Below are 144179 nucleotides of genomic sequence, written 5' to 3'. Positions count from 1 at the left end.
GTCCGCTCTGACCGGGACCCCGCTGCTTCAATGGGATTATAATTGGTTTATTGGCAGGAAGAAGACTCAAGATAAACACTTTTCGACAGGACAACATCCAGAAGCACGTAAGTGTAAATTGAAGGCAGAGCTAGGACTAATTGCGCCATTGTTAAGTGAAATTATTGATCTTTGGCCAAATAGTTTCTGTCACCGGTCACTGAATGGTGCTCATTCCGTTTAGACTACTGTTGTTTGAAGTGGAGTTAAAAGTTTCCTCTGAAGCACCTGTTGGACCAGGTTGCCATTTTTAAATAATGACGTCGTTTTCTAAAGCTTTCAGACTAATTATTTATTTTAAATGAATGTATTCTGCTATTAAAATTAGTCCCTTTTAGTTTTAATTAAGCTACATGTTGGTAAATTCTTGAGTTATCAGTTTGTTATCTTTCACTGTGTGCAGGCCGCAGCGGGTCATTGAAAGTGTACAATGACGTCAGTGCGCATGTTTGCGCGTGGAGAAGTGCGCTTTCCGAAAGTTGTTTTGGAGTGGTGGAGAAAGTATTCCGATCCTTTACTTAAGTATAAGTAACAATACTGCATTATAAAAAAATACTACATTACATATTAAAGTCCTGAATAGAAAATGTCACTTTAGTAAAAGTACTTGATGAACGTGCTTAGCCTAAAATAATTTTTTTGGATGATGCATATATGAGTAAGTAATTTTACTGTTGTAGTTGCTCAAAGTGGAGCATATATATATATATATATATATATATATATATATATATATATATATATATATATATAATTTATGCATATATATAATTTATATAAGTATTTTTATATAGGCTACTTTTGGGATTTAATCTATAACAGTGCAGTGGAGTACAAAGTACAATATTTCCCACTGAAATGTAGTGGAGCAGAAGTATAAAGCAGCAAAAAATGGAAATACTCAAGTACAGGTACCTCAGATTTGTACTTGAGTAAATGTACTTGTGACTGATGTTAACCTAAGCCCAAGTACTTTCCACAGTTACATATTTTCTCTCTCTTTCTTAAAGCGCCTTACAATGCTTATCCCAACCTCAATCGAAAACACTGTGGTGGCCTCTTAAATATGTTCCCTGAGCAGAAGAGACGTCCTCCCTCATTCCCCTTAAAAGGACAAGTGTGAGTGTGTCGCCATGTCTGGGCAAGCAGGGACTTTTGTGTAAACACTCCAGGAATAGTTTACTATCGATTCCTTATAACCTCTCACAAAATTAAGGCTCAGTATTGTTGCAGTCAAAACAATATTGACCACACACAAAGGAACCTTTTTCACAGCTTGTGTACATAATCAATATACAGTATGGATTATGCTAAACAGAGTGTTTTTATGCTCAACTTCCACCATGTTTTTCCTTATGAGTAGTTGTTAGTTTGATGTTGTTATTGGCAGTTTGAGGAGGAAGTCAGACCTGCAGACTTTGGTGGTCACTCAATCCAGTAACCAGCCCCCCTCCTCTCCCTCCATATTGATTTCTGTCCACTTTGTGTTTATGTCTCAGATTTACTCTCTGCTGGACCACAGGCCTCCCTCTCCTCAGTCCAGTTGCTGCTGCTACAGTTTCACACACACTGTAGGTCACACATCCCAACCACACCCATCTCTTATTTCATCCTCTCCATCTGACTCCGTGCCGCTCAGAATAATGTGCTCACTCCCAGCCAGCTAAAGTGTTTCTGCTCCTCAGAGTGCAAGCATCAACAAGGCATGACAGCTGGGAGCATAGTTATTATTCGTCTCAGCTGCTGATTTGATGTTGACATTGTATGTATGTGTTTACACTGTAGTTTTTGCGGTAACAAACAACAAAGGGAAATGGGTGCAGACAAATAAAATCACAAGTAGTGGAAAGGTTATCATCAAAGAAAAGTTTTTTCACACCTCAGAAACAAGGAATTGTTTTGTTTATATTCTAACTCTAGCAAATTTTAAGAGTAAAAATCTCATTCACACCTTTTAACCATTTTTGCAAAACCTTATGTGCATCCACAGATGGCAAAACTCATGTTGCATTATTGTAATGCAGCACGAGTTTTGATAAAAAGAAATGTAATGTTTTGTTTTTTTCTGAGATCAAGCAGCACTTCCAGCCGACATTTTAATCATCCCTCTTGACATTTATACAACTTTTGAGAAATTATCGAGCACCCCTTACTCACCAGTTCACAATGTGAAGCTATAAAAATGTTGTATTTACTGGACCATGTGCTGAGGCTACTACAGGTGATAGAAATACAAAGGGGGTGCCAAAGTATTATATCATTTGTCTTATCAGTAGAGGCCAATAATAGCAAGAAATGTGTTATCTGTATCAATACCTCATATCAAATGTATTCCAAATACCTCACAATGGTAACACTAATAATATGACTTATAATGCACTTACATCATTTATGTGTCTGTGACGTTAGCTTTTTCCAAACTCAGACACATCTAAACTAGTGCTGAAACACTTACAGTAATTTGTTGACTAATCTAATAGTCGATTGCCAGAAAATGAATCGACAACAGTTTTGATTACTGATTAATCGTTTAAGTCATTTATGAAGGAAAAACGCAGCTTTTCTCTGTTTTCTATCATTGTAAATTGCACACCCTTTGGCTTTTGTACAGTTCTTTTGACATAAAATGCAATTTCAAGAACTTGGGCTGTAGGAACTTCAAATTGACCTTTTTCCTTTTGCTTTGCTGTTGGTCTGCCGGTCAGTCCACCACTTTGGTCCCGACTGAAATATCTCAACAGCTATTGAATGGATTGTCTTGACATTTTGTACAGACATTCATGGTCCGCAGACAATGACTCCTAACGACTTTGGTGATCCCTTGACTTTTCATCTAGCACCACCATCAGCTCAAAATTTCAACTGGTCATAAACCAATACTTTGGTTTATGACCAAATGCCTGCAAAATGAATGACAATCCCATCAGCCTCAGCTGTTCTTTGTTTTAAGTGTTAATTAGCGAATGTTAGAATGCTAACATGCTAAACCAAGATGGTAAACATTGTACCTGCTAAACATTAGCATGTTAGCATTGTCATTGTGAGCATGCTAACGTGCATTAGCAATTAGCTTAAAGCACCGCTGTGCCTAAGTACAGCCTCACAGAGCTGCTAGAGACTGATGAATAGAGTAATCGTGAAAATAATAGGGTAGTAATAAAAACAAATAAGCATTCAGTTACAGTGTAATGAGTCAGTTTTTAGCCAAAACTCCATTATCATGCATTTTTAAGAAACACCTTACAACTACAATCAGTTACAGGTACTATTTTAGCCCACTGATACCCTCACTCACTATATCAGTGACTGCATCTAATTGGGTATTTTTAGACTTTTATTCTGCCTTACCGGATCTTATAGCTGACAGGACAACCTACTGTGAGTGAGCAGGACACTCAAGGACACGACAAGAGGACACCTCACTATTAACAGACACACACTTGCTGTGGCAGGCACTGAACTTTGTGTCACAGGACTGTCTATAAGCAGGAGGCCAGCTTGCCTTTATGCAACTCTAAATGGAGCCTAGTCCAGTGTTACTGAGTAGAAGTCCCAGTTCACACACTTAATTTGCAGCGGTTTGTCTTTGGTAGCCAAGTCAAACAGTCAGTCTTTCTACACGATTAGAGTCTTATAGGTTTTGTACACAGCTGACAGTTTGTTGCTTGTACAGTGTGTAAGGAGGGTTTGTGCAGTTTGAGTGTGTTGTGCAGTAGTCCTGTCCAGGTTGTGTGTGAGGTGATAAGGGGATCCCCAGTGGTGGGTGGAGCATCCCCAGGCTGATAACAGCCATCTGCAGAGGACTGATACTGAGCAGGAGGAGGAGGGAGACCTGTAGGATGCCATCATTGTGCATCAATGAGGGCCTCTTCTCTGAAAGCACCGGAGAAACATTCTCTGTGGTCACATTGTGAAGTCATGTCTGCAGTGATGCAAAGTATATTTAGTATAAAGTATATATATAGTATAAGTATATTTACTCAAGTACTGTTCTTAAGTACAATTGTGAGGTACCTGTACTTAAGTTTGTCCATTTTATGCTGTTTTACAGCTCTACTACACTACATTTCAGAGGCAATTATTGATCTTTTTACTCTATTACATTTATGTGACAGCTAGAGTTACTTTGCAGATTAAGATTTTTAATGCAAAAAATATAATTATCTTATAAAATATAGATTATTCTACCCAGCAGCATATGAAGTATAAAAGTTAGCTCCACCTCAGCCAGCTACAGCATTAAAATGCTGCTTGCATGTTAGCACATCAGTAATAATAATCCAGTATATACATACTAATATGATATTCTGAAAGGGTCCTTTTCACATAGTGAGTGCTTGAGTACAATTTGATAATAATACTTCTGTACTTTTACTTGTGTACAATTTTGAGTATAGGGCTTGTACTATTTGTACTTTGCAATGTTCACTCATGTAAATGATCTGAATTCTTCTATCACTGCAAGTCCGTTTCTATTTCTTCACAACCAAATTAGGATTTTTTTAATGTCAACATTCCCGCAGAGATGAGCTGTTTATATACGGTACTTTATGCTAATCATAAACACAAGAAACGAGTACACTGCTCCTCTTGATTTGGCAAATTCGACCTTAGGCATACAAGGTTATTTTTAAAAAGTTAGTTGCATAAAATCACTGTGGTGTAAGGAGTATTCAGATTCTTTACTTAAGTAAAAGTAGCAATACCATAACAATAAATTACTATATTACAAGTGAAATTGTACTTGAGCAAAAATACTATCAGCAAAGTGTCCTTAAAGTATGAATTTTAATGTTGTTGCTGCTTAAAATTAGCATAAAATTACAGCTCAATTGTAATTCGTTAGGATGAGTATGATGATTGTACTTAGTTACATTCCACCACTGTAAAATCACAAACATACAGTAGAATTAATGCAGATTGTTTCCTTATCTCTAATTTTAGTGTTAATGTCATCATTTAAATCTCTGATATGATACATTTCAAAATTTTTAAAAAATCGGCAATTGTTGTATGCACTATTAGTCAGTGCCACATGAGGACACTGTCATGTTCCTTTTTCTCTATTCTTTGTGTACAACAGTATGAACAAAAGTTGGATTCCCCGCCACACTTCACCTCACGCGCTCATTCTCACGAATACCCACCAATGAAAACACACAGCCACACCCACACCTACACACTCGCAGTTCAAACTACGTGAGCGGCATCATTCAAAAGAAGGTGGTTTCGTCATGTTCTGCAGTAGAGAGGGGTTGCCCTCCCCCTGTGAAGCATGATAAGAGAGCTATGCTGCACCCAGATAGAGCTATCTGAGCGCTTACCCTTCAACCCGCCATTCCACACAAAGAATACACAGACACACTGCAGGGTGACAGTTGAGCAAAGTGACACACACAAAATGGAGATTATGAGGGACACGGGAGCTTGTGGCACCAATGTGAAAGCTATGATAGATGAGATTTCTGTGGGAAAATATACCTGTACCACATCTGAGATCACACAGATTTCTTCAAAATTGTGAAAATGACATTCTCATATCAGGTATAGATACAGCCCCTCCCCAGTGGGATTGATAAGTTGAAACATAATGCCAAAATCCAATTTAAACTGCAGTCAGACAGTGCTCCTTACAGAGAAAGCTGCATCATTTTCCTGTTTTGTCCCTACAGTAGTGCTGAAACTAATGATTATTTTATTGGTCTATAAAACATTAATAAAACAAATTGCTCAGCTGGATCCATCAAATAATAATGAATTGATTATCAAAATAGTTGCCGATTATTATTTTTTTCTTTTTTCTAATTGATTAATCGACTAATCGTTGCAGCCCTACCCCACAGTATCCTTTGGAATAGAGAATCACTGAGCAGTATTATACAGTACTATATCTTTCTTAAATTCTTAAAATTACATCTACTCCTTCTCCCTCATTGAAAAATCCAGAATCTATTAATATGCAAATATTGTTAATATAAAAAGTTTCATTGCCGGATGCAAGATGCCTCCTACTTCACTGAAAAGTCTATTCTCAGTGTATGTGTTCTGGGGGTTTCAAGTTTCCACATCACACTTGTGTAAGTTGCGTATTGGGCCACTGTAATGTCACAAAATCATCTCGTACAGATGCGTCTTATACTGAGATTTAAGGTGAGCACAGACCAACTTTCCGCCTTCAGTAGATGAAATTAAAAACAGCCATTTAGTGTCAAACTGCACATAACATTGTTCTACACAGTGAAGCTCAAACATCCATGTGAAGTAACAATAAGCAAAACATTTTTGCTACTTTTTTTCTGTTATGAACTGATTTCTGATATAATTTTATTACTGAAGTAGTCTCAGTTTCAGTATTGTACGTGCTGAACCCCAGTTAATCATCATAATCAATCATTATAACACCTCTACTGTCTGTCTTTCCCCTCTGTTTCAGACTACCTCCAGTATTTGAGGACCATCCTGTCACTTTGTCCCCTCCACTAATTTCCCTACACACCCAGGACGCCGACTGCCGTCCCCTCACCTGCTTGTCACACTGGCTACCGCCATGACTTCCACCACAGACTTTGACAATGCGGAGATCACGCAGCAGTACAGCCACATCAACACCCGCTTCGACCTCTGTGATGAGGAACTAGACAATGACAACAGCTCTGCCAGGCTGTTTGAGCGCTCGCGCATTAAGGCCCTCGCAGGTGAGTGCATGCATAGTAAACATGCTGTGTCCTTTCTGAGGCATTCATGTGACAGATTCTTGAGATGACAGTGTCTCTTTAAGGGCATGGGAAGAGTAGAAAGGATGAGCTATAATGAGCGTCTGTTTAAGTTTGGCAGGTTTGAATGGGCTTGAATATGTCACCGACCTTCACTTAGATTTAGTAAAAAGATTACAAAATCACACTCCAGGTGATCCTTGATTTTACTCCAAAACTCTCAGCAAGAGCTCTGCAGGTGTTGTTTTGTGTGTGTGTTTGTGTGTGCATGTTTCTCGTGGTGTCACACACACCCTGAGCCTTGACACCGCTCCGCACCCTCTGGGATCACTTGCACATTCCCAATGTCCACCGTCTAACCGATCTGGACAGCTGCCCTGCCTGTCTGGCTCCCATAGCACAGATCTCTGGCATTTCTGGCTAAGCTTGTAAGCTGTGACCCACCTGTGGGGTGGCTGCTTGGGGTTTTAAAATAGCAGTGTTTCTGTGGTGGAAGGAAGCATAACACAAAAGGGGAGTTGAGGATCACACCATGCTCATTTCTGTAAAGCCGTAGTCACAAGAGAGGTCAGCCACAAGGTGGTCAAACATGAATTCAGCTCTGTGGAGACGACACTTCTGGGTAGCACTGGGTATCGTTTGAAATCTTTTGATACTAGTGCGGATATGATACTTTTTTTTTTACTTTGTGAAATATAAACATGTTTTTCTACAAGCCCTTTTTTTATTTAGTAAAGACAACATTTTCTATATTTTTCTCATTATTAACAAATCACCTGAAAAGACCAAAACCAACATGAATTGATCCCACCAACAAGTATTGCCTGTGTAGCCTGTGTATGTCTTATTCCTTTGTGCCGTAGAGCTCCATTGTTGTCCTGAAATTATTAAAAACTCATCAATGCGCCACAGTGTTGCACTGGGGGACATGTTCCTTCATTACCATGAATATGGGCAATGTAGTTTATTTTGAGGCACTGCCTTGCCGCTTGCATCAGCTGCTTCCTTCATGCTTTACAATCATTGGCTCATTCATCAGTTGCTTGGCTACCAGCTGACTAGTACCATCCAATTATCGTCTTACATGGCGGCTTTTATAACTGCTGCAGCTCACTCCACCACCCCAACTTTCTCCTTATGTGCTAAGCTTGAATATTGATTTTGCTAAGATCTAATGTTGTACTTGTTTGTTAGGGGGGAGTAGTTCTCTCCCAAAGAGCAGAGCCTTTTTCTGCCAAATCTAACTTTATAACTATTTGCTATAAATGGTCAATGCCTTGATGTAAGTGTGCCTGACTGAAATAGAGAGGCAATTACAGAATGCAAATACATTGAATGGCTATGGCTGAAAAAATGTCATAAAATAGTATCAAAAATCAGGTTTGATATAATGAAAATCTTAAGGATTACAAGTTACAATCAAGAACTGTCTAATCTTAACATACGATGCCAGCTTTCAGTACTGCTTCGCACACGTTTTGGTCTGTACCAAAAAAAGTATTGAGGTTCGATATCCAGCGATACATTTAGGTGGACAAAATATTTAAAGTTGTGTCCAGACTGTTTATCGGGCAGTGCTCTCACCACTTTCTTGCTGTCTCTTTCTGTCTCTTTAAATGATGATGGCTTCTGTGTGGGTGATGGTGATATTGTGTTAGAGTGCCGCTGCACTGATGTTTCTGTAATGCAATCAGTGTTTCCTGTCAGAGAGAGAGAGAGAGAGAGAGAGAGAGAGAGAGTGGCACAAAGAGGGAGGGAAGTGAAGAGAGAGGCTCTGAATGATGCCTGCTGCTGATTTACAGCTTGTGAACTAAATATGCATCCACCATCCCTTCAAAGCACATACATAACGTATTGAATATCCAGCCATTTACTCAGCCCCTTACATAAACCTAAAAAAAGACACATTCCTTTGAGATAGACAGTTTTATGTTGGATTATTAGCACAGGAAATGTGCCAGTCATACACTTCACATTCAGTGATGTCACGACTGTGTGGGAGTGCTGGGTAGAGGGAGGGAGTCGTGTGAGCACGTGGACGTATTGAAACATATTGTGTGCATGGATGGGGCTAAAGAATCCACTCTGAACTGAACCGACGGCTGCCTGAGCCCTTGTGCCGCCTGAGAGTGGAGGCATAGCATCATCACAGCAGCAGTGAGGAGAGAGTGAGAAAGAAAGAAGAAGGAGGGAGGGAGGGAGTGAGGGAGCAGGAGTGAGCACAAGAGGGATCTGGAAAAGAGGACAGAGAGCCAAGAGACAGAGAAGAGGACAGACGTGGAGTGCCAAGCTCCTCTGCTGGCTCCAGGCTGTGTGTTGTTGTTGTCGTTTGGGGGTCAAGATGAGCAGCCCGTGCCTGCTGCGCGCTGCCCCTATAAGCCAGCCCCGACTCAGAGAGGTCAAGATCAGCCTGAAGGCCAGCAGCAGGGAGACCACAGCCATCCGCAGCAGCAGCGGAGGAACCAAGGAGGCTGCCAGCCGGCCCTATGCCCCGGCAGAGAAAGAGGCCCCTCTTCGGGTCGGCATGAGCAGCAGCCGGAGCAGGAGCACCCCAGCGGTCCACCGGGCTCAGAGACCTGAAAGCAGGAAGACAGCGAGGGGAAGCAGCAGCAGCAGCAGTGGGAAGCAGCAGGAGCCTGAACACCACCTGGAGAGGAATGGCACTCTCCTGCATGTCCCGCTCGCCGTGGCACCCGTGGGACTCTCCCCCTTCTCTTCGTCCTCTTCCTCGTCCTCCTCCTGCACCCCTAGACGTCAGCGGCCCTCTCACCCTCACCCTCCCCCCGCCCTCCTCTCCTCCTCCTCTTCCTCCTCAGCTAAAAGTATGAAGCGGGCGCGCTGGCTGAGTTTCAGCACCTCCAACATCTGTTTCAACTCCATCCTGGATGGACGCTTCCGGCAGTTGCAAGGTACACGGTCCTGATGGAAGAGCTGTGTGTGTTTGTGCACCTGTGTGTGTTTGACAGATAGATTGTCCATCCTCTCCTGCCTCACAGATGAGAGGGATAACACTTTTCCAGTCATGCCCCTCCCTTCCCCAACTTGTTTGTGTTTGGATGGGATCGCGGGGAGGTTGGGCTGTGATGTGAGCAAGTGTGAGGTTAGTTTGTCATCTTGTTGTAAGAACTGGAAAAAGGCAGAAGCATAAAAAGTCTGGGCTTCCATAGCGGTGCCCTTTTATTAAATGTATAGGGTAGTAATTTATTTATTTTCAGGAAGCTGTGGCTCTGCCCCAATTGTTCACTGACTTGGCTTTGAATAATTCATAGGCAAACTCCTAAAAAGGTTGTGATGTTTTTCCCTCCAAAGTCATTCATTGCTAGCTAGTGCTATGCACTCGTATGTGCTCCATTTTCCTTAAAATAACAAACATATTCATCATTTTAGCTTGTCACCTATTCTCCATATGGCCCTTACCCTTCATAAACAGTTTCAAAGAATAAAGCATTTGTGTGTTTTGATCCTAACCTCCTTTTTTCCCGAATGATTGTGTTGGCAGTGTTAAAAAGTAATAATTTTCTCTGATGGTTTAACGTTTCCCTGCCTGTGTTATTAAGGTTTTAAGAGAGAGGTTTGCCGTCACTGTGAATTTTTGTTAGCTTGCACTATGTTATCCAACTCCCTGATGACAGGAGTGCATTAGTGAGAGGAAGAAAATGGAGGAGATGATGCAGGAACGGAGAGGGAAACATGCTTTTTTCTGCCTCTGCTAGATTTCAAGTATTGACGGACTCTGAAGACTGCAGAGGCAACTGATACATGAAGCGGCAAACTTTTGAAGAGAGGTTGTTCAAAGCCAAGTGTATTGATCCACCAATTGCATTTCATGAAATTTTATTAACTTTTTTTTTCTTTACCTGTTATTAGGAAGATCTGCAGTAGAATCAATTTGGACAGAACTACAATAACAGAAAAACACAAGTAATAAATAAATAGTGCGTTTTGCATTCATTGATTTCAACCATTCATCCATTTTCTTATGTCTTTCTTGGAATTTGACACACTCATTGATATTGAGTATTTCTGCTGCTGTTTGTTCCACTTTGTCTAGTTGTTTTTTGTGACACCATGACCTTTAATCTTTTAGCTTTACTCAGCTCTGTCTGCACACCTTCCTCTTCAAGTCTTTGGGTCCTTAATCTTCTCCTGTTTACTGTTTAAAAATACAGTCTCACCCACGAGTTTGACCCTCAAATTATTGTGAATATATTCCCTGTAAGCCTTTGTCAAGTTTTTCAGTTCATGTGGTCCTTTTGCATCTTATAAAAGAGTACTCCACAGTCGTGAGTCCAACTATGTTACAGGAGCATTGCACTCCTGTAACATTGTCAGACTCACAAACTGCTAGCCTCAAGCAGAGATAAGGAGCGGGCTGCAAAGGTCTGCTAAACTCACTTCTTTCTCCACACCCCCAGATTTTTTTCATTCTCAAACTTGTAGTCTTCAGCCCCAAGCGACGCTGACTCAAATTATGTCACTTAAGGCAATTTAGTGGATTTCGCGCAGCTCCCTCAAATATATTATACAACTTTTTTTCATATTTACCGTAGTACTCTCCAACACCTGTAAACAGACTTTCATGGAGTTCCCCTTTAATCCTTATATGTGAAAATACTGGAATGTGTTGCTCTTTACAACATCAAGAAACCCTGACAGCCTCTAATGTGCACTAATCTGATGTTTAGTAGTTGCAGAATGTGAGTCCATTTAGCAAAAGCTCAGACAATTCATCTTGATTGACTGAAAACATGTCTTGAGGAAGCGTGCAAACAAAGCCAACAGAGGAGGTGTTTAATCTAAACTCCTGCACAGCCCCGTTTATAAAGACATGGTATCATGGCTGCAGGACAGGTAGCACTGTCAGTGCCTTGACTCAGGTATATAGCAGGGTGCTGTCGGACCACTGGGCCACATCCAGTAAGAGCTGACTGTGGGAAAAGACAGATCAGACTGTATACAGGGAAAATCCATCAGCATGAATAAGTCATGGGGCTTTCACTGGAGTCAAAGAGTGGATGAGAGATTACAGAGTAAAAGCATGTGAAACAGAGGAATGTAAGGCTTATACTGATATGCAGGAAGAAGAAGCCGAGAAGTTGTAAAAGGAACACTGCAGTCCACTCAGTGTGGAATAACAGCTGGATACTGTATATGACTGCTGCACTTGCTCAAAAATATTTAATTAATGTAAAAAGACAGTATGACAATGGCAGCTTCTGTTGCAGCAATACAAGGTACAACCAAACATTTAACATGCAGTAAAGTTGTGGTCAGCCCATCGTATGAACTATTACAGCTGCTTTCCTATTTATGAAATGTACCTAAACGTGTAAGTCTCATTTGTTTTTTTTAAATACCAAGCCTTCCGTTTGCAGTCCTGGAAGAAAAATCCTGCTCATCTTTGATACGAAACTTTTAAACTAGACTATGTAACTTTTGAAAGAAGAAACAACACATTCAAATTACAATGAATTAAAAGTTTAATAATCAGAAATTAAACACACCCTTGCTCAATTTAACACAATCAGAGGGTTTTGCCGCTACAGTGTTACTTCGTCTGGTATGACCAGTTAGCAAACTTTAGAAAGGTATTGCTATGTAACTGACATTACTGACTCAGTTTGATGACTGATTCCTTTCTTTTGCATTACTATGCTACCATATGTTAACATGCTAGAGATGAAACATTTTAATGGTTTGATCACAAAATGTGGGGTTCCATTCGACTTGTTCTCAGTCAGGTTTATTTTGATATCTTTAAAGAAACTGACTCAAGAAAATCTTTGTAAATGAAAGAAAATGCAAAGTGTCATTATTCTGTATTTGATGCTTGTGGCCACTGTCCAGCAAAAGTTACATAGTCATACTTTAAGGGTGGATAAAAATATGTAATTTTCTAGCATAATAACAATACAAGTCATACAGTACATTTTTAGGAAATTCAAATGAGAGACGTTGCACAACAAACTCAAATAGTGATACTTTAAAACTGATTCATATATGAAAATATAATGTGGGGATCGCTGGTTTGGGAAACACTTTTAAGGTGATCTGTAATGTAAACGCAATGACCAAATAAGTAGAAAAACTCACTCAAATGTTATCACTTAGCCCTAACGTAGCTTTAAAGACCTGGAAAAGACATCTAACATACTGTAGATGATACTGAATCTTATATCACAAATCATTTTGATATTATATTGATTGTCTGCTATGCTCCACAAAACCTCTACTGGAATTTGGGGGTTTAACAGAACTTAGTTTTCAGACTAATGCTAAAGGCTTTGTTCAGTAGTGAGTGTACAGAGGGCTGTCGTCATATCGAGCTGGAGACGGCTCAGCGGGACGAATCCAAGCAACAATCCTCCTTCCTCCTCCCACTCCTCCTCCCCCTTTGTTGTCCCATGCTTCCTAAATGGCCAGGGGCATCAATGTGCACTCTGTCTCCTCTCAAGGTCTCGTGATGCGAGATGATACGGGAGAACCATGTGCACGTTTCGGGGATGTACTTTAATTGTCCTCTTACTGCCTCCACTGTAAAATCTTCTGAAGGCAGCACCCCAAATAGTTCAGAAAGCATTTGTCACAGGTTTTATTGTCTTGTTGATGCTTTTTTGTCTCTGTCTCTTTCTGACAGATTATGATATGACAGTTTGTGATAAATTAACGCTGACACTCCTAATGGAGCTTTGATTTATTTGCATGTCTTAATTGCCATTACTTTTTCATGCCATGGTTATTCGTGTCGATGTAGCATAGCGATGCGTGCTGTTGTTCTGCTGAGGGGAGCAGAATGAAGCATGATTTATTTACTGTACTCTGCACCATGTGTTTTATATACAATAACTCCTGATTTCTTTTCTTTGATGATGCTAAGAATGGAGCTGGAGCTTTTTTTTTGGTGCTTACATTTTTAGCAGTAGGGGAGATACTGTAGGTAATGTATCTTGTTCTATTTTCCTGGCTGGGTCTCTGTAGATTCAACCTGAATGCCTCTATCTCAGTCACTCTCAATTACTTTCTGTCTGATCCGTCTTGCCCTCCATCGCCTACCCTCTTTTTCAGTTCCTCCTTTTCCCTGGTTTACCTTTGCTCCAGTCTATCTGTCTCCTACTGTATCTCACTCTGTTTTATTGTCTCCTTAACCTTTAACCCAAAATCTTTAACGTCTTCTCTCTACCACCCTTTCCTTTCTTTCCTCCCTCTTCTTCTTCTGTTCCTCCTCTTTAGCTGTTCCTCTACAGCCTTGGGGTCTGAATCATTTATTACACAAGTCATTAAGGATGCAGTCCTTTGCACTCTTTAGTTTGCAGTCACATTTGGGTTCAGGAATAAACAGGGCAAACCGTAGCAGGCAGACCAAAGGGAAGTCACGTGTCGCAATATGGGACGACTGCGGGGAAAATGTCTCATCACCAGTGGCTGACCTGATAAACTTTAAGGAGCTGTGTGTGTGTATATACAGGATGAGTGAGTTTGTGTATCTGCTGGGAGTTGTGGGTGCAATCAAGATGACTGTAGTCAACTTGCATTGTCCTTCTGTCATCTTTGCTTTAGATTATTCAGAATTACCTCACCTGGACTAAAAACTCCAATCAAAAACTACATATCTACTGGGGCCGCAGCTAATGATTATTTTCCTTATCGAATAATCAACAGTTATTTTGATTAGATCAAGTGTTTTGTCTACAAAATGTAAGCAAATAGTTAAAAACAATGCCCATCACAAGTTTCCAGAGCCCAAGGTGATATCTGTAAATGTCCTGTTTTTTTGGATCAATAGTCCTAGAGGACTCAGAAAACCAAAAATATTCATTCACATTTGAAAAGCTGGAACCAGTGAATTTGTATCATATTTACATAAGAAATTACTTAAAATGGCTAATAAATGATTAGGATTGTTGCTGATTAATTTTCTGTCAATCAATTAATCAACCAATTGTTTCAGCTCTAATATCCAGACCCACAAAATAATTGCTTGAATGAAAGTAAGGCCCATTATTATTAGTTACTATTAAAGTAATGAGATGTGTGAGACAGTTTTGTGGGGTGATTTAATATTGATTTTCATATTATCATTATAAGTTTAGTATTATTGTTTATTGACATTGTCATACCATGATTATATGTCCAAATGAAAGATTCCCAGCTAATTTGCAATAAAACTGCAAATTAGCTTTAGCTAGATGCCCTATATACATTACATGTGTTGCATTGCTTTTTTCTATGCAAAAATGTAAAATGTCCTGCTCATGTATGAACATGTATATTCCCTATATATATTTTCTCTATATTCTGTGCCTAACTGGCCATGTAATAAGAGAAAGTTTAAATCATACAGGTAGATTTTGGAGCATTTTATATGCTTAGTAAATGCTGATACAACCCCCAGTCACAAGCACACACCCACTCACACCTCCCCCGTTCCCAGTCCCATTAAGTGTGTCCACAAACAAAATATACAGAGTATAGAGCACTGGGTCATGCTGACATATGGTCCCAGCAAAATTGGTTTTATTTTTGCTGCTGAGTAGGAGGCACATCTGCCGTTGCATTGAGATATGATTTTTAAGTGTGAGCGTGAGACCGGCAAGATGTGTCACCATGTGGGCAGCGCTCATCCTCCCAAAAACCTCTCCAAGTCTGACGCTTGTACTCTGCATCTCTCCGGCCTGTCAGTCCCTGAGTTTTCAGGCAAAATTTGCAGTTGAGGTACACTGTACACCTACACTTAAATATGCAGAGCACTCGTTTATGTTTACTTTTTATGCACGTGATGCTATTATGCAGCACCACTTCTCTATCTGCTCTGTTGGGAGGGTGTGGAGACATAGATGGTTAAAGTAAAGCTTTCCTTCATGGAGTGTTGTTTTGTGATGGTGTGTATCAAATTCGCAGCAGGCCTGGCTACATAAATTCTGAAGACATATCAGTAGTCATGTCAAGAATGTCAATTGTTTAATAGCCAAAGTAGGAGTGACTAATAATGACTCCTGCGCCGCTAACTGAGCAAAAACTGCCAGTTTCCAAGAAATCTGCATTTTAATAGGCTGATGGTGTCACTAGAGTAGTTTTATTGATTAACATACTGCTCTAATTCCAATAAAAGAGATGCACTGTACAAATATATAGTGGGGATAATGTGACTGTTTTGAAGTGGCCTCATTTTAATGTATCCCCATTTGACACCACAGTGACAAAGTGACTGTCACAGTGAGGCTGTCTTTGCCAGCAGGGCAGCACTGTGACGAGGTTGACCATTTCATTGACTAATTGAAGTTATAGTTATAGACATGGATGCATTACTGAACGGGCCTTCCGGGCACAGGCCTAAGGACCCAAGGGCCCAAGGGGTCCAGAGTCCAGAGCCCCTGTTTGAAGTGACTGTTAACATTTCTTGCTGAAAACTCTCAGTGCTCAGTAAAACTAGGGATGTCCTAATTAAATTTTTTTTTGCTACTGATCAGATTATTTTGATATTGAGTATCTGCCAACCAAATCCAATCCAAGGTTTGTTTATGTTTTCCTTGCACAGCATACTGAGGCTACAGTAACATTTCATTAAAATATGGTAAAATTGGTAAAGCAGTTTAAATCAGAACAGAAGAATAGCTCTTCTTTAAGAAAACAGAACTTGCATCTCATGTTTCCTTTGTTGGTTTCCTATAATATTTTGTATAGTGTGTTATAGTATTTAGCATAATATCTGTGCAAAGGAGTGTCAGTATTGATCTGCTGTGGCAGGAAGCTTTGGACAGGATTCAGACAGCCTCTCATCATCTCCAGCGTGAACTAAATACTTAAGGTGCAGTTTTTGAACCAACAACAGCACCTGAGAGTTCTGGTTCACCTGCAGAATAGGTTTGGGGCCTTTTACATGTCTGTTCCCAGGAGACCCATTGCCTCATAATTGGTCCATGTTTATGCAAATCATATTTCTTGGACACAGAGCTAATGTGCAGTTAAAAATATTCATCATTTTTGACTGCATGTTTGCTGTAGACAAAGCTGACTAGCTAATGTCGATAACTGCATATGTCCAGGCTTTATTTTCCCAGTAAGTAGCAAGAGTGCACAGCTTAACTCTGCACTGAGGACATGGTTAATTTAACCAGTAAGATTAACCAGAAGAGCGGATCTCCTCAACTCGCTCAGTCATTTGCACACTCCTTGGTCAATATTTTGTACGTTCCATCCTCTTTGTTTTAAACACCGCACAGCTCTTTTCATTTTAAAAACAGATCATATTTTTATTGTAAATTTCTGTTTTATATTTATGATTGACTTTTGCAGTATTTGTTTTTTTCTTTTTCTTTTCTCTTAATATGTTTATTGTTATGAACCAAAATACCACGGCAAATTCCTTGTGAAAAGAATGTATGTAAAGACCTACATGGCAATAAACCTGATTCTGATTCTGATCAGGATCCTCCATCTATCTGAAGTGCCCTTGAGCAGGACAGTTAATCCCCACCAGCTCCAGTGCTTCTGTTCTGTAGATGGGAAGTTATTTCATTATTCATGAAGCTCATGTTCTTTCTTACCTTTGTGCTCCCATCAGATGAGCGTGAGGCAGTTCAGAAGAAGACCTTTACTAAATGGGTCAACTCAATCTTGTCCCGGGTCGGCTGTCGCATCTCCGACCTCTACCTGGACCTGCGGGACGGACGCATGCTCATTAAACTGTTGGAGGTGCTGTCTGGTGAACGACTGGTAAGATTCTCCCTTGTCAAACCTTACATTTTTATGTTTTCCTCTCCTTTTGTATTATCCCTTTCTCTCTTGTGGTCATTCTTGCCCCTTCTCTGTTTTGCCTTTCTTTCTTATTTCTGTCTTTAGCCAAAACCCACTAAGGGCCGAATGCGAATCCACTGTTTGGAGAATGTGGACAAGGCTCTGCAGTTCCTCAAAGAGCAGAGGGTCCACCTGGAGAACATGGGTTCCCACGACATCGTCGACGGCAACCATCGCCTCATCCTCGGCCTCATCTGGACCATCATCCTTCGCTTCCAGGTAAACATAGACCTTGGCCACTCCTAACATTCTCTTACATCTAAAAATGTCACCATTACAGTTCTAACATGCGTATACCAATCTTCAAACAACATGCTGAGCTGGTCACATGTGCAGCCCGATTACAGCTCAAATATGTCAGTGTACTTACTATAATGTATGTTATTATGATTATGCTTCAATAGACGATTATATAAATAAAATCAGAGTACATGACAGACAAAGTATACAACCTGCTATGCTGTGTGTATGCATGTAGCACAGAAACAGTTTCAACTGGCAGCTTTGGGATGTTTTTGACTATTTGTTTTTCCTCGAATGAGATACCTTCAGGTTCCAGCCATTATTATCTGCTGTTAGAAGCACATGCTGAACATCAGAACATGTCTGTTTGACTCTTTTATCTTCTTGGAGGGGGCATATATTTATTTTTAATTTGACAGCAGCACTGTTATTTTTAGACAAAGCTAGTTCAAACAATATGGCCTCCTGCATTATTCAGTCTTGTCAAAAAAAAGAAAAGAAACAGGAAAAAAAGAAGTTGACTTGGTCCTGTCTGTATCTTTTCAGTCTGCATAAACCAAGGAGAACCAAAGCTGGCTAAATTTAGCCCTCTCTCAGGGCCTGTCTCTCAGATCACATCACTGCTCTAATTACTGGCCCACTGTGTGGGAAAAATAAGAACTTCAATAATTACCACCCCTCCTTCTATCAACTGGACCCTCGGTTTACATTTGTGAGAATCCAGTCGGCTAATAACATTGATGATGTATCGCTAGAGATTAGTTTTCTTGTACATAAATAAAAACCTCCTCCAATTTATCATTTCTGATAAATGATGTATTAAAGGGGTATTTGTGCCACTTTCCCAAAATGTTCCCTACTGCTGCATCCTGTTAGCGAAATGTTACTCAGTTAGGTTTTTGTTCTCTGTTGTGAATTTCTTCTTGTTTGATTGCAAACCTCACAGTCATTAGTTAAGTTTCATTATTTACCACCCAGCTGTGCTTGTTGTTCTTCATCAGATCCAGGACATCATTGTGGAAACAGGCCAGGCAGACCAGAAGGAGACGCGCTCAGCTAAGGACGCTCTTCTTCTGTGGTGTCAGATGAAAACTGCAGGGTTAGTGGGATGTGTGCCCTTTAGCATCACCAAGCTGTTGTAAATATCCTTTGGGAATTAGTACGAGAATTTACTCAGCTGTACCATTTTTATTGGGGAAAAATACATTTTTTGTGTGTCTTTACAGTACCGCAATTCAAAACTTACCTTTGAAAAACGTTTAATATTTGATTTTATGTCCTGCGCTACTCTGTGCTTGTATTGTTTTAGTTTTCTAGGTTCTTGTTTACATATTAAATTTCTTTTATAAAGCATATGCGAGTATCTTAGTGCTCTATCAATAAAATAAATTACTATTTTTTATTATTCCAGTTTTTATGGTTAAAAATGGGTTTACCAAAACTAGTCACAATCACCACCTGTTTTAAATTTCATCATAATTTTCAGTTAAAAGTTTTCCATTGTGTAAATAGTGAAGCACTCTTAAGTAATTTAATTAAATGTGCAGCAAAGTTTATGTTCACTCAAAACCACAGTTCAGATGTTTTTCCATTTTTAACATAATAATAGTTTACAATACCCTTTACAGAATATATTTAATAACCATAAAGCCATACATTTTTCTTCAAGGAATAGTGATATTTTGGGAAATACAATTATTCACTTTCTTGCTGAGATTTAGATGAGAAAATACCACTCTCATGTCTATATGCTAAATATGACGTTATTGCTAGGAGACAGTTAGCTTAGCTTAGCATAAAGACTGGAAACAGAGGGAAACAGCTAGCCTGGCTCTGTCCAAAGGTAACAAATTCCACCTACTAGCACCTCTAAAGCTCACTAATTAAAATGTTATATCTCATTTGTATAAAAAAACTAAGTTTAAAAAGAACATGTTTTGGTTTTATTTATTATTTTATTATCTCAGACAGAGCCAAGCCAGCAGTTTCTCTCTGTTTTCAGTCTTATGCTGACTTAAACTAACTGTCTGCTGGCTTCAGCCTCAAATGTACCATATAGACATTAGAGTGGTATCGATCTTCTCATCTAACTCTCCGCAAGAAAGTGAATAAGCAGCAAATTTTCCAAAATGTCAAAGTTAGAGGTGCCAGGCTAGCTGTTTCCCCCTGTTTCTAGTCTTTAAGCTAAGCTAAGCTAACCAGCCGCTTGCTGTAGCTTCATATTTACCATACAGACATGAGAGTGGTATTAATTTACTCATCTCACTCTTGGCAAGAAAGTGAATAAACACATTTCCCAAAATGTTGAACTGTCCTGTAAGGTTAAAGGTCTTCATTTGAAGAGTTGTGATTTGCCAGAATCTAGTTGGAATCTGTCATATTTCAGAATCAGTGCCTCTAAATTTACTACCTCTCAATATTCTTGAATACATTTTGTGAGCAAATCACAAAATGCCACTGTTCTGGGAAAACACTTCATCTGCTCAGGCCTGAAGCTACTGAAATAAGTGGTTCATGATTACACATTTTGAGAGGCAGAACAGATCCCAGACATTGATTTAAAACAGGAGCTTCTCAGCTATGTCCCTCATGTTCAGTCAATGACATCCCCTGGCTGTTGTTTTGCAGGTATCCCAATGTCAACATCACAAACTTCACCACCAGCTGGAAAGACGGCATGGCCTTCAACGCTCTCATACACAAACACCGGTAAGGAGAGATGAATGGCCAAATCCACTCTCACCGGCTCTGAAATGTAAACACACACTAAACCCATCTGTTCAGTGTCTCCCCTCCTCGTTCTCCTTCATTTCTTTCGCTGTCTCATTGTCTTTTTTCTCTTTTGCTCTCTTACTCTCTCCATCCTTCTCTCTCAGGCCAGATCTGGTGGACTATAGCAATATGAAGAGGTCCAACCCGACCCACAACCTCCAGAATGCCTTTAACGTAGCAGAGCAGAGGCTTGGCGTGACCAAGCTGTTAGACCCAGAAGGCGAGTCTGATGGAGGCTGTGCCTTCATGTAGAACTAAATGTTTATGAGCTTTAAGCCTGGTGGAAAAAAAGACCTGTGGTGTCTCTGGCTTGGCTGTGACTGACTTGTCTGCTGTTTTGTTTTGTAGATGTGTTCACAGAGAACCCAGATGAGAAGTCCATCATCACATACGTCGTGGCATTTTACCACTACTTCTCGAAGATGAAGCAGCTTGCTGTTGAGGGCAAGAGAGTTGGAAAGGTGAGATGGAAAGATGACGCACACTTATGTACTCACGTGCTAAGTTTGTTGAGCCTGCTTCACTGATTGTCTTTAACCTCCTTCTTCAGGTTCTGGATCACGCCATTGAGACAGAGAAGATGATTGATAAGTATGAGACGTTGTCGTCCGACCTGCTGACGTGGATTGAGCAGACCATCATCGTGCTGAACAACCGGAAACTTGCCAACTCTCTGACTGGAGTTCAGCAGCAGCTTCAGGCCTTTAACACCTACCGCACCGTAGAGAAGCCGCCCAAGTGAGTCAGACCAAGACTCCTTCCAATTACATTACACTCTGTCATATTTCTTTTCTAATCTTTGTCCAGTGTTTTTTAATCTTCACGAGGGAAAAAAAAAACACATGACTCACCTTTGCAATGATTCATTTTAAGGAAATTTCATGAAATATCAGTTACAATAAAAAAACAACAAACAGAAACACAGAAAAAAAAACACAAATTGCAATTTAACACCACTTTTCAACACACCTTCTGAGCCACTGGATTGAACCACATTGATACAGAAGAGGGATTACTATCTTCAGCAGTTCAACAGTTTGCAATACTGTTGAACTTGCCGTTATAGCTATTCTTTAAAAAAATCCTTTTATTATTAAGTTAAGCTTTGTAAGTAGTCTGATTTTTTCTATTGTGTGATATGTTGTTTTTGGTTGGGTTTCTTTCCAGCCAAATTCAATCCATTTAATGTAAATTCAAACTTACAGTTTAAAGTCATTCAAATGTAAGTCAGTTTTTTTTTAATAAATGCACATTAACCACCTCATATTAAAATAAATATTTTTGTCATTTCTGTCATTTCCATATTCAGTACAATCCATTGTTCTACTACATTTCAACTTTTTTTTTTAAACAAATCAGTCAAAGAGTGATTGATTTTGTCATCCACAGACCAACAAACAAACAGGAAACAAATATTAGAACAATTAAAGAATGAAACTAATAATAATAATAATTGTTATTATTTAAAAAACATATAGTCATAATAATTAACAAGATTAAATTATAATAGAAATAAATTGATAAATATGTTTTTGAAAATAAAAGAATAAAGGGATGATCAGCAAACACATAAGTCTTCAAATTAAATGCTCAAAAGCTTAGATGCAACTATGTATACCAACTATGTAGAGGGGGGATGCCATAACTGCAGTAAATGTACAGCTTACGTGTACCTTTTTGTGTAACTTGTTTGTTTTCTTTCAGGTTCCAGGAGAAGGGAAACCTCGAGGTGCTGCTGTTCACCATCCAGAGTCGTATGAGGGCCAACAACCAGAGGGTCTACACACCTAAAGAGGGAGCCCTAGTCGCGGATATCAACAGGGTGAGAAGAAGAATCGTGTTTTTTTCCCTTATCGATTAATCTTATTTGCTTGATTAACTGATTAATCATTTGGTCTATGAAATGTCAGAAAATAACAAAAAATAGTTTTGTCCAGCCAACAGTCCAAAACCCAAAGATATTCAGTTTATTATCACATAAGACAAACAAAAGGAACAAATCCTCACAATTGAGAAGCTGGAACAAGTGAGTGAGTGGCATTTTTGTTGAGAAACCCCTGACTTAATCGATTAATAGAGCAAAATAAATTGTAATACATTTTGTGTTGATCGACTAACAGATTACTGGAATAATCATTCATCAGCCGTAGTTTTAATAAAGAAAATGTTTGGCTTTGGATTTCATATATATAGGATTGTCTCTCTTTTGACCAGCAAGCAAAAGTCTGTGGTTTAAGCTCAGTTAGATCCCGAGGCAACAATTAAACCACAAATGAATTCAATTACACTGGTAATTTTTTACTGCAAACTGCCCAGTAAAAGCCATAAGGGATAAGAAAACAAAAATGTGTGTCTCAGAAGAAAGAACATAACACTAACATGTCACCTTCTGATATAGCTCAAATTTAGAAAATTAATTAATGCATCATTTAAGTCATTTATCAAGCAAAAATGTTGAACATTTTCTGGTTCCAGTTTGTGTGAGAGAATGTGAGAATTTGCTGCTTTTCTGTGTTTTAAATCATTTTGAATGTAATATCTGTGATTTTTGAACTATTAGTTGGACAAAAAAGACATTTGAAGACAGCACCTCCGAAGTTGTGATGGGCATTTTTCACAATTTGTTCATTTGTTCATAAACCAAATGATTAATCAAAAAATGTATTGAAAGAATAATCGACAGATTAATCGATAATGAAAGAAATTGTTAGTTGCAGCCCTAATTGTAAGGTCTTTGAGAAATGGTAATGCAGTGAGTAAATACTGTATTCCGTCCTTTTAAATACAAACCTGTTTGTCAGTTGTGTCAACAAACATCTACCCTACAGCGTCCTTGAACATAACACTTAATACCTACTGACTTCAGGAGTTGTTCTGTAGTTGTCTTTGACCTCTGAGGTCTTTGTGGATAGGATCAAGAAAATAACTTCTATATTGGAAATGGAAAGTATCACATTGCTACTACCCCCCAACTATCAAAAACTGCAAACCCTCATGATCCATCTCATCATCTGTGTGCAGGCCTGGGAGCGTCTGGAGAGGGCGGAGCACGAGCGGGAGCGCGTCCTGAGAGATGAGCTGATCAGACAGGAGAAGCTGGAACAGATGGCGAGAAGATTTGACAGGAAGGCTGCCATGAGGGAGACCTGGCTCCTCGAGAACCAGAGACTAGTGGCTCAGGTAAAACATCAACAACAGAACTATGGATATTATATGATGTTATTGTCTGATATTGATTCTGAGGTGTCTCTTGAAAAAAAGATCTCAATTAGACTACCTCATTAAATAAAATGACATGTATAACAGTGCAGATTTTTACAGCATTTGCATTCATTAATTGACACAGCAGGTTGTTTGCACACCTGATTGTTGATGATGAGAGGTAAACAGCAGAAACAGGTTGCTACTGACACCAACTAAAAAGTGTCAGTTGCAAGTAAAAAATAGAACATTTCTTAGCAAAAAAAGTTTCTTAGAAGAAGTTAGAAGAAAAGAAACATTTATCTGTTTGTTAACAAAAAGGTAGATGTTAAAATCAGTGGAAAAATAAGTATTAAAATCCTTGAAGGTTACCTGTGGAGTTTTTGACCTCAATGTAACTGTTTTTCTATGACTGGTTCCTTGTTTTGTTTATCTCCTGCATGCTGCGTGGGTGACGCGATACACAGTCCTGCCAACGGTTTCACTCTATTCCACTGACCTACAAGTGGCGGTAATGTGCCAAGATATGCTGCAATGCGCCAGCAAAGGCAGGGAAGAAGAAGACTGCAAGCTAGGAATCATGGATGTAAACAATGCTGGATATGAAATACTTGAAAATCTGAACACAATCTGAAACTAAAACACTGAATGTAAACATAACTTTTGTTTGTTTACAAGGAAACTCCACAGGGCACCATTAAGTGAAAGTAGCAATACCTCACAGTATAAATACTCCACTACAAGTAAACAAGGCCCTACAAGTGCATTCAAAAATTTAATTGAGTAAAACTACAGTAAGTATTACTGGCAAAATGTACCTATGTTCTTAGAGTATAAAAAGTAAAAGTACTCAGAATGGCCACTTTGTTTATCTAATAAAGCATGAGGTTTCTTGTGCCCTGAGCCACTCTCTGCTCTCCTTTCCTCAGGATAACTTTGGTTACGACCTGCCAGCGGTGGAGGCAGCAAAGAAAAAGCACGATGCCATTGAGACGGACATTTCTGCGTATGAGGAACGTGTTCAGGTCTTGGTGGACATCTCACAGGAGCTGGAGTCTGAGCGATACCATGACGGCAAACGGATCGACGTGCGGAAAGACAACATCCTGCGCCTGTGGGACTACCTGCAAGAGCTGCTGAAGGCTCGTAGGGGGCGTCTGGATAAGAACCTGACCCTGCAGAGGATCTTCCAGGAGATGCTGTACATCATCAGCTGGATGGATGACATGAAGGTACAGCACAAGAAGCAATATTCATCAACTAATAACATTTATTTTCTAGACCTAATCTGATCAGATTGTTGCCTCCTCTCTGTAGGCTCGACTTCTGTCTCCTGACTTTGGGAAACACTTGCTGGAAGTGGAAGACTTGTTACAGAAACATGCTCTGTTAGAGAACGACATCGCTCTGCAGGCAGAGAGAGTACAGAGTGCCAGTGCTGCTGCTCTCAAGTTTGCCAATGGAGATAGTAAGTGCAGTGGCTCATTATGCCCCTTGCTCCTGGTCTTATTAGCGATGAGGACACTAAATGGATTGCAGGCCATGGACCATGACCATGGCCTGGTATTGAGCCTCTATTTTTTGACCACCAACAAAAAGGTGTCTGTAGCACTGAATATGGAAAACTGTCCAAAAATACTGAAAGTTATCATCAAATGCTTTGTCTGGTCTGGACAAACAGTACTTACATGTCATCCAATAAAATGATTTTATTTACATCTGTATTCAAAGTACATTAAGTGCAATTAATATTAATTTTCTTTCATTTTAAACAAGCTGCTAAATTGAACAAACTTATAAAAGGACATTGGCTCAGTAGTTACTACTTTAACCCTACAACAAACAAAGTTTTTAATCTGGTCCTTCATGTTTGGAGTTTGCTCTCCCCAAGGTTGCTTTCTCTCATTGCTGATATAAGTGAATCAGGTGGTCATAGATATGAATGTGAGTGTTAGTTTTCCGATAATCTCTCATCACGATCAGTATATGCCCTGAACTCCACACAGTTTACGCTGAGATAGACACCAGCATCCCAGAACCCTGAGAAGAATTAAGCAAGTAGAGAAAGTGAAATGTGTATAAATATATGTAACGATTATATCGTCCTTCATTTTTCCCCCAGGCTACAAGCCATGTGATCCCCAGGTGATCCGCGACAGGGTGCAGCACCTGGACTTGTGCTACGAGGAGCTTTGTGCCCTTGCGGCCCAGCGAAGGGCTCGCTTGGAGCAGTCCCGCCAGTTCTGGAACTTCCTGTGGGAGGTGGCGGAGCTGGAGAGCTGGATTAGAGAGAAGGAGCACATTTTCTCCTCCCTGGATTATGGAAAGGACCTGACAAGTGTGCTGGTACTCCAGAGCAAACACAGCGCCTTCGAGGATGAGCTCGGAGCCCGCCGCGCCAACCTCGAACAGGTCTTGGCTCAAGGAGAAAAGATGATCCAGGCCAAGCACTTTGGCTCCCCGAAGGTTCAAGAATGCATGGATGACATCAGGAGGCAGTGGCAGCAGCTGGAGGAGCTGGCTGCGTTTCGGAAACAGAACCTCCAGGACACCCAGAGGTTCTTCCAGTTTCAGGGAGATGCTGATGAACTCAAGGCCTGGCTGCTGGACGCCAAGAGGCAGATGAGCAGCGATGATGTGGGCCACGACGAGTACACCACCCAGCGGCTACTGAAAAAGCACAACAACCTGAAGAATGAAGCCATCAAGAATGGAGCCACCATAGATGCTCTGTCCAAACAGGCCAATGCATTGCCAGAGGAGCTACAAAACACCCCTGATATACAGAGACGTCTGAAAGACATCAAGGACCTGTACATAGAGCTCATGTCTCTGGCTGACCTGAGACAGAAGAGGCTAGATGACACTTTGGCCCTATACACCATCTTCAGTGAGACAGACGCCTGTGAGCTCTGGATGGGCCAGAAGGAGACGTGGTTGGTGGTTTTAGAGGTGCCTGAGAAGCTGGAGGATCTGGAAGTAGTACAGAATAGGTACGCAGAACAAATTATGTTATTATGCACTCCTGAATTATCTTTGTACATGTCTAGATTTAATATTGTAATTCATAAAAACCTGGAAACTTGATTCTCTCTGAAGTAGCATTATTTTTTTCCAGGTCTAGTATCCATGTGTTTATGCATCATGTTCATTATACTGTTTTTATTTTAACAAGCACTTTTCTTATTTTCAGGTTGAGCATTCTAGCTCAAGATATGGCAAATGTTCAGTCGAGAGTTGATGACGTCAACAAAGCCGTGAAACAGCTTGAGGACAGCAGACACCCTCGCACCAAAGAGGTCAAAGAATGTCAGATGCGACTGAATAAGAGGTGCTTTAAATATATTGTCTATTCATTATATGTGTCATAAATTTGACTGTTTATTTGTGCATCGACATTTCTAATGAATCATTCAGTGTAACACCTGAAATAAATAACAAAAAAGATTCATATCTTCATGTTTTCTCTTTGCCCTGAAGCATATCAAAAGTTTTGCTAACGTTTTATTCTACAGGTCTATAATTTCCTAATAATTTTCAAGAAGTTTCCTAGAAAGAAGTCTAATTAACTAATTATAGGTAAAATAAAGACAGTGTTCCATTGGCTTCCATCTATTTTCAGTTAATTGCTAGCAAGCTCTTTTGGAAGCATACAATTCAACATATATGGAGAATAACGTTTCTGATAATAATTGAATAACAAATTAATTGAATACATTTACTTGAGTTAACAGTAAATGAAGGATTACTATTTTAATTACTATTTTCCCAATAATTAGTACGATTACAATTACATGATTATTTCCAGAAAACTTATTATTAGACATTATTAGAAATAAAGCGTTATATATATATTTTGAGGGCTCTTGGTAGGGTATAAAACATACCTTAAGATGACATTAAAGTGATTTAGACATGCAATAAATAATTCTCTTTCAGGTGGGAGGCCTTCAAGGCCATGGTGGAGGATAAGAAGAGGAAAGTGGATTCTGCTGTTAGTCTGCACAGCTACGGGCTGGAGTGTGACGAGACAGAGGCCTGGATCAGAGACAAAACACGGGTGATTGAGTCCACACAGGACTTGGGCAATGACCTGGCAGCTGTCATGACCATCCAGAGGAAACTGTTTGGCATGGAGAGAGATTTGGCCGCCATCGACACCAAGCTTACCTTCCTGAGGAAAGAGGCCGACCAGCTGGCTAAGGACCATCCGGAGAATGCAGATGACATTTTGGCCCGCAGACGGGAGCTGGATGCAGCCTGGGACATGCTAAGAAAGACCCTGAAAGACAGAGAGGACTCGTTGGGCGAGGTCAGCAAGTTACAGACCTTCCTCCAAGACATGGATGACTTCCAGTCCTGGCTTTTCAAGACCCAGAAGGCTGTGGCGTCAGAGGAAATGCCCGCCACGCTGCCGGAGGCCGAGGAGCAGCTCAGCCTTCATGACGCTGTGCGTGAAGACATAAAAAACCACGAGGAGGACTATCACCGCGTGAGGGACACTGGTGCCCAGGTCACCCAGGGTCAGGAGGATGATCCTCAGTACCAGCAGCTGGAGCAGAGGCTCAAGGGGCTGGACCGTGGTTGGTATGAACTGCAGAAGATGTGGGACAGCCGCAAGACCTTCCTGGACCAGGGTCTGGGCTTCCAGCAGTTCATGAGGGATGGCAAGGCTGTACAGGCCATCCTCAACAACCAGGTACTGTACTGCATGTGTATGTGGAGTAGGACTATGTAAATTAAGATTATGACTCAAAATTGTCTGTCTTTAAGTGGAAGAGTCATCAGATTCCACAGAGTTAGGGTTAGCTTTTTAATGATGCCGTTAGTGGTGCTACAGGTATTTAAAAGAATGTGGTATGGAAGAATCCTGCGCGGTCAGTTACCACACCGCATATTTGTCAGATAATGTAGTCAGCTGGTTGTGTGTCTCAAGGGTGTTCTTTCTTTTCTTTGTTAATTTTTTCATTGCAGGAGTACACCTTGGCCCACATAGACAAGCCCGACACCTTGGCTGGGGCAGAGAAAGCTTTAAAGAAGTATGAGGACTTTATGAGCACCATGGAAGCCAACGAGGACAAGATTGATGGCGCTCTGCAGGGCGGACAGCGGCTGGTGGACAGCAAAAACCTGTACTCTGGGAATGTTCAGGAGAAAATGGACTCAATCCGAGACAGGTCAGTCGTCATGGTTTTTGGTCAATATGATTTCAGTGAAGTGTCTTCAAAAGGGCTGCTGAATAGTAGAAAATGATTATGATATTGTACTTCTGAGAAATCTTTGACACAATTTCAACCACAAAGATTACTAAGAATTACATTTAGAAGAATGCTCTAATAAGTCAATTTAGGAGTAAAAAAGATCACCTTGAGCAATAATACACATTTATCAAGTGACTTATTACTTAGAGTAAAGTGTAAGACAACATTTGTGATCACATGATTAATCATATTTATGCTCTGGCAGCAGGAATAGAAACAACATCTGCCCCATTGTTCATTCTTAAGAAAAAGTCCTTACATTTTACTTAGTAATGTTTTATTTAGTGTTTTTGATTTTTTCAAAAGTTCATTTTATTTATGTGAAATACTTAGTATCTCCAGTATCAATTAACATGTGAAATGAACAACAATCTAATATATTGCTAATACTTAAATAAGGATTAATTTTGGACATTTTGACCTGATGATGATGCTACATGAAAAGTTGAGGGATACCAAAGTCATTACAATTCATCCTGAGGGGAACATGCATGTGTGCGCCAAATTTCATGGCAGTCCATCCAGTAGTTGTTGAGACATTTCACTAAAAACCACAAATGTGAACCTTATGGTGGCGCTAGAGGAAAAGTCAGGGGTCACCGAAGTCATTAGGGTACATGATCTGGGCACCTCGGATATCTGTACCAAATTTCATGGCAATTCATCTGATAGTTGAGATATTTCAGTCTGGACCAAAGTGGTGGACCAACTGACAGACATTGCCATCCCTAGGGCCGCTGCTGCTAGCATAGCTAAAAAAAGTGATGTAACACCCCATCAAATGTTCAAACCAAATGCAAATAATAGGTTAAAATGACTTTATTCTGAATTATACATATTGTTTCAGCTAATTTATTATTCACCATGATCAATGATATTTGGTACAGTCACTCCAAAATGTCTCAGAAGGTGCTCACCTCTGGTGCTGTACTGCAGTCGCCTAGTATCTACTTTTAACCAACTTTAGAGACCTTTGGATTTGTACTTTTATCGTTAAAGTCCAAAATTTCAGTTTTAGCAGTTTGATAAATACTGTACGAGCCCTGATGTGATGTAGAAAAATAGATCTTTTCATCCTAACTCATTCTTCTTTAGAGTTTTAATCGGCTTAGCAGTGAAACAGCTTTCTTATCACTGTATCATTAATGTCAACAAGAGGCAGTAGAGAGGGCATTTCCCAGTTACTCCCACAATTCAGCTTGGTAGACAGGCGCCCGCAATAATGGATATTGATCCTTAAGTGAGAGATATTCTTCATGGTGTAGCAGAGAAACAGATGACTGTTTTGGGTTACTGTGTCAGGTATTTTTCTGTGTGGAGGAGGAGCTCACAACGATTCACTCTCCCTTGGTTGTTCAGCGACGCATCCTGTTGTGTGACTGAGAGAGGTGTTGAATGAAAAGGTGGAGGAAGATATACTCAGTGTGGAGTTGTATTTTTTATGTATTTTCATGGTTTTGTGTTTGACCTTCAGGCATAACAAGAATAAAAGAAGAGCCCAGGAGGTGTCAGAAAAGCTCAGAGACAACCGCGACCTGCAGCACTTCCTGCAAAACACTCAAGATGTGAGTTCACCGTCAGTTTACTGTTCATGTAATCACTGAGTAACATCAATTAGTACATTAATTATTAGCATAATTATTCCTTCACTGAGACTTGACATCACAGTGTTTTTTCTCTCTTTATTTCTTGATTATCGTAGTCAATTTGCCACTCTGCTTTGTTTACTGTAACACAGTGGTACTTGATGAGACTTTCTTAGACTAAATTTGTATCTTCCCTATTTGGGATAGGGGTCCCATTTGGCTAATTGGTAAATGCTCTGTTTTCAAAAGATAAAGAAGTAAATCCTGCTCAAAGAAAAGTCACCTCTGCACAAATTTAAAATGCTGATGTTTCCACGACTTTCCCAAGTTTTGTAACTGTGCATGCTCGAGTCTTAGTTGTTGATTTGAATCTTTTTTGCTAATCCCTAATATTCACTCCTCCTCTCCACGCTTCAGCTGACTCTGTGGATCAACGAGAAGATGCTGACGGCTCAGGACACGTCGTACGATGAGGCCAGGAACCTCCACAGCAAATGGCTGAAACATCAGGCCTTCATGGCTGAGCTGGCCTCCAACAAGGACTGGCTCAACAAAGTGGACCAGGTTGGTAATTCTGTGTCTGTGCTTATGTACACCTATGTATGTATCAAATCATTGATATCTAAAGAGCTACCTATTATCTTCATATTGGCCTTTGACAATAACTAATTTAATGAAGGGTTAAACTTATGATGAGGGATCCCAAATTAGGTCTTATAGTCCCAGTGAAAAGGAAGTTAGAGCATCTTTAGTTTCCATAATGGAGCAGGGTTTGGGATCGCTCAAAAGTAGGCGTGTCTTAGTGAATACAGAGCGATCTTTGGGAAATGTAAACAAAAGTTTTTGCCGACATCCAAACACACACCTCTGACCCATGACATCGCTCTGCTAGCTACTACAGTCCACAAGCTCACAGTTTAGAACTGTTTTAGTCCCCCCAAATCATTTGATTAGATGCATTTATGTATACACCCCCAAGTTCAAGTTCTTATATTTGGCATATAACAAGAGATACCAGAACAATTAACACAGGGACACAAGATAACTTGGAAGATGTATTTTTTTATTTAACTATGCCTTTAAAAGAGCATATATTAATAAAGTATTAAGTATCGATTAAGTTTTTATCTTTGTTTTATAAAAGATTATTACAACAAGGTTCAAACAAATGATGCAGTTACAAATCTTATCTACCTATTCTTGACCTTTTATTGACTTATTCCTCCTCCATTAGCAGCTTCAGGTAAAACTTTTTGTTATAAATCAGGTGGTGTTTTTTTCCCCCAATGGTGCATTTTGGAAACAACATCTTCTTCTCTCTGTGTTTTTGTGGATACAGGAGGGTCAGGAGCTCATGGTGTTCAAGTCTGAATTCGAGCCCATTGTGAAGGAGCGTCTAGGCAAACTCCACGAGCTGTGGGACAAGCTGGAATCCACAACCCAGGAGAAAGCCCGGCTGCTGTTTGATGCCAACCGCTCCGAGCTTTTTGACCAGAGCCTGACCGATATGAAGAAGTGGCTATGTGAGCTGCAGCAGCAGCTACAGAGCGGAGACGAGGGTGTCAGAGACCTGACTAACGCCAACATCCTGCTCAAGAAGCATCAGGTCTGTGTCTTTGTAGCATATGCTGTATATACTTCAGATTTGTATGCTTATCTGTCTGCATTTCCTTTGGATAGGGGCATTTCTTAAAGCATATGTAGTTAAACCTCACCATGGAAGACACATTATAGTTTTAGCTTCAGCTTATGTGCTTTCTTAGGATTAACTTTGAGTGAGTGAACACCTGTCGAATCTGTATTTGTGTTTTCTGTTGGCATCTGAACACAACAAAAATCTTATAAATCTAAATGTTCTTGTGAAAGAAGCATTATATTTGTCGGACAGAATAACAAGAACACCATAAGTCTTTTAAATTATATTACAATCAGTGTTGCATTGGTAAAAGTTTCATGAAATCAGTAGCGGAAAACAGTGGCTAAGCTCAGTTTCACACATAAATGGCAAGACAAACATTTGGTGGGTTTACCCTCCACTACATCCTGATTAGGCTCTTGAAAGGCTATTCATCTTTTTCTCTAATTGTATCTCCCCGTGCCAGATGATAGAGAACCAGGTGCGCGACCGGGCGCGGGAGCTGGAGGAGCTCCAGGAGGCCGTCAGGAAGCACGGCGGAGGCAGGGAGGACCAGCCGGAGCTAGAGGCTGAGACGCAGACCCTGCAGGAAGACTTCCAGCAGCTCCTCACACCACTGACCCAGCGCAAGGGCAAGCTTGAAGCCGCCAAGGCTGTCCATCAGTTCTACAGAGACCTGGCCGATGAGCTTGTAAGCATGGATCCAATTTCAGAGCAAAATTAAAGTGTCGAACTCCCTGCTCTCACAAAATGATTGATAGCACAAAATTAGAATAGAGAATGTTGGATTTTTAAAGGAGCTGGATTAATGTTGGCTTTTGAATGACAGCAAGATAACACCTTTTGGGACTTATATTTTAGAAATATTGAAGCCTGAACTTCAGAGGGTGTCTCTCCTCCCCCCCAATGATAACTTATTAATTTGGAAATGAAGTTTTCAATTACAGTATGTGCACTTAGTATGCACGATAGTAAGACCACCAGTTCTCTCCATGAAATTGACTCTCCAGGTAAATCTGAGTAAAAAGCTTTAATCCTTTATTGGTTTCACTGCCTAAATCCACTTTAATCAGTTGGAGGAGACAGCTTAAAGAAGGATTTTTACTGTTTGAGATGTTGGAGACATTTTGTAAATGGGTAAAATTCAATATAAGAAAGATCGTCTTAACATTGTTTTATACTTTGTGTATATCTGAGATCTGTAAAGCTATTTCTCAACAGAAACCAGTCCCTACTATTTTCTCTTTTCATTGTCATAATCTTCTTCTTCTTCTTCGTCTTCTTCGTCTTCTCTCTCAGCTCTGGATTGAGGAGAGGATGCCCCTGGCAATGTCACTAGAGCATGGCCATAATCTTCAAACTGTGCAAATGCTGTTGAAGAAGAACCAGGTAAGGGATTTCTCTGTAGTAAAAAGCATTGTTAGCTGGACTGTGTAAATTACTGCTTTTTGGGCTTGATTAATCTGATATTATTTTCTCAATTAACTGTTCTGATTAAGGTCTATAAAATGCCCCTCACAATTTCCTAGAGCCAAAGTTTGCTTCTTTAAACTGCTCATTTTGTCCCACCAACAGTCCAACACCCAAAAAGATTCAGTTTATGATTATATAAGACAAAAAAAGCTGCAAATCTCTTATTTGAGAAGCTGGAACAAGAGAGGGTATTTTTTTCACAAATTTTGAAAAATTACTGAAACAATGAATTGATTATCAGAATAGTTGCTGATTATTTCTCTGTCGATGTATCAACGGGGATACTGAATACTGTGCAGTAAACTGATTTTCAACTGTCAGTCAAGATAGTATCCACTACTTATTCTGTCCCATAGATTTTGTTTACATTACAAGATACTAATTCTTTTAGAGCCACTTGGATACTATCATATTGTCTCTGGGGCGATGCTGTACCCTCACTGTCTCCTTTTCTGTCCATCAGACATTGCAGAAGGAGATCGAAGGCCACCATCCACGCGTCGATGAAGTACTAGAACGAGGAAGTAGGATGGCGGCCGCAGCCAGCGCAGAGGGCAGACCGGAAGCAGAGCAAATCGTGGACCAGCTGAAGGAGCTGGAGGAGGCGTGGTCCCGGCTGCAGGACGAGATGGCCAAGCGCAGAGAGAGGCTGAATGGCTCCAACTTGGCCCAGCAGTACTACAACGACGCGGATGAGGCCGAAGCCTGGATAGGGGAGCAGGAGCTTTACATGATCGCTGATGAAAAGGCCAAGGTGAGGAGCAGAGCAAGTGCTGCGCATGACAGACAAGGAAGCAGGCTGATTAACTCAGGGAAGTGGCCGCAGATGTCTGAAACACAGATCTTATTATCTAAATCAAAACAAGGCATATCATGTTGCGCAAATATCAAGTGGGGCTGCATGTGTTAACATGATTACATGGTTTGGGGTTTCTTCAATTAAGTTGACACGCTTTTTATAAGTGGCACCGTCTACTGAGAGCTCATTTGGAGTATTTTGCTTTGCTTTGATGTGTCCCCTTTTTCGCATAATTTCTTTACCCCCCTCCTGATTCTTCCTCACGGGCCTCTTCCTCCATCTCTCCAGGATGAGCAGAGTGCCATGCTGATGTTGAAGCGCCACATGATTCTTAAGCAAGCCGTGGATGACTATGCTGACTCCATTCAGAGGCTGGCTGACCGTGCCCAAAAAATGTTTGCTGAGGACCATCCTGATGGGTTTGTGCTTTGATAATTTGATGTACACAGAGAAAATCACATCAACTCCTTGTGAGGATGTTAATTCACTCATGTTGTCCCAGTCAGTTTTGGTTTAGCGTGATAAGAGAGAAAAGTATGTAAAGTGTGATAATTCCTGTATCCTAATCACACGCCTCATCTAGAGTAAACCTAAATCCAATCCTTTTTCTCATTTTCTCCATCCTCCCCCTTTACTTTGTCTGCAGTGAGGAGATCATCAGGCGACAGGGCCAGGTAGATAAGCAGTACGCAGGGCTGAGGGAGCTGGCGGAGGACCGCAAGAAGAAACTGGACCACACCTACCACCACTTCCTGCTGAGCCGAGAGGTGGAGGATCTGGAACACTGGATCGCAGAAAGAGACGTGGTGGCCTCCTCTCAGGAGATGGGCCAGGACCTGGACCACGTCACGGTATTATTCACACAAAAACATGCATATGCATGCGATCATACCTTATCAGAAAAACGTTGTAGCACCCACAACTGGCCACAAAATTAACTTCTCTGGGACTTACCCTGAGCCAACAAGAAACCTGGGTGTCATCTTTGACTCAGAATTAAACTTTAGGGCTCATAGTTCACCAAATCTGCTTTTTAGCATCTCAAAAATATAGCTAATGTGCGACCATTTTCCTCTCTCTGAGTGACACAGAGAGATGAATGCTCACTTTTATATCCAGCAGGCTAAACCAGGGGTTTTCAGAGTCTGACACAGTGCCCCCCCCCCTCAGACAAAATCTGAGACAACTGTGATTGATTTTGATTCTGATTTCGGAAGTGGATATATGGATGTTTATATGGACATCGGAGATAATGATATCCTTGGAAAGTGTAAGTCACATTGAATCTAAAAATATGTGTATCATGTCTGTGCATTATGAGTTATGATTCAGAGGAGTATAATTTTTGTTGCAAATTGCAGCAATTGGCCCCTTAGGATTTTAAAGTACCTTAAAGTACCATGGAGTACACCTCCATGAGCTGTGTGTCACGGTTGCTGCTGCAACTGTTGAACATGTTGGTAAGTGTCCAAATCAGTGGGACAAACTACAATTACTAACATCCTGTTAGAACACGGGCATGCACCTGTCCCTTTCACCTCACTTCATGGTCGTTTCCTGCCTTTTGTCTGACATGCTTGCAGTGTATGAACCAGGATGGCCTCTCAGGTCTTCTGGCACAAGTTTGTTAGTGGTTCCAAAGTGCAGATACGATAGGTGCGCTCACTGACTATAATTTATACGTTTAAGGAAACTGAAAATCAAAACTAAGACAAACAAACAAATGATAAAGACGTCTCATAAACAACAAGAGAAAACCCCTAGAGGATAGTTTGCCTATGTTATGCTTTTGCTTCTATTGGTGTAAAGATATCATAGACCATCGGTTTTGATAACCTTTGAGCATTCATGATTTCTTGGGTATTTAAGTCAAAAATAGTTTTCTCTCGCTGCCATATGGGCTCCCAACTTGCACATTGTCCTGTGCAGCTTTAAATCAAATACAAAAAATAAAAATGATGATTCTGTTCCTGATTTTTTAAAAGCATATCTATGTTTTCCCTTCAGCTTCTGAGGGATAAGTTCCGAGAGTTTGCGCGGGAGACGGGGATGGTGGGTCAGGAGCGAGTGGACTTCGTCAACCAGACGATAGATGAGCTGATCGAAGCCGGCCACACCGAGGCAGCCACCATGGCAGAGTGGAAGGACGGCATCAATGAGAGCTGGGCTGACCTGCTGGAGCTCATCGACACTCGCGCTCAGCTCCTCACAACATCTTACGAACTGCTCAAGTAAGGAAAACAGTATTGATGTACCAGACCACAAGCAGAAAAGACACCAGTAATCTGGATTGATTCCATTGAGATTTCATGTCTAATCCTGTAACGCAACATAACTTGTCCAAACAAGTGAGAATGATATTGATATCTGGAGCAACTAATGAAATCAAACCAGAAAACATCTGGATGCAATAATACTGTCACAAAGAATTCAACTTGAACATGACAACTTTACATTCATTAATAGTAAGTAGGATGATAAATGTGATGATAATACACACAGAGCCAAAGAGATTGATCCCATTTTTTAAGGTACTTTGATGATGGGAAGGATCTTGTGGGTCAGATCCACGAGAAGCGGAAAGAGCTGCCTGATGATGTGGGAGAGGACTTCAGCAAAGCCGAGTCCTTCCACAGAATGCACGCTGCCTTTGAGAGAGACATCACCGCCCTAGGCAAACAGGTACAACACAAGGGATCAGCCCTTTTACTCTGAGGGAACACAGCAGGCAGCGGCCAAGAGACAACCTTTGATGATTCATATCTAGAAAGAGGGGAGAGAGTGCTGCAATATTTGGGCAACTGTGAAAGGTTTTCTCAAAGGGTGAGAAACCGTACATGAAAGGTGGTCGAGTAGGGGGGATTTTTACATTTGTATTAGCCTCTTAATCCCATTGCTCTGGGATGAACGTCCAATTGATAGGATTTAAGAAATTAAAGTTGCAGTAATCAATATTTTTATATTAACGATGGGTCAAATTAATATGTGTAATGTCAAAGGGGTCAATCTTGGTGTCGAACTCACAGAAAATTATCACCCCACTCGGCTGTTTCCCTCAGCTCTATGGGGCGTTTTAGCGTCTTTCAGCTCATTGTTTTGGTTTTACGGTGCACAACTTTACTGTTTTGGTTCACTCTCACTGCTCTAATCGACCTTGTAGAATAGAATAGAACTTTATTGTATAGTTCAGCAAAAAAGCTCTGATAAAATCACTGTATGGTACCTGCCCAGCACAAAACGACAGACAAAGTTAATGACTAGCTGGTGAACATAGTGGAGCATTTACAAGCTAAGGGCCAGACATTTCCATCAGGAGTTGGCAGAGACCAAAAGAGAGCTAAAAGGAAAGCAAATGTTGGACTTACATTCACCAGGTGTCTAGGAACATTGCTCTAAATAAATGCTGGATGTGTAAACAGGCAACTGTTTGCTAACATGTTTGCTATAACAACTTTATAATGTGATAATATGTCAGTGTTGTGTTTACAGCTTGTTCTGCTGCCCCCAAGTATTAAAAAAGATAAATCAATAAATACTGCTTTAATTGAATTAAAATTAAATGTGAGCATGGACATCAGCTAAGTATGTGGACGTTGAGTTTAGAATATTTAATACATAAAATTTGTTACTCAATTGGGAATTGGGTCAAAGCCTCAGTGCCCAGATAATGTACAAAATATTTCTTTGTCATTAAAATACCTGTCAATGAGAGAAATGCTCCCAATCACATTCATCTTATGACCGCATGATGTAACTAAAACGATTCCCTACAGACATGTTTTAAGAATTTAAAAATACTCTGCTTGTCTGATATGGTTTTCCCACAAAAACATTAAATTACCTAGTCAAAAATTTCCTTGCCTGCCACTTGTGTAAGTTGCATATTGGACTACGATTTGTTTCCAAACTAGTTGTGATGTCACAAAATCCTGCTAATTTGTGCACGTCTTAAACTCCAATTTAATGTGAGCCCAGAGAAACTTTCCCCCTTCAGCACTTTGAAAACAGCCTTATAGTGTCAAACTCTGCACATATATCATTCTGCACAGTGAAGGTCAAACATCCATGTAAAGTAACAATAAGCTAAACACATTTTTGAATGGAGGGAGACTTTAATTTTAATAGTTTACTTCAATGATTTGACTCTTGATTCTCCTTCCTCCAGGTTCAACAGTTCCAGGAGACGTCTTCACGGCTTCATGCCCAGTATGCAGGGGGCAGAGCGGACAGCATCCAGGCCACAGAGCGAGAAGTGGTGGAAGCATGGAAGGGCCTGCTGGACGCCTGTGACGGCCGCAGGGCAAGACTGGTGGACACAGCTGAGAAGTTCCGCTTTTTCACCATGGTGCGAGACCTGATGGCCTGGATGGAGAGCACCATCCAGCAGATAGAGACTCAGGAGAAACCCAGGTGAGCACACCTCGGACAAGAACTTCACAGTTGAATTAGATATCCATTCAGTAAATGTAACGGTTATTTCAGTTTAATATCAACATCGATTTCTGCTAATTCCAAACTGCAAGAGGATGTGTTTCTTTGTTCTAAAGGGACATCTGATTCAGAGAACTGAAAATAACAAACCTGAAACCTTGCTCTCTGAGTATTTGGGTTTCACTTTTTATTCACATAAATTTCAATTGTCAACAAATATATTGATTTTTTTTTGTGGGTAAAGAAAGCTAAAAAGAAAAGCCCTCAAGTTTAACTGAGTCAAATCAATTTTCACAGGGAGTATTTCTGTATATATAGATATATATTTTTCATTTTTGATTGTAGGTAGAAGAATGTCTACTAACTAATAAGATGTAGGTTCAAATAAATTCACAACAACATAAAATGTAAAACTATATCAACATTGATTTCTGCCATTTCCAGACTGCAAGAGGCTGTTCTGCTCGTTTTTCTAAAAAGAAATCTGATTCAGACAGCTGAAAAACAAATCTGAAACCTTGCCCTTTGAGTATTTGAGTTTTACTTTTTATTCACATAAATTTCAATAGTCAATAAAAAAATAATTTTGTTTTGGTGTGAGTATTTTTAATTAAGTAATAAATCATAGGCTCAAATAAACAAACAAAAACTAGATCTTTCACATTATATGCTGTATAATTTACTGCCCCATTCCAGAAAGAAGCTATAATCCACTCTAAAAAGCAGAAAATAGAAATATAATTATACACAATATTTTAGCTTGTATAAAAATGATGCTAGTATATTATCTCTTTATGAGACTGTTTATCTTGCTATTATGAATTTATACAGTACAGCTGCAGTATTTTTGTATGAGATAAAGGACACTTTAAACTTGTCAGAGCCTGGTCATTACAGTTGCAGTTCCAGTCCCTACCAACAGAGGTAGAACTTCATGCATTAGCTGTTATCACTCTATTCCTTCCTTATTAGGGATGTCTCATCTGTGGAGCTCCTGCAGAAGTACCACCAGGGGATCCGCTCAGAGATTGAGGCCAGGGGAGCCAACTTCACCGACTGCGTAGACCTCGGCAAGGCCCTGCTGACACGCAAGCACCGAGACTCTGCTGAGGTAAGGCTTCAGCAGCAAAGACAACTTCTTTTCATCCTCAGCTGGGCCTCAAATTGCTGCTTTCATTAGATTTAATTACTTTTCTGGGAGTGATTGTTCTTGTCTGGCACAATGGAACCAATTGGATCGCCACGAAAGAAAAAATTCCACTCATCTTACACTCATCAGGGAGACTATAAAGCAAACACTAATTAGAAATGGAAAAGCCAAAAGAATTTAAATGAGCAATTGACCCCGGCCTGAATTTAACGTGCGGTTAATTACTTCACAATACTAATTCTTAGAGGATAATAGCCAGTCTTGGGGCTGAGTTGTTTAATAATGCTGATATGTAACTGCAACTGTATAACTGCTTGTGTCAGATCAAGGAGAAGTTGGTGCAGCTGACGGAGAAAAGGAAGGAGATGATGTTCAAGTGGGATGACAGATGGGACTGGCTCAGACTCTGTGAGTAAAACCACAGCAAATCTTGTACATACATTATTCCTTTCACAAATCTATACGAAACTGCCAAAGGCCATGTGACTAACTGATGTGAAAGCTCATATATGTACAAACCTTTGCACGTGAAAGAGCACGGTGGCTTTTCATCAAAACACTCCAATAAGTATCTATTGTTGCAGTTTTAAAAATAATCACAAAAAGACAAAACAAAGATCACCAACACCTGGAGCTTCCTCCAACTAAACTTTGGAATTATATATTCACTTTCAAATGTTTTCAATATGCCCCTCTGTTTTATAAACCTCCATATTTGGCCTAAACAGATATAAGTCTAGGGAAAATACTGCTTTGTACAAGATGGACAACCACAGAAAAAGTTGATTGTAATATTTCAAAAAATTTCCTCACTTTCCAAAATGTTCTCATCATCTAAACCTATTTTCACTTTCCAAAACATGTCCTCATTTTGTAACTATGTCTACACTTTCCAGAATGTCCTCACTTTCCAAAGTTGCCACATAATGCAATTGCCCTAATCTTAACGTAACCTAAATCTAACCTTAAACCATAAAACCAAGCCTTGACTCTAAAATGTATTGGGTAACCAGCATTATGTCTGCAAATGGGAAGTGTGTCCCCATAATGTAACTGTATGAACAGAATAGTTCAAATAATGGCCAGCATTAATTTTTATGAAATTTAAGTGTCTTGTAAAATGATGTTACTGTAAGATAAAAACTACATTGTAAAAACTTATTGCCTCCAGTGCTGGAGGTGTGTCAGTTTGCGCGGGACGCCTCGGTGGCGGAGGCCTGGCTGATCGCTCAGGAGCCCTACGTGACTAGTAAAGACATGGGCTACACTGTGGACGAGGTTGATAAACTCCTCAAGAGGCACGAGGCCTTCGAGAAATCCACCGCCACTTGGGAAGAGCGCTTCTCTGCACTGGAGCGCCTCACCACGGTATGAAAAAAATCTTAAAGATGGTCTACAGTAATTTGATCACAAAAAAAAAACATGAATCATTATAGCTGCTGAGAAACGTGATAAATACTATGGTCTTGTCAGAAATATTGATTGAGCTCAGTCTTACCTGCAGGCAACTTTAAACAACAAATATTTAGTTAATGAGGGCTAAAGACGACGGCATTAATGTGTTATATAATGTTTCTAAATTGAAGCAAATAATTGATTAGGTACTGATTCCAGTTCACCACTGTGTTGCAGCTGGAGTTGTTGGAGTCAAGGAAGAAGCAACAGGAGATTAAGCAGTTCATTAAAGAAGAGCAACGCTCTGATAAGGAGAGCAGGTACACACATGCCCACATACATACATTGCAAAAGTCCAATTAAGGGATAAAAGTCTGGTGATATTGAACATTTTTCTTCATGTCTTAAAGCCATGGAAAACACCCAAACCAAGAATCAATTGATCCTATTAACAAGTATTGTCTGTGTATCCAAAGCCTGATGTGGCTTTTTCCTCTGTGCCATAGACCTCCATTGTTTTCTAAAAACTATTAAAAACACATAAATGAGCCACACCATTGCACTGGGTGACATGTTCCTTCATTCTAATGAACATGGGCCCTGTAGTTTACTTTGAGTCAATCCCACATACTCTGAAAAAAGTTCCTAACAAAAACCCAGCTGTTTTAGGAAATGATTTAGCCTATTTCAAAAACCAAAATATATTTAACATGCATCTTATTGAGAACAAAGGGACTTCATTGGATTTGTTGACAATAACAAAAATACAGACTATTGCGAGCCTTATCCTTTAAACCTTCATGCCGGCACACAGTCTCTCTCTCTACACAAAAACACATTGTTTTTCACCTGCTGCTCTTAAAAGTCTCTCATGCAGACCCCATGCTGAACTCATTTCTATAGGAGAGAAGACACCGGCTTTGTAGAAGAATCTTCACAGCTTTACACCATTGAGGAACAGACTCTGGTTAGTAACTACACTCACTCAGCTCCTGTCCTCTGTACTTTATTATGTTATGACCTCTGTTTAAGCATACTGAAATTAAAAAAAGAAAAAAGAAAATCAGCCTATCTTCTGTGCTATTTCCTTGCTAACTCCTGCATTTAAAAGAGCTCCTTGACTTTCTTACTCTAAAATAAACTGCATTTGACTCTGTTGAAAACCCTCTTTGAGCACTTGTAAAAAAAAAAAAAAAAATCACGGATGCATTAAATCAAGGGCACACTCTGCTCTCCTATCTCCTCCAAACATGCAGGTTGATTTGTTAATTTATCTATGATTTTTCTCCTGTCTCATTCTCAGTCTGTCTGTGTTGGTTTATTTTCTCCTCCAGTCTGGTTCTGGTACAGTTGAGCCCAGTTCAGGTCTGCTGGAGGGGACAATGGGTGACTCCACAGTGCCTGTAGTATCAGAAATGAGAGAGAGTGTTTCTCTGGAGCTGGAGCCCTCTGTCTCAGTAGTGACCCTGGAACAACCAGAGAGGGCTGCCACCATGCCCATGGAGCCCCTCAGAGCCCAGACTGTGCTGAAGGAGGGCATGCTGGGCCGCAAACACGATGTGGAGGGCTCAGGAAAGAAGGTTTCACCTAGGTAGATAATAGGAAAAGGACCACAGTACTGTTTCTGCATGTTTTAGCCCATTTACCACATGTAATGTAGTCTTTACATCACCCCACTACCCATTCCAGACATTCATTTGCTTCCATTAATTTCTGCATGTTAGGAAAATCTATTAGCACACTTGAAAAATTGCTTACCGTCTTTCATCCATCAGTGAGCCGCATTAATTTTTTCATAATTTAAGTCACCTCACATATTGCACTCAGACGTTTTTAATAAATCTGCACCTAAACAGCAATATCACACAGCAAAAATGAATGCAGAGTTCATTTTCTTTGTGATGGATCAAACAACACAAGCAAGTTTCAAATGAAAGCGAACCAATAGCTCCTTTGAATGGTAGTAAAAAAACCCATCTAGAAATCTAAAACTGTATGGCATGCATTCAAAACATGCAAGTTATACAGCAACAATGTAAGAAGGCCTATATATGATTTGTATTTAAGCAGCTGGAGCTTACACACATATTGGTATAGACAGCATGGGGTTGTGTAGGGGGAAAAAAAGTAAGAAAAGTAAAAGGTGACTTTGCACTAGTTACAGTCTTGAGTCTTGAAATAAATCAGAATATAGCAGCACAAACCTAAGTTCTAGTTAAAATTCACTTAGCAACCCTTAATATGGAAATGCCCTCAGTAGAGTATTAACTACGGATTTACTCACTTATGGATATGAAATCTCACATCCAACACATACATAAGAATATTTTATCCTGAAAAAAGAACTTAAAGTAAGTTAATCTCTACAATGCAAGCAGTTTGCATTTTAGAGAAATATGAAATTTTAGACATGCACAGTTCAACACGGAGCTAATTTAATTCTTACAGTGGCATATATGTAAGTATGTAGATACTGTACATTCATAGCTGGCAAACATGAAAAAAAGTTTTTAAAAACTTTTATTTTCCGTGATTTTGAGTTTTTGTACACAAACATCAGCAATACTAGAAAATTTTAACCATCTACTTACAAGTTAAAAGTGTTGATGATGATGTGAATGGGGTGTCCTCTTCCTCTCAGGTCATGGAACAACTTGTACTGTGTGCTGAAGCCGGGCCAGCTCTCAGCCTATAAGGATGCCAAGAGTTTTAGCCATGGGGTGACGTATCACGGTGAGGACCCCTTGTCTCTCAGTAATGCCAGTTGGGAGATCCTCACCAACTACAAGAAAAAGAAGCACGTCTCCAAACTACGGTGAGAATCCTGTCCATCTTCAGGTTTTCATAATTGTCTCACTATTAAAGGAATAATAGTTCTACATTTTGGGAAATCACTGGCCGGTGCAGAGACGTCCTTGAGTGTGCTCATCACTGTGAAGTTTCCAAGCAACCAGTGGAGACTCCAGGAAGTCACTGCTCCCATCCAAGAACTAAAGTCCTGCATATAACCCCCCGTAAAACCACAATCTATGCATTAAACAGATGAGATATGACGTGTCAATTAGTGTGCTTTAGAGGGGATGGTGGGTGGATTTTTTTTTTTACCTTTGGACAAAGCCGAAAAATCTGTTTTGGGGAAACTAGTTTATTTATCTACTCTTTAGTTTAGTCTAATGGTCAAAATAGAAGTATAAAACAACCACTTGTTCCGCTTGCGTTTCTCCACACAATAAATTTTAACTTCACTTTCCTTTCTCTCTCTCAGTCTTGGAGACGGCAGTGAATATTTGTTCCAGTGTAAAGACGAGGTGAGTTTTTAACCACAGAACAGAATAACTTTTAATAGCTTTCCATGTATTACATGAAACTGAATGTTCTGGACTTGGCCTGTAATTGTATAATCTTTGACCCTTTGTAAAGCAGTGGTGGGGGATGTAATGCTGCATACAGTACATACATATTTTATTTATTATATATACACACTGTTTCAATTTGACATGTCTGCCCATGTCTATTACCCCAATTTATTGTCACAAACAGCTTTTTAAAAGTTTCATTGTTAAATGCGTGACCACTTCCACTTTTTTACTCAAATTGACCAAGATACAAAAACACACACTGGTAGGTAGGAGGTGGACATCCCTTTGTAAGCCGCTCTGGTGTGTGCGTTTTTGTGTTTAATTTCAGGAGGAGCTCCAGCGTTGGAGCAAGGCCATGGAGAAGGCTGTTCAGCCCCTGGCAGCGGAGGAGGCGTCGGGGCCCTCAGGGGCCAAAGCCCACAGCCTGCCTGCTCCCTCCTCCTCAGCTGCCCTCCCTGAGCCCAGCTCTGCCAAGAAAGACAAGGAGAAGAAGTTCAGTCGCTTTGCCAAGAAGAAGTGAAAGGAGATGGGAAGACCATCAGGAGGGGGTGGGGTGGGGGGTGGAGGGGTTGCCTAGGCAACCTGGAAAGAGAAAGTAGTATTTGTGTACAATCAGTCAGTGCAAGCTTTTTATCACTAGATTTTTTTATATTATTTTGCGAGAATTAACATAAATATTGTAGTTTAGGTTAAAGCCATCACTCTTTTGCCTGTATTTAAGCCAGTGTATCATTGCGAAGGCCCACGTTTTTCTTTGTGTTCTTTTCAACAAATGCCAAATTCAAAGCATTAAATTAAAGCACAGGAATGCTCCTTTCACACTCAACCAAAGAATGTTTGTAAAACTTCTTTTGTTACTTTTGCTGCAGTTTTTTTGCTTTAGTATGGCATGCTTTGATATAGCTATGTACGATATGAAGGCCTATAATGGACATAGGGTGACTCAAGAGTACTAAGAAGTACTTTTATTAATCTGCCTTATACAATGGTTGTGAACTGTAATACTGTGCTGTTTGAATTTGGAGCACTAAATGCTACTTATAGAACCAGAGTGAATTTAACAGGCTTTAAAAAGCTTTGTAAATGCAGTGTAAAGAATTGGTGATGAGCAAACCGTAGTGCAGTGATGTACAGTGCACACACACCAAGTGTAATTGCAGGCATGCAAACTAAATGCTCTATGCACTGTGAAGGGTTTGACTGTTGAGATTTTAAGTCGGTAACTGATGACATATGAGCAGTCATGAGACGCCACAATCAGTCAGTTTTGAATATAGATCTAGTCCAACTGTATTCTCAGCTGAACTGTGGCAGTAGTTATTTCTGTGAACTAGAAATATATTCAACACTTGTGTATTGAAAATTTCATATCTATTCATTAACATATATACATATACAGTTTATATATCTACAGATGCATGAAGTATGTTTTACGATAGTTTGATATGGTGCTATTGTGATATTCTTGATCAAGACCAACTTGACCTGCCTTATTTGTCTTCAACTTTGGCTTATAGTGACACATGTGAAAATATATTCTGTTAGCATATATCTGAGGGGTGTTTCATGAAGGTGGCTCAGAAAAGCAGGCCTTATTGTGAAAAGCCTGACTTGAAATGAGCCTAACAAACTGAACCAGGATTGTTCTGTTTCCCGAAGACAAGTCTGGTTTATTTTGAAACACAGAACCGAGACACGAAGCACTGATAACACAAATTCATTAGGAAGAAAACGGACATGTAAAGACAAAACTGCAATGTTTGCGGTGACGAAGCAGCACATATTAAACATAATATGGAGTAAAAATATTACAGCAAAAATTAACAAAACCACTGCCATAAACACAAAAAAAAAGAACTTTTGGCAGAATGTTGTGGGTCAGCAGTCAGCTCAGGCTCTACTAGTAATCATGAATTCATGGGTTCAAATCCCATGTGAGTAATGGGAACTTTCTATAATAAGAGCTAAAAATTAATGTATAGATGTATCAGAAACTAAACTTCTCTATCAGTATGATTTCCCTGTTTTGTTTGGACCAGTGATACAAGAGTCTCCATATGGTGAAAATACTGTTAAAATACCTTCAGATTGGCTGCCTGTCCCGCTTGTATTTGTAATAGACTTTAATTTTATTCAAGTGACATTTAAAGAGAACAAATGGTGAAAATGCTGCTATTAAAAAAAGAAATTCAAGTTCAAATTTTGAGCAGCCCATGTCAAATCTGCTAAATTTGACATCCAGCAAAAAGAGGAACCTTAAGGGAGGAACTTAAAAGAAAACAGTGTTTTTAGTATGACATAATGATTGTAACACTGGTTAAGCCTGAGGTGAAGCTAAACCAGAAAACTAACCTGACCAAAACAAGGCTAGTCTGGAAGGATAAGTTTTCATGGTAACCTAGGTCAGACTTATTTAAACCTCCGTTATGATAAAATAAGCCTGACTTGCTGATATAAACCTGGTTTAACTGGTAATCTGGTTTTATGAAACACCCCTCTGGGCTCACAAACTAGATTTTTTATTTACAAGAAATGTTGAGTGTCAAATTACACCCAACTAGAATTTACACCAGGTGCTCTTGCAGAAAAAGAGCCTGGACCATTATTCAAAAAGTATTATGGTACCAGCCAAAGTCTAGGACAAGCTGTGGGTCGGATGAATCTTGACTGCTTTTCCAAACCACACAACAGGACCAGGCATGCTCTTTATCTAAGCGAGGATCATACAGTAGCAGTATGGAGCTGAGGGAATGTGTCTTTAATATGAATGTAAGGGAAGAAAGGAAGGAAGTGAGAATTTGGTACACTTAGGAGTTTCAACAATAAAGCCATAATAGAATAAAACATTTTAAATCGATATACACATACAGGGAATATAGAGTATGTACAGTATATGGAATCTCATTTATAGATGTTAATTTGTCACCAGGATGGTGGATCACACATACACTCTCCCCCTGCCGTCTTGCCTTGTACTGTGGGCTCCGTCCCTGAACTACAATCCCAACTCAAGTGACTTCATTGAAGCGATGGAAGTCAGGTGTAGAAAGAAAAACGAGACTGTTCAGCTCAAGAGGAAATGAGGTAGCATCGTGATTATCTCTGTCAAGATTATTTACATTAATAAAGGAACAAAATAGTTATTAAATCTATGATCTTGTGGCTGTCTAAACAAGATATACAGATGTTTCCATGTGCAGAGGGCCGGAAGAACATCACAACTGCTCCTCGAAATGGTTTGGGAAACTTGCATCACATGTATTTAGTCTTGTTTTTATTGGTCGCTATATCTACACTAACCCCGATTCTGACACTTCCTACTCCGTCACCTTCAATCCACTTTGTTTATTCCTCCACTCCTTCCTACCTGCCTTTTCTGTTCAGTGGTTTTTAATCTGCATTTTGTACTCTCTAGCTATGTAAAATATCCAGAAATGTTGACATGAAATATCAAATACATTTTGAGAGAATAAACTTTAAATCAAACTCCTGAACTATAGAGTTTGGGTTTATTTATTGTCATTTTAATCTCCTTTGCTAAATTTTGAAATTCATGCCCACAGTTGTACCATTGAATACTGATTTAATTCTAATTAATCCATTAAAAAAAAAAAAAAAGGTGCAATAAAATGAATTTCAAAATAGATTTATTGAGTACAAACAATTTAACAGAGGCAGGTGTGAAATAAAGGCATCTGTTAACCAGCTAATTTCAGGTAAGACGGCTGCATATGAACATATTCAAAATAGACAAAACGGTTGGATTTACATTCCAGTGGTTGTTGGTAAAACAATGAATAAACAGCCTCAAGACAGCGGGGCAGACTTAGGCTGGACTAATTAGATCTCAGCTGACAAGTAACTGGCTGAGAATGATCACTTATTCAGGGCTTGGTATTGCCAGTTCATTTCAATCTTTACAAACTCAATAGGCATCTGCCTGCAGCAGAGCATACAAATGATCATTTATCTTCAAAACAAATAAGCCAGAAGATGCATACGAGATATACTTTCAGTATACCGTATTAATTTATCATTAGCCAATTTTCCACAGCGAGGCCTTAACAGAGCCCGCCAAGACTTATTCCACATCTACATTACCCCTTAAACATAATTCATTTACATGTATACTTTTGCATCTTGCTGCCAGCAGTAATTTCTCAGCCTGGCTACGGCTTCAACAAAACAAATTATGCTTTCCATCATCAGATATTATCATTTTACTGTAGCTCTGCTGTGAAAACTTGCTATTTACAGAACAGATGCAAGAGGAGCAGTTTGTGATACAATGGCTGTTACAACACAACCATCGACCATCTATAAAAAGGCATTGACAGGGTTCCCATTTCTAAATTCCAATATTTTGCAGACTTTTAAGTATGATTCTAGGGATATTTTCATTATGACAAAACTGCGGCATATGCCATAATTACAATGACCTAAAGAGCTAATATGAGAAATGATAGTGGATCCAACAAATGTACAGCAGTGTGTGTCAGAACTGAACATTTGTTTTTACACTCTTACAGACAATGTACAAATCAAACTTTTTTTCACATTACCAGACTGTGTAGGAACCCTGCATAGGCTGTTAAATCTCCTCTTGGGTGCTATAAATCTCAATTAACCAGGAGGTAACGAAGAAAGCAGAATGGAATTAGATTAACAGACTTACTATAGGCAATTACACAGCTACAGTATGTTTCAGTATTTACATCAACATGGTCAGAGTGAAAAACCTCAAGAGACACTATAAAGTACAGCAGTTGATCCAGTGATGACAAATCTACTGTTATTCAACCACCCATGTTTTCCATATTCAGTGTTATTATAAAATAAACTAGATGCCTTGTAGGAGGTAATGATGAACATTCCTCATGATGCTTACTGACCCTCCTTTACATTTGAAGGACAAATGATGGCTATATATTAAATTTCTCACAACAGTTCAGCGCCTCACAATTTTCCTGCAAATAGTTGCAACTACCTTGACTTCTCATCAGTCAGAAAATAATAAAAAAATAATTGCTAATATTCAGGGTTAGGTGCTTTGAATTCCAGCATGAAAGGATTTGCCATGACTCACTCCAAAGCACAACATTTTATATTTTTTGAAATAGCTTTTACAACTGAAATGGCATAAATGCCATGAGAACAAAGTTTTCAAAAACACAACTTTATTCACAAGTCACTCCTGCTTGATAAAAGAGTCATTAAATAAGCATAGCATCTCAAAATAATACACGATACAATAACTTTAATTACACACTGAACCAATATGAATTTGAGTAGATACATTTGTTTCAGACCAAAGTCAATGTTTTGATTAAACTAGATGTAGCTGTATCAAGACAGGACCAACAGGGGGTGATACATAAATATACGCGGTGCTGTTTATCACTAAAAGACAGCTGATGAGTTTGGATCTGTGACCTCATCCATACAAACCAGAGACGCACACAGACAAAGAGACAGTTCATAGTTCTTGACTTCAAGAGAAAAGCAAAACAGAAAAAATAAGACAGAAAAGCAGCTGATGTGTGCTACTTCCCCCTTCCGGTGAATATTGAGATATGATACAACAGGTCTGGTGCACATTTGGTATTGAACAGCAGGGATAGGCAGTCAGTCACCTCTTTGGTGCAGTTTCTGATGCCCATGCTGCACTTCGAAGTCCAGCATGACTTTGAATACATGTGTATATTGGTGGCGGTTAATTTATAAAATGTATAAATGTTTGTGTATTGTACTTACATCTTAATGTAGTAAAGGCTAGCACACTGCTGGCAAAAATATTCTTCCAGACTGAATTTATTTTTTTTTCAGAGTGTGTATTTGTGCATGTGTGCAAGTATGCAGTGGCGACAGAGGCTCAAGGTTGATGGATTAAATTGGAAGAAGCAGGGATCCTTGTCTATTTGATGAGCTTGTTGGCTCTCTGGTTCGCTTCATCAATACGAACTTTGTTCATGTCGGCCTGAAAGAAAGAAAAATGGGTGAAAAGGGGTTGTTATACAAACATTTCTTTTCATTTAGCAATTCACTGACTTGAAATACATAAAAAAACAAAAAACAAAAAACAAAACAAAACACTGAAGGCTCCCTGTGGAGTTTTTGACCTCTAGTGCTATGGATTTTTTATTTTTTTTTTAAATAAGTGTGTCCCCTTTTTGTTTGTCTTGTGCACGAGGATGCACATGCACGTGGGGGACACGATTAGCAGTCAATGGTTTCACGCGCTTCCACTGATATACAGATGGCAGTATGTGCCAAGATGCGCAGCAGTGTGCCAACAAAGGCAGGGAAGAAGAAGACTCCAAGTAAACATGGATGTAAACAACAAAGCAGAACAGAAAGAAAAATCAGTTTTTGCAAATGTTTTATGAGGATGGAAATGGATTTAACACGTTTGTTAGACCTCAAGGAGTTTTAATATAACTTTTGTTTGTTTACAAGAGAACTTTTAACTTGAATGCATTTAATTGGATTTACTAGTTAAAAAAGGTAAGTGGAAGTCACACAAAATGTGTAGAACCACATAATGTGCTCTACCCCAATACCTAATTCTTTAAAAAAGGTGCCCTGCGGAGTTTTTTTTGTAAAGAAACAAAAGTTATGTTTACATTCATTGTTTCCTCATAAAACTTTTGCAAAGCTGATTTTTAAAAATATTTTAAATCCATCATTGTTTACATCAATGCTTGCATGTCTTCTTCTTCCTTCCGCATTACCGCAGCCAAGTGGAACAGCGTCACACCGTGGGCAGGTATTTGTGTCTGGTTGCATGTGCGTCCTCTTACGCATGAACATGATACAAACAAAACAGGGCCCCATTTGTAAAGGATATTGCTTTATAGTGCTACTAGTGGTGAAAAACTTGATGAAGAACAAAAAAACATTTCATGAGAAAAACATTTCTTTTCTGAGACAACTTAAATTATGAGAGTGGATGTTTTCTACCAATTTTAGTATATGTAATTTTGGAGGGAATCAGAAAGTCGAGGTGACAGAACGTGCTTAAAAAGTGTGATCAAACAAATACAAATACACATTAACATTAACAGTACAAAACAACTGAAATATCATAAGCTCAGACTATTACCTTAGAAGTGATGTTGTCAATCTGTTTGTTCTGCTTGTCTATCTCGCTGCCCATATCCATAGCCATAGTTTTCAGGTTGCCAATGATGCTGCCCACTGCATCCAGATTCTCCTCCATCTCATCCTCGCGTGCATCATTGGTTATCCTGTACCACAGAAGAAAAGTAAGTTTTATTTGTACACAAGAGCTCAGTCAAATGTGCCTCAATGTCATTTGTGACTAGCACAATTAAAGACTATATGTCATTTCTAAATTTACAACGCGCAACATTATGGGAAAAGATTCTTAAGGAATCAAAATTACCAGGACCCCACCTCTTGATGTACGGGCCTGATGGTCCCGAGGCGTTCACCTGGGCAGCCTGGCCGTTGCGAACACCCGAGGGCTGCCTTGAGACTACTTTTGAGCCATTGGAATCAATTTCGCCTTCACCTCCTCCAATACCCCAGGTACGCTTGTATCGTGAGTCGTGCTCGATTGACGACACCCTGGAGGAAGAAAGGAAAGTCACTACAAACCAGGAAATCCGGAGGTGTTTAAATAAAAACTAGAAGGAAGTTAACTTAAGCACAACCACATGGCCCATTACATAAAAGCATCCACAAGAGGTTTATAAGGCCACGGGTCAGCTATTACAACAATCAGAAGTTTATTAATCGTAAGGAAGTTAAAAAGATTCCCTACCTTATCTTATGGTATTCATCAAAGAATCCTCTTCTCCAATGTAAAAGCATTTTGGGGAGATTTTTTTCCACGTTTAGAACCAGATATGATGTTACTATGCACACACACACTGACACTGCATATCGATACGGTTTGATGGAGAGAGTTTTAAGTATGCTCAGCACAGAGCAGTGCACCATGTTAAGGACTTGGTAGGAACATGGTCACATTCTCTACCCATTCATAAACCACTGGGAATGCTCACACATTCTATCAGCAATCTTTTGAGAAATAAATGCACATTTGACATGCAAATTTGTATTTTCTTCTCTCCATGTCACACTTTGCCATTACCAGCCAACATTTGTGAATGTGGCTGCAGTTCATGCTGTGTTCATGTGAAATCACCCTGACAAATCAGAGTAGTGTCATGGAAGCGTTCAAACCCATGATAATAAGAGTTGTGAAAAGAGAGAGGCCACTGGTTCCGGAAATGTTTTTCCCAGTTCTGTATTCCCATTTAAAAATATTTGTTTTAACAATATCCTCAATGTTACTTGACATAAAAACACAGGACTCTCCTGGATAATGGAACAATTCTACAAGTTTATGGAATGGCTATCAATTTTTGTTATTTCTGCTTTGTTTTTGAGAAATCATGCTTTGTCTGTGAGTTTGGCATGGCAACACTCATGAGCATCGGCTGCTGTTGCTATGGAGAAGGAGCCAGGCAGAGGCGCGAATCAGAGCAGTACAGAATTCAAAACGCTTTGTTGTTACAGGTGGGAACAAAACACGGCACCATAGTTGCAGAATTCATACAAAATTTACCCAGAATCCAAAAGTGAATTAATATAAGCTAAAGATTGTATTATTAGTTTTATCAGCACCATAATCTACATAATAACTTTCAACAGCTGTTAGCAGCGCTCTTAAAGAGAATTTTAAGCCAAAATGCTCCTTAGGAGATGTCTCACCTTACTTTTTAAAATTTTTTTTATGTACACAAGCTGGTACCGTCGACCTTTTATCAAAGAACCAGATATTTTGTAACACAGTTGGTCGACTCTTGTACTGATGATTTAACCAGGAGGGTTTCATGCCTGTAGAACACTACGGGGCTTTTACTTCTGGAACCAGATTGCTTGAAATAACTCCCCACTTTGCAACTCTATACATAATATAAAAAATAAACAAGATAAAATATGCTAATGATTAGAAACTGCAGTTGTTTTATACAGCTTCCTTTTCTGTTTGCTGTATACTGCTAATAGCTATCACTGTGAGGTTCATTCACACAATTTTGTTAAAACCCGCCACTTATCTGTTCTATAAATTATCATGAGACATACAAGCACAGCACACAAAAAAAGTAGAGGAAAGCACGATAACACACAACAGTGATTTGGAGCCTTGAGCAGCTCTGAGTGTACAGTGTACCTGTCACAGGGGCAAACACAGAGGCCGCAGCACTTTGAGAGGTCAGTCAGGTTTTTCTCAGCCTGTCTCATGTCCTGGTTGATCTGGTCCATGCCCTCGTCCACACGCTTCAGCTGCTCTGAAACAGACAGGCACAACACGCCATGTCAGACTCCTTTTCTGTATCTAGGCATATTTTATACACTAAGAATTTGTCTTATTGTTAATTTTGTTTAGCACCTTTATTGATCCATTTTTAGAATAGATTAAATTAAACTTTAATGGTCCCTGTGGGATTCCCAAATTGGGTCAATATCTGGGTCACTGCAGCAGCAAAAAAGGGGATAAAGATAACAAACAAATAACATACTGCAGGTAGTACAACAAATTATTACAAATGCACATTTGTAAATAAAGAACACATATCTTGGACAGCACTTACACATAAAGTTATAGACAAAAAACAACAACAACAAAGATTTCAGCGCAAATAGACAAATAACTTTCCTGAGGAAAAAAATGAGGATCATTAATGAACACAATGGTTTGGCACACCAATATTTTGGGAAGCACATTAAAGAAGTTACTACCAATAACAAATGACTTCCATGACTAATTTGGCCAATACTGATGCACACTCAAACGCAGATTTTTAATTTAATTTCAATACCTTTATTAGTACCTGTTCTGTTCTATTACTTAACACTACACTGTTTAAGTGCTTACAGTCACACAGGGATGTTAGAACAAATGACTTCAACTCTTAAATTAGAAAATATGTAACATTTCTTTAGGCATAACATTGTTAAACATTTTTGTCGTTGCAATTTTTCTATAGCAGACACATGCTTGAGAACTTCCCTGTACAATTCTGACTGCCTCAAGAGGAAAAAAAGTTTGTATTGTGGCACAATGACATCTGGTTGATTTTAGCTGCCACACAATCTTGCAAAAAAAGAAAGCAATCTGATGCACAAGGATGTGCATATTAGTGTATTTCAGAAAAACATTTAGATTGTGATGACATAGTGTGAAATCTGTCATTATTCACTTGCAGTTATTCAAAATGAATGAAAAACATCCAAAAATTATTATGGGTGACTCTTTAAACTTAACGATTAGCATTCAGTCTTTGCTACAGACAAAGAGCAACAACAAATACTTTTTTTAAAATGAAAATGATTAAATGAGTTGTAGAAAAAAAATAGAAGTGGAAACATTTGCATCAAAACTAGCAGTGTTGTATTATTTACCTCCTTGCTCGTCCAACATCACCATAGTTTTGATGCCGGTCTGTTTGCTCTGAAAACAAGAGTCACATATTCAGAACCAATGAAAAGATTACAGACAGATTTATGTATTATACAGAATGGAAATATCAGGGTTGGATACATTTAAGAGTTTATTAGAATAGAGTATTAGAATATTGGCTTGGTTCAGAATTTGAAAACTAACAGACTAATACAAGTTTAATAATAATAATAATAATAATAATAATAATAATAACCAAATTGGAAGGACATTATATCGCTGAGATCGTCATACACTGAGTTGAGATATCACTAATCCTCATATAGGTAGGGGCCAATTATATACCAACAGGGACTCGCTTTCGGTCAACAAAATACAGCTACATGTAAGATGATATTGTGCTTTTGTGTCAGTAGCAGCAGCAAGTCTCACCTCCTCTGCCATCTGCAGCATCCTCCGTGTGCTTTCCAATGACTGTGGAGGAAAAACAGGAGGTGTTAGTGAATAAAAAGAGGTGAGGTGAGCAAGTTTCTTGTCTAAAAAAAACACAGAGAATGAGGAAAAAAAGACCGAAACAGCAACAAAGACTGATTTGGAGAGCATTCAAACCTCAGGATTGATACATCTTTGTGTTTGGCTCCTTTAGGTGCCAACTGCCCAAATATAACCAAACAAGATATTGGACATAAAATTAACATGGACTCAAGTGTTTGACAGGGGATTTTAGAGCGTCAAAGATTATTAAGTTGGAACACTTCATTTTGTTTACGCTGAGACAGATTCTTCCAGTTATTTCGAACAAAAAAACCCAAACAAACTGATTGGTGTAAATGTGGCCTTAGGAGAACAGAACAACAGAAGGGAATTAACAAGGAGACAATAATAAAGAGAGCAAGATAAGAGGGATAAGGAGAATGGAAAGATACACATGATAAGAAAAACATGGGGGAAGTTACCCCATTATTATTCATAAAAAAAAGGTATGAAAAGTAGATGGTGACAAATCTATAAAACCAGTGAGTGTGAGTGTAAAGTTATAAGATCTCTGGCTCTAATCATTTACATCAGTGTCTGAATTACTCTTTCCCTGCACCCTCTGCCTGTCCTGTATAGCTGGGCGATACATCAATAGATGCAGCACAGTTAAGAAACATACATTTCTGACCTTATTGGGGCTTATCGATTAATCTGCCAAGTATTTGCTCAATAAATTGTTATATTAGTCTATAAAATACTAGAAAATAGTGAAAACTGCCCTTCTACAGCCTGAAGTGATGTCTTCAAAGACACCTGATTATCAAAATATTATGAGCGTTTAAGCTCAGAAATGACAACTGATTGTGTCTTGGTCGTTATATCCACATTGCTGATGATTTTATGTTTAGATTTTTTGTTTAGGGTATAACCCAACAGTTATCCTTAAAATATTATTAATATCTTATTGATATACAGATATGTGACAAATTAAAGGAAAAACAACATGAAGTGTCTTAGTAAGGTGCTGGGCCACCACGAGCTGCCAGAAGAGCTTCAATGCTCCTTGGCACAGATCGTCTCTGGACCTCTACTGGAGGATGAACACCATTCTTCCAAAATATATTCCCTTATTTAGTGCTATTGATGATGATGGTGAAGAGCGCTGTCTAACACATTAATGCAAAATCTCCCATAGGTGTTCAATTCGGTTGATATCTGGTGACTGCAAAGGCCATAGTATATGATTTACATACTTTTCATACTCAAACTATTCAGTGACCCCTGGCAACCTGTATAGAAGCTTATTCAGATTTTTCCTTTAATTTGTCACCAATCTGTATATCAGAGGTATTTGATTAAAATGAAAAAAAAAATAAAAAAGTTCACTGGTTCCAGCTTCTCAAACGCGAATATTTTCTGGTTTCTTTAGTCTTCCAAGATATTGGTCGAACAAAAACAAGCAAGCTCCTCTACTAGAGCTGAAACGATTAGTCAATTAATTGATTAGACAGAAAATAAACTGTCAACTATTCTGATAATCGATTAAGTTATTTTTCAAGAAGAAAAAAAAAAGAAGCCAAATATTCCCTAGTTCCAGCCTCTCAACTGTGAGGATTTGCTGCTTTTCTATGCCTTATGCGAAATAAACTGAGTGTTTTTGAGTTTACCATTTTACAGTTTAGTTTCAGCTCTAGACAGCATGCTAAAAGAAATCTGTTTAGTATGCATAATGTCTGGTTTAAGTATACTACATTTTGTCACTTCTCCAACACACTACATACCAAAACATCTTTAGAATTTGTATGTGATGTGGATTTGCAACACAGCTACAGTTTCCTGTATCTAAACTCTCCCTGATCAAGTGACATTGGTACAGCTGACACAAAAGTTAATCAACAGCAAGACACAGACAAAAAAACAAAAACACCACACACAGACACAAAAGTGTTGACAGCGAACTGGAATGCAGTCAGTTCAGGTGAGTTACGCCTTTGTGTCTCTATTAATAGCAAGTGCTGTGGAGAGAGCAGAGCATCCAAAGTGTGTGAGTGAAGCTCGGAAGCGACTCAGGGCATGACTCCATTGTTACCATCACTAATGAACTGTTAACAAGGGAGAGTAGGGACCCGATTCCTCATTCTCTCTGTGTTATGTTTGCTCTGAATACATTAATCAGTGAGTTGAGAAAAAGACAAACACGGAATTGGCGAGAGGGATGTTTTGAGCTCAGCCAGGTTTCTGTTGGCTTAGCCAGAACATCACTTGGATGGATAAACATTACATTATGTCTCCTAAAATCCTTGAACTTGGTTAATTAAGCCCAAAATCGCTGTCTTAGCCACATTTTCCAGATTGGGGTGCTGTGACAAATCTTTGAGATACAGACAATGGTGTGGTATTTTTATCATTTGTTTGGGATGGCTTAAATGGAAGTACAGATAGGCGAGGTATGTGCAGCTTCCAGCAAACTACATGTAAGGCTTTTTAAAAACATAAAATTAAAAGCGTTATTCTACCACAAAAAGCATAACACACACTTTGACACAATGTTGAAGAGTGTGGAAGCCATTTTTAAACTACTGGACATGGGAAACAGCCTTGAAATTATAAGACAGCTCGTGTTAGACTTCCTGAAAACAATCTTTTCTTATCATAACAAATTCCAATGTTGCCCCGATACATTACTAGCCATGCTCTGGCTTTGGGTAACCACTCATACCTGAAACACTCAGAGTGGTAAGTAGCATTAGCAGAAGGACCCTCCCATGCCCTGTCCCTTCTATGATCTGCTAAGTCAACCAGGCAGCAGCAAAAGGAAGAAAGGGAAAAAGAGAAAATTGCAGGTTAAGTCAGAAAGCACACACAGAGAGAAAAAGGTTAAGAAAAAAAAAAAAAAAAAAAAAGATTAAAAAACCCAGACAATTAGTACAGTCAAAATTACAGGAAGGTGAAGTGCACAGCTACAACCCAGCTAGAAAGTTAAGTTAATTTGCCTCCATTTGAATCAGATGGCTGATCATGCGATGCCCTGGAGTGCTGATTAAACAATTATGTCCTTGATAACAAAATGCTTAGATATAGCTGACAACATTCAAACTGTCAAAACCACCTAGGAGTAAGGGAGCTATCAGGATAAATTAGGCGTATAACTTCACACACTTCCTATTAATGCCTAGCTTAATAATCAACTGCAAATGCAATGAATCTAATTACCCACCCTCTGCTCTCTCAATGCTGAATGGAAGCAACCCCAGAATTGCATTTTCCCCCTCTACTGATGCTTTTCAAACTAAGCCAAAATTTGCTCTTCAACATGGTTATGGCTAAAATGATAATTTCATCACATAATGATAAATCTTCATTATTTTCAATAATGATTATTTTGGTGGGCAAGATTGAATCTAATATTTTAATAACACTAATACACAAATAAAACTGAACATACATTTGATTATCTACACTGTTGCAGCTTTGAAGGTTTTGCATCCAAGTGTTTGCACTTTGGACATTAAAAAGAATAGTTTGACAATTTGGGAAAATACGCTTATTTGCTGTCTGCCTGAGAGTTAGATGAGAAAATTGATATCACTCTCATATCTGTAAGCTACATATGAAACTAAAGCCAGCAGGCGGTTAGCTTAGCTTAACTTCTATTTTTGTAAACAAATAAAATATAATGTGTTAATTTGTGAGCTTAAAAGGGTGCTGGTAGGAGGATTTTTTAAAACGTTAGACAGAGCCAGGCTGGCTGTTTCCCCCAGTTTTCAGTGTTAATGCTACGCTAAGCTAACTGCCTGCTGGCTCTAGCTTCAAACTATTCCTTTAAGACTTTGCATTTTCAGCTCCTGCAGCATTTGTTTGGCTTCATTTCAATTTGAACAACTGCGGTTTTTCAAATCCGAGACAAATCCACTGTCCTGATTGCTTGTTTGTGGATAATTAGCATGTGTGTATTAGTCTTTTTGTCATGAATTAAAGTGATACGCCACCCAAATTCTCCCTTTTTAGTATCAAATACTCTGCAGGTTTGAAAGGTGTCTATTAAAAGATGGCAGTTTCATCCTCCACAGGGGACAGCAGCTATGGACAGCTTAAATTGGGTTACAATGAATTCCAATGGTGACAAGTTTTCACAGTAGGACTAAAAAAAAAAAAAAAACAAAAAAAAACAAAAAACGGTAACACTTTATTTTAGGGGTCAATAAACTTGAAACAATTTCCTACGATGTTTCTTGGATGTCATTTTGTACTAATTATTGGAAAAAATGTTAAAAAAGTTAAAAAGTTAAACCCAAGTAAATAATAATTTCTTAATAGTGGCAACATTATTCACCATATACATTGGATTGTTTGCTTGCCTGTAGACAAATTTCACATTTTGCATGTTCAGCTCACGTGTTGTGCATTGACTAAGACTGTGGGTTATGATTTTAATGAATTAATTGGATGTGTATCAGTTAGTACCAAAATACATAATTCTTTCTAAGAAATATCAGAGAGGATTATCAGGAAATTATTCAGAAATCACTGACCCGTAAAATAAAGAGTTACAAAAACAAAAATATCAAAACATCCACAGAAATTTATCAAACCCTCCTGCAACATTATCCACTTCCCCATTGCCCATTTGTATGCTCATTACGTTCCATAGTTTCACCATGGCTTCAGTCTGTAGCTTGTTTTGGCATTAGATACTAAAACATTTTGGCTAGAAAATTCCTGTAAGGAAGTTTCAGACTCAGAAACAGAATGAGGAAGAGAGGGATTATGGGTGTGTATTATGTGTGTGTGACTACCTCGTCAGTCACTTGGTTGGCCCTCAGGGTCATCTGTTCCACAGTCATGTCTTCCATGTTGTTGCTGTCCTGTTTGGAGGCTCCCCCAGTGGCACCGAGCTCGATATTCTGCGGCCTGGAAAAAAGGCAGATTTCAAAGGTCACTCACTAACGTCACATCAGAGGGCATCAATTATCATAAAGCGCTGTGACTCAAACAAATCGGGGAGCTCGCTTTACTGTAGACTACTATAGAAGATATTCTATGACCATACAAGACCAAATACAAAACACAGTGCTGGTCAAAAAGGGAAGAGAATGAACTTCGAGAGGAGTATAGCATCATATTGATTCCAATTAGTGACGAAATTAGTTGAATAACTCATTAGCTGATCAACATAAAATCAGTCCAATGATTTTCAATCTTAGTTATAGCCGGCAGAAACTGTATTTTTGAGACCAATATTGATGATAATATTTGCTAGTTTAAAAAATCTGATGCTGATATAAATATGAACACAAAACAAACATGTTTGATAAAGATCTCATATATTTAGTTATTTTAAAAAAAAAGATGTAAATATTTATAAAAATATTTTTTTAAATCAATTAATTGTTAAACCTGCAATAACTCACTATAAAGCTCAGTAAAGCCGAGTGGAGCTGTAGATTCAGGTGATAATTCTCTATCGGTTCATCACTATAAGCGACCCCCTTCACATTGTCATTTGAAAAATTGTAAAATTTCGAATATCGAGTATAGCCGCTTTCGGGACATTCACCAAGTAAGACTCCTTGATTTTCTCTGTCTCAAATAATTAAAATTCAACACTTTTCTGCTGGTCAGACAAAATAAGCTGTTACCCTCTGATAAGTTATAATGGGAATTTTTACATTATGCTTTTACATTATATAGACTGAAAAATTAACCGTAATTGTACTGGCTTTTGTTTGATGAAAATAGACAGTAGCCCTAATTCAAATTATATCTACATCAGGGTTTAGTGTCCCCTTATGCTACAGCACATCATTATGCCACAATACTAGTCAGGGCTCACTGCTGTACACTATTTCTTCATTGTGTAATCTTAAATATGGAGAACACATTTAAAAGACCTAACATTTAACTGCATGAGAACATCAATGTATGTTCATGTCGCTCATATGGAGAGGGAGGAAGGAGATGCAAAACCTAAACAAATCAGGCTCTTTTCCTGCCCCAGAAGGAATGTTAGGGAGTCTGAACACATACAGCAGGCTTGTTGATAAAAAGAAACAAAAATCTATTTCAATGATGAAGCAAAACTATCTTTTAGTGAGCCCTAGAGCAATTCCATGTTGGTGTAAAGCTTAGCTGCAGTGTGGCTAGCAGAATGTATGCTAACGATGAGGGAACAGAGATAAGGAGGCTGTGATAGGGAAATCAGAATCATGAGATTGGATGTTGGTAACTGGCAGAAGTACGCAAAATATTACCAAGGTTTACTACAATATTAAAACTTACAAAAAAGTTACAAACTAGACATTAAAAAAATAGTGATGAAATGATAAAAATGAAAATAAGAAATAAAAATAAAACAAGATACAGTTGTTGGTGAAAGTGTAAAAAGCACCTTACTGTTAAAAACATAGGCACTTTAAAAGAAGTTGTCTTTTAAGAATCTCCACAGATAATATGGACACTCTTAAAAAACAAAAACAAAAAGAAGAGCTTTCACACTTCAGTTTGCATTTTTCTGGTTTTAAAAAGGCAGCATCACAGTTTTGAGACACGTGTGAAATGAACAGTGAAAGGATGGATTTAGGGATTGTCTTACAGCAGGTGAGATACACTATACCTACTTCATTAGCTGAAAGCATGGTGGAAGGTTTGCAAATGCATGGTTGTTATCTATAATAATATTTTTTTTTTTAAATACAGTGCATTAAAATGCAAAAGTTCAACGCTAGTTCCTCAATGTTTAAGATTGAGTGCTGAAGAAGTGTCAGTGTCAGTTACTGAATCACAAACAAAACTTCAGATTAAAAAAAAGAAAAAAAAGGCACAGATACTGCAATTATACTCTCTGAGTTCAGATTAAAATTTTGGTTTCATGATCTTGCACAATATGTACAACAGCAGGGCGGGCACGATGCAAGAAGTGACGCTGAGAACCTTTTACTGTGAACCAGCAGCAGGAAGCGCTGATCGTGGCTGGCCGCTAAGGGCTACTTGTTGTGAAATTAGACATTTTACTGTGCTTTCAGTTTAAATTTTAAACATTTCAAAAAGGAGGAATGGACTTCATTAGAGTCCAGATGAAGCATGGCAAAGAGAAGTGGATTAAAATTAAATGCTCCTATGTGTTAGAGGAAGGTAAGAGCAGGACTATACGAAAAACAAAGCAAAAGAGTAACACCCACAGACAGAACTTGAGTAATAGGTGTGGTTTCACTTGTCATGTTTTTCCAGGTAATCCATTTGGATATACATTCTGATCACAACATGAGCTAGGATACCTCGCAGAACGGTTTAGCAGATATAAATACAATCCAAACAAAATCTGATTTGTAGATCAAGTGACCTTCATGCAGTCCAGCATCACAGGATGCACTGAAATGCTTGGTGTAATGGCAGCCCCAGACAGCCTTTGGTGCACAAGGTAACATGAGATCAACATCATCATAAGCATAGACTTAAGCCTGTTTTCTGTGATGCAGAAAGACTGCACTTTCAAGGACAGAGCCAGTTAACTATAAACACAGAGCTCTGTCTTTATGCCGAGTCTAGAGTTTTTAAACATACCAACATTCAGGAAACACAGCTTTATTCCATTTTCCCTTTCTTCCTCTTTTCCTTTAAAGTTCAAGCGACATTTTCCTGTTTTTCAAATAACCCCAGAACTTCAAGTTGCCTTTCCTGCACCAACTAAACATCCACGGGAAAAAAAAGAAAGAAGGGAAAATGGTAGTCTACATGGCAGACAGTTCAGAGGATTTAATGTTGTTGACTCTGCATTTATTTGTTTTTTTATTGTTTTTTGGAAAGAGAGCACTTGGTTCACGCAGGCTTGACTGCTTTTTCTAACTGATTATTGGATTTGGCAAGATACTGATGTTAGTTTACAACTGTATCACTGAAGGAGGACTCATTCACACATATTGTGCTTGTCTGAAGTACCAAGCCACAACAAGAGCAGATGAACATGTCAACACTGAAAGATCAATTACATGTGCCATTAATGGACCTCTGTACAGCTGGATATTGATTTATCCTCATGACTGATCCTGATGAGAAGGTTATACTTAAGCCACACATGTGTAAATACTAAATTTTTTTGTTGCTTGTGCAATTTGAGCCCTATATTTTCACACCTCACACTGGATAACACCACAAGACTGTCACACCACACTATATGTGTTCACAGTCACAAGAATAATTCAACAAGCCTAAAAAGGACATACATGTTATAGTTTCTTCACAGCACCAAGTATCTAATACAATAGTTCCTACAGGGAAACACATTTCTTGTTCCTCTACCCAAACCTGTTCCTCCAGATCTGACTGCAGCACAAACGTATGTCTTTTCTTATTCCAGTCATGTTGTGTTCTTATCCTCCTCCACATTCAAACCTAGAGGCTATTTTTTCCTACAGCCTGTCCTCAATGATGATAACACATTTATTTTGGTTAAATGTTTTGGTTGACTGATAATACTGACCTGTGTACCAAAACAAACAACAAGAGGGTCAATGGCATCATGCTGTACAGACTATACCTAAACCATTTATTTTTCTTTCAGAGCATGATTTACAGGGTACAAAAACGGTTTTCACAACAGCTGCCAATCATAATTCAATACATAGGAGAAAACACGACGGATGGTTAATCATTTCCGTTGTTACGTTTAAATAGGTGCAATGCTGTATCCACACACCTGACCTTGGTTATCTTACAATCAGAGGAATAACGTGCTGAGCAACTTTTTAACGAGGGTCACTTGATAAAGCAGATGACGTTGGGCTGAATGAGAAACACGAACCTAATGCACTAAAAAAAAAAAAAAAAAAAAAAAAAGCAGTCTCCCACACCCATGACACCAAAGTTGTGGCTGTAAAGTCCCTAAAAATAACACTTTTAAACTGAATGGAAGAGTTGAAGAATAAAAAAGAGAGGAAACAGTGTCGAACAGTCTGTCAAAGCAGATTAAAGTTTTCTTACATTGTCAGAGAAGTTGCTGTTTTGCTCAAGTATCGTAAACAGGGAAGGATCCGGGGGCAACTCGTTAACCTAGCTACTGTGCTGCTAGCTCGCTAGTTCCGCTTTCCTGACAACTACTTAACGCTACCACTCAAACAGGTTGAGAGAAAAGGGGAGCTAAGTAATCATCTAGGGAGTCAATACTTACAGTTAACCCTCCTTGTTTTAGAAAATGACCACGTTACTCCTCCTTCTTTACGGTATGTGAACTTGGCACAGGCAACTTCTGGATTCCTTCAGTTGTTCCACCGTCTTGCTGTCCGAAGAGGGTTGGTGCCTTTAAGTGCCGTAGGAAATATCGCGATTCTGAAAGCCGAGCTAATATAAGGTCGTTTTATAAATTCGGAAGAAGTAATCAGATGCTTCACTTAAGTGAAAGTATTAATAAAACACTGACAAAATATCATGTTACAGGTGAAGATGCATTTAAAACTTTACTTAAGTAAAACTAATGAAGTACCATCATCAAAATGTACTTAGGCTAAAGTACTCATAAAGCAGGGTGGCTCATTTCAGTGTTATTATATATTTTAGTGATGGATTATTATTAGTTGTGTATTACAATATAAGCACCATTTTGTATTTGGTTGAGGTGGAACCAATTTGTTTTACTACTTTATGTGATTTTGGGTTGTCTCATGTATCCTGTTTTATAAGCATTTAATATGTTTTGTATATAAAATCTTAATCTGCAAAATAACTGTAAAAAGTACAATATTTCACTCTGAGTTCCCGTCCAATTTTTTCACAATTGAGAATGACTTCCGGATGGGAGCCGAAACGTCTTGATTCTGAAAACAGTGTCCAGATGACTACAACTGAAACCTTTTCTACGATAGAACACTCCTGGACGAATGAGGGACTACACCGTCTTATTTCACTCTGACATGAAGTGGAGCTGAAATAGAAAGTAGTAGAACATGGAAAAACACAGGTAAAGCACAAACAGCCTACCTCAAAATTATACTTAAGTACAGTAGGCTGTGAGTAAATGTACTTGATTACTTTACATCACTGCAGAAAGAGTTGGATCCATCAGGTTGGGTAAAATGGTGGTTTTATTGCTTGGTATCTAAAGCGTTAGCACGATAATGTTTATATTTTATTTTTTTAAAATATCTTTTTGGTAAAATTCATAATGAATTTTGGCTACTAGATTAGTAAGTAGTAGTATTAGTACAACATTTAATCAGGACACTGTCCTTCCCCTTAATTCTGCTGCTGTAGAATTCTGTAATTCTCAGAGGAAGGAGCTTTCGATGAGCACTTTAACGCAGCACATGACGCTGCGCATGTCCTGTCATATGACTCTAGAGAAAAAGAGGTGCTGCTCATTTTCCCCACATGAGTGCAGCATTTACCCTTCACCCGGACCCCCCCGCCCCCCCGGTATTTTACATGAAGACAGACTGCTGGATATTTTGCATAGTGTTTCTAAGAGATGCTCTGAAATGTGAGCCTTTAGCATTGAATCTGCTGTGTAATTTCCCCAAGTTTTATGGTTTAAACCACAAAAGCCTGTTCAAGGTGACTGCAAAGACACTGGGCAGGGTGCCAGCCGACATATCACCTGACAATGTCTAAAAGGCAAGTGTTTTTTTCCCTCTCTAACTGCAGCTAAATATTTTCCCCTGTTGGGTCACCTACAGCTAAATACCTACACGCTAAACATTTTGTGACAGCTCCAGATTGCCCACGGTGCCTGAATGGTGCCCATCGCTCTCTGCCCATGTATCTTTTATAGAGTCTACATAGTATGCATTATTCAGCAATAACACACGGTCCATCTGGACTTGTGTGTGTGTGTGTACGTGTGTGTCTATGCATGGGTGTGTGGTCCATAGTTAACTTTAATGCTGTGCCATTTCACCATTTCACGCCACATCCAACAGTGCTTGAAGAGCTAAGACTTAGTATTTCCTCTGTAATTACAATTAAGGTATAATGTGAGTGTGTTTGACAGAGGATGTATGTGTGGGAGAGAGTAAGAGGGAAAGGAAGGGGGGAAAGAGAAAGAATAGAAAATAGTGAGAGAAAGAGAGATAGATTAAGTGAATGAAAATAGTGACTACAGATGGCACGTTCAGGATCAGGCTCTTTCATCATGCCGTTCCTCATTAATAGAGATGGGAGCGCTGCCCTAATTCCATAATTCCTAAATCATGCCAGTTAGTTGAATAGGAGGAGACAAAAGTACACGGGAGAGAGGAGAATGGATTAGCCTATAGTCTAATAATGTGTCTGTGAGAGCGAGAAATCAACAGAAGAAGAGATGAAGATACAAAAAGAAAGAGGAAAGGAATGGAGAGGGGTTGCCATCTGCATTTCCTGGCATTCGTTTTTGGTTGTTTCCAAAACCAACATCATATAGGCCAAATTTATTCTCGCCAATTATTGTCCCACTTGCACACCAGCCAATGAAAATAGCTGAAATAATCAAGTGATTAATTTAATCTGGAAGATAATAGAGGGGATATAATAGTGTGTGTACGTGCATGTGTGGCAGTGACATAGCCCAGATCACTAGTTTCTCATGATTTCAAGGGGCACATCTGTTCATTTCTGGCTCTGTTCCAGTTGTATCACACATCCATCTTTCCTCTCGCAAGGACTGAGACATGGGAAGGTTTCGAGGCCTTGCTTGATTGGGCTTAATTTTACGTTAGGCTAATTCCGCTGGTACCTGATACTTGTCAGGACAAAGAATTGGCTGACCAAGCGTGCATCTCAATATTCAGGGGATAATTTCATTCCCTCGTCTCCTTTTCACTGGACTCTACTCTTTCTCCATTTGAATTAAGCTCTCATATGAAGCAATTTGATGGAAACTAGAGACATCGATAGCCATTAGCCCGCTTTGCACAGGAGGGCTAAACATGGCAAGCCAAGGCTCATCTATTATTCATGTACCTCAGTTTTCCCCAAAAACAACGTTTCTGATATTCTTTTTGCATCACGCTGCCAAAAGAGACGAGTCAGTGGTTTCAAATAACGCTTTTAAAACACGGCTGATAAATGCTTCAAGCTAACTCTGGTCCTTACAAGCCCCAATGGGTGTCTGTTGTTTATCTGTCTAGCATGTCCGGATCTGGAGAAAACCTAATGAGCTCAAAGAGGAGAGGAAACATTTCATATTCACTTTTTTAGACCTTTAGCCTTTAGGCATCACCAGCATGTAATGGTTCCATGTCTTACTCAAGGACACCTGACTTTTAATAGACACATGAGTTGTGGTGGGGATCAAACCTGTGACTTTTTGGTTTCAGGGCAATCTCTCTAACCAGTAGGTCACAGTGGTGTAAAAAGCATTCAGACCATTCACAATGTAAAAATACTATAAGTCATGCATTCAAAAGTAAAACTACAAAAATATCATCAGCAAAATGAATTAAAAGTAAAAGCACTCGTTCTGTAGAAAAATGGCCCCTGACAGGCCTATTATTATATATTACATTAACAGGTTGCTGATACTGATGCATCAATGTGTAAGTAGCATTTTACTGTTGTGGCTGGTTGAGGTGGAGCTAGTTTTAACTACTTTATGTACAGTCCAGTGGTTCCCAAACTAGGGGTCTTGCCCCTTCAAAGGGTCACAAGATAAGTGTGAGTGGTCGTGAGGTAAGAAAGAGGAAAAAATGAAGTTCTGTAACACAAATTTGTATTAATTCTTCTCTGACTTTTCTCTAATCTTTGCTTTCGTTATGAACTAATGGATAATTTTACCTCTTTGGGCTTCAAACAGTTATTTAAATGAAACCATCTCAGAAGTTTAGAGGGGAAATCACTCTTCCTAACAACTCACAAGCCAAGTTTCTATCCAAGTGTAGCATAAATGTTAACCAAATTTCCAGAAAATCAGCAGACGAAAATACAAATTAATGTGCATTTCCATCCACTTCTGTTATGTGAATATTAGGAGTTGAGGCTATCGAGATAAACAGCTGGTGGTGTTAATTCTCCAGTCGGGTGCCAGTAAACCATTGCATTGCGTTCCATGAGATGTCGTAATTAAAAGAGGCATCTGAAATGTAACAAAGGGCCCCACTTTTTCTGTAAGTGGTCACAATCCAAAAAGGTTGGGAACCATTGGTTAAATCTTGAACAGCTTATTTTATAAGCTTATCATATGTGTTTCTAAGTAAAATCTTAAAAGTAACTAGTAATTATAGCTATAAGATAAATGTAGTGGAGCACAATATTTCCCTACAAAATCTAGTGGAGCAGAAATATAAAGAAGCAGACCATGGAAATACTCAAGTATTTCACAACTGTACTTGAGTACAGTACTTGAGTAAATGCACTTGGTTACTTTCCATCACTGGAATGCAACCCTGCTGGAAATCTGATGGAAACAAGAGAGGAAAGGCTATCAAGCTATTCAGTCTCCATGTTGTCAGCAGTTCAGATTAGCTGTCACATAGCTGAGGGAGAAACAGCTGAAGATTGGAGAGGGTGATTTCATCTGAATAATTTCACGCTTTGACTGGCAGAGCTCAATGCTCACTGTCCCAAGACTTTGACGTCAGAGGAAGATAGACTGGGCCAAATAAAGACCCAGGTGCAGTCTAATACATGAATACAATCATCTGCCCTTTGGGGGGAAAAAAACATCAAATGAAAATTAATTCACATTTCCATTGAAGAAATTCCACTCACTTGGCTTGTTTTTCGAGTAGACAAAAAGACAATCTTTATTTGTGTGTTTCTCTCCTTGCTCTGACTTCTGTGTTTACTTTTGACTGACTGACTTAAATGACTGAGGTCAGCTTCCACAAAAACACCACAAACAGAAAAGGAGACAAACTCATACATGACGCTCAGACCTGGAGGCATCCTACCACTACCAACCATGGATCACAAACCAGAGAAGAAGAACGATAGAAGGACAGCATCAGTGGAATAGAAGAAGAGAAAACACATTTTTTTAAATCTTCCACAGGCTATACCCCATCACTGCATCCCACACAGGAGTAATTAACAGTGATTTTAAATGCTACAAAAATAAGATGAAACAGGGAAGTGTTTCCCCTTGTTTGTGTTTTCCTGCGTGTGTGTGTCTTTGTACATGTGTGTATATGCATGCCATGTCTTTGTAAATGTCTAGATCTGCATGTGCTTTTCTACATGTGTCTGTACTTGTGTGTGTGTGTGTGTGTGTGTGTATCTGTACATGAGTCGTCATGTGCGTATGTATGTGTGTGCTCACAGTGCTTACTCATTATGTTCGCTTCCCAACATTAAAGAAGACTCAGTCCCGTGATGCACACACACTTCCTCTCCCCCATCTCTGCTCCCTCTCTCTTTGTACTGTTCCCTTTATAGTCATGTCCATGAATGCTCCCAAAGTCTCAGAGGAACAGTCCTGTCATCAAAGACTGTGTGTATATGTATGTATGTGTGTGTGTGTGTGTGTGTGTGTGTGCATGCGCATGTGTGTTTTTGTGATGCTACGACACACACCTTGCCTCATTTGCCACAGTCTATGTGCTTCCCTTATTGGTTTAACCCTCAGACCCAGGACCAGCTTCAGTCAGTGTTTACGTCCGTTGTGATCCAGCCTGGGCTCTGAGGGCTGATTTCCAGTCAGTTTCACCCTGTGGGTCCATTTATCTCCCGGCCCAAGCTAATCCATCAACGACCGAAAGCCAGACAGGAGAAACCGTGTGGGGAGAGAGGTTGAATTTTCCTTTTGATGTCTGAAAAAGTCTCAGGGAGAGCAAGAGAGCGGTAGCAGGGTGTTTCTGATTTTCCCCATGAAAAAATATATCATCATTACAAACGAGATTGATCTGAAGGTTTTCACAGTGGTCATGCAACTTGAGTGTCGCCTCCTTTTCTCACCTGTCCTCCGTTCATCCTTACTTCACCCTCCTCCTACCTGCCTCACTATCCCTCCAAATGCCTGACCCATTTATCCTGCCAGTCCAAGAGAAGGTACTGTAAGTGACCACAGTCATAATAATACAGAAAGACAAAGAGGTGGGTGACCAGTGGTACATTCATACATGAGAAAGTCATGGTTCCAAAAGTCACCCGACCCAATCGACATTAGACAGTGCCGAAGACGCCTGTGCTGGCCAGGCTGTGATAAATGCTTTGTTTAGAAACATGAATAAGACAAAACACACCTGAAAATATACACCTCACCAAACCCACCCAGAACACCCCCCCTACACCACCACCACACCCCACCACCCTCCCACTGAAACAGGCTATGATTATACTTGTCATTATATTGTGATATCTTAGCTTCTCATAAAAAAAATCTAACTGTATGATTTTTATATCGCATTGCTATGAATCTATACTGGGTCTGAAAATATCAACACATATAATATTACATTTCCCATATGGCCATATTCATTTAAATCTGTGCCCGCATTGTTTTCCCTTCCTTTTCTGCATAGGCCGAGTCACTTTTCTCCTCTCCATCTCTATACATTTGCTCTTATTCTTGTTGCAGTTGGAACAGGTTCAGATAGTATTGAATTTCTATTACAATGCAAGCCTGGCCACTTCCAAATCTTGGTTTCACGATGGGACAGCAATGTGAGAAAAATCCAATTTTTGTGCATCCAGGCCTATCGCTTAATGCATCCTGCTATGATTGGATGATAGGAATAGCACTGGAACGACAAGTTTAATCATAGCCGCGGCTACATCTCCCCCATCAGTGGCCAAGAGTCAATAGTCAAATCAAAAGGACCTCCTGACATGAGTGCAGAGACATTTCCCTTGTGTTTTTCAGCTGAAAGGCGCTGTTCCACCCAGAATTTGGGGATCACAGATGAAGGGCAGCTTCCCAGACAGCTTAAGACCCATGCCTCTCAGGAAGGGTGTCCGTTGCTGGGCCATGGAAGGGGCTGGCAGGGGGGGTGGTTGGTGGTCGTATAGAGGTGGAGGTGGGAGAGGGGAGGACGGAGACAGAGGGCTTCCCTGAGGGGTGGTGGATTTAGAGGGATAGCCAGCCCAGCCCAGCGACCCTGGGTGGGAGCTCCAGGAAGAGAAGGAGAGGGGTCACAGCCAGGAGAAGAGTCCCAGGAGTAGTGAGGCCAGAGCAGCTAACAGGGCCATGGACCCTGGCCTCCAGCTTAGACCTCCATCAGTCAGGAAGGGCTCCGGAGAATCATATCCCGACCCATCTGAAATGGAAAGAAGAGAGAAAAGAAAAACGACAAAACATCTGAACTGAGAAAGACACACAGACAGATACAAAGACGACACAATCTACAAAAAAAGTGAATGAACGAGGAGAAATACGAAGGGTAGACAAGTGGAATTATTAAGGGAGGGGGTGGAAAATGAGCGACAAACCACAAAACTCTCACCCTTCAAAAGCCAAGGAAAGGCAGAGAAAAGACATCAAAAAGGGATGAGGAGAGGAAAGAGGGAGGAGGAGAAGATGACAGCAACTGAGCTCTGCAGGGGGTTTAACCAACCTAATTACAGTTTAATCACAGAGACTCGGAATCTGGAGCAGCTGACACACACACGTCCGCTCACACACATGTGCAACCGCTCACAGCTCACTCTAGTGACAATATTTCACAGATGAGATAGAAGTTGCAATGTCAGACAGATTACTTTAACAGCAGAAAAAAAGCAGAATCTCAGAGAGGAGCTGCAGCAATGACAGAATAAAAGAATTTATGTTGTTTCAGTAATTATGGAGGAGGAGAGAATTTCCTTCCCCCTTAGCGAGATATGGAATGATCTGAGCCTGGAAAGCTACGAAGGCCGACTCTCATTTTACGAAGATCTTCAAAGCCGTGTCATTATCTAGGGAGACGTGCTACTACCCAGGTTTGATTCTTTAGTCAGGCTTAGGTTGAAAACTCATGAGGTAGAGTCCTCCTTTGAAAAGATGTACAAGTAGATTTTCAAGAAAACGCAAGTCTAGCGTAATGCCTGTCGCAATCTGATCCCCATTTATGCCAATCTTCTGTTGAGTTATTTTTAAACAGCACTATCATTGGCCAACATGGCACACTTGTGTGAGCACTGCGTCCTGTCTACTGCAATCTATAAGGGAGCTATTTTCAAAAGAGTATATCTTACCCGGCCGCATGCTGTTTGGAAATAAAGACTCAGTATTATGTGGCGAGCAAGTCATGCTTCATCTTTTACCACAAGGCTGATACTTAAAGAGAATTTTATAAAAAAAATATTAAGTGTCTATTATTATTAGACTTCTACAGTATGCGATGGGTTTATTATAAGATTGCTCTCTTGTTTCTTATATACAAATCTAGCTAGTAGAGTGATGTGGAGGCTTGGTAACATTTTTAGAGAGCACTTTCAGCCTGCTCTGTTCTCTTTCTGCAAGGACAGAAGGTCTCCCTCACACCCAGTGTGATGTGATGTGATTTGATGTGAAGTGCGTATGCCACTTTGTGCCTGTGTGCAATACGCAAGCTGTGTGGTGTGTGCTTGTGTGCGCTTGTGCGCGTGTGTGTGGTTGTGTGTGTCAATGTGTCAGAATGTGTGTGTGTTTTCAGTGTGTGTGTCTGTGTGTAAAGGTGTTAAAGTGTTGCCTGGCTGGTCTGTGAATCAGAGCAGAGAGTGTTGTCGGGGCATTCTATCAGACCTCTTATTCCCCCCTAATTTTACTTTGATAGCCAATCTGGAGCTGTGTGTATGAATGTGTCTGTGTGTGTGTGTGTGTGTGCGTGTGTGTGTAGTTAGAGCGTGACTTACCTGGAGGTCTGACATACACCTTCAGCTTTAGACATGCTCGACCCACATGGTTTGGGTGAGGAGACGCTGTAAAAAGCAGAGAGATTGAAAGAGGAGATTAGTTGAGAGATAAAGCGATTTGTGCTGCTGATTGCACTCATAAAGTAATTGAGAAGATTTAATAAAAGTTTTTTTTTAAAATGTTGTTCTGTCTCCGAGTGCGATGAGGCTTATCATTAGGTGGTTGGTTGGACTGGGAGTTTATAGATACAGTACTGTGACCATGGCCCTGGGGCAATTATATGTGCCATATAAAAGTAGATTTGACACAGAAAGACAGGGCCTCAACATTAAAAGATACAACTGGTGATATTTTCTATATTTTCATGCTGTCAACAAATCCCATAAAAGGACAAAAACCAAAAATGAACTGATCCTACACACAAGTATTTTATGTGTAGCCAAAGCCTGAAATAGCTTATTCCTTTATGCCATAGACAGCTATGAGGTGTGAGGTGAGCGACACTGTTACACTGGGTGACATGTTCCTTCAATATAATGATGACCATGGGCACTATAGTTTATTTTGAGTCAAACCTGCATATACTGTCCAGCTGCTTTAATTTATTTATTTGCTGACAATAAAAAAATATAGAATACAGTAATAATACAAGACCCAGTCAAATGCCTTTATCAGTTCAGTTGATATTATAATTTAAACAAATAGCGTGTCTGTGAGGGCTTTTATGCTGACTTCTTTTTACATGAATATGCAGACTTTTGTAGACATTTCTTCTTGTTCACTGGGCAATTGTTACAGCAAAGTAAAACACACCAACAAAACTGTAATTAACTTGAAACAAATATGTTAGAGATGGTAAATCAAGGCCAGGTATTATAAAGGAATGAATTTTTATATAAGTTAACAGTCAATAATTTGTTATAATTTGACATTAATGTAGTCATTAATGCAGCCTATTGCTTCAAGCAGTTGTAGAGTTTCTTATATTATGTCCTTTTAAGTTCTCTTAAACCCATGCTCCCAAGCTTGTGGACTCCCGTAAACATACTGAGCACTTCAGGCAATGTAAACAAGTCTGTGAGGGATCAGCCTGCACACTGGGATTCAGTCACACTCACATTCATACCTAAGGGAAATACTGGCTCTCAAATCGACCTGACTTGAATGTCTTTGGAACGGGGAAGGAAATCTATGCAAATTCCCCACAGACGCAGGTCCTTGTTGCCGTGAGGTGACAGTGCTAACCACTGAGCCACCGTGCTGCCCTGGCTGAATGCCAAAAAAAATGAGAAAAATGTTCAAAAGTTACTGTGATTCAAACTTCAAAGTAGAGTAAATGAAATTGAATCTGGGTTTTTAGTGCTACCTCACTCTGATGTGAAATAGAGCTGGAGACCTTAAAGGAGATGGTGACCAACTCTCTGACCGCTCACGCATGCAGACGTGCACGCACACCCACACACATACAAGGATGTGCAAAAGAATGTGCACACACACTGGTGCTTGCAGAAGTGTGCGTGGAGACCTATCTCCCTTGAGGAAATCCGCATAGCCAGAGCCCACAGTGACCCTAGAGAGGACCATCATCAAGATCCACAGCGCACAGGAAATAAATCTGACCCTTCCCCTGCCCTCTCCTCCCTCTCTTTCTGCCCACAGCTCCTCCCTCAATCTTTCTCTCTGCCCTTCACCTCTGTTACCCTTTATGCATTCCCTATAGCCCACTTCCTTTGCCTCAAATTTCTTCAAATTCATCCACCTTCAATCCTTACAGTGCCCAGAGAAAGTGTATAGTGGTCCCCTATGAAGCCCCGCCAGCTTTTTATCGAGCTTTCTCTCCTGTTGTGTGTCTTTGTTTCCGCTTCCCTACTGTTCCACTGACAAATGACAACATTTTGGAGGAAAAGGGCTAGAAGTAGATAGATACTCCCCCCATTCCTTTTCTCCTTGCCCTCTGACAATTTGCACTTTTGTCATTTTTTAAAAGTCTTATCGGGTCTCCCAGCACCTCTGTTTCCCAGCACATCCACAATCCAACGTCTCCTGAAAATCCATTGAAAATCACTCAGCCTCATCAGATGGCAGCTGGGAGAAGTAAGGGGTGGAGCGGACCTGTCAGCATGTCAGCCACATGACAAATACACACACAAACGTGCACACATGGGCACACACTCACACAGGTCTGGCCACAGATCACCATCAAAGATCGATGTGTTTTACTTCGTGGAGTGTCTGCGGAGAGGAGACACACACACACACACACACACACACACAAACACATCCAAAGGGCTGGATGGTTAATACTGTCAACATGGCTTCGTTCCACATCAACACTGACCTGTGCACGTGAGTGTGACCGTGTGTGTGTGTTTGTATGTGCATGTGAGAAACAAAAACATGTGTGGTTGTCAGTCAAGATGATGGACATGGCCTTTCACGGACTCACAATTGCTTGACAACTGACCCCACAACCAGCCCTCCCCCCCACAACACACACACACACACTCCAATCTTTTGGAATACACACTACCCTCAGGGGTCCCAGAAACACAATACTATAGTCAGCAACTATACAACTCTGGAGGGGCCCTGTCCAACCTTACATGAGACTCAAAAACAAAAGAGTGTGTGTGTGTGTGTGTGTGTGTGTGTGTGTGTGTGTGTGTGTGTGTGTGCTGACTGGAAAAAGTGCAGTAGGACATTGGGTGGCTGTTATCTTTGCCTCCTTAGCTCTCTGACTCTCACATGCTGTGTCTTTGTGACAGTGCAGAGAAGAGACTGGGGCAAGGGAATATTTGCAAATACTTACTTACTTACTTACTTGCAAGTACTAATTTTTAAAAGATTGCATCACATTGCAAAATTGTGTCACTGCATTAGAATTAAAATAGAATTTAAAGCTGTGTCAGTATCTGTCAAGTTTCTTTTTTGCCTTGGCTGATTGCTTCTTCCGCTGACTAAATGAGGACACGAGAATATCACTGTAAGGTCAGAATCACTGTCCAAGGGCAAAAAACATAACAAAGAAATATGTTGCACTTGCATGCCGACCTGAAACTGGTAGCAGAGGACCCTCATCCCATTATGGGTCATGGTGAGATTGCATCATCTCCTACTAAAAAGGTTAAGGTCAGTTTTCAGCCACCTGTGCAGTGGTAACACAGGGAGAAATGAAGAGACCTTTGCCAGGCTGCATAGTGGCAGAAATGCAGCTCAAGTTTGCTGTAGAATCACTGTCTTTTTGACAAATTCTGAACACGATACCAGTGACAGGTAAGGTTTGGTGACTTTTAGAGAGTAACACAAGAGTAAACTAAGTAAAGGACTAATAAGATAACTTTGCTAATTGGTTATCAAGTAAAGTTATCAAATTACAACTTAAGGAGAGAAATTAATAATTTCAAAAGGATTGCTTTTTGCAAAGTAATTTCCCCAACACTATTGGCTAATGTGTACTAAGTTAGATTTATCTAAGAAAGTGCTGCTGAGTTTTTTCACTTCAACTGGTCACCGCATGGCAGCTCGAAACTGTTTGTTCAAACACTTAAAACAACCTATGCATACATTTTCCTGACAAGTGACCTCTTGTGATTGTGTGAATTGTAACTGTTGTTGTCCTCTTTCAGAAGAATCATTTTCTTTCCACATAATTTTCCCAGCCGGTCTGTGGATTCAAACAGGTAAATGTTTTGTCACAAGCCTAGCAACTCTTGCAGCCTCCACACAGAAAAAGTGGCATGCCAGAAAGTTTGGACACTGACAGCAAAGCTTTTGAAAGTCAATTTAATGTGCTTTTCTGTGATTACCAACTGATCTTGCACTAAAGTGTCCGGATGCGGTAAATCTATCCCACCCATCTGGCACACCGAGCAGCCGAAAACAATGTTTAAGAGTAATTTGAAGCTACTATTTGTCCCATGCCTGGTGGGGGGAATGATAGCTTTTTAACTCTGTTCAGAAAAGCAGTCTCAGGGGGCAAGGCCCATCTGTGATACTAATACATCACTTGTTGAAGTGAGGAGAAACATCAATACAGCTAATATAAAAATGATTACAAACTACGCCTGGTGACATTTTTACCACTTTGCTGAGCACACCACTTATGATCTTGACAGAAGCAGAGAGATACATCAAGAAATAAAGAGAGTGAGAGAGAGAGAGAGTTGGGGGAGCGAGTGATAGATGGAAGGTGTATTTATGCATGTCTGTGGGTGTGCGAGAGACATGGTGGGCTGTGTTTGAGGACTCTCAATCAACTTCTGTTGATTGCATATTTACATATCGTTTACAAATGCATATTGAACAGAAGTGCGGCTAACGCGCAAACACAGACACATGCACGCTCGCATGCACACAACAAACACCCTTTACCTGCACACACAATCTCACACAGATACACACACTGCCTAGCTGATAACCCACAGATGTAGTAGTACTCGTGTCCAGGCCTGAACTCAAAGCCCAGGGAGAAGGGGGTGAAGAGCTGGAACTTCTCTGAAAAGCGCAGGGGTCCGTCAGGACCGCTGGGACGGTTACACTCCCAGCGTTTGAAGCCACGCATCCTGTGCTGGCAGGAAGTGTAGCCCTCGTGGTTGACCATAAACAGGATGTAGCGCTCCATACGCCCATGGGATGGAGGACCCTCATAGTAAGGACAGTAGATGTCCAGATAGTCATTAATGTTCACTGCCACCCTGTACTCTCCGTGCCAGAACCTGCAAGACACAGAGGAATAGAAACAACAAATTAAAATGTTTTCATGAATAAAAATAATCACAAACAGGCTCTGGAATATGCACAGAATCAGTGGGCAGAGGTGAGAAGGCTTCAGGAATAGTTTTACTGAGGTAAAATGAGATAGTGTGAGGCATATATTTTGAGACAAAACCAACCCTATAATTCTTTACAATACTATGAATATTTATTACCTATTTTGGATTTCTGTATGATTGCACAGCATAAAGGAAACTGCAGTGAGTGTACTGTAATTATGTGAAATTGTATGATCGCTAGGACATTTTTGTGTTTGCACATTTTCATGGGAATACCCAAGGTCACAATCAGCTACAAAACAGCAAACCTTAGAGGCTCCACACATTGCTCAAGGATACTTCAACAAATGCTTTCTGATGGAGGGTCTTTAAACCAACTGAGTCATGGCGGTTTGCAGCAGAAACATCCTAGAGGGTGTTTCATTAATTAATATCAATAATAATCCCTCTGGCAAAGGCAAAAGTTTGCATAGTAACCAGTTTTATTTTAATAAAGCCCGGCGAGCTACGCTTCATGGGAACAATTAGCATGTTTGGAATATGGTCTTTTTCCAGTCAGAGTGCTTGCATGGGCCTTCTCGTATGATACTCACGAGACGTGGGTCATGTGATGGTAGACAGCACACATTATTATTCCACCCCCTAAAGCAGTGTATAGAGCGGTTGTGGTGAATGTCCACTTAGTTCCGAACACATGCTGTTCACTGAGGTTGGCATAATGAATAGAAGTAGGTCAGAGGTTACTGAAGAATAAATATTAGTATATACATACATTAAAGAGGGTATATATTGTGGTAATTTTCCTTGCTATAGTCCTCCTTCTGGCACTGAGTCAAACAGCTTGTGAAATAATTGCAAGTAACATATGGAAATACCTAAGATGACTTGGTGACTCCCCAAATCCCAGTTATCTTTACTTCTTATAGTCTTTACAAAGCAGTTATAGTACATTAAAACATGGCTGCATTTCCCCCTACATAATATAGGCTCTATTTGTGTTTATGTTATGCTGTTTATATGGGAACTGAACTTGTTTACAATCTTGAAGTTGCTGGAGTGAAACAGTCTCTCTTAAAGGATGAGGCTGCCGATATTCTATATTTTTGTCAAAGACCAAAACCAACAATATGTAGTCTGTCTCTCTATGCTTTATGACTTCCCCATCTTGTCTGTGGTGCTCTCATTTGTTCTGAGGACATAAATCTTTAAAAACGAATACATACTTTCATCTTCAAAAAATCGAAATAAAATAATTTCCTATAACAGCTGAGCACTGTAGATTTTAGCAAGTGTTATTTTCAGCTGCGGATTAATACACATACAGTGAGTGTTTATGGCAGCAGGATGGTGTATTTATATCAACTCATAATAAAACTACATTGCCCATGTTTATGGTTATGAAGGAACATGTGAATAAGCTACTGTATATCTGACTTTCTAAAATATAGAATATCACCTTCTATCATCAACTTCATCATCCTTGAAAACAGTCTTTTCAACAGGAGAATCTCATGTTTACAGCCCCAATATGATACCTTCATTTTAAATGTATGGTATCTCTTAGAAAAAGTTCTTAAAACTGAAATTGATCAATCAATATTTCACATCTAATGTTGAATCAGTACTCAAAAATGTAGAATTTGTTTAACCACAAGTCTTAAAATATATACACACTTTGTTTCATGCATAATTTTGCTTTCATATTGGCACCCTTCTGTGAGGAAAAAATATACATAAGTATTCTTTAAATATTTGATATTTCAAATATTTTATTTACTAGCATTCCATAAATAATATGTCCCAAGGGTATGACTTGATAATCCTTTTGTTTTTGCATCTTTAATAACCCACAGTCATTCATTCTTCAGTAAACCATCTAACATTTCGAAGGCTGTTTAAAATTCATCAGTGTGATATCGTGGTGTAATATGAAATCTCTTTGTGGGCATGTGCACGAGTCTGTGTCTGTAGCGGCCACTTCTTCTGGTGCTGGTTCATCATAAACATCATCGCTCACCATGGCTACGATCAATTTAATTTCAAATGTACCACAGCAAATACATTTAAAATTCAGCTGCTGCACGTTATCAAATCTTGTTTCTCGAAGCTCAGTAAATTTGCGAGGCAGGAAAATGTCTTTAATCAAAAGAGCATAAACAAACCCAGTTGTCGGGCAATCTTGATGTTTCAGATGACGTGCACACACACATACACAGATTGAGCTTCTTAAACAAATTCATCATTTTCCCCCTCACCTTGGCAGTAATTGATTGCCTGGAATGAAGACATTTTGGTCTAAGCACTTTTGGTTAGTGGGATATTTAGCTTTGGGACAAATTATCCCTTTAACAGCAGTCCTGTCTCTCTCCCAGAGGGCAAATCAGGAAGTGAGTTAGATGTGAAATAAGCGCCTTCATGCTTCGGTGCCCTATCAGAGCGAGTTTTGCAGGTTCTAAAGGGATCCTTGAACAGATCATTTAGAGGCATTGATCCACTGGGGAGCTCCTCTCGGGTCTCTCTGCTCCCAATCAACTCTGATTAACAACTAAAGGGGAAAGGCAGAGAAAGAAATGGAGGGAGAGATGTGCAGAATGAGAATAAAAGGGCTAAAAAGAAACAACAGAAGGAGGGAGACAGAGAGAAAATGTAGGGGAGGAATAGACATACGTGCAGAGAGAGGACAAAAGAAAGGGAAAGAGAGAGAGGAGGGGGACAGAGGGAGACTGAGAGAGGGATAATGAGATTGGATGAAATGAGAGTAAAACGAGACAGAAAGAAGAGAAAAGGAGGAAAGAAAGAGCAGAAGAGGAGGAGGAGGAGGCCAGCTGGAGGAAGAGCAGATGGAGGATGGAGTTTTTCTGTCTTTCATTTCGATTTGTACGTTTGTGGTTTTCCATCTGAGACAAATGTGCTTTGCCTATTGATTGTGCACTGATACATTTATGGATGACTACCATCTGAGCATTAGTACTTTAGGCATACAATGAAGTGTATGTGTGTCTGTGTTCACATGCCTGGATGCAATTGTGTTTGTGTATGCAATTGTGTTTGTGTGTGTGTGTTGGTTAAATGGTAGCTTGGTAAAGTGTGTCTCGATGAGTGAGGATGCTCAATCCAAGAAAGGGCTAATGTGCCAGGATACATTAGGTTGTATTAAGCTACTCAGCGCCCTGCCCTGCTCCTGTGACACTGTCTGCATTCCTAATACACCCAGGCGAGAGGAAACTGTGTGTGCAGGTGTGTGTGTGTGTGTGTGTGTGTGCAGGTGTGTGCCAATGCACTCCGAGCTGTTAACCAGTACATGTTGGTGTGCAGTTATGTGTGGATGAGTGTGTCCCTGCATCCCCTCCTCTCAGGCTGTGTGTCATTTGGAATTAAACACACACACTGCACTGGCCAAAAAGACATGGGAATGCACTCACACTTACAGCATGTCTCTTCCTCATTGAACCTATGTGTGTGATGTGTGTGTGTATAGGTATTAGTGTGTCTTTCTTTCAGTGTGCACATTTGTGATTTGACCTAAGAGTTTGCATATTATTTAATCCCTATTAAACCTGTTACATGACATTACAATTTTCTGTAACACTGTATTTGAAGGGATATGCATGAAGCTGTTGTAACACTTTATTATACAGGCTGCAATTTACAGTGTAATTTCATTGTATAAATCAGGCATCAACAAGAACAAGGGAGTATGAATTGGGCATTTTGGAGGAAAGGAAAAATAGATTAGACTAGTAAGTATTTTTGTATACATTGGTTACTTACAGGGTACAGCACTGGAAAACAAAAGTTTGGGAAAAATGGTGTTAAAAACACTGATATTCTGATTTGTTTCCCAGCACTTTTCTTGATAATGTCAAATATGACAGTGTTATGAATAAATTCATTGCTTAAGTTAAGATGTAGAGTGGCCCCCTAAAAAACACATATTTGAGACTTCTGCCGCCCCCAAATACAGTCGAGGTGAATGGAATCTCATTTGTGTCAGTTGTCATAGAGACTATTTGTAACGCAGAAAGTATTTCCAATGAAAACAGTTCACAGCCAAGTCTGTGGATTACTGTTTCTTTAAGTCACATTGCTGTTGAATGTTTTAAAAGTATTTTTTCAATGCTGTGAGTGCCACAAATTAAAATTCCATTCACTTCCATTGTATTGGAGAGAAATCTCAGAGACAGGTCTCAAAAGTAGGACAAAACAGTCTCCCAAACTATCTGCACGACTGCATACCACAACATATTTTTTGTGATTTGGGTAAACTGACCTTTTAAGATATAATGCATCAAGCGCGCAGCATTCTTAAGGACTCCTCTCACCCCACCCAGAGACTGTTTTCTCCCCTGCTTTCCAGCAGGCGCCTCTGGTGCCCCCGGACAATGACCAGCAGACTGAGAAACAGCTTTTTTCCCAGAGCTGTCTTTCTACTGTAAAGTTGCGGGGTGGATAGATAAACCATAAGATGAAATGTACTATAAAGCACCATAAATGCGATGGGAATTGCAGATTCAGGTGCTAATTTTCTGTAGGTTCATCACTACAAGCGAAGACTCTCACAATACACATTATTATAAAAATATCGATTATAGCCGCTTTAAAGCCCCTACCTTATGTGTACAGTTTTGTAATATCTGACTGTGGTGACCCCAAGTTGTACTCAAAAAAAGACAATGTCACAAACCTGCACACAACACAACATTTCCCATCAATGAATCCAACCTGAGGACATTGAGAATTTATGGGCATAAAGCAACACTTGCATAGACCGCGGCAATTTTCACTGGGATTGTCTCATTTTTCGACAAACGAAAACTTCCCCAAAACTTCATAATCATAATCATCCCATCATAATAATTCGACAGATGCTACAATACTGTGATACACACAGGGGCTTTAAGGTAGCTTACAGCAAAGTACAGTGCAAAATTATAAAGTTCCACTAATCCTTTTACTCATTCTGTGTAAACTCTTATCACCGGGACAAGAAATAGTGTATATAGTTCTTATTTTCCGGGTGATAAAACTTGATTATCTTTCATTTCCACAGAAAGATTGCCTTTTGTATTTCTGGCATATTGACAGTCAATATAATTTCCACACGTAGAACTACCAAAAGGAGGAAAACTTGATAATTAGGTTCAGGAAGGATAGGAAGATAGATCTTTAAAACTTTTTTGTTTTGAAGCCCAGCAGTGTCTTCATGAAAAATAATCTTAAAATATGGCCATAAAACTGAAGTTGGCGTTGAAGTGCATGTTGTTCAGTACATGTCTTTTTAGTTTTTTGTTCTGCCGCTTCAAGCCATTTCTTTTTAATATTGTCTGTGTGTAAACCTGTGCAATATGATATGATGGTTTGCTTCGTTCCTAATCCCCTGATGTCTCACAGATTCTCCTCACTCTTTCCGTGCAATTGAATTGCCTGGTGAGGTTAGTCAGATGCAGCTTGAAGGACTCAGCTTTTGGCTGCTGGCTCTCATCTGGATGTAAAAGGCTCGTTCTGAGGCTTGGACCACAATCAGTGGAAAAGAGTCTGTGTAAAAGGGTTTTATGGTATTGTGTGTGCATGTCAGGATGAAAAGAAAATAGAAATTGAGGAGTTTAAAATTTGAAATTAAAGATTAGGAGAGAAAGAAGAAGAATGAAAGCCTGTGGCTTCTAGTGTGTTTGGTTGTTTATTTATGTACTGTAGATGCAAGTATCTCCACGTACAGTGTGTGTGTGGCCACTCCTTAGTATTGGCCACTCCTTAGTATTCTGGCACCACTGAGTCATCAACATCATCTCTCAGCATTGCTGTGATCAAAGTGTCTGGTTGGAGTTGACTCCGATGTTTACCATACCTGCCTGCGTCCTAAACAGCAGGCCGGCTCAACCAACAAACATCAAAGGATGCTTCGCTCTTTCCCCTGTTTCCTCTCTGTCTCTCACTCTCACTATGTCACCCCTCTCTCCATCCATAATGTTCTCTTTTCCTCCAGCTTCCCTTGATCTCCCTCCATCACTCTCGCTGATGCGGCATTCACGCTGTGGCCTAAAAAAAAACACTGTTCTGGGTGTGGGATGCTTTCCATACGCCATCAAGATTTTGGTTCAAAAGATGCTTCAAAGGGAAGCTCGAAAAAAATCTAATGATGCAACATTTCGACCTACAAGATCTGGCAGCAGGCAAACATCCATGTAAACAAAAAGGAGGCTTTATCTACAGAGAAAAAATGACAGCTCCTCAATTAAGAGATCACATGATGTCCTAAAGAACAGTCTGTAGTCCCATACAGTACAGGTATACTGTATGACATTACTATATGTAGCCAATACAGTAGTCCTGTAAGGCAAGCATTCGAATAGCCCAGTGAAATCAAAGTTCTTCTCTTGGAGAGTAAAAAAAATCTGTTGCTTATTCCCCACATCACTCCATGTTTCCTGGTAGAGGAGTCAAAATGAACAGGTGGACAAATCAGGTGTGGATCGATTTTGGAATTTTAAACATCCATACTTCTCTAGTTGAAGGCAAAACTTGGGGGAAAAAAATACAACTTGTGTTGCTAACTTCTATCTGCAGGCACAGTGGGTGATACTTTTTGCCAGCACTGAGTTTATCATCATTCTCTCAGTAATGAACATCAGGTTTGCTCTCTACCACACACCAACACAAAGAGATTGCACCATTATCACTGGCTAACCACAACCAATTCCCAGCACTGTTGGCCAAATGAAAATGTGTGAGTCTTTTAATTGTAAAATTTAATATTACTGAAATGTGCACAATTTCACCTCATTCGGCTTTTTGGCAGAAAGAAACTGCAGACTGTTTCATGATGTGTGTGTCTGTAAGTAGCCTCAGTTACGTTGCTGCCTCAGTCTGCTGCGCTGCAGCTTCAGTCACTCTCAATGTCTCTCCAATTAACTCCACATTACTTTCAGTTTCTATCTCTCCATCTTCATCTGCTCCTGTCTTCACTCTGTCTTTTGCTCTTTTTCTGTCCTTTCTTTCCCTCAATCTTCATCTCTCCTCACTTCACATTCATTTACTCGCTCTCCTTCCCTTTTTCTTCTTCTCTCACACTCCAGGAGCAGAGGAGCATCTTTTGACATTGTTACTTTCTCCTCTTTTCAGACTTCATGACTCTCACCCCCCTTTCTGTTTTCTTTTCCTTGTTCTCTCGCCTGTGGTAACTTCCCCCCATTGTATTTCTATTCCCCTACCCTGAATGTTTAAAATGAATCCTCCACACACACACACACACACACACACACACACACACACACACACACACACACACACACACACACACACACACACACACACACACACACACACACACACATCTTCCTCTTGCTAAGACTCTTTAGCTGCTTTTCACTCAGCATGAGGTGTTCCTTTCTCATGCTGTCATCTCTGCCTGCGAATCCTGCTGCATTGCTGCTGATGCTTAGGTATGTGGGGCAAAGTAAATACGTTACCTTCCCCTACACAAACACATGCTGAGACATATACGTGCATAAATGTACTATATAGGGCACATGTACACTGAGACATATTAAGACATATAACACATTCTGAGAGAATATGTTAACACATACACAATGAGACACATTAACACAAACAGGGAAATACTGAGATTCATAAACACAGATGCACATGTTTCATTATGTAAATTAGCTCTTGATCCTCACTTGTGTGTAAACATATGCACACAAACAACAACATCAAGAAATAGACACAACATAACACACATGAATATCATACTGTACGTACACTGCAGCAAGCATGGAAAATAAACCACAACCAGCACACGCTCACATTCTCAAGCTCAAGTTGTGTTGTTTTGAGAAGTTCCACATCTGTCACTCTGAATAATGTCGCCCATAGATCACCGTGGTGACATTCAGCACATCTGAAAGGTTATTATGTATTTCTTCAAGACGGGCAACATGGACCCCCTGCGGATTAAGCGCTGCCTGTGCCAATCCAAATTTACACACACATGCACACCCTGTCTGACACAAACATGCTCCCCATCATACATACAGACACATACAACCCGACGCCCACACACTGAATTAACATAACAAACCTTGTCGGAAAAAAAGCTCTAGACCCCCTGGAAGGATAATTGTCACCTTGGTGATGTGGTAGCTAAAATATACACACAAAAAGTAGAAACAGAATAGACCCAAAGCCAGACAGATAGAGTGACAAAGCCACTGATGGATGGACAAGCAGGACGAGCTAGTGAGACAGACGAGATGAGAGCTCGGGCATACGGGGAGCATCTGACAAGCTGACAGACAGAGTGCATGATATGCCTATATCAGTCTCCATGTTTTCTGAGGGGCATTCACCATGATGCAGCACCGGCTTTGGCACCATCGACAGCATAAACAGCAGTGGGGCTGTATTGGTATCGACAAGGTTGGCTCAAAGCGAATCGCGAAGGAGCTGATGGCTGGTGTCCGAGCACACCAATAGGAATCACTCAAAACAGAGGGGGGGCAAAGACAGAAAAGACTTTGTGTCAGCGCCCTGCAGAAATGTCACGTATCCACAGAGTCAATGTTTAAAGAAGGGAGAAGAACTGGTTTATTTATTTTTTTATTCTATCAATACTCATGCATTCTTTAGATTTTATGGTGCAGTTTTAATGAGTGTTTTTATTTTTACAGATTGGGACACACTTTTGAATATCAAACAACATGTCCACCAATATTTTGTTAAGTACCATCAAAAAACTTTTCTTTCATTTTATTCTTTCATATGTTCAGAAAACATCCAGCCCACATTTGGCCATTAGTTTTAGCTAGCTGTACCTAATAAACTGTCAACCGAGTGTAATTTTCTTTGTTTGGTCATTCCCTGTAACTGTTTTCTTTTATTTAATGGAATTGTGGTTTTATCTGTACGTGTGAAGCATCACTTGCAAAGGTGCTGCAGTTAAAAGTTACTTACAATAAAGTCTTTACAGGGTTTTTTACTCTCTGATTGACAGATTAACAGACGGAGTGATAGACAGAGTGACAACGCGATTATGTAACTGACTGATTCAGCCAGCTAAAAGACTATCAGGTTTTTTGGCCCATTAACTGACTACCTGGGTGAAAAAAGTGACCAGCCGTCTGACTGATTGTCTGACTACTTATCTTTCACATAAGTGTCAAACTGACTGACTGGCTGACTGACTTATTAACTGTCTGTCTCGCTCCGGCATCACCCTCTGGTTTAAGGATCTTCATCTAATATGGATGGGTTGATCCAGATTGACGAGGTGAACTAATCCATGTAGTTTGGGTCAAAGCGCTTGAGTCTCTGTGGGTTGGAAGTCACAGAGGGCAGAGGGAGCGAACGGGGAAAGCTGGTGTATAGATTGCTTTGCAGCATCTCTAATGAGTAATTAAACACTTGAATGGAGTCCAATTAAGATACACACTGTGTTTGCATGCACGCACACACACAGCCACACACACACACATATACCACGTGTTGACGCACAAGTAAACATCAGCATGTAAACAAAATCAAAGACACACACAGGGAAGCATGCACGATCATACTAATAGTCACACTCCTACGAGTAAATCAAAAATAGAAATACACACACACAAACATACACACATACTCAAGTCTCGCCACATTAAGTGGAGCCATATGTGCTGAATGTTGTACGTGGTTCGGGATGGAGTGAAGGTCAATGTCGTCTGACTCCCTCCCTCTGTCTCTCTCTCTCTGCTCTCTGTGCTTGTCTCTCCATCTCGTTCTCCACCTCTTTCCCTCCTCAGCTCTTTCTCTCTCCTGTTCTGTCCATTTCCCTTTGTGTCAATCTTTTTTTTCTGTCACTCAGTTTCAATTCTATCTCAGTGCCAATTGCAAGGTGCAAAAGCCAAACAACAAACATATTCTGAACCGAGATTGTGCCCACAAGTAAAAGTGATTGTGCACAGTAAAAGTGACGGATGTAGTTGTGTAAAATATGAAAAAAGAGAGGTTGAGAGAGAAGTTCAAAGGGTGGAAGGGTTTCAAACACTGTTTTTCAAACACTGCTTCGTTTGAAGCATACTGACAGCTTTATAATACCACAAAAACTCCCAGGGAGTAGGTTAGGTTGGTAGTTGGGTCAACAAAGTGTCTGATTTTCCAACCATCTACTACCAGCTTTCTTTTAACCCTGCCTGTGAGCTTTTCCTACCCTTAACAAAGAAGTTCTTCTTTTAATGATAACTATGATCTTTATTCCATACAGTTATCTGTTACCATGACCACAATCTTTTCTTAATCTTAATCATGCACAGTTTTCACTCCACCTTAAAGTGTGGCCATTTGGAACAACTACAAACACTTTTCATTTCCAACATGGTTGGACAACACGTCGAACGAACTAGTTCTGAACAAGCATAACTCGACCCTAAGTTGTCAAAACCACAGACTGTATATAAATATATAATATCTTTATATACAGTCTAAGGTCAAAACCTAACCAAACCTTATCACAGAGGAGGCAGATCAAAAAAGGCTTACTGGTACACAAATCATTTTTGTGACAGTTTTGGCAGGCACTGACAAATGACATCCTGAAAATGTTCATACAGGTTGATTTTGAATGGAATGACAAGCTACCAATTATATTATTTAGGATGGACAACAAGGTAGCTATCAAGTTGATATGAACTACATGTAGCAATCAGTTAACTAAAAGAAAAAAGTACATTCTAAGGCAAATACTACTACTTTCCATTGTTATGTTATATTTGTCATTTGGGGAAATGTCTCCATACATAGAAAACATCAGGAAGTTTCTTGCTGCTTCATTTGACTACAAATCAAAAATAAAATGCTGTTGTCTCGCTGTCTTCTCTCTCTCTGTCTTTCTGTATTCCTGTCTCCCACTCACCACATCTTGGGGTAATCCCACGGCGCCCAAACCCTCTTTTCTCATCTTCTTCCCTGCCACTGATCTCCCAAAATTCCACCCCCACCCCTTTTCTCTTCTCTCTCCTTCAAAATTCTCTCCTCTGCAAACGTTACATCTCCAACTACTCTCTTCACCAAAAAACAATTCTTTAGGCTTGTACCCCATCTTGGTGAGATAATGAACACTTTTGCAGATGCTCTTTGTAGAATCATGCTCACATAGTTTGCATAGACCCTTTACAGCATCATCAATTCTTTTAAAATAATTTAATGAAAACCCTGCACTGTTTAAGCACATTTTTAAATCATCACCCTCTACTCTGTTTTTGGTATTTTAAAGTCCAAGTGAAGTTAGATTACATGATTTTTTTTCTGGTAGCATATAGATCTGCTCTGTGAATTAAATGTCCTTTGCCCTCTTTTGAAAAAAATAAATGCCCTTGGTTCTCTCCTTTGCATGTAGCCAATCAAATCACAAACTGTATTTACATAAAGCAGTAATGTCACTGTTTCTGTCATAGGCTGACGGTCACACTAACAGCCAGACAGTAGCTGCACAACACAGAAGCCTTGACTGTGAACTGCAACCCACGTTTGCTTTCTGGCTAATATCTCCAGGTTAGTCTTGTCCTGCACTTTAGCTTGTTACACTCACTGAGATAAAAGTGCATTGCTAACGGCAGTTTGCAGGCTTGATAACTACTAGCTAGTCAGCCGCAGCGCATTGAACAGCTTAAAAACTTACTTGCAAATGTCAAGATTATTCGATTTAGAGGCTAAATAGCGTCGTCCTTATGCTGCTAACAAAATGCCATCTGTCCTCTGCAGTGCAAGTTAACAATGGATGATTTAAAATATCTACAGAAACTGGCTTTGCAATGTGTTTTGGTCAGAAACACAAAATTTAAACATAACTTTAGTTTATTTACAAGAAAACTCCAAACGTCACTTTTAAGTAGCTGGGTTACAGTCAGCTTTATGCAGTAAGCTGATTTCTTCATGTATACGAGAAACCAGGTTTCATATTTGAGATAGGGGATCAGAGAAGCCTGATTTCCCCAGCTAGATTCTCTTGGAGAATGCCAATTTCTTTGCACATAGGGATGTAACTGGGTTTCTGATTAGCTTTTTACAAATATGCATGTACATAACAAAGACTACAGACAAAAAAAAATCACTGTGACAGCAGACCGGCTGGATGAACGATGAGTTAATTTTACATGTAGCAATGAAACCTCATATTCAGAATAATTCCATCTTAAATACTAAAACTGAAACTGAAACTCACAGAAAGTAGCCTGTAGAAGTCTAAATAAGTCGGTTTTCACAGGTGGACATTTGTCTAATTGTAATTGTAATTGTAATTGTAATTTCAGTTGGACTTTAACAAATCAGAGTGATTATTGGTAGTAAAGAACCAGTGTCATGACCAAATACCATAGAAGAATCCTGTTTTTTTGGTGTGTAGTTTCAGTTTCATTTTCTTTCTCTCATCAGCTCCATGTGTTAAGTCTAATCTTTTTTCTCTCCAACTTCTGCCTCTAGCCACGCTTTTCTCTCTCTCTCTCTCTCTCTCTCTCTCTCTCTCTCTCTCTCTCTGTCTCCCTCTCTCTGATCATCTTCTTCCACGGTACTCTTCTCCCCAGATTTCTTTCTCTAGCCTTTCATTCTCTCTCTCTCTCTCTTTCTCTCTCTCTCTCTTTCCATCTGGTGTCTCTCTATGAGCATTAATCAGAGTGCTCAAGCACCATGACCAAAACAACTCCACAGAGACTCGCTGCTTCAGTCTCTGAGTCCCTCTTCCTCAGTCTCGCTCTTCTCAAATAGTCACAGATAGCCCCCACCCACTACACACACACACACACACACACACACACACACACACACACACACACACACACACACACACACTAAGAAATCCATAAACATTAGTCAATCTTGGTTATGATTTCAACCTGGCCTGAAGCTACTTTTGTTGTGATGGTAGAAGTCTTTCATCCATCTCAAAACTTACTGTTGTGTGCAGAGAGATCATTTTCACAGAATACGCTCGAACGACAGAGGGACAAACTCTACAAAGATGTCCTGCAGTAATGTTTTTCATACAGTTGTTTTAGGTCCATCCATCACCGCCGAGTCAATGCAAATCACTGACTGAGTTATGAATTTATGTTATCAAATGGGCCCTCAATCCTTTTTTCACTGGCAGCAAGCGCAGCCATGATGAAGGCTGCAGCTGAATCGGCTATTAAAATTCACAGTTGGGATCACATCTGGATGCTGTGAATCCCTTGACATTCTGCAAACACGGTTGTGCTCTTTCAGCAACAGCCCACAGCTTGTTGATGAGGACATTGCCATTTTGGATGACATGGCTGAGATCAATATAGCACAGCATTATGGTGGGGAAGAGCCCCACATACATACACACTATGTATCAATGAGAGCAACAGGATATGTTTGCAAATAAATGCTTATTGCTATTGTTTTCAGGTTGACCACCGTGCATATGGAAAGGGTTGCTTTTTTTCATTCCATAGAGGAGAATGCACAGCTTTAAGTGATGTTCAAATATGAACTTTTTTCTTAAGACTTGGATTTGTAAAATATGTAATGGTATTGTAAAATAAGATTTATTTTGTAGTGATTCATTTTAAAAATTCACTTCCCTTGTTTCTGTTTTTGGGTTTAGATGGGAATTACATAGTGTAACACTTTGCATGTTGCTTGTTGTGATAGTAATTTTGTTTCCTGTTTCCTTTTTTTCTTTCTTTGCATCAATTTTAAACAGAGCAACACATCAGCATGAAGGAGAGATTATCTCAGTACTTTGTAGTTTAGACTCACATACGTTTTAGAACTACTTTTAAAACTAAACTATTATTATCTCACAAAAGTTTTAGAATAAAATAAAAACAAAGGACAGATCAATAAAATACACAAATACGTGAAATAAACTAATTACAATCTTATCATCAAATCTGCCATGAAATCCATCCCATTAAAACCAGTACAAACCAGCACTGCTCAGTTTTATGAGGCATGATGTTGCAGTAACTTTTCAATTTTCATGAATTTAGGCTTTTTTCGACATGCCACCCACAATTATTTCTGTTGAAAATATCTGCCAGGTGATGCCAGTGAGAGGGATGGGGGCAATTACTTTGCATACTCCACACAGCGTCAGAAACAGGGTTGGAAAGTTGTTACTATCCGTCATCTAAATTCTGCTTAGTGATTTGTTTAGCATTTTAACAGCTATAATTTGAGGTCCTTTCCCACTTCAAAGCATATATATATTTGGCTGGTGAAATGACGAAAACTGAGGGTGAATGTGAGACTCCATTTAATGGACAAAACAGTTTTCTGTCCAGTTTATAGATGTATTTTCTTGGGTTCGTATTCTCAGTGAATTGAAGGTGGAATTGCAGTGGCATCCACCACGGCTAAAAGGCAAAGCCAAAGCAGAATTGATTAAAGATTCACAATTTTGAAAACTGTCGTTTTCGAGATGTGTCTGCTCAGTTGAGATGTATCTCAGCCTATCACACTCCACTATAACCAGACTCCACCATGTTGCCAAATTAGTTTTATCTGGTGCCAAACAGATGACAAGATCACTGTGAGCAATTAATTAGACTCCTGGCGCCCATGTTTGTCAAGCGTTAAAAGGGAAATTTTGGACTTAAGTGAAAGATAACTCCCAAACTCAATAAAGTGATCAATTTTCTCATAACTTAAAAATGCTCTTAAATTTAAGAGAGCCCCAGAAGTCTCTTTAGTTGGTTAAGAGTAGATCCTAGATGATTGCAGTACAGAAACAGAGGTGAGTACAAAATATATTGATCTGAACACTCGATAGGATGTTTCACAATTTTTCTTTTTCTTTTTGCATTAATTGGGGGTGGAAACAACACAGTTAAAGCTGGCATTATTTTAGTTTATACAATCACTTTCCATGCATCTTCACTGTCTGCACTGTTTATATGGTACTAAATTCTCCTCATGATTTCTCTGAAGTACCTCATCTACCAGTAGTTTAGTTTCCTCTCCGTTCTATTTTATACTGTATTTGTGTATTACAAATATATTAGATTGTTGGTGATTTCACCACTTAATTGCTACAGGAGATTTCACACAAATAAAACTTTTTTTAAAGATAATAATAAATGTTTTGACAAAAAAACCCCAACCCATTTCTGTAACATTAAAAAAAACAAAACAATCAACAATATGGCAGATGTAGGGTACATCCTTGTCTTTGATTGGCTGCTACATGTGATTAATCATGTGATCACTTAAGGACTACTACTAGGTTATTCCTACATCTCACTGGGGAGATGAAGGAAGGAATGAAGGAAGGAAGGAACTTAATTCTTAATTCTTTACACTGAGCGAATAACTTCTTCACTCCTAAATTGGCTCTTTAAAGTATTCTCCAGTGTAATTCTTAAAAGTTTAATAAACACGGTCTTCAAGAGTTCCAGGGTTCCCTTGAGAAACCTGCAAGTGATGTCATGGATGCTACATCCATATTTTTTCGACAGCCTAATGGATTTAAGGCCTGTGCTAACCTGTGAGTCAGAGTCTAAATCACCGTGATCATGGATCTTACTCCATAAGAGCTCAAATGAACTCCTAATCCAAGTGACCAGTATGAGTTTGAATAAAGCATGCTTATTATAAATTCCCCATCTGCAACACTGAATTCTATAAATTGGGTATTTTTTTATTTCATTAAAATTACTCATATCAAAGGACCTCCAAAACATTTTTGTGTTTAATGGTACTCAACAAATGAACCAGCCATGAGAAGTCTTTTTCTGTAAGTAGCTGCGAGGGATGCTAAGGGTTAAAGCTCCAAATTTTAATTTCTGATGAAATCACTGCAACACCAATTACATTTGCTTAGTTGCCTCTGGTCTGTCACAAAAAAAGATGCATTTGAAATTGTAACAATTTGACTTAATGGTCAGTAAAATGTCAGAATGGCAGGATTTGATGTTTTTATCTCTGTTATTGTATCCAGGATCTGTTAATGTTGCAGCACATTAGTCTTGGGAGGATCTGTGCTGTGAGAAGGTATATGGCAGAGCAAGGGTTAAGGCTTTAAGAGGATGATGTGTGTTCAGTCTTCTTTTCATTGTGAAGAGAGAGCAGGGAGCTTTTTTTCCCCTTTTAAATGGGAACACAGCTTTTCTCCACCGGTGGCCAAACCTTGACCCTCAAACCGATCTAGAAATAGGCATTCGCTAAGGGAGAAAAAGAAAGAAACACACTCACACACATAAAGCCTCCAGCCTTTCCTTTCACCACACACATACACTTCCCACTGCCTGAGCGTAGATGTGTATAGTGCACGGACATACACACACGCACACACACATACACACACCGGCATGGTTTTCCACTTTTTCACTCTGGGGAGAAGGTGAACTCATATTGTCGACTGCTGAGTAAAACACAGCAGAATACACACACATACACACACACACACACACACACACACACACACACACACACACACACACACACTCATGCACATGCAGGCACATACACACACAGACCCCGTAGACACAGACCCAGACTGTTGTTCCAGATGTCTCTTTTTCCTTTAAAAAAAAGTGTGTCCCAGGAGGATTCACGGTGGGCAAAGATTTCCAAAAGAAATCGCACTTGTGTGTGTGCACCTTACTGTCTTTTACTCACCAGTTGGCTATATGTCTGTACTGTATATTGCTGTGTCTTAGAGTACAGTATGGTATACTTTGAGTCTGACTATTTTCAGATCAGAACATCAAAATGTAGAAAATACTACTTTTTCAGTGTTGCTGTGTTATAAAATCAACACAATACACATACATGAAGATAAACAACATAAAATACTCTGAGGAATGTGTCAGGAATTTTTCAAACCCTCTCAATTTGGTTGCAATGTTGTCCATCGATGTAGCCTCTCTCCTGCAGCTACCCGATGCTGAGGATTGGGTTGATAAAACATTAACAAGTGAAATGCTGCATAGCAGAGATGTTTTGGTATGTTTTCAACTTAAAAATGAAACCAAAGTTCACAAATACTGCTTCAGCTAAAGGCAGGGAACCCATGCTATAAAAATATGATTCATGCAACAATCTGGTTTTGATGAGAATGGCACTCAGACTTCTAAATGTATGCAAACAAAGTCCTGCTGCTTTAGCTCCCAACTCTCTCTTCATTTCCCCCGCCTTCATCTCCCCAAATCTCCTCTTCTACCCCACTTCTCCATCTTGCCTTCTCCTTTGCTATCCCCTTGACACCAACAGGAACACACAGGCTCTGCTTCAGGCCGGCGTAACAGGAAGTGAGTTCAGAATGCGACAGACTGCCTCTAGCTGGTCGACAGAGTTTACAGCTCCTGTGAGGCTCAGTGGCTGTAGCTGTATGAACAGCTGCACACTGGGAAGTCATGACATCTGTGTTTACCAGCTCCACAAAGATGTAGCCCTTATAGAGGTATCAACTTTTTACTGCCTTCATTTCATGCTACAGTGAAATACTGCTGTTGTTTTGCCCCCCAAGAGGAGGTGGTAGTAAAATTCATATTTTGCTCTGTTTTTAGCTGTCTGAAGGCATACAGTATGATTTGGTAAAAAGCAAATAAAGATTTTCAGCTGCAGCACGCCTGTTGAGTTCTATTTTATAATTGTTAAAATAATGAATATAGGATACTGCATTAATTTAGAGCTTAGGTACAAATTAATAGAGAATACTGGATGGATGCCTGTTGGCAATCTTCCTCACCAGATCAGCCTTAACAATCATGACTCATGATGGACAGTACACAGTACTCAATAAATGATTAAAATGTGTATTATCTCAGTTTTAATTCACTGTGATCGGGGCAGATATTCAAATTACAGTTAAATAATGGAAAAGAGAATGGATTTTCACTTAGGTTAAATATCTCCTCATCTCAGAGTTCAGCAACTTTTTCATTTAATTGAAAACCACTTCCTCGAATACAATTAATTGAAAAAGGAATAGAGCCTTAATTTGGAACTAAGGGGCCGTAACTGTGGTCAGCAGTGAGACTAATGGCATTCTGCTCAAACAGAAGAGCCTGAAAAGTGGACTGAGAGTTGTTTGCCTAAAATTCCCTCGGCAAAGCAGGCATTGATCCTCAGCAGCAAACTTTGCAGCCCTGGTACAAACAGAGACTAAATGGGGGCACGAGGAGAAAAAAAAATCTAGATTTTAGTTCTTAATAGAATGTTGGGCAGCGGGGTAAGCTCCACGCCTGAATAATTCACTTTAGCCAAACTGTTGCTTCGGGTTCCATCCATTTTTAATGCTGTCTTTTGATGTTGATTAATTAAGCAGTGCTAGCGCTGCTGTTTCTCCACCGTCGCTGCCTCTCGTACGCACGCACGCCGTGCACGTAGACAAACACATTGCTGCTTCTCCTTCTTTTCCTCTTCTCCCTCGCCTCTATCCCTCTAAACCCTGAAGCCTTAACACCCCCCCACTCCCTGCTCCCCTCTCCCCCTTCAAACATATTCACACACACACTCATACAAATACACAGGAATACACACAAGCAACCAGCCACATACACTTGCGCAAAAACAACCACACTTGTGCACTCGGTGTTTGTGACACACACATTTACAGTGTTGCACACACTCGCACTCACCCCCTCTCAACACCCCTAAGCCACCCCCCAAAAAGTGTTAAGATCCGTAAGTCTTAAAAGTCTTTTCTTTTAAGGCAGTTTGGGAGGAGGTTGTGTGTGTGTGAAGGGGGAGTAATGAAGGGAAGATGTGAGCAAGAGAGGAAGGGAGGGAAGTAGGAAAAGGGAATGCCTCTCAGCAAACACATAGCGGATTAGCGTGTGTGTGTGTGTGTGTGTGAGTGAGTGAGTGAGAGAGAGAGAGAGAGAGGAGGATGAATTTATTGTTAGAGTCTGTACTGTATGTACAGCTTGGGGGTTAGATGTTAATTAGAAGACATGCATGCCTTAGCTGGTGGTAGTATCTGTGCATGTTCGAGAGTGTGTGCATGTATTTGTGTATGTTCGAGTGTGAGTGCATGCTCAAGCATGTGTGTGAGTGTGCGTGCTCCCTGACTCTTTCATGTGTTTTTAACCAATGAAGACAAGAGCAACTATGTACCGTCCAATCAGCACCCTGAGGTTTATAAATAGAGTTTAGCTGACTGACTTAATAGCAGTGACTAGGTCTAGCTAAATCAAAGAGCAAATTTAAGCTAGGTGTCTACTAAGTTAGCTTATAAATGCCCTGATTTTCTTTAAAAACAGGGAATATAGAGGATTTTTTGTGCAGAGATGGCTTGGTGCTGGTGACAAATGAAGAGTAAATTGCTCTAAAAAAGTATTCAGAGAACGATAGGAAGCTGTTAATGGGTGACCACATGTGCACATACACACAGAGACACATACACACACACACACACACACAGTGCATTCTCAGTGTGACTGCCTGGAAAAGCAAGTGAGAAGAACTGACATTCTTTTTCACTTTCGTTGACTGGCTCCTCTACATCCCTTAACACACACACACACACACACACACACACACACACACACACACACACACACACACACATACATACATACATCGTGAGAGCGATTTGATTTGCTCCTGATAAGGAAGTGTCTCTGTTAGAGAGCGAGAGGCCATAATACTGAAGTCTAAAAATACCTGGCCAAAAAGCCCCCTGTCATGTTACATTGATCTTAGCATGATGGTGTGAGCCTTCCTGATTCCATTAGTATCTCTGTTACACAACTCAGCGCTATTATAAGGAGATGGAGACATAAAAAGAAAGAAAGAAAGCAAGAAAGAAAGCAAGAAGAGAATGAGTTATCTTTTACCTCTGCTTTTCGAATTTGCCAAAAAGTAAAGGTCTCACAGTAAAGGTCTCATTTATCTTGGCCAGTAATTGTCCCATGAGTGCAGGGACGAAAGCAAGGGAGAAAGAGAGAAAATCTTTGCCCAGTCCAAACTGAATCTTACCTGCAGCTTTTCTAACAACAAGCACATACTTGAATACATCATGGGAAACAATCTGTTATGTTGCAGCCAAATTCAGCATTAGTCTTAACTAAATGAACTCTCTGAATCCGGCTGTCTGAAGTATATTGATGGTCATTATTTTTGTCCTCCTCACCTATTGTGTTGTTTGGAACCACAAGTTTAAAGGATACACAACCAGAAACACTCTCAGAGCAACAAATACAAATTTATCAAACAGACACAAAACCAGTTACAGAAGGTTAAATCGTATATCCATATCAAAGTCTAAGTGCACAATATAAAAGAGAGTACAAAGGCAAGACATGAAGTAGGACAGAATACTAAACAGCACCTATTCCAAGCTTAAAGTGCAGCTGCCTCACTGCAACCATTACCTGTAGTTAATCTAACAACTGACTGTGTATGCATCAAGTAAACTGAGCTTTGTACTGGTTGTAACAATCCAAATGGTCACACCAGCCTCACGCTATCTGTGTGAAAGAGCCACAATTGCAGCCATTTATCAACCTGACAAAAATGACAACCAGCCATTTTTTGCCAGAGTGGAGGCTTTGTCAGATGACTGCTATTGGTTACACTTGTTATTTTGATGTGTTTCTGAGATCAGTTTTCTAAAGTCTGGACCTCATGAGATCACATATTTGGCCTAAAAATGTCTTCTGTGCATCTCCTGTGGATGTACAGTATATATTTAAATATGTGACTGTATTACTTTTCCCTGCTCTCCCAATCCAGCACTTTGCATCGCTTGTTTGTGCATTGTGCCCAGAATACCATGATTTCAAATTACAATGCCAGATGACACTGTGGAAGATTTGACATCAATGTGAGCAAAACATACTTTCTCTACAGACCTGTCTTGGCATGAACAACCAAAATGACAAATGTAACCATTTGTGTACTGATGTTGGTGGTTTGATTTCACTTATGTGGCTGTACCTACTCCCATCTACCAGATAGCAGCATTGTGTTATGATCTGGACACTTTCTAGACACATTAAAGGCTCTTTCCAATGGCAAACCACTGGGATGCTTTTATTATGAAGCTACTACAGGTGGGCCTGGAATTCACTACAAAGGTTAGCAACTGACCTAGCAACCAAGGTTAGCAATTGACTGCTAAATAACAAGTTAGTGTGTGCACCATCAAGGTAAGCATCATCTTACCTTGATGGTGCACATTCTTTTTGTATGCAAAACCACTCCACTGTGCCCACATGAAGGGCTCTGCTCATATAACTGTACTGCAGTTTGGCACTAGCAGTGGCAAGGTTAGTAGTTAGTCATTATGCGCATAAACAGGGATAAATGATTCATTCAACAATGTTAAAGAAACCTGTCTTTAATGGGTGTTTTTTAAAGATTCTGCCAAAGGGCAGGGTTGTCTCTCTTTTACATGATTTCTGTTCTGTCTGCACACAGTCAACAATGTTGGAGATATCAGAGCTCCTGTTCTTACCTCACGAAAAAGCTGTTAGCTGTCATTGATCCTTGTACAATATGAAAAACAACTTCCACAGACTTGAATATTGCCTGAGCTGGATAATCCACCACAGTAAAGCCTTAAATTAGTTTTGTCAAATTTGCTGTTTTATTGTTACCTCATTGTGCCTGTCAATGCTGCATGTTGTGCTCTTTTCACTGTCAATCACCTTTTTAAAGTCTCTAAAATGTTCAACATTAAATTGCAGAGGAATGCAAATTCATGCAGTTGAAAAAACTTCAGTAACTGGAGCCAAATCAAGTTATCTGTCAAAAATCAATCAAATCAAGTAAATGCATTTCTAAAATATATTTTTCAGCCATGTTTTGGCTAGACGGAAACCCACAACAAGAATACTTGCTGTAAAAGCTCATAGATTGTCCTCATAATTAATTAAACACTGACATCTCTTACATTGCAGTTTAAGGTCACAAAATGTTATTGCTGCTCTTGTTGTGTAGGAAGAAATGGGCCAATGAGCCATGTTTGGTTCCTAACCCACAGTTTTTGCAGGAATCCATGATTTCAGTGCTTTGAAATGCACAGCAAAAGTGGGAAACAACCCAAAATGTGTGTGGAAGACTGCATGCAGAACGCAGGATACGAACGTCAGGCTCACAAAAATAAGTTTAAATGCTTTTAATGGAGCAGAGCGTGCCATATCTCTTTGGTGCATGCCAGTAAAAGCTCCATTTGGGTTTGCAGTCAAAGTATCTCTGAGGGTCCAGTGGACCACTAATGGTGTGGCTTGGGAACAGAGTGTATCAGAGGAGAGTGAACAGCCTCCTCGAGGCTCACACACATCACTCTGAGACGGTCCTGCAGAAAGACACAAAAGCGCACTGCTGACTGATAATGTTGAAACACAGAGGGTGTGACATGTGAGTGTGTAGGTGTAGCATGTGTGTATGAGTGTGTGTGTGCAGTCCCTCAGCAGGGGATAACAGCTGGCATGCTGAGAGCCCCAAGAAGCCAAGGCATAGAGGATTGATCATTATGCAATCGCACGTGCCCGCCACCATACACACTTACATACACCTTCACACACACTCACATATACATCCCTGTTAAATTAAATCTAAAAAGCTGCACCTCTAAACTCACATGTTTAGAAAATACTGTCACAACCACTTAATGCCTGACAACTAATTATAAATATAAATATATATAAAAATGAATATGCATAATGACTATACCCCACTTGCGCTGATAAAGGAAAAAGCTTGGAGAGCAAAAGCTGCCTTACTGAATGTGAGTGCAGGTGTGTGTTTGTATGAGGGAGCAAGAGAGTGTGTGTGTTCCTCTCCTCTCCCTTTAATCTGCGTATAGGGGCAGTGGTGGGAATCTGCACACCATGCTAAATCGATACACTCCCGCCTGCTTTAGTATGCCTCTGTGTGTGTGTGCTTGAGTGTGTGTGTGTCTTAGTATGCAGCTCAGATACCGAGAGAGAGAGAGAGAGAGAGAGAGAGAGAGAGAGAGAGAGAGAGAGAGAGAGAGAGAGAGAGAGAGAGAGGTTACATAAGAAGAAAGAGGGACACACTTAAGTGGTTTTGACCTTGGGTACATCTTCCCCCCCTCCCACACCAATCCACCCCCTCCTTTCTACCAGCTAAATAAATAAACTTTATTTCAAGCCTGAAGTGCGGACATGAAGGTTTCGGACTGTGTGTGTGTGTGAACATGAAGCTGATGTGTTTGTTCATATAGATTAAGAGCCTTAAAGAGAAACAGCATCGGGATGCTGGGATTCTTCCTCCCCTCCCTTTCCATCTCCATCTCCATCTCCATCTCCATCTTTTTCTCCTCTCTTTTGCTGTCTCCCCATCCTCCCCTCCTGCCAATCTCCCCCTAACCTCCTTTGTTCTCTGCTTGTCGGTCCATTCTTCTGCCCTGTTTAGTTTGGCCTGCTTCACTCCGCTTAAATCTATCTCTCCCCCCCACCCCCCGTGTATCTCCTCATCCATCCAAATCCGTCCTTCTCTTGCTTAGATTTTCTTCGACTACACTTCTCCTTTCATCTTGCATTCCTTTTCTGCATCCCTCCTTCCGTCCATCCTCATCCCTCATTCTGAGTGACCGCCGGTCCCCCAGGCAGTGAGCACATCAGACTGGCAAAGCTCTATCTTCCATCACCCGCCGTCTCCCTCCCCTCCACACTCTCCATCTCTTTCACTCGCTCTTTCACTGCTGGCAGCATTGGCAGCATGACAGTGCTTTCCCAGGGCAAGGCCTTATGTAAACAGCCCCATAGCACCAAGCAGTGTGTGTGTGTGTGTGTACATGTGTGTGAGAAGGAGCATTACATTTTCTACTATGTGTGCTTGTGAAGAGAAAAACAAAGACAGGGACAGAGTGCATTTGTATGTGTGTTGCATCATGTGAGTGTGTGTGTGTCAGAAATGACTGCTATGGAGGTCAAAGTCATTGAAGTATGATAAAGTATACAGATAAAGGTTAGGATCTCTCTGTACCCACCTTCTGAGAAAGTGAAGCAACCTCACTCGCATTTCCTTTCTTTTATTCTGCAGGCGCATTTTGTCGATTGAAGATGATACGGTGCCTGCCGTTTGATTGGTTGACAAAGCTGTCTTTGATTGGCCCTCCCCCGGGCCCGTCCCAGCCACGCTCTCGGACGACCTTCAGGAAAGTTTACCAAACTTTGCTTTGATTTACCCCCTCCTTTTCCCTTCTCTCCTCTTCCTCCCTCTCCTTGTCTCCTCCCTCCAGCCTCCCCCTGGATTCCCCAAACAGTCGACAGCCTCTCCATGATAATGAACAGCAGCTCAATCTGTACAGCTGACAAAGCGCAGGAGGAAATCATAAGGCTTCCATAGCAGGCACTGCTTTATTGCAATCTCATCTCAATCAGAGGCAATCAGACCGTCTAGGCCGAAATATTAGGGTCATGCTTCCCTCCTACTGCACGTTACGCAGCAATCCTGAGCGCACAGCTCCAGTGTGGAGTTAAATGTAACAACGGTGATGACTGAGATAATTTATGGTGCTGTTTAATGATGATGATGATGATGATGTTGATGATGATGATGATGAGAATTTTTCGGATTCTCAAACTCCTAAACGCTGAGTATGCTGCGAGAATGATGTCAATCCTTGATGAATTCATGCACATCATTATAACTTTCTCCTGACAATGGTGCCAGGAAGAGCCTGACGTTCAGCTTATACAACAGAAAAAGAACACAGTCCCCCGCACATTCATCTCTGCACCAATTTATTTTGCCAACTGTTTGCCAGTCTTTCTTTTTTCTGTCTGTCTTGATATTTTTAACGCATGGCTCTGTTCATCTTTATAATGATGCCAGTTACGAAGGTGATACTGACCTCTACAGAATCTGTTGGACACATTTGCGAACATCTTTCCGCTGATTCTCCAACAAACCCCCCCCACTTTCTCCCACTGTAGCAACTTTGAGTGTTATTGACAGAAAGGCAGAAAGACGCCTACTGGGATCTAAAGATAGCTGGAGAAAACCCTTATGCCGCTTTGAAGTGCTAATTGATGCTATCGTAGTTAGAATCAGAGAGAAGTCCTCGGCTGCCGCCAATTTGTTGTGGTTTATTTTCAAGAGGAGTAATCTTGATGTAAGACTTTGATCTGTCTGAACCTGGGTCTCTTTGCTTTTTCAGCTCTGTGTTCTAAAAACTCGCCCAGAGCTTATTAACCTTACCCTTATTTACCTTACCCCTTATTATCTCACTTTATTAAAGCTTATAAACTACTTCCCTCTGCTGTGTTCAATGTCAAAAACCTCAGTGTCCTCTAACCTGGAGGAAATGAGAGTGATGCTGAGGGGCTGCCATGCGTATGTGAGAGTGTGTGAGGCTTTTATGTGGATATTTGCCTGTGTTCCTGCATCAATTACCCATCTGTGAACGACTGGATTATTTTTGTGTGTGCAGGTGTGTGTAGTAAGTGTGTTCTTTTGTGAGTGTTCCTGCCTCAGTTATCTATCTGAGCAGAATTTGTGCCTGCACATGTCTGTGTCTATACTCGTATGAGTGTATGTGAATACCTATGTGCATAAATAAGAGTGGGTAAGCATTAACATGTGTGTGTGTGTGAGTGTGTTTGTGTGTCAGAGAGCAGTGCAGTGTGAGGATAGGGCCGGCCCTGTCTGAGACTGGCAGGCAGAGTTATTCACGGATCACGGCAGACATATGGGCAGACTGGGACTCACTGAAGACATGCCCTTACTGCTGGGACTGATACAATGAGATAAACAGATGTGGAGGAGGCCACACGCTCACACGCACACAGAGACATTTGACAGACACGCACTGAGACATTTGACAATCACATGCTCAGAGACTTTTGAGAGGCACACAGACATTTAGAGAGACTTACACAGCGCAGAAATGCACAACACACACACACACACACACACACACACACACACACACATGCAAACAAAAACACATAAGCACAAGAACACAAGCACACAAGATTCACAACTGCGCCTGCACATAGACACACTCACAAAACCAAGACGGAGACAACTTTCACACATGTGCACATAAGCATCCAACACGCACACAAACAAAACCCCAAAACTCCAACCCTCATGGACTGATAACTCAACAGGGAGCTCTTCATCAGAACGAGCGCACCCTTATCGTCTACTGTTCCAGCTCAGTGGCTCCTGCACACTTTCAAACTGTAACCCCTCACTAACAACCCTATTTCTACCTGCTGCCCCTCGGCGCTCTCGGCAAGTGCAACCGATGCGCTTTCTTTCTCTAAATTCCTCCACCAGACCCCCTGCCTTCCCACTCTCCCCCATCTCTTCTCGCTTCTTGTCTCTGAGCCAACTGTTGAATGGTAGGGGGTGAAGGATGCAGCCAAAGGAGCGAAAGGGAGAAGGAGGAGGCGTGCCAGGGTTGAGGGGGTTGGAGATTTGTGGAAAGACTTCTATTCAATATGCCAGCTGTCCTGAGAAAAACACACACAGCATTGACTGGTGGAACATTTTCTCCCTGAGCAAATGTCTCAGATGTCCACCATCTCAGTGTTACCTGTCGGCAGGCTTTACTGAAGATGCATGCCAATTAGAAATGTATAAGTCTACAGTTGACCTACATTGGAAATGAGAAGGGACTGGTCATTTGCACATGGCATAACACGATACCTGAGCCAGATAGTAAAATAACCTGGCTCAAATGAGAAAGTTTGATACTATGCATGACTGTTGCAGCAATAAAAACATGCTGGAGACCATTGAAGGTGTAGAATGTTACTTAAGGTCACTAAATTAATTTACATTGCACACCATGAAAAATTTATGCCATGAAAAGTTTCTGACAGAGATGTTCAGTACAGCATCGAACAATGCTTTAACACCAACTTCTCAAGCTGAACTGAGTGGACTGAATCCTCAGTGTCACTAATTAAATCCATAGCTTTTAGCACCAGAGCTCACCTCACTAGTGAATGAAATCACCATTGTCAGATCAGCCGTGACTAAGAAACAATCATGGTGAAACTCTGTTGAAATTAGGTGGTTGCTAAGTTATGAACCTTACAAAAAGTACTTAAAGAAGCCTAGTTTTGTATTGAACAGAATGAAGCAGTATGAAAAAGCAACAAACTAAACATTGTTAGAATCTAAGACTAAAGTGAAGGCCATCAGAAGCGGCACATTGACATTTTGCGAAATACACTAATTCACTTCCTTGCCAAAAGTGAGATTAGATGATTGATATGAAGCTGAAGCCAGGAGGCAATTAGCTTAGTTTAGCATAGAGATTGGAAGCAGGGGGAAACAGCTATCCTGGCTCTGTCCAAAAAAAAAAAAATGCTTAACAGTGCCTCTAAAGCTCATTTAATAACACATTGTATCTCATTTGTTTAATCCATAAAAAACAAAAACAAATATAAAAACAACAATGTGATTTTACAGTGGGTTATGTGCTGTAACTATTACCAATATAGGCAGGATGATAAAACTGTTGTTCACAAATTATTTCACTATGTAACTGTCTCTAAAATCACAAATTGTCATTTTTACATTTCTGTTTGTGCACACATTAAACAAACAAGTTATAATGTGTTAATTAGCCAGCTGTAGAGGAGCTAGCAGACATATTTTTGAACTTTGGACAGAGCTAGGCTAGCTGTTCCCCCCTACCTGAAGTCCTTATGCTAAGCTAAGCTAATTGGCTCCAGCTTGATACAGACAGGAGAGGTATCCATCTTCCCATCTAACTCTTGGCATGAATGCAAATTGTGTATTTCACAAAATGTCGAACTGTTCCTTTGAGGTCAAGGCATTCTAAACTTTGATACAGTCACTTACTGATGTGTGTTTGAATGGCAATGTGACCATTTGGGATTAAAAAAAAGAAATGTGATCCATGGGAACCCTTGCACTTGGTTAGAAAACCTGTCACAGTAAAGCTAGAAAAAACATATTACCATTTTTCACACTCATGGAGTACATTTGAGCAAAACAAAACCTCAACACCAAAAAAGTAGGTCTTCTTAAACAAACAGTCTTAAAAGTATCAAGAACTTTTCTGAAGTTTTCCCCCAAAACACAGAAATGAAACACCCACAAGAGACAGTTTTTAATAAAGCAAAGCTTGGTTTGCACATTAAAACATTTGAGTTTCACTTCTACCAAATGAAAAGGGAAGAGAACGTGGAAGATGGGAAAAATAAGCATGGCAGAGAGAGAGCAAGAAAGGGAAAGAGAGTGAAAGGAAGGAAGATGAAGAATTGAAAAAGAGAAGAAGAAGGAGAAAATGACAGCGCAGAGCTCGCTGTGAGTAATTTGTCAATTTCAGTTTGTGGATTTTTAGTTTCAGCTTCTCCCAGACAAAGAAAGAGGAAGAAGAGAAATGAAGAAAAAGAAGAAGAGGGAGTCTGTTTTGATGCTGAGTTCTGCACCTGGGAACCCGCTAAGGAAGCCAGGTTTGGAAAGTCTGTTTGAGTGTGAGAGAAAGCCTGTGAGAGAAAAGCACTCTGTTGTGTTTCTATGTGTGTGTATAAGTGTGTGCGCACGTATTCTTGTGTAACTGGTGCATCACTTTGTGTGTGCGTAAATGTTTCTATTTTGGTATTTTTGCTGTGTGTGTGAGTCTGTTAGAGATAAAGTTTGTGTGGGAGATTGAGAAAGAGAAATTGAAAGATGGAGTGAAAGAGGTGAAGATAGACAGATATAGAGAAAGGTGAAGAGCCAGAGAGATAAACTGATATACTGAAATAGATGGCTTTAGAGAGCAGGAAAGATGGAGAAAGTGATAGATACAGGGTACAGAGAGAGAAAGAGGGACCTTTGGGAGCCACTAATTCAAGGACCAGCTAATGCACACATCCATGAAGACCTGGAGCTTCCTCTCCAACTACAAAGGAGTCTGCTCTGTTTTCCTCTGAGGATGCCCAGCAGCACTCCTAACACTGTGAGGTCTTTGTTTCTCTTATTTCCTTCCCCCCACTTCTCTCTCCATCTCTCTCTTTCTCTCACACTCTCTTTTTCCGCATCTGTACACCTCCTAATCCTTGCTCCTTTCTTCCACTGAATTGGCTAGCGTGTCTCTTTTATTTATTAATTTGCTTCGCACCTCATTTTTCCTTTATCCTCACTCCTTTTTTTCTCACCTTTCTGCCGCTTTATCCCTCCCTCTCTCTTTCTCCCACTCACTCACTCTCTCAGTTTATCCGTGTCTTGCATTGTATTGCCATTTGGATTTGGACTGTTTTCTGTGCGAAACGTCTTGTTGCTTATTCTGTGTAGTGCAGAGTGTTAGACTTAATGTTTACTTTGCTGCAATTATTTATGTACACCAACTCACTAAGGTAAATTCCTAATGCATAACATAAGCCTTTTAGTTTATTTAAAGCAACTTACACTGTATAGTCAAAAGTATGTGGACAGCCCTTGTATACTTATTTTCCACAGTGTGGGCTAGGCGCCTTTGATCTTAATGGTATAGCATGCAGTGATATTCTAGACAACAGTGAGCTTCCAACATTGTTGCAACCAGGTCCATGAAGAAATGGTTTTCCAAGTTTGGTGTAGAAGAGCTTGACTGGCCTACCATCAGCCCCATTAAACCTTTGCAATAGAATGGAATGTCGACTGAGAGCCAGGCCTTATTTCTCAACATCTGAATGTAGCTGAATGGGAGCAAATCCCTGCAGACAGGTTTCAAAACCTTGTGGAAAGTTTTCCCACAAGAGTGGAGGCTGTTTGAGCAGCTCAGTAATGGTAAGGATTTTGGGATTGCAATAAAATTTGGCACAGACATTCATGTTCCCCTCAGGATGAGCTGTAATAACTTTGGTGATCCCTTAACTTTCCATCTAAAGCCACCATCAGGTCAAATATTTTATTTGTCCAATACTTTGGTTTACTTTGTGTTTTCTAAGTAAGGCCTCACAGAGCCGCTAGCCATATAGTGTACATCTAATTTTTGTATTTTATTAGGACAGTGCTCATAAGTCAAAGAAAGTGAGCCAGAATTATTTTGAGTATGGATGGCCAAAGTGGGAAAAAAGAACTCTCCAGGACTTTTGTCTGGTCACGTTCTTGTAAACGTACCTGCTAATTAATCTGATTCAGATTCCCAACATCCCTCTCGATTTAGTTTGCTTAGTCTAATTCACTCGGGCCTCATTGTTTCTCTCTACATCTCTAATTCCCTGTGTTTCTCTCTCTCTCTGTCATTCCACCTCCCCCTCCTTCCAACAGCCCCCCTGCTTTTCTTGGTAATCCTAAATCGGGTGAACGGAGATAGAGTTTTCTCATTCTCTCCCCTGGCCTCTCTGCCTTTTATTCCCCCCTAAATCCAAAGCTTCCTCTGCCCTTCAATCCAACTGGATGCTCATGCGAAACTGCAAACACAGACCCACACAAACACAAATTAGGCACTTGAAGGGATGCTCTAAACATACACACTATACAGACGCATCAACATACACATAATGATTCCCTGAAAGAGTCCTATAGGGGGAAATTTGCCCAAATTCCTGCCTCATCCCAAACATTCCCAGCCAAGTCCGGCCCACTGTCTGCTCAATTCCTGCCGGCATCATCCAATCCTGCTCTCCTTTCACCGTCGGAGCATCAGAGGAGCCAATCAGATTAGTCGTGGAGAGGAAATTGGAGAAGGTTTGGCAGCGAGTCATCGAGCCTGCTTTTCCCTTTCATGTTCTTCTTTCACTTGCACTCTTCCTCACACGCACATATGTACACACACACACACACACACACACACACACACATGCAGGGGACAAGAAAGAGAGTTGCCCTGGGAGACAGAGGCCTGGGTGAAAGAAGGATGCTGGCAGTGAAAGGGCCTGACCCATCTCTTGGCAAAGAAGAGCCTCTCACCCCCCTCTAATGCACTGAAAGGAACAGCTCAACAATGCAGGGCAAAGCATTCTGGGTGATCCCTGGACCCCTGCACGTGCCTTCATGGGGGAAAGAAGATGGGCCGTGCATGTGTGCATGTGCTTATGTTGGTGTGTGTGAAAGTAGCAGGGAACTTAAGCCGTGGGATCCGCTTCTTCTTCTTCTTCTTCCTCAAGACAAAGACGAAAAAAAAAGAGTAAACCCCCTTCTCGGTTTCTCCTCCCTCCCAATTACGGCTCCAGTTGTTACCAGCAATTTATATGCAAACAGTGTCATAATCACAGTAAATTAAGAACTTCTTTCTGAGATGTCTCGCAGAGGATGATGAATGGCAACGACAGGCTGTAAGTTGTGGGAGTCAGAGGAAATGATTAGGAGTTTTAACTGAATGCCCTTGATAGCTTCACTGGGAGGGAGACTTCACTGTGCGGCTGACACCTGTCCGGTCCGCTTAGCTCTCCACATGTAGGGATTTGATTTGGGAATGAGGGTATCTCCCTTCTGCCCTCTCCCTCCCTCTCTTCATATACAGTAAATACATCTTTCTCTCATCCTCTCCCTCTCATTTCTATCTCTTCTCCCACCTTTAGCAGGTTCAAAAGACGTAATCAGTCAAAACCTTAGAAACACTCTGAGCTTTGTCACTAAATCCATATGGGAGAACAGGGGCCATATGTAAATCTATATTGGAGAGAGCATATCTGCCGGTACTGAGTCCCGCCTGTGTCATGGATCGATACAGAGTCTGTGTTTTATTAATAACTCTAAATGATGCTGCGCCCAGTCAGCCATTTATCAAACGTACCTCACCTCTGTGCAACCCAGTCTCTAAACTATCATTTCTAAACTATCACCCCCACCTCTGACTGTGTTAATCAGCAAATCTGTAACTTCTTTATTAGATATGTTTTTTCTTAAAAGGACCATACCAGCATGTTTTAACCCATTTACTGCAATATAAATCATTCATATCATATGTAACCTTTTTGCAACGCATGTGTTTTAGAAATTTGGGTGTATTTTGTTTCCCGTTCCAGGCATCCATTGGTTTCTATACATTTCTATACAATATGAATATCTACTATCAGATTCATGCAGAAACTTGCTTGAGTGTAATCTGTGAGATTGAACATGTATCATACTCAATTAACATCCCTTGAGTAATCTCAGTTTGGTCTTGGAGACTTCAAATTTTTGACAGAAAGCCTGTGTTAAAGGAGCAAGGAGAGTCTAACGAAAGACGAAGCTGCATTATGGGAAATGTAGGATCCAGTGTTTTTGGAGCTTGACCCATACCAGCGACTAGAAACTCAAAGTATTTCAACCCCTGCTGCACCAATTTTAACCAGTCTTTTTAAAATATGCCAACCCCCCAATTTTATAGATATGTAATAGTAAATATTTGGGGTACTCTTATAAGCAATACATATGGGGCCTGTTTCACAAAAGTGACTTGTGAGCACTGTTCACATCACAAATGGTGGCAGCATCACAATTTAAAAATGACTGTCGCTTGCACATTGCAGATACATTTTATGAGAACTACTGGGCTCTCGCATGCTTGTGCATGTGTTGCAAGTATGGGATTTATTTTGATTAGTCAAAACATGTCAAAACTAGAAGGGCACTTGGAGAGCGCAGACCTCCACCAAGGCCAATAGTCCAGTTTTAGCTTGTTCGTAACAATTCACTACTAGCTTAACAAGCATGCTGTAGTTGTAACAACTGTGGACAAAGCAGGTGGAAATATCGCTTTTATGCTTTTTCCACTATATACTTGAGTTTTCAACTCGAATAAAACGCTGCCTTCACTTCACCTGTCTCCACTGCAGCCTCTCTGCTCTGCTGTCCACTGTGTGTGTGTGTGTGTGTGTGTGTGTGTGTGTGTGTGTGTATGTGTGTAGGAGCTGAGCCCCGCCCTTGGTCAAAAATGCAGAGGAGGGGACAGAGAAGCTAGAGCAACCATAAAATATTAATTCAGTTCATTTTGCCATGAATCCACTCCAAAATGTAATGGGTTCTTCCTTGGCCCATTCTACACCCTTCCAAGTTTCAAGAAAATCGGACCAGTAGTTTTTCCGTGATTCTGCAGACAGACAAGCAAACAAACGGCACCGAAAACATAACCTCCTTGGCGGAGGTAATGAGCGGGAGGAAATGATCTCATCATATTGCAAATTGCAGCTTGGATGTTGCAAATTTGGTGAAATGGGCACATAAATACCTGTTCCACCACTGTTGTTGTGAGAGTGCTGACTTTTCAACTCAGTCTGTGTTTAAAAACTGTTGATATAACACCACCAAAAATTAATGCAGACTTGATGTTCACTTTGATAGATTAAAACACATAAGCAAGTTCCCGGAGTTAATACATTTTTTATGGTGCACAGAAATGAATGGAAACCAATGGTTGTCTGGAATTGTTGGAAAAGTACAAAATAATCTGTATGACCTGCATTTGAAAATGGGCTGCAAAATGTTAAGTCTACATGATTTGTAGATAAGGAGCTAAAACCTGCAAACCCACTGCACTATGGTCCTGTAAGGCATGCGGATTTTGATGCTGCAGGATACGTCTGTGCAGATAAAAGGCTGTTTGTGAGTCTAGAGGGCCTGACGTTAAGTTTGTGGATCCGTGGAAGCAGAACATGAAATGCCTCCGCTCCTAGAAAAAGTGTTTAGAGGGAATATTCAATTTGTCAGAGTGGAGGAGCGGAGCAAAGTGCATTTGAGAGGAGGAGATGATGGTACAGTTTACCACCACCTGACGCCTACATGTGGGTCTAAGAAATGGAGGGAACGGAGAGAGAGAGGGAGGAAGGAGTGAAAGTAACAAAATGGTGCGAACCACAAAGTGGAACGAGAGCACAGAAACATATGGACTGAGAGAGAAACAGAGACAGAGAGAGGAAGAGGAGGGAATAGGGAGGTAAGAAGGTGGGAAAGGAGGAGGGAAAGACAAATTGAAAGAACAGGGTGAGAGGTTTTCTATCCCTCCTCTCAAAGCTCTAAGACTCTCATTAGCAGTATTGATTCATGGCTTTTCAGGTCTTTAGCAGTCAAATTCTCATTGCACACACACGTATGCAGACACACACATTCATCTTCTCCTTCCTTCCTTCCTTCCTTCCTTCCTACACACACACACTGGGGTATTATGGTGGGACAGGTTATAAAGTACCATGCGGTCCGCCCTTGCATAACACTGAAATTTCACCTCCATAAATAGCAGAGTATGCATTTTTAATTGCTCTCTGCACAGGCGCCCCACAAACACTACCTGTAAGCATTGGTAAGCCAGTCCTAGCTTTTTACACATAACCTATTTCATAATTATTGGAAACATTATATGAAATACACTCCGATAGGTGTTTCTGTTATTTTGCCTACCCTCACTGATACAAAATAATAGAAACACCTGTATATATAACGCAATACAATTTAACAGCACCAGAAACTGAAGCCTCCAAAATGATCATACAGTTTAATCGACACCTCTGTAAAACTGTTTCAACAAAAACTGAACTTTATAACCGTCATGATGGTACGATTTATTGCAGGACTGTTGTATTAGATTGCATTAGTTTTAGCTAGGTCCACCCAATAAACTGCCAACTGAGAGACAAACATCTGATGTTTGTCTAAAAGCTTCAACAAGTTTGGAACAAAATTATGCTGGGAAAACTACATATATTTTGAGAAATGTAGATTAAAGCAGAGTGTATTTTTGAAATAATGACTTTATATATATATATATATATATATATATATATATATATATATATATATATATATATATATATATATATATATATATATATATATATATAAAAAGCAAGTTTATTAGTATTTTGGATTGCAAAATAATAATAAAATACTTGGACCCTAGTTTGAAGCACATATTGGCAGCTAAACTAAAAGGTTATTGATGAATGAGCAGCATGTGAATTCAAGCAGCACCGTTCGTTAACAGAAGCAACACCTCTTTAAATGCTTTTCTTGTTCTCCAAAGCAGCCCACACACACACACACACACACACACACACACACACACACACACACACACACACACACACACACACACACATCTTCTAAACAGCTCTCTCTATCTTCTTAAACAGCTCTTGATTGGACTTTGTCGCTGACTGGGCGATTTCTCTCTCAGTGTCAGTTTGTGTGTGTGTGCATGTGTGTTGTTAGGCAATAGCTATTGTGTATTGATTTAGTTTAGCAGAGCTACAACAGCCTCTAACAAGACTCAAAGTGACAGAAAGCACAGTAAGACCACTAATGCCTTGTTAACCAGCCTCCTTACTTATATGATGCATATATATGCACTTGCATGCACACACACGCTTGCTCTGCAGTGGAAAGGTAATGTAACACACACACACACACACACACACACACACACACACACACACACACACACACACACACACACACCTGCATTTTAGACACCAATGTATCAGTTTATTTGGATTTTCACCCAGATTTGATGTCTCCATGCATCCCAAAGTAGCAATTTCTTTAAACTGAGGTCCTCTTTTGACAGGTACAGCTCAGGAAATGCCTCTTATAATATAAAGTAAAGGAAAAAATTGGAAGAAAACACAAATGAGCTGCTGATTATGCACCACCATCGCTCCGAGTAAAGACATTTTTTTTTTAAATGGTTCAATGTTTGCACTGAAAAATGTATTTTAAAATTTAGTTTTTATTGCCTTTAAAGTATGATTGTGAGTGCCCGTTTTTAATATTCAAAATAAACATAGAATATTCTGGGATTTAAAATAAATAAAAAATAACCAAAAATAATGAGCCCTTGGTAATCTATCTTCGCAGACATATAGGCACAGAGACTCACAAATGCCCAGGCATGCAAACATACACACACTGTAGACGCATGACATGTAGTTAAAGTACATCCACACTCCCTCCAAAGGGGTCCAGAGGTAGCTGACAGCTGTTCTGGAGGTGTTGAAAGACAGAGGTGGGGGTATTGTGTCTATGTGTATGGGGGTGGTGTGTGAGGCAGTGTTTTCTCTGTAGTGGTAGACGGCTCTGTCTTGAAGGTCTGGAGGAAGGCTGGAGCTGTGGCTCCCAGCGGAACGATGCATGGATTCCCTTCTTCTTCCTCTGTTGTCTTCCCTTCGCTTCACTACCCTGTCCCCCCCCTTCTGCTCCCTTTTCCTCACACCTTCTCCATTTATCTCACACCACATCGCTCCCAAACCAACATGTTGTGTTCTCCTGTGAGTACTTTCATTGACTAATTTTCCTACCCTTCTGTGCTAGAGAGGAGCAGAGACTGACAGGATCAGGCTGGTATGAACTTGGTAACCTTGCTGCACTGCAGATGTGCTCTAGTGGTTTCTAATATAATCACAGCTATAGAGTGTATGTTGGTTTTGCTTTATTGATTCCTTACTCGAGTAAATGCATCAAACAGTCCCGCAGGGTCCCGATTCCTCCTAAAAAAACCCACCAACTTTTCAGAATTGTTAGGAAATCCAAAGACCAATTCTCCATCAACTCCTATGCCAGTGTATGCCAGTGTATCCACATTACCATGACTACTACTGTCAAGTTCATGTCATGTGGGAGTTACTGTAGTTACCAGTTTCCAGCTTCTGAAATTCTGTTGACATCGACATCCCACAGATTTTTTAAAGGTCAGCTATATGGTACTACATGATACAGAAGTGCCTGGAAAATCAAACATAGATGCATCACGGCAGCCTTCTTTCAAATTTAAATTCTTCTTTCTAATTAAATGGATGTAGTGCCATATGGACCATGCACAATATTTTTTACCCTCACACAACCAACTGTAGAGTTGTCAGATCATTTATGTTTATTTTACGTGGTCCATAATTTCCTAATAATTTCATGGTAAGTTTCCTGGAAAGAACTATATAATAGTATAGGGAAAGACAGATAGTGTTCAAACTGGTACACTTCAAATTAATTCATTCCAAGAAAGTCTTTTAGTCTTCCTCGAAATGACGCATATATACTACTAATTTTCAAAAGCAAAAATGTTATGAGGGAAATGTAACGCCAGCTGAATTACATTTCATCATCATGAGGAGGAAATGTTTGTAATGAACAAAATGTTCATTGACAGTCTATTTTATTTATTTTCTTTACAATATGCACTTTTGCAATACAGTGACTGTAAAGCATGATCAGTGTTTTTTATGGTTTATGTGTAGGTACTCACACTTAGTTATGGTTTGGAAAACATTGTGGTCTTGGTTAAATATTGAATATGTTACTTTATTAACATTTAAGCAAAAGCATGATCATTCCCTAAACTTAACCAAAGATTTTTTGCTGCCTAAATCATATGGGACTCAGGATTCAAATCTATGGTGTCACAGTCCTGTATGTTTCAAAACGTAATTGGCAGAACAAATTATATAAATGTAATTTCAAAGAGACAGGGTTGATGAAAAAGCAAACAAACATAATTGCTTTACATCAGCCAAGTTCGAGGTAATTAAATGCTAATTTAATGGATGTAGTTCTAGATTGACCACCCATAGTAATTTCTAACCCTCCAACTCCACAAACAGTAATGTGGGGTTCATAATTTCCCAATAATTTCCAAATATGTTTCTTGGAAAGAACTATGTGATAGTACACAGATGTACTGTAGAGAAACTAGAGAAACTGTTTATCTGGTAAAATTCCAATAATTTAATTCCAATTAATTGCTATTGTAACCTAAAGTCTTTTAGTCAGTGCACAGCAGGTCAGCTGAACATGCAAAACGTTGTGAAACTACAGGAAAGCATACAATTCAACGTACATGGAGAGTAAAGTTTCCAATAATAAATGAACAGTAAATACTTGAATACTTACATCTTTAAAAGAAATTCCAATTGTCTCTATAATTGATACCACATCACATAGATCTTTCTAGGAGCCATCCTGGAAAATGAGTGAACATTATTTAGAAATTATAGGCCTGTAAAATAATGTGTTACCTAGCCCTCGATGTCCGAACAACCATCTTTCATCTTTCACCTTTCACTGTATGTTAAAATGATTGATGTGTGGTAAATGCAGTAGAAAAGATTTCAGTTTTTAATTGGAGACAAGTGTTAAAACTGTGTTGAAACTCCCACATATTTCTTCAAAGATTACTAATTGAACATCCATACACATAAAACATCACATTTCCAACACTGTCATCACGCTTCGTCTAGTGTGACGACACTTCGTCTACCCACATACTGACATTAAACTGAAATATATGGCTAATACTTACATTAAATAAATGTGTTCTTCTTCCAGACTAGACACGAAGATATAATGGACATGACACGCTGTTTTAAACAACCTAATTAGTCGTTAGAATATGTCAAACTGGAACGATAGAAGCTTTCTCCAGGACAGTGATGATTTAATAATACTCAGTGAGTGAATGAGATAAAACGACTTGCCTCTGTGATCTGCCTCTAATCCACATCTGATAGCAGCAGTAAATACCAGAGCTCACAAATGAGGTTGAGAGGATTCCTACGTCTCCAGCGACTCGTTTTTCATTCGACTCATCACTCTTGTATCGTTCTCGCTCGCTCTTCTCTCCTACACTTTTTGTCAATAAAATAGAGAGCTATTTAGTTACAGTGGCATGGGAACACTAAATTGACTTGGAGACACTTTTTAAGCATCTGCTGTGTGTATCCTTCTCTGTCTCTCTCTCACACCGTCTGCTTACTTTCCCTGAAATAGAAAGCTGCTGTAGAGCAAGCGGCACAGTACAAGGTATCATTTTTCAATATCCAGCCCTATTTCGATGTATCTTTTCATCCCTCTCCCCTCTGTTTTCTGTCCATTAAACAGAGACCTATTTAGTTACATTGACAAGGAAACTCTAAACTAGCGGGGGGACACTTTTTTTCGCTCTTTGATGCATCTCTCCATGGGTATTTCTCTCTTTTCTCCCCCCTGCATCTTGCCAGGTACACAGACAGCCAAGATAAGTGTACCGATGTTTGTTGTTGCTGACATCACGGTTTTGGCTGCATTGTGGGCCTTGCTTCCAAGAAGAATTGTTTGGAAAATGTTTGGCTTTATTCTCAGGTCTTGGACGCTACATGGTATAGTTGGTAGTGTATATCAGAGTCTTTTCTGATATACTGGCTGGCAGAGAGGCAGACTTGAGACTTGGGTCTAGACTTAAGTTACAAAAATGAGGACTTTACACCTGACTTTTCTGTTGCTGTGAGACATGCATTACTTGAGATTGACTCACTGAAGACTTGAAATAAACTCAGTAAAAGTTTAGCAACAAAAGTTGAGATGCAGATTTATGTTGCCTAACTGGTGATGCCGCCATTCACCGTGGAAAACATTTGTTGCAGGTTCTTGTAGATTTTGCAGCCTTCTTAAATTATGTGCATTTGTCATTGTGTGTCAGTAATTGTGATAAAATGTATGATTGTCCTGAATTTGTGCACTGGTAATACACACCTGCTAGCCCCAAGGCTGGATTACCAATCGAGCAAGGTGGGCACTTAAGTGCCCCAGAGCCCCAGGTGCTCCAAAAAGGTCATTGTGTGGAAATTGGTTTGTGGTACTTTGATTTATTGTAACTTTATTTGTTAAGGAATATGGGAATATGAATCACTAAAGCACATTATCAACTGACATGATGCAGACCTTCAGGGGGTTCCTGTTTTTATTATCTAATCTTGAGGCCTGGCTGTGAAAAGAGGCTCCCTTTATCAAAATATAGTTTTAAGGTTTTCAGTATTTCAACTCATATTCTGCTTACATGATGCATATTCCTAAATTAGTATGTTAATCAAGCTACCACACAGAAAGCTTGGGCCAGGTAGTATTCCACCATAGGAATACTGTACACAATACACACAGAGAGTGGGATGAACGGGAATTAATAGCAACTCATTTTGCCGCTTCCCTGAGCAGGTTACTCTAGCCATGTCTAGCCCTGTCTTTTACTGTGCTATCTGCCACCTCAAAAACATGGACACATGGTATTGGAAATGTCTGCTAGGACTACAACATTAATGTTTATGAGTAACATGTTTCAAATTTGCATGAGTATGAACACCTGTTCTTTCTTTTTGAAGAAGAAATCTGCATAAGAACCGCAAACTAGAAATACTGGAATTACTGACCCAAAAGTTGTCCATGAGTTCAATTTTGCTTATGAACCCTCGACTTCGACTTTCTTAAAAAGACTTTCAACTGGACAAGAGCCTCGCTCTGACCATGTTGAGACTTGTGTTAGATTCGGAGAGTAAAAGCTTAAAGGGAATTTTAACATTGGCATTCTATTTCTACTTATACTTTGCTATATTAACAATATTAAGTAATCATTTAATCTCATATCCAGCCTCCAAGCTTGATTTTTTACTAAAACAAGAGAAATATTCTGCCATTGTAGTTAATTCCACTTGCTCCGAATGTTGTTTGACTTATTTCAGGCATTTTCCTTAAGACAGATTTTTGCACAGAAGTGTTTAGAAAACTTGATTCTACAAAATAATCAAGATGAAATCTACTAGGATCAAATGGAAATCGTGTCACCCTACTGACAGATCTATTTCTACTTTAATAAGCTTCTTATTACAGGAGTAATATGTTGTGTAGGTATTAGTTTTTCACAGTGCACCCCTTTTCTCTTCCTCTCTCCATCCCCCTCTGCCTCCTCTCCATTGAAGTGAGCACTAACCAGCTACAGCCAGTGAAACACTAAATTAGCTTGGAGACACTTTCTCCCACTTCTGTCTCTCCTCGCTTTTCTGTCCATTAAACAGAAAAACTAGGCGCTTGTAGTAGCACGTGTCATTTGCTTTATTGAATAGAATCAGCCATGGTCACCCGCTCTCCTTAGTGGAAAAACACCCTCAAAGTAATAAAAACACCAAGATCCCAGGATAGGAAGCAAAAATGTTGAAGCTTTGAAATTCCAAACATCAGGGCATTGCTTATATCTAATACATTTCTATCACCAACAGCACTTTGATGTAACTTTCCCTCTCCTCTCCTCTCCTCCCTTCCTGCCATCTATTAAACAGAGCTACAGCGGCAGCAGTAAGTTACCCTAAATGAGTTTTGAGACTTTTTTAATCAAAGCATCTCCCACGTGTATTTCTTCTTCCTGCTCTGTTTGCAATTTATCAGATAGTGAGCCAGCCAACTCCATCACTGAATCCAGCGACACTAAGACATACAGTAAAGAGAATGAAGGCACTTTTTTCCTGTTCATTTGAAACATCTCCCCAAGTCTCTTTTCTACCTCCTCTATCTTTCCTCACCGCTCTGCCTGCTGTCCATTAGTGTACCGGCTGTCTACAGCGGTGTGGCGGCGGCCTAAACTGTGCATGTAAAGCTCTGCTCTCGTTTAGGTTCTTTTCCTCTTGACATGGACTCAGCTGACTATTCCCAATGCTCACTCACCCATTAGAGGGAAAATAGTTGATTCTCCCTCTCCCTTCACTTCCTCACCCTCTCTCTCTGTTTCTCTTTTTGTCTCTGCAAGTTCTCATCTTGGCTTGTGCTTGTAACGCTTCCCTTTTGCCCCCCCCGCTCCCCCCCAGTACATGTATTCTTGAGCTTTCTGCCTCACTCTCTCCTGCTCTTATCTTGTTTCCTCTACATGCTTTTGGTGGCTTATAGCTCCTCTCTTTTCCATATCCATCTTTTTTTTGTTGCTCTACAAGTCCTCTCCATTACATTGCTCTCTGCACCTATAGCTTCCCTGTGTTCTCTCTCTCTCCATTTCTTCCCTTCTTTCTGTATCTGCATCAGCAGTTGTGGAAGAAGTACTCAAATCCTTTACGCAAGTTAATTTAGTAATACAACAATTTAAAAATACTCTGTTAAGAGTAAAAGTCCTGCATTCAAAATTAGACTTTTCCTGTAAAAGGAAAATTTACATATTAAAGGTATCAAAGGTAAACATACTTGCAGAATAGAGTTTATACAGGATCTATTATATTATTGGATTGGATGTGTGATATGTAACAAAATATATTTTGTATGTAACATTTTAAGGGATTAGGCTGCTGTTATTCTACATTTTTCTTACTGTCAACAAATCCCCACAAAAGACTAAAACCAACACTGCATTAATCTGTCTCTCAATGCTTTTGAACTCTGGCTCTCAGCCCCAAGTCCATTGGTTCTTGTTGAAGACGTAAATCTCTAAAGTCACAAATATATAGTTTCATTTTTAATAAACACTAACTGGCTTTTTAAAACAGCTGGGCACTGCAGTTTTTAGGAAATGTAACAGGAGTAAATAGTGCATTTATACTTTCTTCCATGTTTTAATACACATTTGGTACTCAAAATAAACTACAGTGCCCATGTTCATGGTAATGAAGGGACGTATCATCCAGTGCAATAGTGTGGCTCACTGACGTGTTTTTAATAGTTTTTGGATAACAATGGAGCTCTGTGGCACAGAGGAATACATTAAATTACATTTCGGTAACATAGACATTACTTGTTAGGCTAAATTCATTTTTGGTCTTGGTTTCTTCATGGGATTTGTTGACATTAAGAAAGATATAGAACATTGACAGACTTATCCTTAAATCTGCAAAGTAACTTGTTACTATAGCAATCAAATAAATGTAATTAAAAGTACAATATTTCCCTCTGAAATGTCGTGAAGTGGAAGTAACATATATATACAAACACTAAATACTGAAATACAAAAGAAAAGTACATCTGCCTCAAAATGGTATTTAAATGCAGTGCTTGAGTAGATATACTGTCCACCACTGTGCAGCAGTCACCCTTTCCCAGCCATCCTCTCCTTTTTCTCGCCTTCCTCTTCTTAACTTCCTTCTTTCTTTGACCATTTCCCTCTTTCCCCTCCTTCCCTCCTTTGCACTTTACGCCCCTCTTTCATCCCCTATCTCTCTTTCCTCCCACTCCTGTACCTTGCTCTCTCTCCCTCTCTCCTCCCCAGAGGGAATGAGTAAGTGTATGGTTGAGTGGAGAAGAGAGGTGGGTCTTGCCCTCCCAAATTCTATTTCAGAGAAACTCGAGCTCAGAGAAGCATGTCTGCCTTCAGAGAGCAAACGCTGGCCTGCTTTTACAGTTTCATAAGCAGCGCAGGAGCGCACGCCATGTGGAGATAAATACGAATCCAAAAAACCAATAAATACATCAAAAGAAAACAGACGTCAAACGTTTTGCCCACGCTTGCTTCCTTTAACCCTGAGCCACATAATGAAACCTATAGAACAGTCAGCAACAAGCGTTCCCACGCCTATACATGATTTATATCAATGTAAAGACACGCAGAGGTAAACACACGCACACATGAACACACACACACGTACTCAGATGACCTGTTCTTTCCGCTTTGCTTCCTTGGGTGAGGTCTGTCTCTTCGGCCTGACGAGTAATGGTGGCAGCGCGCACACACACACACACACACACACACACACCAAGAGGAGCGTGGCTGGCAGAGCGGGTATGAATTATACATCCACCCTGTCTCTATGCGTTAGATAGAAAAAAGGAGAGATGGAGGGAGAGAAAGAGAGATGGAGGGAGAGAGAGAAAAGAAATGGCAGCAATGTAAGTAGGAGATAACGTGTTCCAGATACATAACATGTTATACCGTGATGAAGAGGAGAAAAGAGGAGGAGGAGGCGGAGGAGGAGGTGGAGGAGAAGGCGGTAACATCCATAAACTATCACTTTGACAGTATGGCCTTAAGATAAACACTTGCGTTTTTGTTTTGGGTGTGCACTAAGTGTGTGGGATAGTGTGTGTCTTTTGCACAGGTCCACAGCTGGATGTAGGAATTGCTCCTAGCAACATCTTTCTGCTGCTGTGATGCTCATTGGTTCACAGTTCAAAGAGTTCTTTCCTCTGCAGATGGGGGAATGCAGGGAGAGGGAAATGCACACATGCATGCCTGCACACACACACAGTCTACTGATTTGGGAGGATTTTTTTTTTAACTTCCCGAAAGCACCAACCTCGGTTCAGATTTGTCCGTTTGGTGGAAAAAAACGGCAACAGTTCGAAGCTAAAGTGCTTTAGGGATGTGAGAGAGAAACCTGTGTTTTTACCAACCAAATCGACTGTGGTGAAAAATGCAGGGAGGACTTCCTGCCTGCCACTGCTGTCAAGAGAAATTCCTCACGTCTCTGAAGAGTCGGCTTCTTGGGAATAAAAATAAATTCACATATTTTCAGATTGAGAGCTGTCCAGTTTCTGCTGGCAGTTACTGTGATACTGGCTGTATTTTACAGTTTAGATTCATTCTTGTTTTCTAATTCAGTTTGTCTTTAGATTTATTTATTTTTTTGTTGTTCAGTTCATGTTTGCTTCATTTGTTTTGAGAGATGAGGGGGCCTTTCAATCAGCTTCTTTTTCTTTTGTTTTTATCTCAACTGACCAAACTGGACATTTTCTCTTCTCACATCTATGGTTCATCAGGGCGTGGAAATTCACTCCCTACATAAATTATAATATGGACAGACAAAAGCATGTTAAAGTAAGTCTTAATAAATACTACCACCAATTTAACCCATTTGAACATCCCAGCGACTCATTCTCTTTATGGGGGATTTATTTTAATCTATTTATTGCTTTGTGTTGCTCTGACATTTTCCTCCACGTGATGTTTTGTTTAGTTTCAGCTTCTGTTATCTAATTCAGTCATGTCTTTGCTTGTTTTTTTGTGTTCTGATTTGAGGTGAAATGTGTTCGACAGAGAACATTCAGAAAGTTAATCTTTAATCTGCATTTTTGTCTTCTTTGTTTTTATTGCCATTATCACTGCCACGATAAGAGAACAGATAAAGCTTGAATGGGTTTCATGGGAATTGAGTAAAAAATGAGTAAATATATGAATAAATCAGTGAAACAGCAGGGAGAACGACCAAAACAGAAGTGAAGAGATTCTCACAATGTGGGTGGGCTTTAGTGTTTATTTTGAAGGCCTTTGTAAATCATCTTGCTTGGACATCAACGCTGCTGCTATAAAATGATACTAAGACTAAGAATACCACACTTTCTTCATGATGCTAATGCAGCTGCACCCTGCACTGCATCTGCATTGTGAAGAGGGGAGAGTTTTGGATTCTGCAGTAAATTTAGTTTGATTTATAAATCGGCAGCCATAATGGAATCGTCATGGGTTTATCGAGTGCTCCCAGCAGTTGCACACACTCATTCATCCATGTGCACAGGCAGAACAACCACAGCAAATTCATGCACATGCATTCACATTTGAATAATTTCTTTATTTCCACATTTTCACAGAGAAGTGAACGTGCCACTATTGAGGATGGATGTGTTTTGAAAGACTGAATGTGCTCTCCATCGCACTCATATGACGGACGTGAAGAAGGAATCACAGAAAACCTCTGAACAATGGCAGTGGAAAAGCAGTCATCATTAGAGAACCAAAAATTGGAAAATGGAACTCTCTACCAAACGGCCTGAAAATTCACATCACTGAAACAGACAAGCATACAGTGCGCATGTAATGGAGCCAATCTGCGCTTAACCAAGGGTACAAAAACACTGCCTCCTCCACACCTGGCTTTTTTCAATAAAAAGTAACGACAAATAGTAACTTTCCAAGTGTATGTTCTTCCTCTCATTGCATCTGTCTTCTGACAGCTTAAAATTCGCCCATGAGCGTGGCCTAGGGTGCGCGCCCGGCAAGCAAGACCTACCCGGGAAGGATTTGATCTGCAGTGGTTGCCCAGAGCTATTTGAATTGGATTATGCCAGAACTGTCCTGGTAGGCATATGAGTTCATATTCTCCTCAGAATGTAAGCTTTCTGACTTCTCGGTGGGCAAATAATTTGGATGCAGATGGTGGCATTTGGTGTCACAGCCGAGAGACACAGCAAGACACAACAAGGCCATCAACAAACAAGAGGCTGGGTTTTAGAAAAGGGAGATGCTCTGCTGTGAGTGAAACCACCTTCCTCATTACTGGCTCAGAGTTCCTTGCTAAGTAGCTCTCCAGATGTGTTTAGGGCCAGGCAACAAACGGGCTTCTAGATAAAAGACCAGTAACTGACGCTCACGACGTATTTGTTTCCTCTTCATAGGGATGAGGTGAACAGCGGGGTCTTTGGATTTATTATCCTTTCACCACAAAAACACCCTTACACTTAATTTACCAACCATTTTCTTATGAACAGAGATTTACCAAGTGTTTTCTGCCAAAATAAAATGTTTTTTCTTTTACTTATGTGGTAAACTGTACAAAGCCTAACCTTAGTCTACAAAATAATATTAATATATATAAACAGTACTGCCTATTTGCATGTTAATGTTAGTGTAGTGTAAATTTACACAGGGATTTTTATGAAGATAAGTGCAACTTGACTGCTACTCGATCACCCAAGGAGCATTTTACAGCCAGGTGTAAAAAAAATGGTCTTGTCTGATTGGAGCCTCTCACACACCCACAGCTGACCATGACTGAGTGACCTATCAAGCAAGTTTCACACAGTTTGCATGCAGAGTAAAACAATGAAAATCACAGCTAAGCTTGAAAACCAAGAATAGCATTGCTATGGAGAAAGATAAAAGTCATTGCTATGACCTTAGTTTAAAGTAGCAACAATTATATCCTCATCATCAATCATGGCAAACACTGTGGACATTCGCTCATCTGTGTCTTTTTCAAAATCAAAATGGTATTTATCTCACGTTGGAACAAAACTCTTTCATGTCTGGACAAGCAAACTATTTACAGTACACATGTGTACAGTCAGGTGTAAAATAAAGCGCTTGGGTTCAGCTCAAGGACCAACCAAAATCAACTGAGTGCTAAAGTCACTATTGACTAATGGCCATTAGATGCTGGCTTAAATACTCTGATTGTATAGAAGTGACTGGGAAAACCCTCAGCATATAGTTGATTGTTTAAATTGTTGTTCCATTAAGAAGATAAAGAGGATGCATGGTATAAAAATGTAATTAGGTTTATAGCCATAATTGCTATTCCAGGGGGCTACTTTTTGTGTTAACTTTGATTTTCATTTGAAATGATTCATGCAAAAACCATGTTTATTTGGAAAGCTGTAGGAGTTTCCCTGAATCTGCCAGGTTGAAATACACCAGAATTTCCCTTCAATATAATGGTAATGTAATCCCATCGTGTCTTTATATGGCATCTGTGATGTGTTGGTAGCTGAAGAAGTTGGGTTACAAATGCAGTGTTTGCTTTAAAATGTCTCTCACATCTCATGCAACAATTCTCATCCGACAATTACACAACTACGGTTAGTATGTTCTGTTAGCAGTTTTGTAAATAAATCTGTTACACTGATTTCCTTGTGACAAATTGGAGGCTTGTCTGGGATTTGAACCCAACACCCTTCACATCCCATGTAAGACTCACACCTCTACACACTATTGTTTAGTTCAGGAGATAAAAAAAAAAGGGTCAGCAGTTTTATTTTGCCTACGCGGAGCCGTTGACGTAAGGTTAAAGTGTCTGCCATTAACATCAGAGAGCATTCTAAATGATCTTCTAAAACAGAATCATGACTTATCATCAGCTCCAGGCTGAGTTATCACTGTCATGCTCATGAGCATGCTCGGTTTTTCTATTTCCAACGCACACAGTACACTCTTGATATAACACATGGACACACACACTGACATACCCTTGATCACAAACTCAAAAGCACATACACACTATCACTTGATCTCACACACACACGCACACACGCTTCATCACACACAAGCATACATAGTCTGTTACACACACACATTTTCATCTGCACACATGCAGACACAGCCCCATGCATGTATTAACCACACACTCACACAAACACACTTCCTGACCCGTGTCTAATCTACTCCCCACAGACTTCCCACCTTGCTGATCAATAATTCATCAATCTAATTTTCAATAATGTTCTTAATCAAACTTTCATGTGACAGAATGACTGTGTTAGAGTGATTTTAATAGAGGAAAATTAAAGAAGTCATTGCGAGCCGCAGTATGCACATAATGCAACATGCATGAGGAGGCGACCTATGGGAGGTGAAGGGCACGCAGATATAACCGGATGAGTCAAAGGTTGGTTTTTCTGTGCGAAGCAGTTAGCGATATGAGAGCAGACAACGAGAGAGAGAGACTAACTGTTCCGTGACTCCTCTCTGCTAATGGCTTTAATGAGGTCTCTGGAGTCACGGCTCTTTAAGACACAGGAATAAAGTGGAGATCCACAATGGGAGCAAACGGAGAGAATGAAGACATGAAATGAAGTAGATATTGGGAGTGATTAATGGCAAATAACTTAATAGAGGTGAAAGTGGCAGGTGAGTAATAATAGAGAAAGTAGTGCACATACATAAGCTCACACAAGCCCAACCACACACACACAGTTGCACGAATACACACACAGGGTCATTCATCAACATTATTCACCGATTTGGAAGCCGCAAGGAAGCCGCAGTTTACAGCAGTCAACATCGCAGCCACTGTAGACACTGTGCTTGTTTTGTTTAGCGTTGACCCATTTTAGATAAACAAAACATCAATAACGCTTTCCTCAGCAAACACGCAGCCGTGCACGCATGCACACATGCACACACGCACACAAACACACACACACGTGCAGGCGAAAAACATGCGCGCCAGCTCGTCTCCCAACTCTGTGCGAGAGGAAGTCAGCGAGGGTGTTTGAAGTGTGTTTGATCAAACAGAGAGTATGCAGCACCACTAGCGGATGCCACAGCCTATACTCCTCACTGCACCCAGAGACAGCAATACACGCCTCCTGTCAATTTTCTTTCTTTCTCTCCATCTCTCACGCTCCTCTCTTCATCCTCATCTCCCTTATTTTTTCCTCCAACTCTTCCTTCTCTTCTGTGTCCACCCCATCCCTCTTTTCCCCGTTTTAATTTGGGATTGGTTTAAAAAAATGTGTGTTCATTGCCTTAACAAATCACATAGTAATTGCTTCAGACACTAATCTCATTAAGATACATGGCTGACAGCTTTTTTTTTCTAACTTTATTTCATTTGGACCAATTATTTTCTCTTCCTATTCCATAACACATCCTTATCTAAAAAAAAACACAAAAAAACGAGCAAGCTCCTCAGAGCCATATTCCTTGTTAGGCAAATATAATTCACCACCTTGCATAAACTATAAATATATCCATTACTATCTCTTCCTTCCTTCCTTCCTTTCTGTCTCTGGCTTCACCTCAGACTTTGGATGATTGGTGCCACAGGGAGCTTCATGTCACCCACTTGTGTCCACGCATCCACAGTAGGAAATAAGAAATGCAGACAGTCGCAGTTTCTGCAGAAGCTCTGTTTATTTAGAGGCTGATACCTTCCATATTACCATCTTCTAGTGCAACAGCTATGAAGGACGTCAACACAAAGCCTGGTGAAGAACACAGCCCTCCTGCAGCCCCTTCAGTAATCAGGGATGAGAGGAGGTGGGAGAGGAGGGAGCAAAAAGGGGGAAGCCGAGAGAAGAGGAGCCCAGCAGTTGCTTCAGAACTACACAAGAGGCGAGAAAAATTTGCCCGCCTTTGATTAGGCTCTTCAAACTGGTGTAAGGATCTTTTTTTCTACTGAAGCCAACACACTTACACACTCCAGAGCTACACCTAAACACACATAGAAATAGCAAAGAAATACAAAGGCACACATGTGTCCACACACACACACACACACACACAGACACACACATACACAATTGGCAGGCAGGCACACACATACATGCACGTAAAATATAAAAAATGGTGGGCACAAAAGAAGAAATGAAAAATCTCTCCCTCATTTGTGACATAACACCTCTCTGCAGCTGTGTGAGTGAGTTTAAGGTGACGCCTCAAAGAATGGAGCAATCTCATCAGCGGAGAATCTCCTCATTTTCTATTTCCATTCGAAGAAAAGACAGAACTGCCCAAAAAAACTAATAATGTTCTCACATCTCTCTCTATTTCTTCATTTTCCATAGAGAGGCAACGGGCATCTTAATGGAGTGCTCTGATTCTCCTCACAAAGAGAGAGAGAGAGAGAGAGAGAGAGAGAGAGATGGGGGGGGGGGGTTAGGGGTTCTTTTTAGGCTACAGGAGGGGAGAGAACAGCAAAGAGGAGGTGATTCATCATGGTCCTTTCATCATTGAGAGTATCTTCAAACCCATTACTAATCACACTGTCTTTTGACATCATCATCATCATATTCATCATCATACCAGTACAATCACTGTTATCAACAATATCCTCTATATTAGCATCTGTGTCATTACGCTTGTTATTGTCAACAACATAGCCATCATCATCCCTTGAAAATCACTTTCAGGATTTTGGATCCTTTCCCCCTCTCCTTCTCATCACCACCACCACCATCATCATCATCGTCGCCTCCATCCTCCTCATTCTCACGCTGTCATCATCTTACTATCATCTCTACTAGCATCATCATTATTGTTACTATCAACATCATCCCCATCACTGTTCATCATTATACCTCGATAGTTATGTTCAGGATTTAATCATTTTCCACTTTATCATCTTCCTCATCCTCACCATTGGCATCGTCATCGTTATCCTCATTATCTTCATCATACCAGTGTAATCACTATTATCATCAATATCATCTTTATTAGTATCATCATTAGTGTTACTGTCAACAACATCATGATCAACATCATCATCTTCATCATCATAATACCATAATAACCACTTTCACCATTTTTACCTTTATCAGTCTCATCATCATTATCTTCATCATACAAGTGCAATTGTTATGATCATCAAAATATATCTCTTAGAGCATCAAAGTCATCATCATTTTTATGCCATGATAATCACTTATTTTAATTTTTTAACTTCTATTCTCAACAACATCGCTGCCATTATCATCAATATTATCATCTTCATGATCACTTTTCAATAATCATTTTTACGACTATCCCCCTCATCACCACCATCATCATGATCCTCATCATCAAAATCTTCATCATACCAGAGCAATCACTATGACATCAATGTCATCTCTGTTAAAAAGAAAGTTATCATTATTGTTACTATCAACAACAAAGCCATCACCATCCTCATCATCTTTATCATTATCTTTATCTTAGTGGTCAAATCATTATGATCATCAATATATACATATTAGCATTAAGGTCATTGTCATTATTGTTACTGTCACTAACACCTCCAAAATCTTCATCATCATCCTCAACATCATTATCTTCATCATACCAGTGCAATTGTTATGATCATCAGTATATCCTCATTAGCATCAAGGTCATCACCATTAGTATTGCTATCAACAACATAATTGCTAACATCATCATATTATCATCATCATACCATATCACCTTCATCACTTTCTCCTATCTTCCTCATTCTTCTCATCATCATCATCTCCATCACCATTGACCTAATCATCATTATCTTCATCATACGAGTGTAATCACGATGATCAATATAATCTCTATCTAATCTATTGATGTCATCATTGTTATTGGTACTATCAACAACACCATCATCATCATCATGCCATGATTTTATTTTCCTCTCTATCCACCTCATCACCATTACCACTGCCATCATCACCATTGTCTTTATCCAATGTTATCATCATCATCATCATCATCATGCCATGATAATCACTTTCATGATTTTTAGCTTTTAATCTTTTGAGTTTGCACCTTCAAGGGGCGGCTGTGGCTTAGTGGTAGAGCGGGTCGTCCACCAATCGGTGGTTCGATCATCATCAACCGGTAAACCCACTTTGTACTTCACACTTATTTTATACTTATACCCACTTGGTACTGATCTGTATTATAGTGTATTATATTTTTTGCTTAGTACTTCTATTCCTGTGTGCACTGACATGATAGTGAGCTGCTGTAGCAAAAGAGTTTCCCCTCGGGGATCAATAGAGTATTTCTGATTCTGATTCTAGATGTCGATTTAAAACACCTCTGGTAAACAAAAAGATATATAAGTTGTATTCACTTATGTATATATTACTGCTATATTAATTGTCTTTATTGGTGAGACAAAGACACATTTCCTGCCCTAGTTGGACAAAACACTTCTATTCTATCGATCCTCCTGATCACCACTGCCACCACCATCATCATTACATCATCATCATTACCATTAATATAATCAACATCACATGAAAACATTGACATGGCCGTCATAGTACCTGTCATTATCACTGTCACCAGCCTCATTTTCCTCATCAAAATTTTAATCACTATTGTTATGTTCCCCACTGTTTTCATTATCCTCATCATCATTTTCATAAACATCATTAGCATCATCGCCATGATCAACACTGATTTTATTTGTGTAAATAAATGCCCAAAATATCTTTTTTGGTTTGTTAGGATGCTGAGGGTTATTCAAGAGAGGTTTATCAGCCTGGTGGAGAGAATACTAACTGGGTTTGGAAATTTTAATTCTAAAAGCAGAAATAAATCAAACAGCATTGTTAATAAATCCATAGGGAAAAATAAACAGGCAGTGTACAACTCAGGTGTAGAAAAGTTCTGAAAATAGTTGCCCCTACATGAGTTCGAGATCTTCCCCTCAGCCTGGTGCTTTGAAAATACAGATGGCCCAAAACAACCTTTGTAAAAGGTCTTTTGTCCCTGAGGCTTTCAGCATCCTCGACAACACCAGATGAACTATTACAACTGCATTGTATTGAATGGATCTGTACCTGTCCTGCATCTGTAATGTACCAGGCGTTTAATTTATGTGTTTACTGTGTCTGAGCTGAGATTGAAGACGTTTCCAGCCTGGGTTGTGGACAGTGATGACAGATTCAAGCATCATTGTTATCATTAACACCTCTGCTGTCATCCTTATCCATATGTTACTATGTCCATCATTACTAGTGCCATCACTATCATCTCCATCATATCAGAATGATCAATATCATCACCACAGTCATCATCACCTCCTCTTATCGTCTCTGTCTGCAGGCACATCAGATTAGAGGCCCGATTTCTAATATAAAGCCCTCAGAGTCTTGCTTAGAATTAGCTCAGGATTATACCTGAGGTGAGGATTATTCTGCAGGTCAGAGGGAATATTGCAGCTCAGACAAAATTACACACACACTGAACCAGAAGGTGGCATACATATGGACACCTCGAAGAGTCGTATAGGAATCAGAGGGCTGAGTTAGTTAGCAGCCTCAGCACCGAGCAGAATTAAGTAGCGAAAAAATCACGAGAATGCTGCAACATCTGTTGGTTCTGCCGTATTTTGTTACATTAGCATAGTGTAAAATAAGGGGTTTGTTTACAGTGCCCCCATTCTGGATGAAACCAAGGTAGCGGGGCGTCCATAGCTGGATGGGAATTAGACGATTTCTCCCAGCCTTGTCTGATGAATTACAATGCAAATGATGCACTCGCTCCTTCTTTTGTTTGACTTTCCACTCCCACTGTTTGAAAATCTACCAAGGATTTTTTTTTTTTTGGATGAAGATGAAAAAACGTTTTTTCATTACTGCTCCAACACATGCACATAGCGCACGCACACACACACACATATAAACGCAAGCCAAGAGTCTCGTGATGCTATTGTGTAGTCTGACAAGGAGATTTTTAGGGTGAACTTGGTTGCCAAATTGTTTTTGTAAAAACAAAAACAAAAAAACATCTAGGCGATTATCAGCGTGAAAGTTACCGGGGTCAGCACTTCATTGAGTTTAGTCTCATCTGCAATGATGCCAAGTGGAAAACGGGGAGGGGAAGCATCCGCATGAGCAGCACATCTATCCTTCACCTTATCCCGACATCTTCACTTCCTGTATTTTAAATGCCAACTTTCTCATTCTAAAAGTTGCTGTGCGCCAGAGGGCATCTTTAACATTGGGCGAGGCTCTATGCTAAAGGCCAGTGTTTCCCCTGTAATACCAGCCCCTCAACATTCACCTGCTGGGACCATCCAACCATGTGCTTATAGTTCCTTTCTCTCCAACTACGCTGCTGTATGTCTGCCTTCATACTCCCAGAAGTAATCTTTCTCACCAACTCCGATTTCCACCACTTTTCCTCTCTTTTCCACTTAATTTCTCTTTCGTCTGCATCTCCCTTCCTTTGCTTTGATTCTCTTTCCTCCACCACAAACTCTCATCGTGTTTTTCTTTGTAAAAAAAGAGTGGCCTTGACTCGTTATTCACCCAACTTTTTGTCCTTTTTCATATTCATGCTCTGAGTGTCCCTAATCCTTCAAGTAGATCTCTCTATTTCCCTTTCATATTTTTGTCTTTTTTGTCTCTCAGGGCCAGTCCAAGGCGTAGCCAGACACTAGTGTATGTGTTATTATCAGTCTCCAGCTGGTCTATATGAAGACTGAGCAGCCGGGGTCCCATCAGAGCATCAGGCAGACAGAACTGAAAGAGTCCTATTCTTTCGCTCGGCTAACACAATCTGCACATCCAGCCGGGACCTGAGGAAAAGTATTAGAAGGGAGCAGAAACAAGGATGGAGCAGGAATGACAATGCCTATTGTTTGCTATGTATTGAGTGCAGTCTGGCATCTTTCATATTCTGGGCTAGTATCTCCCTATTTTGCCCTCTCTTATTCATGCTTTCATTCTTTCATCCCGTCTGTTGGCCTCTCTGTCTCTTCTTAAAACCGCCGGCTCATTGACTTTCTCTATCTCCTGGCTTGAACAGTTTGTCTCTCTCTTCATTAAAACAACAACTCCTGGGATCTCCCCAGGTTGTTTCGGAGCACTTACATCATCATCACCATCACTGCCATAGTCATTACCATCAACACACCTCATTAGTGGAAGGTAGCAACAGAAGCTGCAACACCGCAGCGTAATTCTTTAAACCTGCTCCTCTGCATGAACAATCAAACGTGGGGGGAAGTTAAGTAAACATTTCATATCACATTACAGATTCAGTACCATGCTGCTGACACTAAACACATCATTACTCTATGGGCAGATCAAATGATGATGATATTTTGCAGCATGCACAGACACTCTCAGGGCAGGATTGAAAATCTGAAAAAGGGCACCTATCTGAAAAATGCATGGGAGAGGTCTGGTTTCATTCGCTGTGCAGGAAGACATTTTTTTTTTGTAAACTTAGTTTGAAAAAGAAATAATTTCTAAGACAAGGATTAGGATTCTAAGCCACTACCTTAATAACAGAAAGAATCAAATCCTTAATCCTAAAGTGAAGGCAAGATATTGCTGCCACAGAGAATTAAAATCATGGGGCTGGAGATATTTCTTAATCTGACATTGATTTCACTGTATGACACGACTGGCAGTGCTTGTCATGAAGAGGTGAAGATCAAGTGTCATACATGGTAGAAATTGAATGAAAGTCAAGGTATTGTTACCAAAACGTTACAGAATACATAAACAGTTGACAAATCAAATTTTTCTTCAATCATTTTACAATACATGTTATATGCAATTAGATTTTTGTATAATCTATGTGCTTTTCTCGTGCTTTGTCACCACTATGTTCATTAGAAATACAACATTTAAGATATGGACCTTTGCCTGGCATCAAATTTAATTTTCCCATGCCCAACGTAACAAATTTAGTGCAGACAGTGTGCCGGAATTCAACGCTTTCTTTTGCATGACTTCACTTTCCTTTGTACACAACACTTAGTTTGTAATTTATGTGCTTTTAAAGTATACATTTCATTTCTCAAATAGAACAATGAAGATACCCTGAATAAGAAGCATGGCTGTGACAGCGTTTAGTTTATTTTAGGGTGGTTGACAATAAAAGGCAAGATTTAAAGCTTAGCTAGTTTGTCAAGGATAACACAATAAAGTCTGCAACTAATACATAATCTGCGGATTATATTTTTCTTAATGGATGAAATTAAATAAAATGAAAAAAATAGTACTAAAAAGGCCCATCACTCTTACTTAGAACTCAAGTTGACATCTCCAAACAAGGTCTTTTTCACAGCAAATATTTTGGGCTTGTCACAGCACGTTGTCAAAGCAAGGTGTAATTAATCACATTAACGATGCTGTGCTCAGTGAGGCAGCATGCACAGTGTGCCTACCTCTGGAACACCTGCATGGAATGTAGCCATCATTCGTGTAATCAGCTACACCTGTGTTTGAAAAACCAATATGTGTAAAGATATTCTATTTATAATGATATAAAACAGTAAAAAGCAGCCAATTCTCACATTTGAGAACCCAGAACCAATGAATGTTTGGTATTTTTGTTTGATAAAACAATTAGTAAATTATCGATGAATTATCTGTCTATCGACTAATTAATCTTTCCAACTGTGAAACTGTGGTGGAAATTTGCTCTGCCTGTCCTCAGTTAATACTTGGTCTTATTTGGTGGGACAGTGTTCAGACACAGTCTGTTTTGCAACATATTAAATATGTTTTTATAAAAATCGTCATTGTTGGTTTTGCCGACTTTGCAGAATGTGGCAGTATCAAAACTTTTTGTGTGCGTAACTTCCTTCCTTCGTGTGTGTGTGGCTTCTTCAATCTAACATTTAGGAGGTAGCAAGTGTTTCATCATAAATGCCAGTGTTGCCTTGTTTTCTCCACTGTATAAATGTGATGTGCCTTAGCTCTTCTTCAGAAGATCCATATCATTATGCTGCGTGCTTCCTGTCTCGGCTGATATAATTAAATAAATACAAAACAACATCTCTGTGGTCAAGAATCACAGAAGTAACAAACAACCACGTTTTGACTTCATACTGTAACTAAAGAAATTGGCAGAGCATTTAATATCAGCAGACAAACTGTTCCACTCTAATGCCCCTGAATATTTAGATGGCCTCCTCCTGCCAATCATTGTATTGAATCTCCTGATGACTAAGATCAGCTACACTAGATCTTGTTATGTAACCATCTCTCCTGCTGAGCTGGGAGAAATAATTTGCGATGTAGGAGCCCTGACTTTAATTGCTCAAAGTATCATTTTTAGCTTGATGTGAGAGGCTCTGGAATCCACAGTTAACTCTTGAGACTAGTTTCTCCCAATATGAACCACAGCAGTACAGACATTTTAAACAAACATAACACTGTCCAATCATGTAGGTCATAGCAACAACACATAATCTGATGTACTGCAGCTTTATGTGTGTATGTACAGAAAGAGGTTGCCTGAGGCAGGGTGTACAGTGCAGAGTCCTGTACAAGAAAAAAACATGCTAACCACATCCCAATGGACGAGAGAGGGAGGGGCAGGAGAGAAGTTGTGATACAAGAGAGAGGAGGTAAGAGAGAGTGAAAGATGAGAGCTTGATAGGGAGACACAAAGACAGAGAGGAAGAAAGGATGGAGAGAAAGAGAGGTGGAGTGGGTGGTGGTGGCGGCAGTGGAAGATGGATTTAACCCAGGGGCAGGTTTGAGTCTGACAAACTGTCAGTAACGGAGCGGGGGTGACTACAAGTCTACATGTAAATTGGATGCAAATCTGTGTGTGTGTGTGTCTGTATGTGTGTGGTAGGGCTGAGGAAGTGCTTGTGACAACACATATCGCTGAGCGCCACAGGGGACACGACGGAAAGACAGTGTGTGTGTGTATGTGTGTGTGTGTGCAAGGACTCGTACGTGTGCGTGCATATGAAACTTTCTGCGTGCAATATATGTATGAGTGTGTGGGTGCTCCGCGCATAAGACTTCCTCAAAGGCTGTGTCGGTGCATGTGTGTGTGTGTGTCTCCAAGGAGATAGATTCTGTCCCATAGAATGAGTGTGTCGTCAACCATCAGTGCTTCTCACTGACATGGAGTTCCTCAAAGCCACAGAGATGAAGAGAGAGAGGAGAGAGGAGGAACAAAGAAGAAAAGGAAAAGAAAGTCTTTTGAAGGATAAACCATGGGATTAGATAAGGTGCTCCTTCTGGACCATTGAGCCAGTGTGTGTGTGTGTGTGTGTGTCTTTAGGAGAGCCCATTGCTCTGAGCACATTAGCTGCTTGGGGTGAACAAAGCCCCTCACCTGCAAGCTTTATAATATGGGCCTGGGAGCCAGAAGGGGGCTCAGTGTGTGTGTGCACATGCATGCTTTTGTGCCAGCCAGCAAGAGTAAAAAGGATGGGTTTTTCCTCAATAGAGAGCCAATCTGGGAGTATGTGCATATGAGTGTGTGCATGTGTCCCATATCTAGCTTCCACTGACTGTGTGTGTGAGAGAGAGACAGTAAATAGAAAAATGGAGGCTGCCTAACCTTGCATTCAATGGACAGCCATTCTGGTTGTATGTGATTATGTGTGTGTGTGTGTGTTTGTGACCTAAATCTAGCAACCACTGGTGTGTATGTCCATAAATGTGTGTGTGCATGTGTGTGTTCCTCCTATATTCCTTCCTGCATGTGGCATAAATCCCTTTATGTGGGTCTGGGAGATTTCCAGATCCTGTTCTTGTGTTGCAGTATTGTTGTGATAATGTGTGTTATGGCACTTTGTTACTGTGCAGCACCACGTATCTCATCACAACAGGAGGATGGACAACACTGAGTGTGTGTGAGTGCTGCTCCCCGCCGTGACCAAAAGTGGCCAGAGCTGTTTGAATTGGATTATCTCATACATTTTCTATTATCCAGCAAGACCTTGAAAGAGATAGGCCTGCTGAGAGCCAGAGCCCTCAATATAAAGGGTTTGGCCAATTTGTAATATGCCTCCTCTCTCAAGTAGGAACATTTGTTTGACTCATTTTATTTATCTTGACTTATCCAGGTTAGTCTCATTGAGATCAAGGCACTCCTAAACAGACCTGGCTAACAAACCGGCAGCACAATTAATTAGCAGGTAAAAACAATTAAAACGTCAGTGTGGATGGTGATTAATCCCAGAAAAGCACAGGAGAGAAAAGTAGAGCAAGCAAGAATTAGGTAGTCAGAGAGGAAGTAGACAAACATTAATTGAAGCAATTGAAAAATGTCACCTGTATTGGGAAATATGGAGCAACCGTGTCCATATCCACAGGGAAATGGCAATTCTTAAAGGGTCAGTTAATCCAAATTACATAAAACAATTTTCCACCTACCCCTAGTGGTGTCACGTCATACACATATTTTTTTAGCTTTTTATGCCGAGATCTTGTGATACCTGTTTTTGAAACTTCTACCGTCTTCAATTTCATTTGGGGTGCTCAAAAGATTGAAAAATGTAAGTTAACTTGGGGACAACTTCTCAGTTAGAGGGTAGTTCCAGAAAAGGTTTATATATATTTCTGAGTAACAGGGACATCCAAGACATGTTGCTGTGGATATTTTCAAGTGTCATTCTTCAGTGGTCTAAGCATATAAAACCAAAACTATCTACTTGGCTAGATAAATATAGAGCCACGTGTTTTTTTTTAATTTACTGGTGAAGAGGTGGATGTATGATACCTGGCAACAAGCATGGCACAGGTTTTTACAGCTAACATGCCTGCTGTAAAGTAATTTTGGCTGCTCATTATAACCACTTTTTAAATTGACACAGCTAATTTGTTAGCAAACATTAGCCCATTTACACATCCAGCAGATATGCAGCAACCTTTAGCATTCATTTGGAATCATGTTTCTGGCCACCTGGCAAATGTCAATCTCTCCTGTTTTTAGTCTCAGCCACTCCCGAGGGACATACCTGGCTCGTTAGCTGCTAAATGCTGCACTATGTTCACCAGCTAGTTGCCAATTTTGTCTCTGCCATTTGGTAGTGAGGAGGTAGCATACAGACTGATTTTAGAGCTTTTTTTGCTGAAAACTACACTGATGAGAGTGGTGAGAGTGAACCAAAACAGTAAAGTTGCGGGCCATAAAACCAAAACAATGTGCTGAAAGGGCGCTAAAACATCAAACATCAAAATCATCACCAAACAGTGAGGTGCAACATGTTTTGACTGTAAGAGAAAGTTGGAACAGAAGAAAGAATGCAATGTTGCTGATGTAGCCAGCATTGTCATTGGCACTATTTCAGGAAAGTTGCCACATATTCCTCCATTGAGTTGTGACTTGTCACTTCCCTTCTTGTGGCAACACATGAAGTTTATGCTAGCAGCACAAAACAGTGAGTGATTATCAATTCTATAAATATTAAGTCAGTACTTGTGACCTTGTAGAGAATGTCCTTCTCAAGTTGTTTTGGTTTGGAGCAAACTTTTGATGAACACAAGAAGAGACAACACATCCTGATAGCTCAATACAAGCTGTGTGCTTGATGTTGTGTGATCAATTAGGACACACAGCTGTTCATTTTCCCAGCCATTTGTGTCATTTCACTGCCTCAGACAATAGCTGCAGACTTGGATGTGATGCATTATTCTTTCATAGTCTCTTCTGAGCTTCTCACCAGTGCCCAAATCACCATCCAGTGTATTAATAGGTGACCTTTTAGAAATATTTGTGCTGGAATTGAACTTCATCTGTGCGATATTTGCCTACATCAAATGTGTCATGGAAGACAACACACAAAAAAAGGGCACTGAGAAAGTTCACTTTATGCTCTATTTTGTATGAAATTTCTCCTCCAGAATACTAGTCGTCAAGCACCACTCAGCATATCATAGTTCATACTATAGCATTAATGTGAGGTCTGGGTTCAAAGCATAGTGTTAGGGTCACTCCTACCTTAGCTAGATGAAGACATATCTTTTCAGCAGTATTTACTGATCCCCACGCTTCCATCACAACATTTCCTGGTTTCTCTCGGACATGTGATCGAATAGTCCAATCAGGAGTTAGGAGGGCAAAAGTTAAATGTGAGGGAAACCAACACAGGTACATTCAGATCATTGAGACAGTTTTAAATTGCTAGTAAAATATCTATACTCATTTTGTAAAAATTGTAATTATACTTTATTATGTAATCTCAGGTGCATCAATTTACCTTAGCTTTTAAAAGATAAATCCAGTTTATTACAACTTGGTTCTTATTTTTGTAGCTTTGGCACTTTGGCCATTTTGTTAGCATTTATTATAATATTTTATGATGGACAGTTTAGCAGTGGTGGAAAATAATTGTGTACATTTAATTAAGTGCTTTAGTTGAGTGTTTCCATTTGATGCTACTTTTTTTTCAACTCCACTCCATTGCAGAGGAAAATATTGTATTTTTTTACTCCATTACATTTATCTAACAGCTACAGTTACTTTTCAAATTAAGATTTTACATAAAATGATCAGATACGCTTATAAAATACAAGGTAAATCTAACTTAAACCTGTTTCCAAACTTTTCAGCTTGTTATCCTTTACAAAAAGTAGTGTTTAGTTTGGGGCCCCTTGTCAGATGATAAATTGTTGATTTCCCTACTAAAAACTCTCAAATAGTTTCATTTAAATAACTGCTTGAGGACCAAAGAGGTCAAGTTATCCATTGTTTCACAAAAAAGCAAAGATTAGAGAACAGTCCAAAAAATGAATAGAAAGCTGCGCTGGATATCTTTGTTTTTTCCTCTTTCCTACCTGATTAATCATCTCACGACCGCTCAGATTCATCTTGTGAGCCACTGGACTAAACTGTATATAAAGTAGTTCAATCTAGCTCTACCTCGACCAGCCACAACAGTAAAATGCTGCTTACACATTGATGCATCACTATTTAGAATCTAATCATGTCATATGTAATATAATAATGTATGAGTCACAGGGCCATCTGCAGCAGGAGTACTTTTACTTTAGATACTTTCAGTACATTTTGCTGATAGTACTTCTGTGCTTTTACTTTGGTAAAATTTGAATACTTGACTCTTGTTTGTGATGGAGTAATTTTATATTGTTGTATTGGTACTGGATGCTACTTCCTCCACCAGTGCAATTTGGGGAATACCATCACCATCATTTCCTCGTATTTCTGGCCCCATTTGACTTCCTCTTAGCAATTTCACAGCATTCACAGATAACAGCAAGTAACTTTGTGAATACAATCTTACTATTATCACCAAAACTTTGTAAATAAAACCAAAGTTGCAATAAACCAAATTTATCTTGTAAATATTACATGAGCTGGGATGATTTAGGCGTCTGCCTCCTCATCTCTTTTTGCCAACGGGCTGGTTTCTCAAAACACTTGCTGTAATCCTCAAAGTTTAGAAAGAGAATTAGCTTTAGATTGAAGTTGAGGAATGAATGTTGTCAGTGGAAGGTCCTCACAAGTGCAGCGGGACAGAGTTGTGTGTGTGCAGAAAAAGGCGCAGCATGAGCAATGACAGTGCCAGGGTCTAACAGGGGGAACCAACCTCGCCAGGGCTCCAGAGCTTAGATTCATTGCTTTAGTAGCAATGCATTTTTGATGTGCCCCCTTTCTGCTTCAACTTGTCTGTACGACCCTGACGGAATAACAGCGCCCCCAGCAACCGTCCATATAGCTTAAATTTACCCTGTGACGTCTGCAATGTGTAGGTGTTTGTGTGTGTGTGTGTGGTGAGAAAGAAGGAGCACAGAGAGACGAAAAGAAAGAGAGAGGGAGACAGCGAGAAAGGGAGAAAATGTTCCCCCTTGCCTGTTAAATATTTGAGAAGCTTCTGTGGAAAAGTGATGCAGTCAGAGACAGGCCTGTTAGCTCTGTGTGTGTGTGTGTGTGTGTGTGTGTGTGTGTGTGTGTGTTGATGCAAAGAGAGACAGGGCTGTTAGTTTGGACTAATTCAGCTGTGAGTGAGCGAGAGGGAGCACTTCACTGTTTATTTATCTACCTGGGAGAGAGAGAGGGATGGTAAAAAAAGAGGGGAGGAGAGAGAGAAGAAGAGGAAGGGGCGAAAAGAGAGAGAGAGAGAGAGAGAGAGAGAGAGGCTGGCCAGGTTGTCACAAACCATTAGACAGACGGCCCAGTGTGCTCAGCCCCATGTCAATAAGGAGGCAACCGCATGCGAGCGTGTGTGTGCGTGTGTGTTGTGTGCGTGCAGCCTTGTGCACATGTGTGTTTATTTTTTCCGTTGTGTTTGTTTATTTATTAATGGATGTGTTTTTTGCACAGTTGACAGAGAAATAATGTGCGCTTGTGTTTACTGGCACAAGTGGCTGAAACTGGCAGAAAGAAAGGTAAAGGCTTTGTGTGTGTGTGTGTGTGTGTGTGTGTGTGTGTGTGTGTGTGTGTGTGTGTGTGTGTGTGTGTGTGAGAGAGAGAGAGAGGGAGTAAATCTCTAGACATTGATGAGAAGAGGAGGCAGGATGCCCTCATTGTCTAAGACAAAAGGAGCTCTCTGTGCCACACAACAAAATATCCAGTGTATGTGCACACACACTTCCACTTGCGCCTGTGTGCATGTCTTACTTGCTCATTGCAAAATACATCAATATTACAATATTCAGCTAAAACACTGCTGAAACAGGAAGGAGGATAACATGGGAAAAAAGAGTGATGTGGTCAGACAGCATTTGGCAAAAATAATGGAAGTGTGTAGTTTCTTTTAGATTTCAAGGCTCTGTCTGCATGCTGGAAATGTTTTTATTTAAATGGCATTATTTTGAGAGCCATACATGCCAGGGAGGTAGATAAACAATGTTTCCAACACACACACACGTTTGTTTCACTATCCCCGTGGGGGACAGTCATTGACATAATGCTTTCCCTAGCCCCTTAACCTTAACCATCACAACTAAGTGCCTAACCTTAACCCTTACCCTAACTCGTACTAAAACTTACTTGGGGTTGGAGCTGTTCCAGTAGACAGCGTGTCTGTCAAATATGATCTTCTCCTCTGCCCACACGGACACCCAGGTCAGGATGGTCAGCACCACCACCTCCATCACACACCTCTGCCCGAGCTGGCACAACATCATAGACATCCAGGGGGGATCTCTCTCTCTCTCTCTCACACTGGGATCAGGCTTTCACTGCGCTGCTGCTGCTGCAGAAATCCTCTCTAGATCATTAATGTCCGTCTGCGCGTCTTTGGACAAGTCGGCGGTACATGGATCGTTAACTAGTTTGATGCGAGTTCCGATAACCCCAAGGCTGTTTCAAGTCATACTGAATGGTTGAAATTCACTTTCAAACTTCGTCAGCCGCGGACGGAACAGCAGGATAAACATGTTATTTATAAGCGAGTCGTCGGCGGGATGCTGCGAGTGCGTCTCCTCTGCAAGGTCCGAAACTTTTCTCCCATTACGCGCGGAGGGAGGTAGATTCGCCACCTGGAATAGATCCCCTCTTTCTCCAAAAATCACAATTAATTACACTCCAGAATTCACCCGAGGTTTGCAATTCTATCGGCGATATCGTTGCTCATTAGCAGACGCAAGACAACGTCAAAATTTGCTGTCATATTTGTTTATCCAGATTGGTGTCGGGTTTTCAGCCTGGCGCACGCTTTGTTCCGCTCCTCTCACACCGCAAATCTCTCCACAGCCTAAAACTGCGTCCACTTGACCTTTTTCTCTTATTGCAGTTCAAATAAATACATCCCAGACAGATGAGCACGCTTCTTTCCGTTATTTTCAGTCCAAACTTATCATACAATAACAACTGCGAGACGGGAGCATCCTCCTCACACACACCACAAGCTCTTACAGCATCTCAACTTGGTGATCCCTCCGCTGTCACTGGCTCTAATCCAATGTGACTCCAGTCGCGGTGCGCCCTCACTTCCTGTGCGTCACGCTGACCGGCGCAGCAGGGAGCCGTTGATGATCAAAGCTTTAATCCGAACATACTCCCAATGCAACCTCCACCTATGGCGGCAACAACACTCACCGGCACCCTGATTCGGTCTAAGTAACCCCCACCCCCTCTCCCTCTCCGTCTCGCGCTCGCTTTTCTTTCTGAGCGGGCGGGGTCTGTAGCCGTGCCGTGCCGTGCCGCGCTCCCTCTGGGGACTCGGGGCTGGCTGACTCACTGCGTCCCGGTGATACACAACCGGAGATGTATAGAGGAAACCCACAAGTCAAATAAACACATTTATTTATTTGAGAAAGTTAACTGGCCCTTTTAGTATGACATGAATTAGGAATGTAGGTGCAAATAGATGACTTGAGATGATATATTGTAGTTTCCCAGAGAAAAAGTGAAAATTAGCTTATTGTCTTTGTCATTGTTTATTAGTTAGGCTTGTTATTAATCACCACTACAACCAACTGTTTGACTGAAGGCGATTTATTTGAATCGCAACTGGGCATGTAAAGTGCCCATAAAGTTCACTATCTGTTTGAAAGCTGCGGCCTGATGGATGGGCTCAGAGAAAGAGAAAGAGGGCGTCTGATGGATCGCTGGAACAGTGGAGTCATTTTCCATCAGTGTCCATTAGGCCTAAAGGGCAAGCGAAGGCAGCACCGAGTCTAAAACCTGTGAGCCATAAACCTCCAGATAGCTCTGTCTGACAGAGCGCTGCCACCCCTGCTGCCTTTGTCCTGCGTATGTGTGTGTGTGTGTGTGTGTGTGTGTGTGTGTGCAGACTCCTCTGCAAAAACACATCCATTTTAGGGATTTCGTCTCAGCGCCAATGGAGGGAGATATAGTAACTACATTATTTCCATAAAGTGCTCCATGATTTTTCTAACATGTGTCGATAACTTGAGCATAATGAGCTCCAGTGAGGATCAATCCACTCTCAACAAGATGGGAATTGATTGAAGAAAATTAGTTAATTTGCATTCTTTACAAGGGTAACAACGCGTTAGCAGAATGGATTGAGAGAAATACAATCAACAGACTTAACAGAAAACGGATTTTCTGCAGCATACAAACTCTTGCAGGTTCCTACAAAAGACAGTTTTCCAAAATCAAACCGACTGACTAGTCCCACCGTTCCCAATCCTAATAGGCCCTTGTTACAATTTTAAACCGAACCTTTCTGCAGCTCCGTCTTTCACATCTTATTGTGCCTCTCGGTTGGATCCTTTATGCAAAGTGTCCTAGTTTTGCTTTGCCCTGCTCTGCCTGCAAAGTAATGCCTATAATTTGGGCTGCATGAATTCAGGCAGGGAGAGAACCCATGCACCCCCATAACCCAAATACAGCTGCATGTTGTCCGCCTCTGTGGATGAATTATTCAACATCTGTCTGAGGCGTGCATATGTAAACAGGTGGATAGTCTCCGGTTGGCTTTTTTTAAGGGGAGCCACTATAGACCAAAGACATCCTTCACCTCAGCTTCAGACTTTTCCTCCTTTGCTGTGTCACTCTGAAAGTGAGTCTAAATCTCATGTAAGCTGTGGAGACTATACAGTATTGGCTGTATTCAGAC

The 144179-nt window shown here is 40.1% G+C and overlaps 3 protein-coding genes across 7 annotated transcripts in view; 1 reads left to right on the top strand and 2 right to left on the bottom strand.

Annotated features, from left to right (window-relative positions):
* Nucleotides 1-48346, top strand: part of sptb (spectrin, beta, erythrocytic) — a 48523-nt gene extending 177 nt beyond the window's left edge. The window contains exons 1-38 of one of the 3 annotated variants that reach the window (XM_044167180.1): nt 1-107; nt 1539-1610; nt 6473-6734; nt 17314-17465; nt 17592-17765; nt 18791-18888; nt 20418-20498; nt 20666-20781; nt 20910-21022; nt 21112-21299; nt 22266-22383; nt 23583-23741; nt 24692-24994; nt 25080-25230; nt 25885-26755; nt 26956-27093; nt 27702-28461; nt 28737-28939; nt 30498-30588; nt 31027-31173; nt 31949-32215; nt 32712-32936; nt 33545-33634; nt 34182-34472; nt 34806-34936; nt 35164-35368; nt 36525-36748; nt 37049-37199; nt 38683-38927; nt 39921-40059; nt 40422-40506; nt 41270-41466; nt 41731-41813; nt 42397-42460; nt 42828-43084; nt 44135-44308; nt 44759-44801; nt 45181-48346. The exon at nt 1-107 is cut by the window's left edge and continues 177 nt beyond it. In XM_044167180.1, the coding sequence (XP_044023115.1) occupies nt 6587-6734; nt 17314-17465; nt 17592-17765; nt 18791-18888; nt 20418-20498; nt 20666-20781; nt 20910-21022; nt 21112-21299; nt 22266-22383; nt 23583-23741; nt 24692-24994; nt 25080-25230; nt 25885-26755; nt 26956-27093; nt 27702-28461; nt 28737-28939; nt 30498-30588; nt 31027-31173; nt 31949-32215; nt 32712-32936; nt 33545-33634; nt 34182-34472; nt 34806-34936; nt 35164-35368; nt 36525-36748; nt 37049-37199; nt 38683-38927; nt 39921-40059; nt 40422-40506; nt 41270-41466; nt 41731-41813; nt 42397-42460; nt 42828-43084; nt 44135-44308; nt 44759-44801; nt 45181-45372 (7074 nt within the window). In that variant the 5' untranslated portion in view covers nt 1-107; nt 1539-1610; nt 6473-6586 and the 3' untranslated portion in view covers nt 45373-48346. Of the gene's footprint in view, nt 108-1538; nt 1611-6472; nt 6735-8416; nt 9662-17313; nt 17466-17591; nt 17766-18790; nt 18889-20417; nt 20499-20665; nt 20782-20909; nt 21023-21111; nt 21300-22265; nt 22384-23582; nt 23742-24691; nt 24995-25079; nt 25231-25884; nt 26756-26955; nt 27094-27701; nt 28462-28736; nt 28940-30497; nt 30589-31026; nt 31174-31948; nt 32216-32711; nt 32937-33544; nt 33635-34181; nt 34473-34805; nt 34937-35163; nt 35369-36524; nt 36749-37048; nt 37200-38682; nt 38928-39920; nt 40060-40421; nt 40507-41269; nt 41467-41730; nt 41814-42396; nt 42461-42827; nt 43085-44134; nt 44309-44758; nt 44802-45180 lie in introns of those variants that run through there. The other 2 variants (XM_044167179.1, XM_044167178.1) reach the window with 2 other exon arrangements.
* Nucleotides 48347-48482: 136 nt separating this feature from the next.
* LOC122862024 (synaptosomal-associated protein 23-like) lies at nt 48483-65084 on the bottom strand. 2 transcript variants are annotated; one of them, XM_044167182.1, is made up of 8 exons: nt 64928-65084; nt 60561-60675; nt 55720-55761; nt 55290-55338; nt 54058-54175; nt 52269-52442; nt 51955-52099; nt 48483-50829 (listed from the first exon to the last, which is right to left on the bottom strand). In XM_044167182.1, the coding sequence occupies exons 2-8, from the start codon at nt 60615-60617 to the stop codon at nt 50767-50769; spliced, it is 648 nt and encodes a 215-aa protein (XP_044023117.1). In that variant the 5' UTR covers nt 60618-60675; nt 64928-65084; the 3' UTR covers nt 48483-50766. The 2 variants fall into 2 exon arrangements, with proteins under 2 accessions (XP_044023117.1, XP_044023116.1); XM_044167181.1 differs by lacking the exon at nt 64928-65084 and adding an exon at nt 64741-64905.
* A 4356-nt stretch (nt 65085-69440) lies between these two features.
* Nucleotides 69441-142856, bottom strand: efna2a (ephrin-A2a). 2 transcript variants are annotated; one of them, XM_044167796.1, is made up of 4 exons: nt 141641-142856; nt 77900-78192; nt 73477-73542; nt 69441-71918 (listed from the first exon to the last, which is right to left on the bottom strand). In XM_044167796.1, exons 1-4 carry the CDS (start codon nt 141781-141783, stop codon nt 71797-71799), a joined length of 624 nt encoding a protein of 207 aa, XP_044023731.1. In that variant the 5' UTR covers nt 141784-142856; the 3' UTR covers nt 69441-71796. The 2 variants fall into 2 exon arrangements, with proteins under 2 accessions (XP_044023731.1, XP_044023730.1); XM_044167795.1 differs by having other exon boundaries at nt 69441-71921; nt 141641-142853.
* Between the last annotated feature and the right edge of the window lie 1323 nt (nt 142857-144179).

The sequence above is a fragment of the Siniperca chuatsi genome, linkage group LG15 (assembly GCF_020085105.1).
Source record: "Siniperca chuatsi isolate FFG_IHB_CAS linkage group LG15, ASM2008510v1, whole genome shotgun sequence".
Classification (NCBI taxonomy): Eukaryota; Metazoa; Chordata; class Actinopteri; order Centrarchiformes; family Sinipercidae; genus Siniperca; species Siniperca chuatsi.
The sequence above is the reverse complement of the archived record's forward strand: the minus strand, read 5'-3'. Positions and strand labels throughout refer to the sequence as shown.

Coding starts and splice junctions, on each gene's coding strand:
- LOC122862024 (XM_044167181.1), bottom strand. Junction 55,339..55,719: donor TGCTGCAGATGGCAGAGGAG/GTGAGACTTGCT, acceptor TCTTGTTTTCAG/AGCAAACAGACCGGCATCAA. Junction 52,443..54,057: donor TGTGTTTGCCCCTGTGACAG/GTACACTGTACA, acceptor TTCTTCCTCCAG/GGTGTCGTCAATCGAGCACG.
- efna2a (XM_044167795.1), bottom strand. CDS start 141,783: ATGTCTATGATGTTGTGCCAGCTCGGGCAGAGGTGTGTGATGGAGGTG. Junction 78,193..141,640: donor TGGAACAGCTCCAACCCCAA/GTAAGTTTTAGT, acceptor TGTGTCTTGCAG/GTTCTGGCACGGAGAGTACA. Junction 71,922..73,476: donor GGTGTATGTCAGACCTCCAG/GTAAGTCACGCT, acceptor TTTCCATTTCAG/ATGGGTCGGGATATGATTCT.